General features: G+C 41.4%; 1 protein-coding gene across 1 annotated transcript; it reads left to right on the forward strand.

Annotated features, from left to right (window-relative positions):
• Nucleotides 1-15284: 15284 nt before the first annotated feature.
• GXYLT2 (glucoside xylosyltransferase 2) lies at nucleotides 15285-107833 on the forward strand. The gene is made up of 7 exons (XM_059390163.1): nucleotides 15285-15588; nucleotides 37446-37638; nucleotides 45411-45542; nucleotides 90191-90442; nucleotides 91578-91701; nucleotides 99299-99471; nucleotides 103310-107833. The coding sequence occupies exons 1-7, from the start codon at nucleotides 15314-15316 to the stop codon at nucleotides 103490-103492; spliced, it is 1332 nt and encodes a 443-aa protein (XP_059246146.1). The 5' UTR covers nucleotides 15285-15313; the 3' UTR covers nucleotides 103493-107833.
• Nucleotides 107834-124511: the final 16678 nt, after the last annotated feature.

The raw sequence follows: 124511 nt of genomic DNA on the forward strand, positions 1-124511 counted from the left end.
TCCAACAGCCTTCCTTCATTTAGTCCCATCTGTTCCTTTCTGCCCACGCTGGCAGTGTTTCTACTGCCATTGTCAAAAACTTTGTTGATCTCTTGTGTGGCTTGAGGATTCACTCTATTAAACCAAAGGCTCTCCCATGGGTCTTAACTGGACAATATCATTTCCATTCTTGGCCTATGTTGAGATAACTAAGGAGATCCATACGTCATATATCTAATCTCTTCAAAGAGCCCTCTCTGGAATTGAATACTCCAAATTTATGATCCTTTCCAGATCCTGGCAACAAGTTGTCCAGACACATCCGTGATTTTCTCTCCAGACCATAGTTTCCTTACAGCGAATCCTCTAAATTTTTACATCTTTTACCTTGTGGATAGACTGAGAATTTTTCAAATCATCAAGTCCTGGTTCCCTTCCACCTTTTTAAAAAATAGTTCTTCCTTAAATTTATTTCTTACCTCTCAGATTTTACTAAATACTGTAAGAATAAGCCAGTTTGTAACTCCGACACTCTCTGCTAAGTATCTGAGTTCATCCTGTACAAATTCTGCTTTGCACATAACTATAGGATACAGTTCACCTAAGCTTCTAACACTATATACCAAGGATCTTTTTTCCTCTGGTTTTCCATAACATGTATCTCTTCTCCCTCACCAGCAGCTTCTTTAGCATTTTTATTTCTATCAGCATTATGTTTATGATGATTTAAGTCTTCTCTAAGATAATATGTACCTTCTCTACCATGCTCCTCACTTCCTTGTGAACCGTTACCAACAGCATCTTTAACATCTATATTTCTACCAACAGTCTCTTTGAAGAAATCTAGAATCATGTGTCTCAAAATTCTTCCAGCCTCAGTCCATTACCAAATTTCCTAACCAATTGAATGCTTTTAGTATTTCTTACCTTTATACCCTCTAAGTTGGATGACAATTTCTCAAGCTACAGAAGTCTAGTCTTTCTTCAGCACATTGACAATATTATTCCATTGCATTTCATCTATGTTGTGGCTGATGAGAAATCTCATTTTTTTTAAAGATTTTATTTATTTATTTGACACACAGAGATCACAAGTAGGCAGAGAAGCAGACGGGGTGGGGGGGAGCAGGCTCCCTGCCGAGCAGAGAGCCCGATGCGGGGCTTGATCCCAGGACCCCGAGATCATGACCTGAGCCAAAGGCAGAGGCTCAACCCACTGAGACACCCAGGCACCCCGAGAAATCTCATTTTTATTTCCTTGCATGTACACAGATTTTTCTTTGTGAATTGAAGTTTTCCTCTTTTTCCTTTATGTTCTGTATATTTGTTGGCATATATCTAGGCCTGCATTTCTTTTCATTTATCCTACTTGCAACTCATTCTTTTTAGGTGTAAGGATTTGTACTTTTTTACAGCTCTTTGAAATTCTCAGCCGTTATCATTTTTAATATTGCATCCTCTATCCCCATTTTTTCCTTCTTGGAAGTCTAATTGGAAGTATATTAAACCATGGGGCACCTGGGTGACTCTGTCAGTTGAGCATCTGACTCTTGGTTTCTGCTCAGGTCATGATCTTAGGGTTGTGAGATTGAGCCCCACTTCCTGGCTCTGCACTGAACATGGAGCCTGCTTAAGATTCTCTTTCCCTCGTTCCCCACCCCTCCCCCTCCAAAGATGTATATTAAATACCAAAGGAAACAATCAACAAAACTAAAAGGCAGCCAAAGGAATGGGAGAAGATATTGCAAATGATGTATCAGATAAAGGACTAGTATCCAAAATCTGCACATAACTTATCAAACTCAACACCCCCCAAAATTAAAAATCCAGTTAAAAAATGGACAAAGGACATGAACAGACATTTCTTTACAGAAAACATACAAATGCCTAACACATGAAAAAATGCTCATCATTCATCATCAGGGAAATACAAATCAAAACCATGATAAGATACCAGCTCACACGGGTCAGAATGGCTAAAATTAACAACTCAGGAAACAACAGATGTTGGCAAGGGTGCAGAGAAAGAGGAACCCTCTTACAGTGTCGGTGGGAATGAAAACTGATGCAGGCAATCTGGAAAACAGTGTGGAGGTTCCTCAAAAATTGAAACTAGAGCTACCCTACCATCTAGCAGTTGCACTACTGGGAATTTATCCAATATACAAAAATAGTGATTCGAAGGGGCATGTGCACCCCAATGTTTAAAGCAGCAATGTCCACAGTCAACAAACTATGGGAAGAGCCCAGACATCCATCGATGGATGAATAGATAAAGAAGATGTGGTGTATATGTGCAATGGAATATTATTCAGAGGTCAAAAAGAATGAAATCCAGGGGCGCCTGGATGGCTCAGTGGGTTAAAGCCTCTGCCTTCGGCTCAGGTCATGATCCCAGGGTCCTGAGATTGAGCCCCACATCAGGCTCTCTGCTCAGCAGGGAGCCTGCTTCCTCCTCTCTCTGACTGCCTCTCTGCCAACTTGTAATCTCTGTCTGTCAAATAAATAAATAAAATCTTTAAAAAAAAAAAAAGAATGAAATCTTGCCACTTGCAATGATGTGGCTAGAAGTTCAGTGTATTATGCTGAGCAAAATAAGTCAGTCAGAGAAAGACAAATACCATATGATTTTACTTATATGTGGAATTTTTTATTTTTATTTTATTTTTTAAAAGGTTTTATTTAGGGGCACCGGGGTGGCACAGTCATTAAGTATCTGCCTTTGGCTCGAGTCATGATCCCAGGGTCTTGGGATGGAGACCCACATCCAGCTCCCTGCTCAGTGGGAGGTGTGTTTCTCCCTCTCCCTCTCCTCCTGCTTGTGTTCCCTCATGCGCTGTCTCGCTCTCTGTCAAATAAGTAAGTCAAATCTTTTTTTTTTAAAGATATTATTTATTTATTTGACAGAGAGAAAGAGCATGAGCAAGCAGTGGCGGAGGAGCAGAGGAAGAGGAAAACAAAGGGAGAGGGAGAAGCAGAATCCCAGCTAGCAGAGAGCCCAAAGAGGGGGTCAGTCTCAGGATCCTGAGATCATGACCTGAGCCAAAGGCAGATGCTTAATCAACTGAGCTGCCCAGGCACCCCTAGAAGTTTTTTTTTTTTTGTTTGTTTGTTTGTTTGTTTTTTAAGACTGATTGATTGATTTTAGAGAAAAAGCATGCACAGGTCAGAGAAGACACAGAGGGAGAGAAAAACCCAAGCGGATTCCACACGAAGTGCAGAGCCAGACAGAGGGTTTAATCCCAGGGCGTGGCCCCTAGATCATTACCAAGAGTCAGATGTTCAACCAACTGTGCCACCCAGGTGCCTCCCCTAAGTAAAATTTAAGAAACAAAACAGATGAACATAGGGGAAGGGAAGGAAAAATAAAATAAGATTAAAAAAAAGAGAGGGAGACAAGCCATAAGAGACTCTCAACTACAGGGAATGAACAGGGTTGCTGGAGGGGAGAAGGTGGAGATGGGGCAATTGGGGGATGGGCATTAAGGAGGGCACTTATAATGAACACTGGGAGCTATATGCAAGTGACGAATCACTATATTCTACCCCTGAAACTAATACTACACTATATGTTAACAAACTTGAAGTTAAATAAAATTTTGAAAGGAAAGTAAAATATAATTGAAATCCTATAACCAAAAAAAGTATATTAAATCCTCTCGTTTTATCCCTTTTTCTTTTAACCTCTTAATTTATTACGTTTCTTTATCTCTTTGTGCTACATTTTCAGTAACTTCCTTAGCTCTAGCTTCCTTTTGTATTTTTTCTTGAGTTTTCTCTTCTGCTAGATTTTATATGCTATTTAACTTTTAAGTTGAGTTTCTAATTTGAATAATTACATATTTTGTATTATTAGAAGTTATGCTTTTTTTATTTTCAAATCTGCCCTATCCCTTTTGGTAGTTCCTTGTACCCTTTTTTTTTTTCCTACCATGGTTTATTCTTGTGTGTGTTTTATAGTTTGGAATGATGAAATCAAATTCCTAGGAATTTTTTTTTTAAGATTTTATTTATTTATTTGACAGACAGATCACAAGTAGGCAGAGAGGCAGGCAGAGAGAGAAGGGGAAGCAGGATCCTTGCTGAGCAGAAAGCCCGATGCTGATGCCAGGGGCTCAATTCCAGGACCCTGGGATCATGACCTGAGCTGAAGGCAGAGGGCAGAGGCTTTAACCCACTGAGCCACCCAGGCGCCCAGTTCCTTGGAATTTTATCTGTGTGAATTTCTTGAAACCTAGTGTGTTAGTTTCTTAGGGCTGCCACAGCAAATTACCACAAACTGGGCAGATTATACAACAGAAATTTATTCTCTCAGGGTTCAGGATGTCAGGAGTCTGAAATCAAAATGTCCGCAGGGCCATGCTTTCGCTGAAGCTCAGGGGAGAAACTTTCCTAGCCTCTTCCAGTTTCTTGTGGTTCATGGCATCTCTTAGCTGTGGCAGTGTGACTTCAGTCTCTGCCTCCATATTCACATGGCTTCTTCTTTTACCTGTGTGTGTTTCCCGGTGTTGTTTCTTCTCCCAAGGATAAGGATACCAGTCATTGGATTGAGGGCCCACTCTGCATTCAAGGTGATTCATCTTGGGATCCTTAATCATATCCACAAAGATCCTATTTCGAAGGAAGTCACATTCTGAGGTTACAAGAGGACATAAGTTTTAAGGACTCACTCTTCAACCACCACACCTAAGATTTAATTAATTATGTTCTGTCAATCAAAATTTGCTTTTGCTTTCAGAACCCCAAAGTTCTACCAATTTGGGATCATTTTAACCTAAAATTTCTCCTTGTATTTTTTTCTTTTTTCTTTTCTTTTTAAATTTCGATTGATTGATTGATTGATTGCCCCACAGAGGCCTATGTGAAAATGGGCCATTAGGAATTCTCAATCAGATCCTTTCCATCCTCTGGGGACCACTGTCCACACAGGCAACATCTCTCCTATCTTTTGTGAGGTAGGTTGTTTTCTAGGTTTCTGTTCAGAGTGCCACTCGGGATCTGGTTCATTTTTATGGTATTCTATTTTTTTATTTTACTTTTTAATTGTAGTATAATTGACACAATATTATATTAGTTTCAAGTGTGTAAGAGTGATTTGACAATTCTTTACATCATATAATGCTCACTACAATAAGTGTAGTTACCATCTGTCACCATACAAAGTTATTACAATATTATCAACTATATTTCGTATGCTGTTCTTTCATCTCCATCACTTATTTGTTTTATAACTGGAATTTTTTATCTCCCAATCACTTTCACCTATTTCACCCATCTTCCTCACCCTCTCCCCTCTGGCAACCACTAGGTTATTCTCTGTTTTTAATGAGTCTATATTTGTTTTTTGTTTGTGTGTTTCTTATTTGTCTGTTTGCTCGTTTGTTTTGTATTTTAGGTTCTGTATGTAAGTGAAACCATATGATATTTCTCTTTTTCAGTCTGACTTATTTTGTTTAATAGAATACCTTCTAGATCCAATGAGAGGACCAGGTTTTATTTCAGTGTTGCTGTTCTGACCTCACACCTTGCTTTGGCTCTAAGCTTTATTTCCTAGCCAAAGAAAAGTTTGACTATAATGCTGAGTAACCACTCTAGTCTCTTACTTTCTTATAGTTTTGTAGCCTCAGAGATTGTCTTCACTTTCCCACCAGCTCAGCTGTGCATATCAAAAATTTATGTATCACTGAAGGATACCAAATAAGATGTGAACAAATAAGAGATTGTAATTATGTTAGATTGGAAAAGCAACATGAGGAAGATGTTAATTCTTCTTCAGTTAACTCACAAATTTATTTCAATGCCAGTAATTTTTTTTAATTTTGAAATGAGACAGACAGTTCTGAGTTCATATGGAAAATAAATAAGAATAGCCTGAAAAGCTCTAAAACAATAGGGCCCTATAGTAGATATTTAAACACATTATACTGCTAGTAGTTAAAAGTGTATTCTCCCATGGAAGACAGACAAACTGAATAGAAAGCCCAGAAATATTCCAGAATACACAAGGAAATTTAGTACGTGACAAAGGTACTGTCTCCAATTGATATGGGAAAGATGGCCTGTGTAGTATTGGTGTTGAGACAACTGATCCGAAAAAAATAAAGTTGTGCTTGTACCTTAATCAGAATAAACTCCAAGTAAAACTAAGTTTTAAATTTTAAAATGAAACTATTTTTATTTGTAAGGGTTCTTTATGCATATTCTGGATAATCCTACAAATCAATAAAAGACAACTTGATAAAAAATGATTGAAGGACTTGAGCAGATGCCTCATAAAACAAGATGTCTAATTGGCTAATGAATACATGGAAAAATGCTGGCTTTCATTAGTCCTAAGGGAAAGGAAAATTATACCCACAATGAAACACCACTACAAGTCCACTAGAATGGTTCAAACGAAAAAGACCAATAGCACTGACAGCTGGAGATGATGTGTTAGCAACCAGGATTCCCATTCTCTGCTGGTGGATGTGTAGGTTGACACCAGCACATGGTAAAACTGTTGGATGGCACCCACTAAAGCTGAACTTTTATCTACTTCGTGACGTAGTAAATGTCCCTCTTAGGTATATACTCAACACACACAAATTTGTGTGCTCACCAAAGACAAATGTAAGAATGTCCACAGTAGGTATAAAGTTAAAAGATTTCCTTCCACTTTTGTCCATCTGTTCTGGGCTTCTTAAAATATAAGATAAATTTATCTTTATTATTCAATCCTTGCTACTCAGAGTATTGTACTACCACCAGCAGCAAAAGCAACATCTAAGAACTTATTAGAAAAACAGAATCTCTTGGGGTGCCTGGGTAGCTCCGTGGGTTAAACCTCTGCCTTCAGCTCCAGTCATGATCTCAGGGTCCTGGGATCGAGCCCCACATCAGGGTCTCTGCTAAGCAGGGAATTTGAAAAGCCATAGTTTAAGCCATGGTTAGTCAGATATGCTCTTCTGTGTAGCTAAAATCCTTCCAACAGATACAGACATAACCCCAAACTTCCTCCCCTTGCTGAATTTTTTATTGGCTGCCATGTTATATATGTCAGTTTGCACACTTCTCTTTGCTCCAGCAAACATCTATACATATATATTTGAAGTACTCTCTCATTGTTTTAATTTGCATTACCCTGATTACATTTGTTGTGAAGTATCTTCTTACAATTAACTTCTCATATGTTTACTTGCCATCTTTGGTGAGGTGTCTGATAAGGTCTTTGGCACATTTTTTAATAGGATTGGTTTTTTTTTTTTTTTATTATTGTTGAGTGTTAAATGTTCTTTGTATATTTGGGGTAAGAGTCCACGATATAGTTTGCCTATTCCAAGTATTTTCTTCCAGTCTATAGCTTGTCTTCTAATTCTCTTGAGATTGTCTTTCACAGAGCTTAAGTTTTTCATTATAACAATGAAGTCCAGCTTATCAATTATTTCTTTCACAGATTGTGCCTTTGGTTTTATATCCAAAAAGTCATTGCCATATGCAAGGTCATCTAGGTTTTCTCCTACATTATCTTCTAGGAGTTTCATTATATTGGGGTCTATGAACCATTTTGAGTTAGCTTTTGTGAAGGTTGTAGGGTTTAGGTATTGTTTTGGGGGAGTTTTTTTGGTTTTTTGTTTGTTTGTTTTTGTTTTTGCCTGTGGATGTCCCATTATTTCAGCACTGTTTGTTGAAGAGATTATTTTTGCTCCATTGTATTGCCTTTTCTCCCTTGACAAATATCAGCTGACTAAACTTATCAAGGTCTATTTCTGGAATCTCTGTGCTGTTCCACTGATCTGTTGTCTATTCTTTTACCAACCCCACAATGTCTTGATTATCATAGCTTTAGAGTAAGTCTCGAAGCCAGGTAGCATCACTCTTTGTTCCAATTCTGTTCTTTTCCTTCAAAGTTATACCGGCTATTCTGAACCTTTTGCCACTCTATATAAACTATAGAATCAGCTTGCCAATATCCGCAAAATAACTCGCTGATATTCTGATTGGGATTGCATTTAATTTATAAATAAAATTGGGAAGAACTGACACCTTGACGATACTGAGTGTTCCTAGACGTGAACATGGAATCTCTCCATATTTTTAGTTCTCTTTTCATCTAATTCTGTAGTTTTCCTTATACAGATCTTGCACATATTTTGTCAGATTTATTCTTATATATTCTCAACTATTTCAGTTTGTGGGGTTCTATTATGAACAGTATTGTGTTTCTAGATTTCAAATTCCAGTTGTTCAATGCTGGCATATAGGAAAATGATTGACTTTTGTAGATTAACCTTGTCTCTTGCAACCTTGCTCTAATTGCTTTTTAGTTCCAGAAGGTTTTTTTTCTATTTTTTTGCATTTTCTACATAGACAATTTTGTTATCTGTAAACAAATCAGTTTCATTTCTTCCTTCCAAATCTGTATACCTGTATTTCCTTTCCTTGTTTTATTAAAATAGCTAGGACTTCCAGTATGATGTTGCAAGTAATGTTAAGAGGCAACATCTTTGCCTTGTTACTGATCTTAGTAGGAAAACTTCTCTTCATTAAGTATGATGTTACCTATAATGACTGTTGATGTTCTTTATCAAGCCGAAGAAGTTCCCTTTATTTCTAGTTTTCTGAGAGTTTTTCTCATGAATGGGTGTTGGATTTTGTCATGTGCTTTTTCTACATCTCTCAATAAGCTCATGTGAGTTTTCTTTTACATCCTGTTGATGTGCTGGATTACACTGGTTAATTTTTGAATGTTGAACCAGCCATGCACACCTAGAATAACTCTCACTTTTCATAGTGTATGAATTTTCCTATACATAGTTGGATTTGATTTACTAATATTTTGAGGATTTTTATATATATGTGTCTATGTTCATGAGAGATACTAGATTGTTGTTCTCTTGTATGTCTTTGTCTGAGTCTGGTATTAGGGTAATGCTAACCTCATAGCATAAGGAAACATTCCTCCTGTTTCTGTTTTCTGAAAGAATTTTTAGACAACTGGTGTAATTTATTCCTTCAGTGTTTGTTAGTGTTCACCCATGAACCTATCTGGGCCTAATGTTTTCTATTTTATAAGTTAATTGATAGGTTTTAAACCTACCTCTTTTCTAATATATGCACTAAATGGCATAAATTTGTCTCTAAGCACTGATTTCCCTGAATCCCACAAATTTTGATAAGTTGAATTTCTACTTTCATTTAGTTCAAATGTTTTCGACATTTTCTCATGGTTTCTTCTTTCACCCAAGTGCTTTGTAAAAGTGTATTGTTTAATTTCTAAGTATTTTAGAATTTTTCACCTATATTTTATTATTGATTTTAGCTGTGCTCTGAGAACAGGCATTGAATAATTTAGATTCTTTTAATTTTGTGGAGGTGTGTTTTATAGCTCAGACTGTGATCTATCTTGGTGAATGATCCATGTGAGTTTGAGAAGAACATGTATTCTGTTTTTGTTGGATGAAGTAGTCTGTGGATGTCATTTATATTTGGTAGAACAAAAGTGCTATGTTTTTAATGATATCTTTGTTTGATGAAGCTCTCCATTTCTGATAGAATGCCAATAAAGTCTCTAATTATAACAATTAATTCACTTATTTCTTGTGTCAGTGCTGTAAGTTTTTGCCTCATGTATTTTGATATTCTTTTGTTAGATGCATACACTGTAAGGATTGTTATGTCTTCTTGGAAAATTGACCTCTTTATCAATATGTAATTCCTTACTTTACCTCTGATAATTTTCTTCTTCTGAAGTCTGCTCCTTTGGAAATTAAAGTAGCTACCACAGCTCTCTTTTGATTAACGTTAGTATGGTATAACTTTCTTTACCCCCTTTGCTTTCCCATTCTTCTACTTTTAATCTGTATATGTCTTTATACTTAAAGTGGGTTTCTTACATATGACATATAGTTGGGTCTTATTTTTAGATTCACACTGAATATCTCTTATTTGGTGTATTTAAACAATTGATAGAGTAGTTATTGATGTAGTTGGATTAAAATTTATTCCATTACTGATTTTGATTTGTTGCCTTTTTCTTTTTTTTCTTAAAGATTTTATTTATTTATTTGACAGACAGAGATCACAAGGAGGCAGAGAGGCAGGCAGAGAGAGAGGAAGGGAAGCAGGCTCCCCACCGAGCAGAGAGCCTGATGCAAGGCTCGATCCCAGGACCCTGGGATCATCAAGCCGAAGGCAGAGGCTTTAGCCCACTGAGCCATCCAGGCATCCCTGTTGCCTTTTTCTTTATTCCAGTTTTTTCTCTTCTACTCTTTTGCTTTTTGTGATTCTAGTTAAGCATATTACATAATTCACTTGTCTCTCTTTTCTTAGCATATGAATTATACTCCTTTTAAAAAATATTTTTAGTGCTTGCCCTACGATTTGCCCTATACATTTACCCCTAATCCAGGTCCACTCTTAAATAACCCTATACTGCTTCATAGGTAGTGCAAGTACTTTATAATAATCAACTATTCCTAATGTCCTCTTCCCATTCCTTATATTATGGCTGTCATTTATTTCATTTATACATACCTCTGAGCATCTGATACATTATTCCTATTACTTTATTTATTTATTTTTAAAGATTTTATTTATTTATTTATTTGTTTATCTATTTGACAGGGAGAGACAGAGTGAGAGAGGGAACACAAGCAGGGGGAGTGGGAGAGGGAGAAGCAGGCTTCCCACTGAGGAGGGAACCCAGTGTAGGCCTCCATCCCAGGACCCTAGGATCATGACCTGAGCAGAAGGCAGAGATTTAATAACTGAGCACCCCAGGTGCCCCTATTGCTATTATTTTAAACAAAAAACTGTTTTTTTTAGGTCAGTTAAGAATAAGAGAAGTGAAGTTTTTATTTTACCTTATACTTTCTCTGATGCTCTTCCTTTCTTATGTAGATCTGATTTTTTTCTTACTTGTATCATTTTCTTTCTCCCTAAAGAAATTCTTTTAACATTTCTTGTAGGGCAGATCTACTGGCAACAAATTCTCCCAACTTTTGTTTTTCTGAGAAGGTCTATTTCTTTTTTTTTCTTTTTTTAAAATGATTTTATTTATTGGGGCACCTGGGTGGCTTAGTCGTTAAGTGTCTGCCGTCTGCTCAGTCATGATCCCGGAGTCCTGGGATAGAGCCCTGTGTCAGGAAAACTGGTCAGCAGGAAGCCTGCTTCTCCCTCTCCCACTCCCTCTGCTTGTGTTCCCTCTCTCGCTGTCTCTCTCTGTCAAATAAATAAATAAAATCTTTTTTTTTTTTTTAAGATTGTGTTTATTTGACAGAGAAAGAGATATAGTGAGAGAGGAAACACAACAGAGGAAGTGGGAGAGGGAGAAGGAGGCTTCCCACTGAGTAGGGAGCCCTACGTGCGGTTCGATCCCAGGACCCTAGGATCATGACCTGAGCCAAAGGCAGACACTTAATGACTGAGCCACCCAGGTGCCCCTCCCCTTCAATTATGAAAGAAAATTTATGGGGTTACAAAATTCTAGATTGGTAAATTTGTTCTCTAAAATCTTGAAGTATCTCCAGAGCCTAGAACCAGCAAAAGGAAACACAAATGCAAAGACACAGAAGCAAGTAAGAGCCAGCAATGGTAGAGGCCCTGATGGAAAGCCAGTAGGGCTGGAACAAGCCCCAGGATGAATGCAGATACTATGTATGGTAAGGAGTTCAGACTTACTTAAAGAACCATGAAAAAGGAGCACTTGGGTGGCTCAGTCAGTTAAGCCTCCAACTTTTTTTTTTTTTTAATATTTATTTGACAGACAGAGAGGCAGGCTGAAAGAGAGAGAGGAAGAAGCAGGCTCCCTGCCGAGCAGAGAGCCCGATGTGGGACTTGATCCCAGGACCCTGGGATCATGACCCGAGCTGAAGGCAGAGGCTTAACCCACTGAGCCACACAGGCGCCCCAAGCCTCCAACTTTTGACCTCAGCTCAGGTCTTGAACTCGGGCCCCACATTGGGCTCCATGCTGGGTGTGGGGTCTCCTAAACAACCACCACCACCACCACCACAACAACAACAACCACACTAACAAAAACCATGATGACTCACTGAAGAATTTTAAGCAGGGGAGAAATAAGATTCAATTTATGTTTTGTTTTGTTTTGTTTTGTTTTAAGTTATCCTGCTTTAAAAATTGGAAGAAGGCCTGGGAAGAAATAAGGAGATTAACTAGAAGGTAATTACTATTGCATGTAAGCTATAGAACAGTCACATCATATAATGGGGGTGGGTGGTGGGTAGTGAGGTTGGCACAAGTTATAGGGAATACAATAGGAATGAGGCTCTTAAGAATTTAGCAAGGTTTGGCCTTGTCAAGCAATCATGACTGGCAATTCAGAAGGAGTGAACTGGACAGATGCCAATCACTTTTGGGAAGCAGCTTTGACAGAATTTGCTAATTCTTCAGATATAGGAGATGAAAAAGATAGCCTTCTAAAATGGCTGCCAATAATCCTGTCCTCCTGGTATTCCAGCCCTTATATAATCCTCTCCTCTTGAATGTGAATAAGATATAATGACTTGCTTCTAAGAAGAAGAACAAGATAAACGGACAGAACATCACTTCTGAAATTAGGTTGTAAAAGACTGACTTCCGAATTGCTGTGTCCTCTCTGACTCTTCTTATAGTCTTATGCTGATAGAGAGGGCCACCTGGCAAGGAACTGGGGTATCCTCTGACCAACAGGCAGCAAGATGACCTGAAAGAAACTGCATTCTTCCAGCAGCCATGTAAGTGAGATTGCAAGAGGATCCTTCCCCAGTTGAGTCTTCAGATGAGATCACTGCACTGAAACAACAATTCATGGGAGCCCTAAGAAAGCCTGGGAAGCAGAGGACCCAGCTAAGCTGTTCTGGATTCATGACCCACATAAATGATGAGATTGTATGTGCATTACCTTATGCCACCGAATTTTGGAATTGTTTGTTGTACACAACAGATAAAAATGGAAAACAGATTAACTAATGTAGGAGGTGAGGGAAATAGGGACGTCAAGGATGATTCCCACCTAATTTCTGGCTTGAGCAAGTGAGTGTCTAGAGCCAGAACTCCAAGACGAGAAAATTATTTCCGGGGTGAAGGGAGCATATAAATAAGCATTTGGGGTATTAAACATCCAAGTGAAGAATTGGGTGATGCATAGATATAATATCTGGAACCCGTTTTCCATGATGTCAGAAGTTGTACTTTTTGGGGCGCCTGGGTGGCTCAGTGGGTTAAGCCGCTGCCTTCGGCTCAGGTCATGATCTCAGGGTCCTGGGATCGAGTCCCACATCAGCAGGCTCTGCTCTGCTCAGCAGGGGGCCTGCTTCCCTTCCTCTCTCTCTGCTTGCCTCTCTGCCTACTTGTGATCTCTCTCTGTCAAATAAATAAATAAAATCTTTAAACAAAAAAAGGGAAGTTGTACTTTTCCACCAATCAGAGCAGTGAAATCCAAAACTTGGGTTTGGACTCAGGGGAAGGAGGTAAGTCAGTGGAGTTTAAGAAAATGAAGTCCTCTGTTTGGTCAAGCCTAACTGTCCCAAGTTCCATTTGGGTGTTTGAGGCTAAAACCCTCAGGTACTACTTCAGTGTTACTATGTCTTATTTTACCTTTGTTGCATGTATCCTCCTTGAGGAAGAGGAGAGGTGGCCAGAGAGAGTTTGGAAATTTCTATTTCACTGGGCCACAAAGCAACACGATTGTGGCCTTTGCTAAACCTGAAAGCCTAAGCCCCAAGCCTTAGCATAGCTCAGTGCTTCTCAATGGGACCCCGTGTTGGCACTTGGCCCAGGACAATTCTTGTCATGCTAGAATGTCCTGAGGATTGTAAGAGGGTTAGTGCATGTCAATAGAACCCACCAGTCATTGTGACAACCCAAAACATCCTTCTCACAATTCCAGATGCCTCCTACTGGGATGATACCTTGTCGCTGTTGAGAACCAATGGACTATTGGTGCTCGCTCGACTGCAACATCTCAGCCCACACTTCGACCTTGCACCCTGTTATTTCTATGTGCCTGCTTGGCAAGAGATTCCACGATATTAAACATTCTCATTTCTAGAATTTTAAATACAATAGGTTCCCAAATAATTAAAATGTAATGTTAATATAAGAATGATTTGGAATATAACTGAATTTTAGATGATTTATATGTCAGCATGAAATCTGGTAGAAACTCAGAGTCATTGTTATATCTGGTCTTCTTTGTGCTGTGGCCAAGCCAAAAAGCAAGTTAATAAAATGCTGGCTGTCGGTTCATAGTGAATGATAACAGCATGTGTCCTAATGCTTCAGATTTGTGACTAGAGATGCCCTGAAAGAATACTTTGAAAATTCAGAACCTTGATCTGGTGATTGTAGCTGCTAGGGTCTCAGAAGACTCTATTCCTACACTGGGTGGTAAAGTTGTTACTCTGTGTCAAATCCACATCAGAAAGAAAAAAGAAACAACATTTGCATTTATGTATTTGTGATATGCTGCGTTTTATTGTACTGATGATCACAGAGCTTTTATTGGACACCTATTGTGAGCCAGGCACTGTGCTAGTTTCTTTGAATGCATTTTTTAATTTAATGCCCACAAAAATGCCTCTGTGGAGAGCAGTATCATCATTCCCATTTTGCATGTAAAGACATGAAGGCTCAAATTATGCAACTTGCTCAGGATCACTAAGCCAGTAGGGGACAGAGTCACATTTGAAACCCAGACTTTGAAATTTATTCTGTAACTTCTTTAGCCTACATGGATCTGGCGTGATTTTGTCCAACATATATCCACCAAGTGTCAGGGCCTGCATTGGGAAAACAGAACAGAGATGCTCTTGCCTGCTTGGATGTCTAGATGGATGCACGGGTGTGTGGAAAGATGGATAAAAATAAATCATGGGGACAAAGCATAGAAAAATGAGAAGAGAGGGGTGGAATGGGAGAGTAAGTGACTGAATGAAGAAGTAACCGAGAAAATGGAATGGTATGGGAGGGAATGAATGGATGGATGAACAGGTGGGTGGAAGGATGAATGCATGAATGAGGAAGAGGATTTGAAGCTGAGCTCCCTAAAGCCTACGCGCCAGTCTCCGGGCGGCTGGCGGGTGGGCGGACGGGCGGCTACTCCACACAGTACGGTAGGCGCGGGCTGCTCCTCCTCGGGCCGGGCTCGCGCCTCCTCCCCTCCCGCCCCCTCCTCCTTCTTCTCCTCCTCCATCGCCCGCCCGCCCGCCGACTGCCGGGACCCCAGTCCCCGGCGGGCGGGCGGAGAAGGCGGCCGTTCGCACTACTGCGCTCGCCCCGCCGCAGCCCGGCGAGCCGCGATGCGCAGAGGGGCCGCGCCGCCCCGGGGCCGCCGCCGCCGCCGCGCCGCACCATGAAGCTCCGCAGCAAGGCGGCGGCGCTGCTCCTGCTCGCGCTGGCAGCGCTGCTGCTCGCGCTGCTGTCCCTGCGCGCCGGCCGCGCCGAGCCCCCCGCGCCCCCCGCGCGCCCCGCGTCCGCCCCGCAGCGCCACCCCGCGCCGGCCCCCGAGCGCCTCCCGGGCCCGGGCGCCCTCCTGGGGGCCCGCCCGCGCGCTCGGCGGCGCCGGCCCTCGCGTCCGCGCCCCCGAGCCGGCCGCCGGGGCGCCGCGAGCCTGGAGAAGTTGGGGAGGTGAGTCGTGGCAGCCCCAGAATCCCTGCTGGGGACCCGTGTCTCGCTCCCTCCGCCCGTGTCAAGTCCAGGGGAGGCTTTGGGCTGGAGGGACAGACTCCAGGCTCTCCCGCGGGCCGCCCGGTAGTATTTTTTGCCCCGCCAGAGCTGAAGAACCACCGTTGTGGAGTCCTGTTGACAGCGCAGTGCTGATAATCACGTACATTTTTGAAAGAGAAGTGCCAAGGAGGGTGGTTTATATATTACTTTTTTTTTTTTTTAACAGAGCAAGACGTGTGTTTGCGTTCTTGCAAACATGAGCCCTTTGTTTAATTTTTCCAAAGCCATCACTATTCAAGAATGCTTTATCTAATTCTCATGTTTCACAGGAGAATTTTTACCAAAAACTTAGATGTGATTGAGTTGGAAAAGTTAGATGTTTACCAAACACTAGCCGCCTCTCCTGGAACCTTGAATCGCACTGTGCTTAGAACAGAAGGGGCAGTCGACCTAGGTTTATTTAAAAAAAGAAGTTTTCTTCCTGGAAGAAGCGATGCGTGGCACGGGAGAGTGACGGTTTCCCTATTTCACGTTGTTTCAGACTCAAGTTCGGTGAGGCGTCTTACAGGGCAGAAACATCTTAACCTTTGACATGGTGTTTGATATTCTCTTTCTCAGCACCGAGCTTAACCCGCCACAGCTTTTCATCGGAGCGTTTTATCTTTGTCCTTAGGGTTGCTGGACCGCCCCCAGGTTAGGGATTTGCGTTCAATTCCTTTGTTGTGGAGAGCTTTTTAACAATCCCCTTTTCTTGCCGCGGGTCTGTTTCCTCTGCCCTTTGGAAACTGGTGATGTTTGTAACTGCCCTTGCTGTCTCTGCTGTGCTGGGCTCCTTCATTACTTGCAATGAGTTGAAGAATTCCTTTTGGCCCTAATGACTAAATCTGTTTTGGCACTTTTACTGTAACTAAGAGAAAAGACACAAAACCTCAAGAAGTAGCTGTGTCAGCTTTTGGTTCTCTTCTGCCTCATCATAAATGTACAGATGGGTACTGACAAGTTTGAGAGGGAGAAAGAACCCAATGACCGTCTATAGAGTCACTTTTAAGTATTTAGAAACATTTACAAGCTCCTACGAATGTATACATACTTTAAGCTCAGGATATTTCTGTTAGGAGCTGGGGTTTCTTACAATGTGTTGCCCTAAGGTGGAACTGCAAGTTTCCTAGGGTTTGTAAGTAGACGGGACAACGCCTAAGACAGTGACAACTGACATCATTTAACTTAGCTAACCTTTTGCCAGGCATCCTCCTAACAGCAGTCCACAAAAGTAGTCCTTGTTAACACTTACTGTACACACATTAACCATGTCATCTGCATCATGGCCCTACGATGGGGGTTCCTGAAGTGTAGTCTTTGAAAGAGCTAAGGGCAACAGTGTCACCTGAGGCCTGCAGATTCTGGAGCCCCACCCCGGCCCCAGGAAATTAGAAGCCGTGGGGGGTGAGGTCAGTAATCTGTGTCCTAGCAAGCCCTCCCATTGTTTCCAACACACACCAGCATTTGAGAGCCTGTTCTATGAAGTAAGCACTAATTATTATTGTTCCATTTCACAGTTGAGTTAAGTAATGCCTGAGGTTTAGCCATTTGTCCAAGGTTCATAGGTCACTTGTGGTGGATAAGGGTAAAGATTCAGGTGGTCTGGGCCCGGTTGACTCTTACCTGCTATGCTGATGTCATAACACTAACTAGTCTTGCCTGCTTTTCGTGGTTTTCCTGCGATTTCTCTAAAGAAACATCATAGATTTTTACAATGGTCTCATTCTTCAAGGTGTTGGGAACATAGGGCAGCATCTTCTTGTCTCTATCTGAACAAATTGGCTCTGACTAGGAAGAGATCATGAGCAGAATCCAAATGGATGTTTTAGGGAAGGACTATTCCATGAGCAACAGTACCTCCTGAAGCCATTTTTCTTTTGAACATATCTCTTATATTATCAATGAAGTCATGGCCAACACCATAGGAATATAGAACAAAATTTTTAAAACTCGGGAGAAAGCGAATAACAAAAAAGCCACAGGAAGTCTGAAGCTTAGATGGAGAAAGATCAAAGTCTAGTGTCCTCTGGAGAAGTTGACCTATCCGGAGACTTAATAATGTTGTTTTTCTGGGTTTTGTTTGTTTGTTTGTTTTTATACTACCTGGACAGAAATGGTGGCAGAAGATACAGAGACAATGAGGGAACGGGAGGGAAGATCTCTGCATGGACTCCTTTATTGCTCTTCTAACCCTGCTTGGGTTAAATTTTTGTGGTTTAGGAGGTATTTCATTTTAGGGAGGGAAAAGAAAGCCTCGTGTTTTCAGAAACCGGGTGCTTTAATCTCGTTACGTGGCTAGACTCCAGAAAAGATGAAGGTTACGTGATCTCATTTCTCGGCCTGGGGAGTAGTCAGCAGCAAGCGTGGAGTTGGATGGGATACAGTCCACCACCTGCTGACCATCCGTGGCCCGGGCTGCCTTACCTCCCCCGGGGTACTGCTGTTAAGTCAAGTCTTGCCACGTCAGCGCAGGAAACATAGCCCTCTCCTTCCACATCTTGTTTTCATTTTAGAGAAGTTTCCAGGGACTTGCCTAGTTAGCAGACAGACCCTACAATTTTATAACTAGTCATTTGTATGCAATCTGTCCTGCGGTGGCCTCTCCTCTCTATAAATATAAAGCCCAGAGGTAAGGTCTGAGCTTTTAGGTCAAGGGTGGGATCTGGAAATGGACACCACAATCTAAGTAGCCGGTCCAAGTGCACAAGAGAAATGAAATCTTCCTTTATTTTGGTTTATTGGTGATTTACACCTGGCTGACTTCCAGAGAGAATATGAGACGACTTTTAGTAAAAAACATATATAATAAGGCCATTGAAATCATCCTAAAAAATAAGTCATAAAGGAGAGGAGGAAATAAGCACTGTTTGTCAAAAACTGAGCCACTATTGTTATGAGAGTTAAGTATTAAATTTAGCTCCAAGCTTCCTGGCAGCCATGTCAAAAAGGGAATCATGATAGGCTGCCTTATTTTCACTGAATGTTTAGAGGAAAAGCTGATCAGGAAGAGATGATTTGGTTTTCATGGAAATGAATTCTAAAAAGGATTTTACTGGAGAGTAAATTTAAATAGGCTGTATCTCCAAGTTGCTTCTGAAAACCCCTCTTTGAGCCTCTGTATGGAAAGACAGTTGAATATAACTGCTAATCAGTGCAGTGTAGAAAATAATTTGGCATCTGGAGGCCAGAAAATTGGGTTCCAATCCCAAGCCATTTCACCTTAATTTCCTCATCTGTAAACTGAGCAAATCAATCCAAAAGTTTTCCAAGATCTCTTCCAGCTCTGACATTTGATGATCCTGTGTGTGATGAGATCATCCAGTTTAGCTGTAAAATCCCAACAATGAGTATTGCTTAGCCCTTTGTGCTGTCTCTTGCAAAATCAGTTTCTCATTTATTGGCTCTATCCTAGAACTCCTACTGATTACTCAATCTCAACCCTCTCCTGAACTTTATTCTTTTTATTTTTGCATTGGCCTGGGTATTGCTGTTTTCTCTTAAAATATGGTTTCTAAGGGAGACTTAGGATACCTCTGAGCTCTTTGGAGGTCCTCTGCTATTTTATTCCTCAGTCATTCAACAGATGTTTATTGCACATATATTCTGGACCAGGCACTCACTGTACAGTGGTGAAAGGAGTTGTTTCCCTCCCAGAATTTGGGAGAGGTGGGGTTGAGGAGACAATAGAGAAACACGTTTACACTTGGCAGCCTCCCCAGCTGTTCCAGTGAGAGGAAGCGTGTTTACTCGCTCATCAAGAGACATCATTTCCTGCAGTTCCCTTTGGTACCTGAGATAAGTCTGCTCAGACAGTTCAAGCCTGAATAAAGGTCTTCCTTAAGAGGGATGGTGTTATATAGCAAAATGCCAACCCTGCAGTGATCCTATAATTAGCCGGTAGCCCCAGAGCATATTAAAGCTCTCCAGAACTTAGGTACCACCTCTGATATTATGTACTCTGATTCTTGATTCTTTTCACATTCATTTTTGTTCATTGGTCCATGATTTCATCTTTTACTGATCAGCAAGTCATATTGGTTCTATGTCAACATATATCCCTAGGTACCTGGGAGGCACAGTCAGTTAAGCGTCTGACTCTTGGTTGCAGCTCAGGTCATAATCTCAGGGTCTTCCGATCAAGCCTCACATGAGGCTCCCTGCTCAGCAAGGAATCTGCTTGAGAATCTCTCTCCCTCTTTCTCTAAAATAAATAAGTAAATCTTAAAAAAAAAATAGGTGTGTGTGTATGTATGTGCATGCGTATGTGTGTATCCCCATTTCCATGCTTACCACTTGTCTTCTAAACACCACCTTTTAAACGTGGACTCCCTGCAGTAGCCCTAGATCTGGTTTGCATGCCTCCCCTCTAGCGCCCCCTACAGTCCATTCCCCATACAGCTGCTGGAGTGATGTAAACTACTTAGAACACACCAGCTCTTTGCTGGTGAAAGCCTCCAATGACCAACATCCTGTCACAGTAAGAAAACTCAGTTTCTTAGTCCGGCCTTCAAGCCTTGTCTGATCGCAACCCCATTTAGGTCTCCGACCTTGTCTCCTACCACTGTGCTTCAGCTACACTAGCCTTTTAGTGTGCTGAATTCATTCCCTCCTCAGCACTTTTTACTTATTCCCTGTGCTAGAATGTTCTTTGCTCATAGCCCGGTGTGGCTAGTTCCCTTCCTTCTTTCAGGACTATGCTTTTAGGTTTTCTTCTCAGAAGGGTCCTCCCAGCTGATCTAGAAAAAAGGACCCTCCTCATCACACTCTACTCCCTTACCCTGGTTAGTGCTTTTTAAAAAATTATTATTATATGAACATTGTATTTTATTTGCTTCTCTCCTCCTGTGTATATTTCAAGTCTTATTCACCACTGTGCACCCAGAACAGAGATGATCTCATAGTAGGTACTCAATGCATATTTGTCAGATCACCTAATGAATGAACACAGCACCCACCTTGTGCCAGCCCTAGGTAAAAATTTTACTTATATGATTAAGTTAAATACTATTTAATAATGTTCAAAATAATCTCACAGTGAAGAACAATGAGAAGAATGGTGAGGATCTTTAATTGTAGCATCCTTAATAGAGAGGGCATCTTTTTCTTTATAATAAATGTTACTTTTTAGAATAATTTGGGATTTTAGAAAAAGTGAGAAAGTAGTACAGAGTTTCCCTATACCCAGCACCCAGTTTCCTCCATTATTAAAATCTTGTTAGCTTGATACATTTGTTACAGTTAATGAACTAATAGTATAGTTACTAATTTTTAGTTTATTTATATTTCCTTAGTTTTTACAGAATGTCCCTCTTCTATTCCAGGATCCTGGCCAGGATAGCACGTGATATTTATTTCCTTTTTTTTTTTTTTTAAGATTTTATTTATTTGAGAGAGAGAGCAGGAATGGGGTGAAGGGCAGAGGGAGAAGCAGGCTTTCCGCTGAGCAGGGAGCCCAACACAGGGCTTCACTCCGGGACCCTGTGATCATGACCTGAGACAAAGGCAGATGCTTAACTGACTGAGCCACGCAGGCGCCCCGCATGTGATATTTAAATGCACATTTCCTTAGTCTCTTCTTGGCTGTGGCAGTTTCTCAAACTTTCCTTGTTTCTGATTATCTTGGGAGTTTTGAAGAGCACTGCTCAGATATTTTATAGGATGCCCTACACCTGGAATGTGTCTCATGCTTCATTCATGATAGTACTGAGTTATGAGTTATTGGGAGGAAAGCCAGCGAGGTGAAGTGCCATTTTCATCAAATCATATGGAATCTATATGCTACTGACTTGACTGCTTTGGTCACCTGGAAGAGGTAATGTTTATTCGGGTTTTTTTTTTACTGGCAACTGCTCTCCCCTCCCCCCCTTCCATGCTATATACCTTATTATTTTTTTAAAGGTTTATTTACTTATTTTGGAGAGGAGCGAGCCGGGGGCAGGGTGGAGAAAGAGAGAGTCAAGGAGATTCTCTCTCTTTCTCTCCCTGACTGAGAGCAGAACCTGACGCAGGGCTCGGTCTCACAGCCCTGACATCACCCCTGAGTGGAAACCCAAGAGTTAGTCGCGTAACCAACTGTGCCACTCAGGTGCCTCCATACTATAAACTTTAGAAGGAGGTCACTGCCCAGCCCATACCTGAGGAGTGAGCAGTGATGCTCTCCCTTCTTTGCGGTGGAGTATCTATACAAATTATTCAAAATTGATTGTCCTGCATGGGACAATTTGATTCTTCTCCTCTATTTATTAATGTATTCAGTCATTATATCACTATGGACCTACAGAGAGATATTTATTTTATACTTTGAGTTATAATCCTATACAACTATCATGTTGCTGGAATTGTTTCTTTATTGGCCATGAGGAGCTCTTAGAGTTGGCTTTTATTTTTGACGTGCTCCGATCAATGTATTTTTGTTTTTTTGTTTGTTTGTTTTCATTTCTAGTTTTTCAAGCACTTCCTTACCTTCTTGCCTTACAGGATGCTCCAGGCTCACCTTGTATATTTTCTGATTCATTTTTTGAGTCAGCCATTTCTTTAAAGAGCCCTGATTCCTCTCACTGGAGAATGGTATTAGAAACCAAGATTTGGGTACGAGATGTGCTTTTTGCTACTGGGATATCATTTCTTTTAGACACTCACAGCTGACAGAACAAAATACATATGTGTTTATATTAACTTACATGTTTATATATATAATATTTCCGTATGTAACCGTGTCTATCTATGTTAAGCTAAGCATTACTATATAGACTATTCTAGATTCCTTCCCTTACTTGGGAGAATGTTTTTGTCTTCCCAAACCCCAGTTTTCTCCCATTCTTTGGCTTTCATTGGCTTAAATGCCTGTAGTATGGGGGAGGAATTGGGAAGGAGTGGAGGGGTAGGATAGGATTGGCTAATTGACTCAAACCAAGCAAGGCCCAAGCCCTAGTTAGAGATGAGACCATGACTGCTCACGCCACCTGGGGGAAGGTGATGTGGTAGATGTTGTGATTGACTCCTAACCTCTATTCCTCCCACCCCGCTGCAGTTTGTGGGTAGACCGAACTTCCAGAAGATGGTGTAAGCCAGGCATGGTCATCCCACCCCTTTCATGGTGTCAGCTGTGTGCATGCAGGACTAAAACATTCAATACACTCATCTTTCTGGCAACAGTAATTGGTCCACAGGTGTTACCTGACCCACATTGCTGAACCAACCAGAAGGGAAGGACATATTTTTTTATTTTGCGGCAAAAGACTCCATATGCTAGATATGAACAAGGAAATAAAAGTCCCAGTTACTACCAGGATTCTTAGAGGACCAGTTTTAAGATGAAGCCATCACTCTGAGCAGTAGAATAGAGAAAGTAGGAGAATTTGGATCCTTGGTTACTGAACCCAAGAATCAGAACATCCTGATGCCTGCCCTGTCTTGGGCTCTCCGGTTACATGAATCAGAGTTGGGATGTCTGATATTTTTCTCCAAAATCATCTTACCCAAACCCGATAGTTCTTTAAATCAGAATCTCACTGATGTGAATGGAGAGAAAGGGGAAAGATCATGAGAGGGAGGACCCTTAGGAAAGGCGCATCCACCACACCCTGGAACAGCCTTTATGTACCCTTAACCTTGTCCCAGGTGCCAGATGATTCAAGATAAGTTTTGGGGCCAAATTAGACCCTTTCTTAGGGATTTAAAAATTGGATCAGAAACAGTTTAAGGGCAAAGTGGCTAAGATTCAGGTATGAAATTCAGGATTGACTGCCATGTTTCTTGCATATGGAGGAAGCTGGTTTGCATTGAGAGTATATGAATCCAAGTGAGAAGCAACACAAAGCAACTGGCAGGGGTGGGAAGGGTGGGGCGTGAGGTGAAGGAGGCAAGTCCTGACGTTGTTCCCAAGGCCAGTGTCTGCCCTTTTCTGGCTGTGCTGCTTCATCCCTCTCCTAGAATCTATGAACTGAGTTTCTTTCACTTACCACCAAGGATTTCTGACTGATTTGGGTATGTGGTACCTGCTTTTAACATTGTCACTCAGTTCAGTAAATAGTAGCCATATTGACACAAATCCCCTGACCAACTCACAGGTGAGATTCTTTGAAAACAGATTTGTTTTCCTTGGAAATACTTTTCTCCTTGTTATCTCACTGTGAGAAAATAAAAGATAAAATTGTATGAGATAGCCTGCTTTCCCCTCTCTTTCTGCCTATTTGTGATATCTCTCTCTCTGTGTCAAGTAAATAAATAAAAAAATCTTTAAAAACAATTGTATGAGATATATGTATGTGTATGTGTGTGTGTGTGTGTGTGTGTGTATAAAATCACTAAAGTCTTTTTTTTTTAAGGGATTTCTTATTCTTTTTTTTTTTAAATTTTATTTATTATTTATTTGACAGACAGAGATCACAAGCAGGCAGAGAGGCAGGCAGAGAGAGAGAGGAGGAAGCAGGCTCCCCGCTGAGCAGGGAGCCCGATGTGGGGCTCAATCCCAGGACCCTGAGATCATGACCTGAGCCGAAGGCAGAGGCTTTAACCCACTGAGCCACCCAAGACCCCCACCATTTAAAGTCTTAAAAAAAAAAAAAAAAAAAAAGAAAGAACGAAAAGAAGAGACTTTTGTGGAAGATGGAATTCATTTTGTGTTCTTTTCCAAATCTTCCCCAGCACTTGATTTACTTCAGATTCTAAAATTCTGAAAATTGCCCCTGGAAGGAGGAATCTCTTGACTTGATGCTTTTATTGGGCCTCTGTGATTTGGGCCAGCAGGGAGTGACTTTGGTATATATGAAGGTGATGTTTTGATGTTTGCCATGATCCTTCCCCTCAACGTCTTTTAGCAACATGATGAACTGAAATAGTCTAGGAGAAATTCATCATTTGTACAATTAGAATCCAAGCTTTATGTAAGGGTTAGTGGAGAACACATAATCCAAAATGTGACCCCTTTTCACGGGGGAGGAAACTGAGGTCCTCCTTATCCTCAGAGGATAAGATAGTAATAATGTACATAAAGCATCTAGCACAGGGATACCTCACGGGGGTCACTCAACAAATGATTCACCGTTCTGAGTACTCTGATCTTGTCCACTGTTGTTTATTAGTTAGGAACTGATCGTAACTAGATCCAGCTAACGAGCTGAATCAGTCCTCCTCAGCAAATCATGGCTTTCTCTTAAGCTCAATGATACAATGAAATAACAGGTAAGATGCTGGCATGGAAGCATGCCAGAAACTCAGCAAACGTGAGCTGGGGCTCAGATGCAGATTAGGGCAGGCTTTTCTTGGATTATGACTTGAGGAAATCAAAACTCAGTTTCCATATATGATAAATAATACACCAGACCCAGTCTTCTGATCCTCAGTATAAGCTAAGTGAGTAGCTGAGGGAGGACTGTGTTGACTGCCTCTCAGGGACTTGGACTATGGTTCTGGAGAGTGTCAAGCCTGGAGCTGTGACTCTCTCGAGCTCTGATGTCTACTGGAGGGCAGAGAGCTATGGTTTCCCAGCTCTGGAAAGTAGAGAGTGGGCGAAGGGTTCACGGGAATAGGAAGTGTTCTCAGGGAACCCAAATGCAGAATTTTGTCCACACACACTGCTATTCAGGGCTCTGCATCTGTGGTCGGGCTTAAAGATGCCCTTCGTTTTCCTCCTCCCAGTTTTGTTAGAATTACAAGGACCTCAGTTGTCTGACCACCAGCCTTAAAGTAACAAGCTTTGATGTTCAGGTATCAGATTTTACCCTTGGGGAGAATGCATTGCTAGAAACTCCATTTTAAAAGAAACACAAGAGAAGTTGGAAACACATTGGCAATTGGCATTTAGAAGAAACTTTTAATTTAAAAAGTGTACTAAAACTTCAAATCTAGTTTGCAACAAGGGAGAACACTGATACCTAAAGTACCATGCTTTTTGCCGCTCTGCCTGCCTGTTTTTGTCATGGAATTAAATTTTTAGAGAAAAATGAAGGCTTCTTGTATATTTCAAGTTAGTATTTAATAATAATGGTGGTGGTATCAACTGATATTTATTTATTTATTTATTTTATAAAGATTTTTATTTATTTATTTTTTTTTTATTTATCAGAGAGAGAGAGGGGGAGAGAGCGAGCACAGGCAGACAGAATGGCAGGCAGAGGCAGAGGGAGAAGCAGGCTTCCTGCTGAGCAAGGAGCCCAATGTGGGACTCGATCCCAGGACGCTGGGATCATGACCTGAGCCGAAGGCAGCTGCTTAACCAACTGAGCCACCCAGGCGTCCCTCAACTGATATTTAATGATGATTTAAAATGTGCCGTGATATGGGGCATCTGGGTGGCTCAGTTGGTTAAGTGTCTGCCCTCAGCTCAGGTCATGATCCCAGAGTCCTGGGATCTAGCCCAGTGTCAGGCTCCCTGCTCAGTGGGAGAATCTGTTTCTCCTTCTCCCTCTGCCCCCCCGCAACTTGTTCTCTCTCTCTCTCTCTCTCTCTCTCTCTCAAAAAATATAAATAAATAAAATCCTTTAAAAGAAGTTAAGCCACAATACTGTATGAAGCATTTCTGCATGTTATCTCGCTTCTTCCCTAACAACCTAAGAGGCAGGTACTATTATTGGATAGGTCAGAACACTTTCAGTTGCAAGAGATAGAGTCTTAGCTCATCACCTTACACCACTTAGTCATAAGAGGTGATTTACTGGCTCATAAAACTAGAAATTGCAAAAGAGATAAGGATTCCATCACAGATGTTTCCCAGATTTCTAGCTGTCATGCCTCTGCCTTCCATTTCTGCTGCCTTCTGTGTGAGCCACACCCTTGCGTGGGTGTTCTCCACCTGAGAGTCCCAACAGGTCTGGGCTTGCCTTCTCCTCCTTCAGTCACTGCTAAGTGAAAAACTTCATGCAGCCAGAGTGCCAGGGCTACCTCTGTTGACCTGACATGGATCACATCCGTATCCGATCGCTGATGGCCACGCGTGGGGAGAGGATGATTCAGCCCTTCCAAACCTCATGGACTGACAACAGAACAGGAATGGTTTCCCCCAAAGAGAATTGAGGTGTTCTTACCAGAAACTCTTGGAAATGCTGGTAAGAAACACCAAAACCAAAAGCAAATGTCCACTGTAATCAGTACACCCATTTTACAGATGGGGAAATTGAGGATCAGAAGTGTTTAAAGCATTTGCCCAAGATGGGACAGTAAGAGGCAGACCTAGAATTTGAAGCCTGGGCCATGTGCTTCGAGAGCCAAATCACTTACCACCACACTGTATTGGGGAACAAATCTCGAAGTTTGAAATATTTGATTACTTTCTAGAATCCCTTTGAAGAAGATCCTTTGATTAAATCTCTTTTTTATGTGAGAAATTTTTCATATTTATAAGGGAAAAATAGGATATGAATATTACCCCTTTAAAAAAAGTTTTTATATATTTACATATTTATAGAAACACATCCACATATATTGAGTGTGACTCTGGAAGATTATACCATTATACCAAAATGTTAACAGTGGTTATGGAATTGGAATTATGGTACTTGCCTTTGACTTGTCTGTATTTTAAATTTTTTTCTATGAGGAATATATGCATTATCTGTATAATTTTAAGTTAAAGTATATAAATTATCATAAAAATTAAAAATCTCTGATTGCCTGAGGCCTTGGAGGATGGAAATTAGATGGAGAGACCATTTTTCCTCCCCTTCAGTTGGTCTTTCATGCTCATTTTTGGGCAGTGAGCTAGAAGTGTCCATTTGCAGAATATGTAATCCTCATTCTTTTCCCTCATATGTCACCAGCCGTTTATTTCAAACTAACACTGCTGGTTCATATTTTACAATCTCAGTAACATCTTAATTTGAGAAGAAGAGGGAGATGGAGAAATAGAATCTCCTGTGTGTCAGGAACAATCATGAGGGGAACACATGAAAAGAGAATTAGTCCAGGCAGCATCACAGAGTTAGAGGGAGAGGAGTATAGATCAATATACTTGTGCATGATGTCAGCTGGTGAATGCATGGATTATGAAGGTGCAGTTGGTAAAGGTACACACTGAGATTCATGCCTAGTGAAGGTAAAATCCCATCCAGACTCCAATCACTGAGCTGCGAGCCCTGAGTACAGATAAAAGGTTTATCTATCCAGAGCAGATTCCTTTTCTGAATCACTTGTGTGTGGCCCCAAATAGGATTAAAAACACGGGCCCTTAAGTCCAGCTCCCTGAGTTTAAGTCCATGCATTGCCATTTACTAATCATAAAGCAGGTGTATATGTCCAATAATGTCTTAAAGCAGACACACATACAGATAGACCCATAGACAAGATTGACAGCTTCAGGCTTGGAACACCTACTACGTATTAGACCTAGACTTTGTTTAGGAACACAGCCCTGTTTTAAATATCATGATCCAGACTAAAAATATGCTATTAATAATTGAATGCACTTATCATATAATTGTGTTATGCACTGCACCCCCCCCCCCCCCCAGTAGATTTTGGCACTGTGTTGACACCATTCATATAATACCATGGCTTTAAGGCAAACGTCAGCTTCTCGGCCTATCTTGGAAAATTAATGGTACTTGATTTAACTCCAAACCATGGGTCATTAAAAGTGATTTAACTGTTAGCACAGTCCTGAGCGTCATGTCTGGGTTTCTAAAGCGAAGGCTCTACTCCCAGCTCCTGCAGGGAAATTTTTTTTCAGGGGACGAATGTGTTCCCAGACCTGTGGTTCACAGGGAAGTTTTTAGCACCCCTTGCTGCCAGCCCGTAGCGTGGATCTAATTACCCATTACCAGACTCGCCTTCTAGAGGCTGAAGCAAGGTGTTTCCATTTCTAAACCGCCACCCTGGCCTCATCTGCTGGCCTTCGGCACGTTCCAGTAGCTATGGTTTCATCTGGTAGGATTCCACGCAGGAGGGAATCTCTTCTTCCCCCGGATGAGAGTATTCGATTTCTCGGAATTCATCTTCTACCAACCCCCCCCCATTTATGTTTCCTTCCCTATGAAAATGAGTTACCAACAACACTGTTTTAGACTCTATTTTAAAAAACTAGGGTTTTCTCTTCAGCCTCCACGGCCTGCCTGTATCCCAGCATCAGGTTTACCTGCATTAATTCAGCTTGTCAGTTAAGGAGAAGCCCTAGTAAGAGGTAGCAGGAGACGGCTGGAAAGAGGGTCTGAGGAGAACCAATTACTCACTTTAATAATTCAGTGTGTTTTGCAGTAATAGGCTACAGAGTAAATAGCACTACACATAAGTGCCGTATTTCATTATTTATACACTCCAGAAATTGAAGTTTAATTAAGTCGCACTCTTGAGACTTTTAAACGATTAAGGAGACGCCTCATCTCGGACAGAGTTGGGAGAGCTGCTTCCCTCTGTGAGCCTCCTCTGAATCTCATCTTGTATTTGCACAGGGAGGGGCTTGAGCAGGGACGAATGAGACATACATTTTCCAAACGGCAGTCAATGGCACACCAGAGCCATCATTCTTATGATATGGCCATACTACCAGTGTCTTGAAATGTTAAAAAAAAGTCTTGGTTAAACATATGCGCATTTACTTATTTAATCATAGCTTGGTTGCAATATAATCCAAACACCCTTTCAAGGTGTACAATACAGTGGCTTTTAGTTTATTCACCGAGTTGGACAACCATTACCACACCAAATTTCAGAATGTTTTCACCACCAGAAAGGAAGAAATCCTGTGCCCATCAAGCTGTCACTCTACATTTGCCCCTGGATTCTTCCTATATATGGAATCAGAAATAGGTGGTCTTCTATATTTTCACAAGGTTCACAGTTCACTGTTTAAGGTTCATACAGGTTGTGACATACATCAGCACTCCTTTCCTTTAATGGCCAGATGATTTTTCGTTTTATGAGTATGTCACCTTTTATTTATCTATTCACCAGTTGGGGGACATTTGGGTTGGAGTCTGGCTCTTTGAATAATTCTGCTCTGAGTGCTTGTGTGTAAGTTTATGTGCGGACATATGTTTTCATTTCTCTTGGGCAGATATGTAGGAGCGGAATTGCCAGGTCATATCGTAGTTCTGTGTTTAACCAGATTTTTGGAACTGTTTTCCAAAGTGTCTGCACCATTTTGCCACCCCACCAGCAATAGGTGAGGGTTCTAACTTCTCCACATTCTAAGTATATTTATTTTAAGGGAAACTTTCTATCACGACACAAATTCTCAGTGGCAACATAAATAGAAGGTAATTACTGATAAGACACTAAGAAAATGAAAGTGTTGGTCATTTCTGACTTGGCTGTTGAAGGTTCTGTATCTGAGATCTGCTGTCTTTTTGGTTGAAAGGGAAGATTAGGTAACATTAGAAAGGTATTTGAAACATGTTAACGCCAAACCAAGACTTTCTTACTGACATTATTGAAAAAAAACTGGAAATGGAATGGCTTTCTCACTCAGAGGCTCAAAGTGATTTGATGCGGTGTCTTAATGATAATTGCAGCTGAGACATCACCCTTTGGAAAACGCAGAATTTGGGAGGCACAGATGCTGTATGCAAGCCCATCTCATCGTGTTCCAGCAGCCAGCTTCATGGTTATGTCATGCAAGTAACTTGGAGGTGGCAGGGGTCATATTTGTTGTTTTTTGGGTTTTATTTTTTCTCACAGTATGTGTTTTCTAACAACTCTTGGGTAAATTTGAGAAACGGTCAAGGTTACTATATTTTTGGTAGGATAATAGCTATTTTACCCAGTAATGTCATTTCTGGGAATGTAGTTGAAGGCCATAATGAAAAGAAGGGAAAAAAATTCTGTTGGCTCACAATATTTAGTACCAGACCTTTTTTTTTTTTTTTTTAATATGACAGAATAGTTAGTTGGAAACAACCAACAAAAGGGCAATGCTAATAAGCTCTGCTGTTTTTATTGGATGGACTAGTAGATAGCCAGTTACAATGATACGGTTATGAAGACTTAAGAAGTAACAAGAAAAATAAAAGAATCAGATGAAAAATGTGAAATATAAAGTTGTAGTTACACTGTTAGTACAGCTATAAAAATAAGTATTCAGTGGAATTTAGACCAGGACATAACATGCAAAGAAAGTTTTAGAGGACACAACTTTTTTCCACTTACCAATATATGTATATCTCAATATATATGTTATATATACGTATTTGTTTTGAGAGGGAGAGAGAGCACACGTGTGCATGCAGGGGCTAGAGAGAGAGAGAGAAAGAGAATCTCAAGTAGGCTCTGTGCCCAGCTTGGAGCCCAAGACAGGGCTCAGTCTCATGACCATGAGATTATGACCTGAGCCAAAATCAAGTCAGACACAAATAACTGAGGCCCCCAGACACCCATGTTTAATTTTTTTAATTGGAAACTTACATTGTATATTTTATTCTGATCTTGTTCTAAAGATAGAGATTTTGCTTATTTACATTGCCTTAGATTGATGGTATATAATGTGTCCTTGATATAAATTACATTGAAAGAATTTATAAACACCAGCTGAGGTAAGTTTTTGGAAGGAAGTAAGCAAAGACCATGACAATAAAAGGGAGGGTTCTCCTTTGATGAGGTGGTCAAGGAAGGTCATTTTGCTGTTTAAAAGAGAAGGAGGTATCTATGCAAAGGGAAGGATATTCCAGGCAGAGGACACAGAAAAAATCCAGGATGTGAGCACAACACTGGGTGTCTCAGGTAGAAAGAAGGAAAGGTGGTGGGTGCAGAAATCCCTAAACTTAAGGGTCAGAGAGCGTCTTCTAAACAGTGGTTGAAGTCCTGGAGAATGCTGGGAGGAATTCTGTGAGTGAGGAGCTGAGCTGTTCGTTGAGTTAAGAGCACTGCCAGGAAGCTGAGAGATAAAACCAACAAAGACAGAAGACAGACAGTTTTCATCCACAGATGTCACTATGAAGACACGTCCCACGTCTAAGTGTGCAGGAAGAACAAGGAGGACACCAACACCAGCCCAGCTCCTGCCCCAAGACTCCCGGGGGTGGGGAGGAAGAGCAGCCTCCACATGGGGGTCTGCTGGGGAGGCAGCATCCTCACAAGGCTGCCATGTTTTCATGACAGCAAGACGTGAAGAGAATACCCTGAGAGAAGGCTGAACATGGACTGGGTTTTCCTGAGGGTGTGGGGGAAGAGTTTGGGAGAGAAAGGAGAGATGAGGGGTCAGCTCAGATCATTAGTTCTTGGCTGTAGCCAAGAACTAATAAGCAAACTCCAGGACCTCCCCAAGACCCTCTGATTCAGAATCTCTTGTGGCGTGGAGACTTGCATGTTAACAAGCACCTCCAATGACTAGGCTGTGTGAGCTGGGTAGGGGATCCCCCGCACTAGATGGTATCTGGCGTTTCTTCTAGCACAAAACTGCAAGAGTGATGGGACTGGGGCTCAGGGCTCTCGCAGCGAGCAACAGGGAAGAAAGGGATTCAGTGAGCATTTCAAAGGCTGACTCAAGGTGAGAATATTAGGCAGAGCAAGGCAAAGGTGATTGGTAATATTTTTAAGCCCTACATTAGGACTCTTTTGATTGCTAAGCTGTACGTTTGTTTCCATGTATCTTCACCGAAAGGAAATGCACTGGCTTAAAAGCTGAGCTGTCTGGGGTGCCTGGGGGGCTCATTCACTTAAGTGTCCAACTCTTGATCTCAGCACAGGTCATGATCTTAGGGTTGTGAGCTCAAGCTCCATGCTGCTTAGGATTTTCTTTCTCCATCTCCCTCTGCCCCCCTCCTACTTGTGCTCGCTCTCTTTCTCTCTTAAAAAACAACAACAACAACAACAACAACAAAAACATCCTTAGTTATGGTCACGTGCACCTGGATGCAGGTAGGGCCAGCAAAGATGTGACCCACCACCTTTCGGCCCTGCTTTCTCCTGTGTTGACTCCCATTCAGGCTCTACCAGTGTGGTGACCAAGATGGTTACCATCAGTTCCAGCCTTACCTGGAAGCTTCTCAAAATTCTGGACAGCAAGTGTCCGCCCCAGTCCCCTCTTATCAAGTATAAATAAGAATATAGTTAACCATCAGTCTGAACGATGCTACAATTCCCCACTGCCCATTCCCTGCCCAAACTGTGTAATTCAAGGGCTTAAGGAGTTTTAGTTTCATAGACTGGACTTCCCTTGATCTTCGAAGGTTCTCAAGTGACATTTGAGCAGTGCTGGGTGATAGGCACACCATTTCAGTGCCCTTAAACTTGATTATTCATTGTGATCACAACATAAATGCTTACTGCCTAAAGCCTGAGGTTTTGAATGTAATGTGAGAGGTAACAGAGGGGGAGCAGCAAAGGTCTCATTAAATCCTAACCACTGATACTTGAACTGCCATCAGGAGAGGCCTTTATTTTTCTTTTTTAATACCTGTCACCAGACACCAAGAAAGACTGCAGTCCCCAGCCCCTGCTTTTTGTACTGTGCAGTCCCAAATCACGGAAGCCTGCAGACAAGTAGCTTGTTAGGCTGCAGAGGAATGCAAGCTTTTTTTAATTAAAAAAAAAAAAAAAAAAGTTGTTGGGGAGCCTGAGTGGCTCAGCCAATTCAGTGTCTGACTCTTGGTTTTGGCTCAAGTCATGATCTCAGGGTCATGAGATTGAGTCCTGCATCAGCTCTGCTCAGCATAGAGTTTACTTGAGAGTCTCTCTCTCTCTCCCTCCCCCTCTGCCCCTCTCCTTGCTTGCTAATGCACACATGTGCACACAACACACTCTCTCTCTCATATAAAATCTTTTTTAAAAGGGTGTTGTTGGGGCACTTGGGTGCCTCCATCAGTTAAATGTCTGCCTTCAGCTCAGGTCATGATCCCAGGGTCCTGGGATCAAGTCCTGTGTCAGGCTTCTTGCTCAGCGGGAAGCCTGCTTCTCCCTCTCCCTCTGTCTGCTGTACCCCTGCTTGTGCTTTCTCTCTCTCTATCAAGTAAATAAATTTTTTTAAAGAATCTTAAAAGGAAAGAAAAGTAATTCAAATAGTTTGGGCATACAAAAAATACAGATAACAACATAAAGAATTTCTGTGTACCTGGCACTCATCTTAAGAAATAAAAATTTAAATCCCAGAAATAACCATTATCCTGTATTTGATTTTTATCATCCTCCTGTATGTTTATTTTTACTACATAAGTCTATGAACAACATACAGTGCTATTTTGCTTGTTTTTAAGGTTCATCTAAATGGTATCATTCTATGGGGCATCTGGGTGGCTCAGTCGGCTAAGCGTCTGCCTTCACCTCTGGTCATGATCATGATCCCAGGGCCCTGCGATCGATCCCTGCATCAGGCTCCCTGTTTAAAATTAGTATTATGCCTGGGTGGCTCAGTTGGTTAAGCGACTGCTTTCAGCTCAGGTCATGATCCTGGAGTCCCAGGATCAAGTCCTTCCTCAGGCTCCCTGCTCAATGCGGAGTCTGCTTCTCCCTCTGACTCTCCCCACTCTCGTGTTCTCATTCTCTCTCTCTCAAATAAATAAATAAATAAGTCTTATTTAATAAATAAATAAAATTAGTATTTTCCTGATTGCTAAGGTTAAAGTTTTTTGTTCATGTAGAAGCCCAATAGGTAAAGCTAAACGGGGCCAAGTTATTTGCGATGGGGCAGTGGTTCCTATTTAAGACAGCTGTGCTATTGAGTAGATTGTTTGAGTACCTTTGGATGAGACCAGTGTTCCTAAATATTGAGCATAATTTTAAGCAAACAAGTTTGCATGAAATCTCTTTTGTAGCATGTTTTGGCCAGATTTTTGCCCTTTTTAAAAATTGACTGTGATTTTTAGCATTATCTGTGACACATCCTTCCCATCATTTTACATAAGTTAATTGGGAGCTGGCTTTCATAGTGGGTCTGAAAACTCGCCCACAGAGCTGAGGAAGAGAAGACATCTGAGTTCGTTCAGCAGGGGTCCCTGAATTTACCAGGCGTGATCCTGATTTAGTACCTTTGCTCTGACTGTCTCCTCTGCCTGGAATGCTCCTCCCGCAGAAATGCTTATGACTCACTTCCTCACCTCCTTCAAGTTGTCATTGGATTTCTCCATCTCCGTGAGGACTTTCCCAACTCTGCACCGTATAAAAATATCTACCAGTCTGTCAGCCACTGCCACATCCCTCTCTGCTCAAGGGTATATTTCCTTCATAGCCCTTATTGCTGGATACATTTCTATGTAAGTTACTTAGTTACTGCTACTCCCTTCTTTGTCTTTCCCCTGCCACCCTTAGAATATAATTTCTGCAAGGGCAGGCATCTTGTTCTGTTTCCTTCACTGCTGTCCTCAGGTAACTAGAACAGTACCTGGCACATAATCCTCAGTATAGATTTGTTGATTAATACATGGTCTGAAGTTAGCAGGAAAAAAAGAGCAGAGGAGAGCATTTCTGAGAAAGAGAGGGAGAGACAGACAGAATGCGTGTGCCAATACCTGGAGACAACCCACCAGTCTGCTAACCAGAAACTAAGACAGATGGAGAGGATGAGTATGTGTGACTATGACTACAGTTATGAATGAATATCCCCCCGAAGCTGGGGGTGCTGGAGGCAGATGCAAGAGATGTATATAGGAGCCATGATCATCAGTTTGGACTCAATCTCAAGGATATCTAGGAGCCCTTACACTTATTTTAATCAAAAGAATAACACATTCTGATTTGAATTTTAGAAGAACATCACTCTGGCAGATGCTGGCGAGGATGCAGAGAAAGGGGAACCCTCCTATACTGTTGGTGGGAATGCAAGCTGGTGCAACCACTCTGGAAAACAGCATGGAGGTTCCTCAAAAAGTTGAAAATAGAGCTACCCTATGACCCAGAAATCACACTACTGGGTATTTACCCTAAAGATACAAATGAGGTGATCCAAAGGGGCATGTGCACCCAAATGTTTATAGCAGCAATGTCTACAATAGCCAAACTATGGAAAGAACCTAGATGTCCATCAACCAATGAATGGATAAAGAAGATGTGGTATATATATATTTATACACACACTGACACACACACATATACACAATGGAATACTATGCAGCCATCAAAAGAAATGAAATCTTGCCATTTGTGATGCCGTGGATGGAACGAGAGGGTATTATGCTGAGCGAAATAAGTCAATCAGAGAAAGACAATTATCATATGATCTCCCTGATATGAGGAAGTCGAGAGGCTACATGGGGGGGTTTGGGGGGTAGGAAAAGAATAAATGAAACAAGATGGGATTGGGAGGGAGACAAACCATAAGAGACTCTTAATCTCACAAAACAAACTGAGGGTTTCTGGGGGGAGAGGGGTAGGGAGAGGCTCGTGGGGTTATGGACGTTGGGGAGGGTATGTGCTATGGTGAGTGCTGTGAAGGGTGTAGACCTGGCGATTCACAGACCTGTACCCCTGGGACTAATAATACATTATATGTTAATTAAAAAAATAAAAAATTAAAAGAAAAAATGAAGAACATCACTCTGGTGCCAATAAGAAGAAATCAGAGGGTGAGAGTTAAAGAATTAAGACTGGAGGCAGGTGGCCCATCTAGGGAGCCATCACAGTGGTTGAGGCGAGAGAAGCTGGTGGCCTCATTGGGTAGCAGCAGGGGGATGGAGAGAGTCGGACAACTTCAGGAGATACTTAGGACACCTCTCAGTGTTATTCTGTGATCTGTAAAATCAGCGGAATCCACATACCTCTCAGTGTCTAAGCTTAGCTGAGCTTCCACTAAGTGCGCTCTGAAGTGATCAAATCGGAAAGCTGTCCGACGTGCTCCACCCACCTCTTCACCTACCTCCTGGTGAAAGCACTCTGGAGCAAGACTGCCATTATTCAACAGAGCAGCGGATAATGGAGCAGTGCACTGATTGGACTGGAAGGTTTTGGAAGGAAGGTAACATTCCATGTCCAAGTTTCCCTGGCCTCCAAGTCTTTTGTGCAAGTAAATTAGTTTCATTCGTCTCAGGGCACCTTTTCCAGGCCAACTCCTTCCAACTTGCCTGCAAATGTCTCTCAGTGGTGTGTTTGAGGCTTGGCTGCGTCTCCTTGTCTGGAACAAATCTTTTATTACGAGGAAATAGCTGGATGATGATTCTGGACTCTTGGACCCAATCCCCTCTCAGCTGTTGACTCAGTATTTGATACCTTGGTCATTTTTCAGCTTAACCTGCCTCCTCTCTTGCCTGTTTCTCATTAACATGACTTACATACTGGAAGCCGAATTTCTAACCTACCACCTCAGCAATTTTGAGTGAGACAGTTAGGATTAACACCTGTTTCTCGAGACTCTCCCAAGATATGACGGAGGCACATATGTTATTTTCTCTGCTCACCTCCCAGACTCGCATGATTTTCCTTTGGTGCAGTGGTCATGCATTCCACCGCAACCTAAAACCATCCAGATGATGGGAATATCATGTTGCTCGTTTCACATGGGAAAGCCACAACCCATCCTCGTCTTGTTCATGTTGCATTCAAATCTAATTTGCGTGGCCCAAGTGAGCGTGAGCAGCACAGCCCCTTTGTCAGCTGTTGGAAGTTTAGCAATACTATTTCCAAACACGGGCCATTCGGCAGCCAGCAGGCACTCGACAGCTGAGTGGGGCAGAAAAAGTCTCAGACACCTATGGCCATCCAAACAGTGACTCATCCTGCTATTGCCAGGATAAATATGGGAATAAATGGTATTTTTCTCCAAGCAGGAAGAATTGTCAAAATGCTTATCACTTTATAAAATATAACAGATTGTGCCTGTTCATGTTTTGAAATGTTCCAACTATTCACTAGCTGGGTGTTTTGTTTTGTTTTGTTTTTAATTTTATGAGTTTATTAATAGCTTTAACTGTTTTGCTTCTTCCTAGGAGGCCTGGAGAACTCAGGAGTTTTCAGGCTGTGCTGCCTCCGGAGCTCTGGATCCACTTGGCTGTGGTGGCCTGTGGCAATCGTCTGGAGGAGACCCTGGTCATGCTCAAATCCGCTGTACTCTTTAGCCACAGGAAGATCCAGTTTCACATATTCACGGAAGACTCTCTGAAGCCTGAGTTTGATAAGCAGGTAAATTTGTGGAAATAGCAGTGCCATAGTTACTGAGTGCAGACAGACTGCATTGTGGGAAATGCATATCCCCCTTTGCTAATGGGATTCACTGACCTTCGAGTTGTACTCCACTGTGTGGCCATAAACTCGACTCTGAGCCTTACTGTTCTCATGGATCCTTTAGGGATACTTACGCCTACCTTGCAGAGATATTGTAAGGGTTCTATGAGATGACACACTCAAAGCACTTGACCCAGGGCTTGAGCCCTCTGGTGTAATTAACATGGCTCTCATGTAGGGGACAGGTAGCCATCTACAAATCCCCTTTACGTAGGTTTTTTGAATGACAAGTAATAAACGTTCATTAAAATAAATTCAAATGATACATATGCTATAAATTAAAAGGTAGGTGTCCTTGTCCCACACAAGAAACTATCTGAGTTAGCTATTTTGAATTATTCTTCCATATTTTTTTATTTGCTGATGTGTGTTTGTGTGTGTAATTATCTGTATGGATGCATGTAAATGTGTGTAAATGTGTATTTGTTTGTATAAACATATACCTGTATAACACACAGGTATATATGCCCAGACTAAAATGTATTTCTTTTATTTTTAAAAAAGATTTTTAAAATTTATTTGAGACAGAGAAAGAGAGAGAGCATGCATGCGCAGGGTGAAGGAGTAGAGGGAGAGGGAGAAGCAGGCCCTTGATCCCAGGACCCCAGGATCATGACCCCAGCTGAAGGCAGACACTTAACTAGCTGAGCCACCCAGTGCCCCTGTATTTCTTTTATAAAATCAAGCTTATTCTCTATGTGTCCACCTAAACTTGGTTTTCCTACCTTAAAACCGTATTGTCAGGATTGTTCCAGGTCAGGTCTCAGATGTCTTCACCTCATCTTTTCTGGTGACTGTATAGTATTTTATTATGGGTTGGATGCCTGTTCAGTTGACTATTCCTCTACTGAGGAACAAGGACCGATTTTTTTTTTTTTTTTTTTTTTTTACCAGTTCCCGAGGAGAGCTTTGGAAATACCTCTTCTCCCCAGTCTCGGGACTGGGGAGTTTGCAGAGTTTTGAGTTTTGAGTTTGTAAACCAAACTTTGCTTTGTCTTGGATGTTTGCCCTTGTGGTAAGGCCTGAGTGCTGGCAGAGTGAGACGTGGTTCGTTTCATATCCACTGACTTGTGTCAGCAGGGCCCCCTCCTGTCCCCAGGCTGGCTACACTAATGAGAAAGGCCAAGAGAAGCCTGTTGGGCAGAGAAAGGCTACTAACAGAAAGCTAGAGAATGGGCTGCGTTTTCTGAAGAAAACTGTCCCCTTGACATCTTCACCAGGCGAAGCTTTGAAATCGATTGGAAAATGCCTTGAAAAAAGATCTGAGTCAAAGGAAAGGGAAGAGGTTGGCACACACATGGTTTGTTTCTCTGCAGCTGTGGTTGAAACGAGATGGCAATGATAATTACCATTTATCAAGGGCTTCTGATTTATAATTTACCCCTCCTTCACTCTCCCCGGAAGGTAGCAATCATGTCCCTCTTTTGTAGAGTTTTAGTGATTTGTTCATCAGGTGTCAGCTCAAAGTCACAGCGTCAGACCTCCACCTGCTTAACCAGTGTGCCATTCTACCTCTGCAGCTAGCAGATAGAAGACTCATCTGAGAAACTCAGCTCCCCTATATGCTTGCTGCTGGATCTCAGGCAAGCCTTGTGGCCTTTCAGAGCTTCGGCTTCCCTGCTGTAACTTGAAGCGAGCAACACTGATAGAAGAGCTAAGGTATCTGGAATCAGGATATGCTAGGTCAGGCTACCTTAACACCTCCCGAAAACCTCAGACCCTTCCCACGTGCCTGCTGCTTGTCTCACACAAGCTCTTAGATCTGGGACTGAAAATGACAAAAATTATTCATGCTTTTTTTTTTAAGTTTTTTTTTTTTTTAAGTGTTTTTGGTAATCTCTACACCCAGCATGGGGTGTGATCTCACAACCCTGAAGTCAAGCGTGGCATGCCCTCTCAGCTACGCCAGCCATGTGCCCCAAGACTGTTCATGCTTTGAGTTGCACCTGCTGGAACACTTGGCTTCTGAAGTTCTTGGGATGCCATGCAGGAAAGAGAGAGACAAGTGGCTCACGACTGTGCATTTCACTCCCTCAGCTTGACAGTGACACGAGTCTTTTCCATTCACATTGAACTGCCCAGAAGCAGTCACAAGGCTCACCCAATGGCAAGAGGCTGAGAAGTGCTCAGTGTGCAGGAAGGGAGGAAACCGGCTGTGGACGAACCTTAGCAATGTGTTGCCCAATAACCATCTAATAAAATTAATTGAGTACCCACTGGGTGCTAGAGGCTGGGACAGGAGGATGGAGCCGAACAAAACAGATCTGAACTTAAAGAAGGTGAGGGGAAGGAAGAGGTGTGTGTGTAACTATGTGTATGAGGCAGAATGTATTTTCCAAAGAAGCTCTCAGTGGCCCCACCTGTTATTCACACGCTGGCATGCTTCCCTCCTTCACTGTCTCAAGGGTTGGCCTGTGTGACCAGCAGCATGGGGAAAACGCAATGCTATGTCAGCTCTGTGATTAACATTTAAAAGGGCACCACAATTGCTATCTTGCCTGCACTCACTTTCTCTCCTGGATCACCTGCTGTGGGATAAGCCACTTTCATGTCAGAGCACCCTTTGGAGAGGCCTTCCTGGTAAGGAATCAGGGCTTCTTGTGACACTCATGGAAGTTAGCTTGGAGACAGAACCTCCCACCCCGCCCAGCCATCAGAGGACTGTGACCCCAGCCAGTAGTTGGACAACACCCTCGTGAAAGCCACTAAGCCAGAGCAACCCAGCTTACAGATTTTTGACCCTAAGAAAGTACATGAAAGATTACATTTCTGTGGTTTCGAGCCACTACGTTTTGGGGATAATTAAAGGTAATAGCCAATACATATGCCTCTATATACATCATCTGTATGTATATATAAAATAGAGTATGCTACATAGACTGTTCACGTGACATTTGAGGCTAGAGAATGGAAAGAACATAGCTTCTACCGGCTTTCATGGAATGCCTGCCCCAGGAACCTGGCCGGGATGTGGTGAGTGAGCCCACACTAGCCCATTTGGAGAGATCGTATGGAGAGACCCACTCAGAGAAGACCTGAGGTCCCTAGCCCCTAGCTGGCCTCAATTAGCAGACATGTGAACGGACTGGCATTCAGATGATTCCAGCCTTTAGGCTTCGAAGCTTCTAGCCGAGGCCCAGACATCATGCAGCAGTGTAAGCCGCCCCCCACCCCGCCCCCTTCTGTGCCTTGTCCGAATTCCTGATCCATGGCATCTGTGAGCTTAATAGATGGCCGTTTTATACTGCTAAGTTTGGGGGTAATTTGCTATAAGCCATGGTAATTGGCACATTATAAATTGGGAACTAAATTGTATGGGAGAATCATTGAATTTGAAAAATCATTTGAATCGCTCTGGAGACTTTATCCCTGTGATGGCTCCTTTCCTCAGGTCTTTGTTAGATCATTGGAGCTCAACCAACAAAGGAAATTGTAACAGGGTGTTAAAAGACAGGCAGGGCATCTGGCCTCGTCCCTTCCCATGCAGGGATTATAGATAAAAAGTTCAGATGTAAAACCTTGTCTCTTATGGAAGTCACAGAACTTTCCTTAGTCTTGGTTGTTTCATCAGTATGGAAGGACAAAATGATCCTTGCTCTGTTACTGCAGAACATACTTTGAGGCTGAATCACATGGTCTGTTTATTCTTTCATTCCACAGAGATTCTTTGGAACATCTCCTGTACCTTGTTAGCTTGAAAATAGTAGGGCAGGACCAGTTGGTTTTTGTGTAGTCACAGGAGGTGCTGGTATGGAGAGACAGGGTCTGCCGCCCTTCGCAAGGGTATTACTTCCAACCCTGAGGCATTGTGGGAATATCCAGTTTCTTTTGACAACTTCCTACAAAGCTCAAGGCCACGTATCTTTGTTTTGTAAAAACAAAACAAAGTGCTAGCTGACCTCATGATTCCTCTGGAAACTGCTTTGTGGGTGAATTGTACTCTTTTTAAGGAGAATTTTTTAATTTTTAAGCCATGTAAATACAATATGTCTGGAGCTATTTACCAAGTATAATGTAGATACTTAATATTTTGGAGTCTCATTTATTTTTGTCATCTCTCAATATAGGAGCTGCAAATGCCAGCTGGTTGATTTCCTAGCTGCTCCTGGCAGCTCAGGAATCAGACATGTGCTTGAGGTTTGACGCATCTGTCAGGAAAAAGTGGGACACCAAAGGGGGGTGACCACCAATCCATTCTGGTGATGGGTGGGGCCAGTGGGATGGCAACATCCTTTGTGTGTGTGTGTATGTGTCTGTGTGTGTGTGTCCTCTGCCATAGGAAGAGGTGTCAAGGAGAACTTGTGGCTGGAGCTGGTATACTATTCAAACACGAGCATTGAAACAAATGTAAATGGACTGAACATTCCAGTTAAAAGACACAGATTGGTAAAGGCAGATAAACCCTTCTGGGAGATCAAAGAGTCAGGGAAACCAGTAGACCTCCGGGACCTTCCCATTCTCCTTCGAGTACTGATTTTGGGCTGCTGTGGCAAGGCACATTTGGACTGAGTATCTGTCCCTGGTGTCCATTCTGAGAGGTCAGTGTAGTCGCTCTCAGTGTGTACAGCCAGTGTCGGTTCTGATGAGTCAGTGCAGGTGTGCCAGTATTTGTGCCTGGTGTGGGTTCTGATCGGTCAGTGGGCCTTCATGAATTAGTTATCAAATACTTTGTCACTCCTCCTCTTTCTCCTTCTGAGATTTCTCTCTCATATATCCATCTCAAAGTTGCAAATTTTTTTTTAAAGATTTTTATTTATTTATTTGACAGAGAGAGATCACAAGTAGGCAGAGAGGCAGGCAGAGAGAGAGGAAGGGAAGCAGGCTTCCTGCTGAGCAGAGAGCCCGATGCGGGACACGATCCCAGGACCCTGAGATCATGACCTGAGCCAAAGGCAGAAACCTAACCCACTGAGCCACCCAGGCGCCCTCAAATTTGCAAATTTAAAGCATGATTAATGGTATGTTTCTTCAAACATTTTTATGTGACTGTATAAGCAATGTATGTACGGTGTAAAAATAATTCATAAAATTATAAATTTAAAAAATCAACCCATCCTAATGGTCAGGGAGAGTAATGTTGGTATATTTACTTATATTCCTTTTCTTTTCACATGAATATCAGAAATAAGGTCATCTTCTATATTCCCTTTTATATCACTAAGCCTTGTATTACTCAATTTCTTCTAAAACTGGGGTTGTCCAGCTTTTTCTGTAAAAGACCAAATAATAGCTTTGTAGGCTACACAGCCTTATAGCTACCTAATTCTGACATTGAGTGTGAAAGCAGCCGTAGAAATATGTACACAATTAGGTGTGACAGTGTTCCAATAAAACTTTTATGTATGGACACTGAAATTCAAATTTCATGTGACTTATAAATGTCACAAAATATTACTCTTGTTCTTACCTTTTTCAGCTATTTAAAAGTATCTAATCATTCTTGGCTTGTGTGCTTTTCATAGCAGGCTGTATTTAGTTCTTGTCCTACCAACGGTTAGCAAACCCTTCCTGTATGATGTCACATTCTGTTATGTAGACATTCCTTGGAGCTTATTAACCAAATTGCTGTTTAGGTTGTTTCTAACTTTGCTCTGTTACAGACAACATTATATATGATAAACAACCTTGCCATAAATGTGAGGGGACTTTGGGAATTTTTTCTTACAAGTAGGACTTTTGTGTCCGTGGGGAAACATTAACTCAAAAACGTAAGAAGATACACAGATGGCAGATAAGTGTACAGAAGGAGACTCCACATCACACGTTATTGGGGAACTGCAGAGGAAAACAGTGAGATACCACTACACACCTGTTAGAATGGCTAAAATCCACAACACTGACAACACAACATGCTGCCGAGGGTGTGTGGCAAGAAAAAATCTCACTCATCGTTGGTGGGAATGCAAGATGCTACAGCTACTTTGGAGAGCAGCTTGACACATTTTTAAAAACCTAAGTGTAGACCAGCCATACAGTCCAGGTATCTCACTCTTTGGTATTTACCTAGAGGAGCTGAAAAGTTGTCCGCACAAAAACTACACATCAATGTTTATGCAGCTTTATTTGTAATCACCCCAAACTGAAAGCAACCACAATACCCTTACCAAGGGAATATTATTCGGTGATAAAAAATAAATGAGGTACCCATCCACCAAAAGACATGGAGGAGACTTCAGTGCATGTTGCTTGTATAAGAAGCCAATCTGAACAGGCTTTATACTCTCTGATTGCCACTATATGACATTCTGGAAAGGGCAAACTAAGAGACAGTAAAATAATTAGTGGTTGTAAGGATTCAGTGGGAGGGAAGGAGGAAGGGGTGAATAGGTGGAACAGAGGAGATTTCTGGGGTGCTGAAACTACTCTGTAATGGTAGATACCTGACATTATACATCTGTCAAAGTCCATAGAATATACAACTCCAAGAATGAAACCTAAGGTAAGCTATGGATTTTACTCACTAATATATTGATATTGGTTCATCAGTTGTAACAAACATACCACACTAATGCAAGACATAGGTAATGGGGAAATTGCGGGGGTGGGGGGAGGGTGGATGGGAACCCCGTACTTCCTGCTCAGTTTTCCTGTAAGCATAAAACTGCTCTAAAAAATAAAACTCATTAATTAATATTGTTATTGATATTAACATATGCAAAGTAAATATACTCACTGGAAAATTTTAAAAGAACACAGAAATATAAACTTAGAAAATGACACCACCACCACCACTTCCACAGGTGCCTACTTTTAACACTTTAGCATCAGGGATGCCTGGATGGCTTAGTTGGTTAAGTGTCTGCCTTCGGCTTAGGTCATGGTCCTGGCGTCCTGGGAACAAGCCCCACGTTGGGCTGCCTGCTCAGTGGGGAGTCTGCTTCTCCCCCTCCCTCTGCCTGCTGCTCCCCATGCTTGTGCTCTCTCTCTCTCAAGCACAAGCTTGAGCTTGTGCTCAAATAAATAAAGTCTTAAAAAAAAACCCCACAAAAATCAGTTTAGTGTCTATCTGTCAAGATTTTTCTCTCCATATAAAATATATGTGCATATATTTTCCCTTTAAGACAGAAACATTATACAATTTTTTGCATTTTATTTTTTATTTTTAATAAGCATCTTTATAACAGATTTTATAACAAAATTCTTAATAAACTTATTTATTTAAGCATATAAATTTTATAATAAAAGGTTTTTTATAATAAACATTTTTCCTTGTCAGCACATATAGATCTACTTTATTTTAACTATTACAATAGTCTATTGTATAGTTCCCTCATAATTAATTTTCCCAGTTCCTAACTATAGAGCGTTTAGTTTGTTCACAAAGGTTTTTTTTTCTTAATTACAAATGAGACTTTGTTGAAAATCTTGTGCCTTTATCTTTTGGGGTTGGTTGTTCCCAATTTCAAATTTCCCTCTTGGAAGTTTATTCAAATTTATACTCCCCTTGTGCTGTTTTTGTGCCAATCTCCCAACATCCTTGACAACTCTGGATGTTATTTTTTTTTAATTCTAGCCATAGTCTTTCATTCATTGAGCATTAATCATGGTGGTGAAGTTAGACATTCTCTGTAAGGTGCCTGAATAATTTCCACTTGAACATCCAGAAGCTTCAGGTGTTTTCCATATCTCTGGGGCCTAATCACCCTCCCCTTGTCTTCCTTATTTTTTAGTTACGACAGTGGCCTGACATGTATACAAAGAAGTTTGAGCACAGAATCTACCCCATCACGTTTTCGGTTGGAAACCCTCAGGAATGGAAGAAATTATTCAAACCCTGTGCTGCTCAGAGACTCTTCCTTCCGGTAGGAACACGAGCTTTTACTAAGATGCTGCTCGGGAGAGGATTGTTCTTAGAAACATGGTGAAATTAACTGGTGTGTGTCTAAAAACGTTTTACTTAGAGCTGAAAATGTGTTTCTCTTGGATTCTACAGTTGATTCTCTTAGTGTTCTGGTATAGGGGATTCTTGTGTTCAAGAAGTTGTCTGTCCCAAAGATTTGAGGGACTGAGAGCATCCGAAGCATGTCTTGGATTATGGGTCTTTGTGACTTTGGTTCCACCTTTATGAGCTGTCTGAACCTCAGTAAACCCCCCACCTTCACTAGTCCTCATGTTCCTCCAGAGGTTTGGCACATAGTTGACCCTCAATAAATGGTAGCTTTGATGATTATTCTCTGGTAACAATAACTATTAACAGATGTAGCCATGTTAGGGGATAATTCAAAAACACTCCAGAGTTCTGGTTCAGACTCTCAGTTTTGAATTTTTTAATTAAACATTTTTGTTACCTTTTAAAAAATCCTAAGTAGAAAAATCACTGAAGATAGATTCTAGGTTCTAGAATAGGTTCTAGGCCTGGGTTAGTGATACCAATATGGCAGCAAACAAGTCAGTCACAGCCTTGCTCCCTTGGAGTTTGAGCCTAGCATTGAATAGGTAATTGGAAGTATGATCTTGTTGAAGTCTCGTGGGCATATGTAATTTGGGGTTCCACGCTGGTGAGTGAGAGGTCATAGAAGGTTCTTTGGGGACATGGCATTTATGCTGAGGCATGAATGTGCCAGTCTTCCAACATCCTTGACAAGAAGGATCCTTCAGAAGAAGCAGGGATCACTGAGTGATAAGGGCCTGGTTAGTAATGAGAGAGAAGAGAGTACCAAGCAGATGGAATAATATGTTCAAAGGCCCTGAGTTGGAAAGGAACATCCTTAAGAAAATAAAAAAAAGGTAGAGTAATCAGAAAATAGGGTGATGTGGGATTAAAGAGGTCAGCAGGGGTTGGATTGTCTGGTCTTTGTGTTAAGGGCACTGAGAAGCCATTGACTGATTTCTGACATGCAAGTGGGATGGTCTGGCTTGTGTTTTAAAGAGGACACCCTATTCATTGCAGTGTGGACAGTGGAATCACTAGGCCAATTACTGATTATATGGGCTATGTTGAGGGCCTTAAAGATGGATTCAGAACCTGCCTGAGAAAGAGAATTACCAGTCCTCATGACTGGCTTGCTGTAAGAGTTGAAGTAGAGTGAGATGAGAAGGATTTCCCCCAGGTCTCTGACCTGAACAACTAGTAAGGCTGTTCTGTTTAAAATTGCCAATATTCAGCTATTTATGAGATATGGAAAACGGCAGTTTGTTAGGATTCATCCTACTCAATGGATGGTGATCTTTGGAGAGAAAAAGACTGTTTCATGGGATGAGATGAGTTTAACTTGGGCCCTATTTTTATTTTGAAGTGCCTGGGAGATGGCCATGTAGAGAAGTCTTACCATCTGTTGGTTTCAAACCCTAAATGGCAAATGGCCATTTTATCATTTCCTACTCAGAACCTGTGAGAAGACCTCCGCACAGGCTTACTCACTCATTAAGTGACCTGTCTGTCACACACCACAGACCATCATGTGAGATGGGAGTCATTTCATAAGTGTGGGTAAGGACAGACTACCTCAAACTGGAACTAAAAATCTGTAGGTGGAAGATATAAAACTTAATTACCATTTCAGAAGATGAGAAAAAATGTCAGGTTTCTTCTTGTCTCTGTTTTAGAGGGAAAAATGTATTCAAAAACCAAAGCAGAATTTTCTTTCCAGCCTATCCAAAAAATATAAGCAACCCAGTAGAACCACATTTGAATGTCCTCTGACCTTGGGTTGTGACTTTATCACCACTATTAAAAAAACAAACATACCACATGATGGTTTTCATTCATTCACAACTAAGTAAGTGTTCCATTTTGAATGACAAATGATTGCTGGCATTCCTTATCTGCTTTTGATAATGGAAACTAGCCCTCCCTAAAAATAACAAAGAGAGATTGAAGTTGACAGGACATTTACCTTCTCTGAGTCATATATCATAGCAGCAGATTATGAACATAGCATTTTTGGGCTTCAGTAGAATATATTGATCCTCAAGGTAATTTGAAATAAAGTCTAGGTGATGTTTTCCTTGAAATTCATCTCTGTAGAACCAACTCAAATATACTGCTGAGGCAGCAGAGTGAAGATGGAGATCCAAAATGCAAACATTCTAGCAAGTGATAGGTCAGTCGATTGCAGGCCACAATCTCACCCATATTCTCATCTACCCAAAGCCTGTAGGAAAAAAAGAAAAAAGAAAAACCCTTCTCACATAAGATTTTACTATAAGAATAAAACCAGAGTACAAGTCTGCAACTCAAGCGTATTAGATTCTCAAGTACAATTAGTGGAACTCAGATCCTACCAATTCATGATTTATGAAGTCCTAGAAACCAGTGGACATTTAATTTTCTATTTCTGTGAATAATGGTCCAAAGAGCAGTACCATTATTAGTGCAAAGTAAACTGCAGATGGCTTGTAAGCTCTCTAAGATGCATACTGCTCTCGGGTAACTCAGAAGCTTAAAGTATTTAAAACAATCTGCTGATTACAAATAGATCAAATCTGTTCATTAAAATTTATTTGGGGGGGAGCACGCCTGAGTGTCTCAGTGGGTAAGCCACTGCCATTGGCTCAGGTCATGATCTCAGGGCCCTGGGATGGAGCCCTGCATCAGCTTTCTGCTCAGCAGGGAGTCTGCTTCCCTCTCTCTTTCTCTCTCTCTGCCTGCCTCTCTGCCTGCTTGTGATCTCTGTCAAATAAAAAATAAAATCTTAAAAAAAATTTAATCTGGGGTACTTTCCCCCTTTTCTTTAGTAACAGCCATAAAGCTTTCACTATTGTAAAAATAATTGAGTGTCATGAATTCACCTCACCTCTCTCCCATTTAATTGGAAGTAATGAGATTTTTTTGATGGATCTATACATTTTGTTACACACTCACCACCTTGATTCCAAAAACCACTAATTGTGGTTTCCTGGAATCCTAGAAATATCCCAAACATGACAGAGATCATGGAATTGGAGAATCTTCAGAGACTTTACTGGCAAGCAGCACCCAGTATAGAAATATACATTAGTTTAAGGTGTTTTGTAAGTCTTACCCAGGAAGAAGGGCCTTTTTATTTTTTTAAAGATTTTATTTATTTATTTGACAGAGAGATCACAAGTAGGCAGAGAGGCAGGCAGACAGAGAGGAGGAAGCAGGCTCCCTGCTGAGCAGAGACCACCCCCCACACACCCATGTGGGGCTCAATCCTAGGACTCTGGGATCATGACCTGAGCAAAAAGCAGAGACTTTAACCCACTGAGCCACCCAGGTGCCCCGAGAAAGGCCTTTTTAAACCAAGTTTTGATAAATGCCAATATTATAATAATGTCTGATGTTTTTCCTGTTTCCAACACTTGCCATAAGCATCTATCTCAAAGGAAGGAGTTAGGAAAGAATATTGACCTGAGAGGTAGGATAAAATTGCTTACAGCCTACAGCCTTGACCCATAAATTCTCCCAGACTTCTCTGGATATTTCTGTATTTCTAACAAACTCGACCCATCCTTTACTATTTCAAAGGAATATCCTACCAAGTAAATAAAAATCTTAGATTACCTAGATTTTCTTCATCACATCAAGAATAACAATATATAGGGGTGAGTGGGTGGTGCAGTCAGTTAAGTGCTAACTCTTGGTTTCAGCTCAGGGGGTAATCTCAGGGTCGTGAGATTGAGCCCCACATTGGGCTCTGCACTCCGTGTGGGACTATCTCTCCCTCTCTCTCTGCCCTCCTTACTTTCCCCCAACCTCAAATAAATAAAATCTTTTTTTAAAAAGAGTAACAAGGGTGCCTGGGTGGCTCAGTCGGTTAAGCCACTGCCTTCGGCTCAGGTCATGATCCCAGGGTCCTGGGATTTTGTCCCACATCGGGCTCCTTGCTCGTCTGGGAGCCTGCTTCTCTCTCTGCCTCTGCCTGCTGTTCTGCCTGCTTGTGCGCTTGCACGCTCTTGCTCTCTGAGAAATAAATAAATAAATAAAATCTTTTAAAAAAATACTTTCTGCAGAGAAGAATGAATGTACAGATCTTTCTCTTAAAAAAAAAGAAAAAGAGTAACAATATATAATCTTCCCTTTTTCCACTTAATAGTTTGTTTAGAGGTTTGTAACTAGCTCCAATATTTGGAAAACGATATGCTTACCAGAGAGATTCTAATGAATCAGCTACAGGCTAATGGAAAAGAGAGATTACCTGACTTATAAGAACTTTCTATAATTAAGGTCAGGCCTCTGTACTATTCTTAATATTATAAGTCAGCATTAGCAGTCAACATTGAGTCTTCCTTGGAACCAACCCTTTGGATGTCAACAAATATTGACGGATGTATAGGAACATATTAAAAATCCTTATTAAGAAGAATATCTATTAGAATCACCATAAATGATGTCTCTATATTTCATTAAGCATCAAGAGGCCATAAATTATTGGGACAAGGTGAGCTATCAAAAAGGTCATATAAAAATGACCCTAGATACCAATTTTGTTGAACAAGCTTTCCAAAGTCCTTATCATTTACTCACACATTATTAAAGGTTTGACATTCAGGATATTAGTTACAACTCATAGTTACATGTAAGAAACTCAATTTCAACTAGCTAAGGAAAGAAGGAAACTGTTTGGCTTATCTGACTGTGAAGTCCAGATGATCCCAAGTGTAGGGCTGATCCAGGGGCTCCCATGATGTCACCCAGGCTCTCTGTGTCTCTCCCTCTGTTCCTTGCAAGGCTCACTCTAGGAAAATAATGATTGCTTGAAGCAGCCTGAGATCCAAATTCTAGAAGCTTAGTTTAGCAGCAAAAATACCAGGAAAGATGGCTACTTACAAAATGGTGGCAAAAGAGCTCTGTGGAAATGCTGCCCAGCAAAACAGGTATAACTTGTGAAAATCTTTTTTTTAAGGATTTTATTTACTTATTCATTCATTCATTTAAGAGAGAGAGAACATGAGTGGAAGGAAGAAGTGGGGGAGGGGGTGGGAGGGAGAAAGAATCTCAAGCAGACTCCACACTGGGTGTGTACCTGACACGTGGCTCAATCTCATGGTCCTGAGATCATGAGCTGAGCTGAAACCAAGAGTCAAACACTTAACCAACTGAGCCACCCAGGCAACCCTGGTGAAAATTATTTTTAAAACAATTATCTAGACTCTTTGGACATTGTGCTAACGGCCTAAGCAAATGAGGAAACAGATTATTCAAGAAAATGTAATGTAGCCAACTTTAAGCTTGTTCTACTCAACTGCGTGACAAGTCTAGAGGCAAGATGTTGGGGTAAGGAAAGTGACTTTTTCTGGAAATGCAGCAAACCAAGGAGATACAGACTATTATCCTAAACAACCTTCTCCCCTTAGCATGAAATTCAACTTTCTTTTATGTTAGCAAAGCAGGGGAAGCAAAAGGGAGTTGGAGTCAGAAAGTAACTGATGCCTGGTCATAAAACTTGTTGATCTTTGTGTACAGGTATCTGATCATGTCATTCCTATAAACATTAAGCATAGTCAATTCTATATGTGCTTCCTTATCTCCTTGGATGAGGTAGGTTTTCGGTAGAAAGCAGTTTTTGCAAATACTAGCTGTAATATGAAATACTAGCGGATCATGACCTAAGCAAAATCTCTTTGATGATTAACATGCCTATGTACATGTAGGGCTAAAGCAGAAGTTTCTAAGCTGTAGGTCGCAGCTACGTGGAGTCAGACATGCTGGGTTTTTTCCCCTGATACACTAAAACTTGGTAAGAAAGAGGGAGAATCTATTATGTGCTAATAAAATAATTTGAAAAATAAATAAATAAATAAATAAAAAGAGGGAAAATCTGTGACATTTGAACCACAACTTAGTAAGTAACTTAGTAACTTGTGGCCCTCCTTCTCCCCTTGAAACTCAGCATGATGGAAAGTCAGCTCCGGACAATTCAGTCAAGAATACAGGGATCCTTTTCTCCCCAACTCCCAGTTGAGGGATATTGTACTGCCTTAGGAGGGCTAGGTCATCAGCAGTTTTCATCTCTGCATCACAGAGTTTAAGTTCCAGGCAAATGTGGCCAATGTTCTCCAGGTTCCATAATTAAGAGGAAGATGGTAGCTTCAGGAGAGCAAGAAACTAAAACAGGGGCCCTGGGTGGCTCAGTGGCTTAAAGCCTCTGCCTTCGGCTCAGGTCATGATCTCAGGGTTCTGGGATCGAGCCCCGCATCGGGCTCTCTGCTCAGCCGGGAGCCTGCTTCCTCCTCTCTCTCTGCCTGCCTCTCTGCCTACTTGTGATCTCTCTCTCTCTCTCTGTCAAATAAATAAAATATTAAAAAAAAAAAAGAAAGAAAGAAAGAAACTAAAACAGAGGCTGGCTCATTTATAAAGGAGAACCGGGGAAAGAGACAGATCAAAAAGCACCTTCGTGGTGGCAGAACAATGTTCAAAGACTGGCCTTTAATTTCCTTAAAGTTTAATCCTGCAAATGAGCCTAAATTTAACTGTAGCAGGGGGAGAAGCAATTTGTGCCTCAAAAACAATAAAGCAATCAGCTGGCAATTCATGGAGCTGGGTTTAATACCAACAGCGACAGACAGTTTAACAGAAAAATTGGAGAAAGTGTCAGTGAAAGATAGGTGATAAAACCCTGTCATTTCAGGGTGACTGTATGCCTGCCCAAGGCTGCACCCACTGAGGAACAACATCGAAGGCTGCATGCAGTGGGTGAAATGGACCTCACTAAAATAGTCCAGACAAGATATTGAACAAATACTTGAGCAAACAACATCAATAAGCCCTGTAGGCTGCAGTTGCTAAAATATATGACCTAACATATCCTAGGCTATATTGTCATGCTATCATTTATTAACATGCTAAATATATTATCCAGATTTTTTCATCAAAAAAGTATGAGGTGTTCAAAGAAACAGGTGTTCCTCATTCATGGGGAAAAAATGCAAGCAATAGAAGATGCCTGTGATAGGACCCAGATGTCAGATTTAGTGAAAAATATTTCATCCTTTGCTGGAGTCTTATCCCTGGAGGACAGAGTACAACACTGGGGTCTGCTGGCATGGGCTCAGGACCTGTGGGCACTGGCCTGGTCCCTGAAGGTCTGACAAGGGGGGTAGTGACACCACCACTGCACAGGCCCCACCCCTCCCCAGCTGTCAGTAATTAAAAGCAATCTAACACACATAAACACACACACACAAATAGAAAAAGACTTCAAAGTAGCCACCATAAATACATTCAAGCAACAAGAGGAAACCGTGGTTGAAGAAGTAAATTAATTAAGGAGGCCTCATTATGTGCTGAGCACTAGGTGTTATATGCAGCTGATGAACTATTGAACACTACATCTGAAACTAATGATGTACTATATATTGACTAATTGAACTTAAATTTTAAAAAAGTAAAGTAAGGGACGCCTGGGTGGCTCAGTTGGTTAAGCAGCTGCCTTCGGCTCAGGTCATGATCCCAGCATCCTGGGATCGAGTCCCATATCAGGCTCCTTGCTCCGCAGGGAGCCTGCTTCTCCGTCTGACTCTGCCTTCCACTCTGTCTGCCTGTGCTCGCTCTCGCTCACTCTCTCTGACAAATAAATAAAATCTTTAAAAAAAAAAAAAGTAAAGTAAGATATGATGACAGTGTTCCATGAGATTAAGAATATCAACAAAGAGTTGAAAATTGTTTTTAAAAAGAGCTAATTGGAAATTCTGGAATTAGAAGGTACAATGATTGAAGTGAAAAATCATTAAAGGACCTCACAGCTGATTTGAAATTAAAGTAGAAAGAATTGGTAAGTTTGAAGATAATCAATAAAGTTCACTCAATCCAAGGAATAGGGAAAAATAATGAATAAAATTGAACAGAGACTGAGAGAAATATGCAACAACATCTGGCACACAGCATATGCATGATGGGAGTGCCAGAAGGAGAATAGAAAGAGAAAGGAATAGGAAAAAGCTATTTGAAGAAATGATGGTTGAAAACTTGCAAATTTGATGAAAAATAATGTATACATCAAAGTTCAAAGAATTCTAAGATAAACTCAAAGAGATCCACATGGAGATAAATCATAATAAAAAATCCTGAAAGACAGAGATAAAGTCTTAAAAGCAGAAATAGAAAAACAACTTGTTACATACAAAGGAACTTCTTTAAGATTAACAGCAAATTTCTCATCAGATACTTGTGGAGGGCAGAAGGCCATGGGATGACATACTTGAAGTGCCAAAAGGTGGGGCAGAACTGTCTACCCAAAATCTTACATCTAGCAAAATTATTTTTTTATTTTTTTAAGATTTTATTTATTTATTTGAAAAAAAAGATTTTATTTATTTATCTGTTTGACAGAGAGAAAAAGAACACAAGTAAGCAGAGTGATAGGCAGGAGAGAAGCAGGTTCCCCACTGAGCCTGACACAGGACTTGATCCCAGGACTCTGACATCGTGACCTGAGTCAAAGGCAGACGCTTAAGCGACTGAGCCACCCAGGTGCCTTGTAGCCAAACTATTTTAAAAATGAAGGTGGAGGGCGCCTGGGTGGCTCAGTGGGTTAAGCTGCTGCCTTCGGCTCAGGTCATGATCTCAGGGTCCTGGGATCGAGTCCCGCATCGGGCTCTCTGCTCAGCAGGGAGCCTGCTTCCCTCTCTCTCTCTCTCTGCCTGCCTTTCCATCTACTTGTGATTTCTCTCTGTCAAATAAATAAATAAATAATCTTAAAAAAAAAAAAATGAAGGTGGAATAAGCAGTGTACCCAGCAGTCCTGCAGATCTGTGTCTTCCTTCAATGTTTGGATAAAACAGACCCAGGGTTGCCTCTTTACCCTCCGACCACCCTCCAACCTTTTTTCTGGTCACAACCTCTAGAGCCATCTTTTCTGCCACCCTTTGCCCCGGGACCGGCCAATACCCTATTTGGAGCTTCTCTCCTTATTACCAATGAACTGTGAGCTCCCAGGTTTTTCAGAATTATTCTGCAGAGGTGGAGGTTGCTGTCAGCTGCCTGGTCAGCTTGCATCTGCTGGCCTCCTACACTGGTCTCTCTCTGGGCCTCTATTTCCACTGTGAAGACATGGCTCTGGAGGACATGGGCCCCTTCTTCCACAAGTTAGCTAAGGAGAGGTGAGGGCACTGAGCATCTCTTGAAAATGAAAAAACAGTGTGGCAGCTGTGCCCTCTTCCCAGGCATGCAGAAGCCATCTAAAGATGGCTTCTGGTTCTAGAGAAGAACCTGAACCAGGCCCTTTTGGATCTTCATGCCCTGGGTTCTGTCCAGGCAGACCCCCCACCTCTGTGACTTCCTGGAGAACCACTTCCTAGCTGAGGAGGTGAAACTTATCAAGAAGATGGATAATCACCTGCCTAACGTCAGTAGGCTGGTTGGCCCCCACACTGTGCTGGCAATGCATTCTATTTAAAAGGCTCTCCATCGGGCGCCTGGGTGGCTCAGTTGGTTGGACGACTGCCTTCAGCTCAGGTCATGATCCTGGAGTCCTGGGATCGAGTCCCACATCAGGCTCCCAGCTCCATGGGAAGTCTGCTTCTCCCTCTGACCTTCTCCTTGCTCATGTTCTCTCTCACTCTCTCTCTTTCAAATAAATAAATAAAATCTTTAAAAAAAAATAAATAAAAATAAATAAATAAAAGGCTCTCCATCAAGCATGACTAAGAGCCCTCTGAAATCCAGCAGCCTTGGAGGGGCCCCTCTGGCATTGCCTTGGTGCTGGGCTTGTGCCTGGGCCTCTTCCTCTTTTTAACCACCCAGGATCCCTCTCCGAAGCCATGGATGAAATGGAAGCAATAAAGCTTTTTTGCAGGAGGAAAATAAAAGGTGAAATCAAGTCATTCCTGGTAAAGAAAACTGAGTTAATTTGTTGCTAGCACAAATGGTTTACAAGCAATACTAAGGAATTCTTTAGGCTGAAAGGAAATGACTCCAGACAGTAATTCAAAATCATATTTTAAAAAAGAGCATAAGGGGCACCTGGGTGGCTCAGTGGGTTAAGCCTCTGCCTTCAGCTTAGGTCATGATCCCAGGGTCCTGGGATCAAGCCCCACATCAGGCTCTCTGCTCAGCAGGGAGCCTGCTTTCCCCTTTCTCTCTGCCTGCCTCTCTGACTGTCACTCTTTCTGTCTGATCACTCTCTCTCTGTCAAATAAGTAAATAAAATCTTTTTTAAAAATTTAAAAAAGAGCATAAGTAAAGGCAATTATATACAAAACATTATAATGAATATTTCTTTTTTAAATTTTATTTTATTTTTTAAGACCTTATTTACCTATTTATTATTTATTTATTTAGAGAGCACAGTCAGGGGGAGGGGCAGAGAGAGAGAGGAACAGAGTATCTCAAGCAGACTCAGCGCTGAGCACAGAGCCTAACATGGGGCTTGATCTCATGACCCTGAGGTCATAACCTGAGCCAAAATCAAGAGTCAGACACTCAACTGACTGAGCCACTCAGGCACCCCTTCAGGTTTTATTTTTTAGTAACCTCTACACCCAGTGTGGGGCTTGAACTCTCAACCCTGAGATCAAGAGTTGCATACCCTACCAACTAAGCCAGCCAGGCACCCCTATGATGAATATTTCTTATCCTTTATTCTCTCAGTTGATTTTAAAAACAATTGTATTAGACAATATTTATATAACTGTATTGTTGGGACTATAACATAAAAATGTAATATATTTAAGATATATATAATAGCACAAAGGAAGTTGGAGTAGAGGAAAGTTGTGTGAGATAAGACAATGATACCAGATAGTAACTCAAATCCACAGGAACAAATAAAGAAAATAAAAAATGATGGAAGAAGGTTAATATAACAAACTCCATAAATATATCCTTGCTCTCCTTCCTCTTTCATCTTCTTTAAAACACATAGTTACATGAAGCAGCAGTTATAACAATAAATTTTGGGATTTATAGCATGTATAGCTGTAATATGTTCAACAATGACATCAAAAAATGGAGACAAGAGAATAGAGATAAATAGGATGAACATTTGTATAACTCATTGGAATTAAGTTAATATAAATCTGAAGGGCTTTTTGATAAGACATCTATGGTAAGTCCAAGAGCAACCACTGAGGAAAAATATGGTAAAAACAAATCACTGAATTAAAATGCTATGTTAGAAAATATCCACTCAGTGCAAAAGAAAACAGTGAAGGAAGAACAGAAAAACAAAAAAGACATGAGACATATGGAAAACAGAAAGGAAAATGACAGACATAAATTCAACTACATCAGTAACATTGAATAAGAATGGATAAAACAGGGGCGCCTGGGTGGCTCAGTGGGTTAAAGCCTCTGCCTTCGGCTCAGGTCATGATCCCAGGGTCTTGGGATCGAGCCCCGCATCGGGCTGTCCACTCCGCGGAGAGCCTGCTTCCTCCTCTCTCTCTCTCTGCCTACTTCTGATCTCTGTCTGTCAAATAAATAAATAAAATCTTAAGAAAAAAAAAAAAGAATGGATAAAACAATCAAAAAGCAGAAATTGCCAGAAATAGTTGATAGAAAAATAAAATCCCAAATATGTGCTATCTATGGGAGACATTCCTTAGGTTCCTAATATACAAACAGGTTGGAAGCAAAAAGATGGAAAAAGATGTCAACCAAACAGCAACAACAAGAAAACTGGAGTGGTTATACTAATATCAGACAAAATAGAACGAAAAAAATTATTAGAGAAAAACAAGCACATTAAATGCTAAAAATGTTAATCCACAAAGGAGATAAAACAGTTATAAATATATATGCACCTAACAAACAGAGCCCCCAAGTACATGAAGCCCAAATTGACAGAATTAGAGGGAGAAATAGGCAATCCACCAATATTAATGGGAGAGTTTAATGCCCCACATTAAATAATGGGTTAAACAATAGATCATCAACAAGGAAGTAGACTTGAACAACAGTTTAAACCAACTGGACCAACAGACATCCATAGAACACTCCACCCCACACCAGTGGAACACACATTCTTTTGAGTGCATATGGAACATTCCTGGGATAGACCATATGTTAAGCCATAAAACAAGCCTCAGTGAATTTGAAAGGACTGAAGTCATGCAAAGTATGTTCTCTGACCACAGTGGAATGAAATTACAAGTCAATAACAGAAAGAAATTTGGGCAGCTCACAGAGAAGTGGAAATTAAACAACACACTCCTAGATAACCAGTAGGTCAAAGAAGAAATTGCAGAAGACATTAGAAAATATTTTGAAATATGAGGTGCCTGGATGGCTCAGTTGGTTGAGTGTCTGATTCTTGATTTCAGCTCAGGTCTTGATCTCAGGGTCATGAGTTCAAGCCCTATGTTGGGCTCCATGCAAAATATCTTTTTAAAGATTTTATTTATTTATTAGAGAGAGAGAGAGAGAAACAAGCAGCGAGGAACAGGAAAGGGAGAAGCAGGGTCCCTGCTAAGCAGGGAACCCAGTGCAGGACTCTATCCCAGGACCTGGGATCATGACCTGAGCAGAAGGCAGACTCTTAACGACTGAGCCACCAGGTGTCCCTGGAGTAGACCTACTTAAAAACAAACAAACAAAACCAGGAACATACTTTGAGATAAGTGAAAATGAAAATATGTATACCAAAACTTACGAGATCAGCTAAAGCAGTACTTACATTGAAATTTATAGTTGTAAACTGCTACCTTACAAATGAGGAAAGATTCTAAATCAGTAACTTAACTTTCTACCTGAGATACTTTAAAAAGAAGAACAAACAAAATCCAAGAAAGAACAAGAAAGGAAATAGTAAAGATTAGAGTAAAAAAATAAGGAAGTAGAGAATAGAAAAAGAATAGAGGATAATTACAGACTTGAAAGTTGATTATTTGAAAATATCAACAAAATTGACAGGGACACCTGGGTGACTCAGTTGGTTAAGCATCTGCCGTCAGCTCAGGTCATGATCTCAGAGTTCTGGGATAGAGCCTGGAGATGGGCTCCCTGCTCAGTGGGAAGCCTGCTTCTCCCTCTCCCTCTGCCCCCGCCTCTCCCCATTCTTACTCTCTCTCGCAAATAAATAAATAAAATCTTCTTTTTAAAAAAAAAGATTGACAAACCTCTAGCTAGACTGAGCACGAGAGAAAAGACTCAAATTACTAGAGTCAGAAATGAAAGAGGAAGACAAATACTAACATTAGTGATATAAAAAATAATTGTAAAGCAATACTGTAAATAACTGAATGATAATTAGAGGAAATGGACAACTTCGAATTAGTAATTTTCTTTAAACCCATGAAGAAAAGTTCAGGACTAGATGATTTCATTGGTGAGTTTTACCAAACATTTAAAGAATTAGTACCAGGGCACCTGGGTGGCTCAGTGGGTTAAAGACTCTGCCTTTGGCTCAGGTCATGATCCCAGGGTCCTGGGATCGAGCCCTGCATCGGGCTCTCCGCTCAGCGGAGAACCATGCTTCCTCCTCTCTTTCTCTGCCTGCCTCTCTGCCTGATTGTGATCTGTCTGTCAAATAAATAAATAAAATCTTAAAAAAAAAAAAGAATTAGTGCCAGTTTTTTCCAATCTCTTAAAAACAAACAAACAAGCAGAGGGGTGCCTGGGTGGCTTATTCATCAAGCGTCTGACCCTTAATTTCAGCCCAGGTCATGATCTCAGGGTCATGAGATGAGGTGCTCTGTCAGCCTCTGCATTAGGCGCGGAGTCTGCTTAAGATTCTCTCTTTCCCCCTCCCTTTGCCCATCCCCCCGACTCTCCCTCCCTCTCTTAAAAACTAATTAATTAATTAATTAATAAAACAGAAAAGAAGTGAATATTTATGAATTATTATATTAGGCCACATGTTAACCTGTTAACAAAACCATCTAGTGACATCACAAGAAAAGAAAACTACAGAGCAATTACTCATGAATGTAGATGGAAAAAATCCTCAACAGATATATATATATCCTCAACTATATATATCCTCTACTATATAGAATCCAGCAACTCAAAATAAGATTTTACACCATTACCAAGTGGAATTTTCCCCAGGAACACAAAGTTGGTTTAACCTGTTAAAATCAGTTAATGTAATGTAACATGTAAACAGATTAAAGATGTCATGAACATCTCAACAGATTCAGAATCAAATTTGACAAAATCAAATATACTTTTGTGATAAAAACTTTCAACCCTAGGAATAGAAGAGCACTCTCTCAACCTGATGAAGGGCATTTACAAAAACCTTACAATTAGCATCATATTTAACCGTAAAAGACTGAATACTTTACCTCTAAGATCAGAAAAATAGTTATGTGCTTGGGACACCTGGGTGGCTCAGTTGGTTAAGCAGCTGCCTTCAGCTCAGGTCATGATCCCAGTGTCCTGGGATCGAGTCCCATATCAGGCTCCTTGCTTGGCGGGGAGCCTGCTTCTCCCTCTGCCTCTGCCTGCCACTCTGTCTGCCTGTGCTCTCTCTCTCTCTCTCTCTCTCTCTCTCTCTGACAAATAAATAAAATCTTAAAAAAAATAGTTATATGCTCTCAAAATTTCTGTTCATCATTGCATTGGAAGTTCTAGTCAGGGCATTCAAGCAAGAAAACAGAATAGACTGAACTGTGAATTGAAAGAAAGAAGTAAAACTATCTCTATTTTCAAATGGCATCGTATCATACATAGAAAATCTTAGGGAATCCATTCTAAAAGTGAGGAAAACTAATAAAATTTAGAAAGGTTGCCAGATACAAGACCAAGACACAAAAGCAATTTTATTTCTAAATACTTGCAACAAGCAATCCAGAAATAAAATTTTTAAAACAATTTATTATTTATAATAATAAAAATAATAAAATAATAAATTGAATAAATTGAATACAAAAGTTGTACTCTGAAAATCATAAGAGTTGTTGAAAGAAATTAGATGCAGTCAATGGAAAGAAGGCTCATATTCATAGGTCAAAAGACTCAATATTGTTAAGATGGCTTTAGTCCTTACCATTGTCTGTATATTTAGTACAGCCTTTAGCAAAATCCCAGTTGGCTTCACTGCAGAAAGTGCCCAGCTTATCATAAAATCCATACGGAAATCCAAGGGACTATAACGTAAGTAAGCTTCTAGCCAGGCTAACTAAATAAAAGCAGAGAGGACACAAATTATTAATATTAGAAATGAAAGCTATTATAGGTTCCTTTTGATGGGCATTAGAAGTATAATTTTAAAAAGTACTAACATCTCCATGACCACAAATGGTAAGTTAAATGAAATGGATCAGTTCCTTGAAAGACACAAACTGTCAAAAGTCTCACAAAAAAAATAGATGATCTGAACAGGCTTAAGTCTATTAAAGAAGCTGAATCAGGAATGCCTGGGTAACTCATTCAGTTGAGTGTCTAACTCTTGGTTTCATCTCAGGTCATGATCTCATGTGTTTTGGGATTGGGCCCTCACTGGGGAGTCTGCTTGAAGATTCTCTCCCTCTGCCTCTCTCCCAGGTGCATGCATTCTCTCTCTCTCTGAAATAAATAAATCTTTAAAAAAGAAATTTTAAAAATTAAATTAATAATTAATGACCTTACAAACAAAAAACACCAGCCAGACAGGCTGGTGAATTCTGTCAGACATTTAAGGATGAAGTTATACCAATTCTCTATAATCTCTTCAAAAGGATAGAAGAGGGAATACTTTCTAACCCATTCTGTGAGGCCACCATTCCTCTAATGCAAAATCAGACAGACATATTATGAAAAGAAAGCTACAGACTAGTAGCTCTTACTAACATAGATGTAAAAATACTCAATAAGATATTAGCAAATCAAATTTTTAAAAAGCATACAAAGAATTATACACCATGACCAAGTGGGATTTATCCTAGGTATGCAAGGCTGGTTTGGCATTAAAAAGTCAATTAATGAAGTTCACCACACCATCAGGCTAAGAGGAAAATCATGTCATCTTATCAATAGATGCAGAAAAAAAAATGGACAATATCCAAAATTTATTCATGATAAAAAAAATTATCCATAAACTAGGAATTAAAGGAAACATTATCAACTTGATAAAAACCACACACACACAAAAAAACCCTACAGCTAATATCATACTAAATGGATCTTTAAAAGTAAGCTTTAGGACCTTAATAGGATAGGATTATTCAATATTGTCAAGATATCACTCTTTCCCAAATTGATTTATAGATTCAACACAGTCCCAATCAAAATCCCACCAAGTTATCATACGGATAACAACAAACTGATTTTGAAGTTCATATGGGCAGGCAAAAGATTCAGAATAACCCACATAATATTGAAGGAAAAGAACGAAGTTGGGTGGTTCATGCTTCCCAACTTCAAGACTTACTGTAAAGCTATAGTGATCAAAATGGAGTGGTATAGGCAAAAGAATAGACAAATAATCAGTGGAACAGAATAGGAAGCTTATAAATAGACCCCCATAAATATAGTCAACTGATCTTTGACAAAGGATCCATAAACAAAATTATAAATATAGATACAAACCTTACACAGTTCACAAGAATAATGGATCATATATTGAAATATAAAATGCAAAACTATAAAACTCCTGAAGAGGGGTGCCTGGGTGGCTCAGTGGGTTAAAGCCTCTGCCTTCGGCTCAGGTCATGATCTCAGGGTCCTGGGATCGAGCCCGGCATCAGGCTCTCTGCTCAGCAGGGAGCCTGCTTCTTCCTCTTTCCCTGCCTGCCTCTCTGCCTACTTGTGATCTCTGTCTGTCAAATAAATAACTAAAAATCTTTAAAAACAAAACAAAAAAACTCCTGGAAGATAACATAGGAGAAAACCTAGATAGCCTTGAGTATGGTGATGGCTTTTTAGATGTAACACCAAAGACCTGATCCATGAAAGAAATAATGGGTAAGCTGAACTTCATTAAATTTTAAAACTTCTGCTCTCTGAAAGACAATATCAAGAGAATGAGAAGGCAAGCTGTAAACTTGAAGAAAATATTTGCAAAGACTTTTCTGATAAAGGACTGTTATCCAAAATATGCAAAGAATTCTTAAAACTCAACCGTAAGAGATAAACAACCTGATTTAAAAATGGGCCAGAATTCCCTAATCAAGGAATTATACAGTTGGCAAATAAATACATGAAAAGAGGCTCCATATCATATATCATCAATACAAATTAAAACAATAATGAGATTCCACTACACTGACAACACCAAATGCTAATGAGGATGTGGACCAGCAGGAACTCTCATGCTTTGCTGGTGGGAATGCAAAACGGTGCAGCCATTTTGGGAGATAGTTTGGTGGTTTCTTAAAAAATGAAACACACGGGGCACCTGGGTGGCTCAGTGGGTTAAGCCGCTGCCTTCGGCTCAGGTCATGATCTCAGGGCCCTGGGATCGAGTCCCATGTCGGGCTCTCCGCTCAGCAGGGAGCCTGCTTCCCTCTCTCTCTCTCTCTGCCTGCCTCTCTGCCTACTTGTGATCTCTCTCTGTCAAATAAATAAATAAAAATCTTTAAAAAAAAAAAAAAAAAAAAAAAAAAAAAAATGAAACACACACACACAAAAAAAAAGAAACACACCCTTACCATGGGAACCAGAGGTTGCACTTTTTGGTATTTACCCAAAGTAGCTGAAAAATTGTGTCCTCACAGTAACCTCTGCTTGAATGTTTATAGCAGTTTTATTCACAGTTGTGAAAACTTAGAAGCAATCAAGATATCCCACAGCAGAGGAGTGGATAAAGAAACTGTGGCACATCTAGATAATGTGATGTTACTCAGTGCTGAAAAAGAATCAAGCTGTTAAGTTATGAAAAGTCATGGAGGAAACTTAAATGCATATTACTAAGCGAAAGAACCCAATATGAGAAAGCTAAACCTGTATGATTCCAATTATATGACATTCTGGAAAAGGCAAAGCTATGGAGCAATGAAAGTGTTTGCCTGGTTGAAGGATAGCCTGGGAAAAGGATGAATAGGGAGTCCACCAAGGATTTTAAGGGTAGTGATAGTACTCTATATGATGTTATGATGAATATATGTAACTGTACATTGGTCCAAACCCATAGAATGTACAACACAAAAAGTGAACCCTAATGTACAGTATGGACTTTGGGTGATTATGATGTGTTAATGTAGGTTCATCCTTGCTAAGAAATATAACATTCTGGTAAGTGAGGTTGATAATAAGGGAAATTCTGCATGTGTAGAGACGGGGTATAGGAGAAATCTCTGTACCTTCTCTTAATTTTGTTGTGTACCTAAAACTGCTTTTAAAAAATAATCTTTATAAGAAAGACAGAAAGAAACAGAGAAAGGGAGAAAGAGAGGACAGGAGGGAGGGAGGAAGGAGGAGAGAGGGGGAAAGAAAAGAAAGGAAGGGATGGAAGGGAGGAAGAAAAAAGAAAAGAAAAAAGAAAAGGAGAGGGGAGAGAGATTGATTCAAGGGACCCAGAATATTCAAAACAATCTTGGGGAGAGGTGGACAAGGTTGGAAGGCTCTAATTTTCTGATTTCAAAATTTACTACAAAGGCACAGTAACCAAGCCAATGCAGTACTGGCATAAGGATAGATATAGAGACCAATGGAAGGGAATTGAGTCCAGGAAAAACTGTCATGTTACAGAGTAATTCAATGGGGAAAGAGTAATCGTTTCAACCAAGAGTGTCAAAAAAAAGTGGTTATCCACATGCAAAAGAATGTAGTTGTATTCCCTACCTCAAACCATATTCAAAAATTAACTGAAATGATCAAAGACCTAAATATTAGAGCTAAATATATAAAAGTCTTAGAAGAAAACATAGGAGTAAATCTTCACGATCTTCTATTAGGCAGTGTTTTTCTGTTTTGTTTTTGTTTTTGTTTTTTTAGATATGATACTAAAAACACAAGCAATAAAAGAAAAACTGGGTAATTCGGACTACATTTAAATTGAAAACTTTTGTGCTTCAAATAAATACCATCAGGAAAGTATGCAGACATCCACAGAATGGGAGAAAATATTTGCATATCACATATCCGTAAAGGGACTTGATCTAGAATGTATAAATAAATAACTCTTACAACTCAATAATAAGAAGATAAATAGCCCAATTAAAAAATGGGCAAAGGATTTGAATGGTCGTGTCTCCAAAGAAGATATAAAAAGGAGAAATGTACATATGAAAAGATGCTCAACATCATTAGCCATCAGGGGAGTGAAATCAAAACCACGTTGAGATGCCACTTCACACCATGAGGATGGCTGAAATCAAAAAGACATTATAGCAAATGTCTGCAAGGACGTGGACAAACTGGAAACCTTGTGCACTGCTGGTGAGAATATAAACTGGTACAGCTGCTTTGGAAAACAGTCTGCCATTCCCCCCAAAAGATTAAACCTAGAGTTACTGGATAACTCAATGACTCCACTTCTAGGTAATGGAGAGAAATGAAAACACATGTACACAAATATTTATAAATAGACCCCCATAAAAGATGGATATAGCCCAAATATCCATCAACTGTTGACTGGATAAATAAAATATAGTCTGTTCATGAAATGGAATTGTACTTGGCAGTAAATAGAGAAGAAGTACTGATACCCATTACAGGATGGGTGTGTTTTGAAAACATGCTAAGTGAAAGGAGCCATTCAGAAACATCACATATGATATGATTCCATTCATATGAAATGTCCTAAATAGGCAAAGCTATTTATAGAGATAAAAAGTAGATTAGTGCTTGCCTAGCTAGGGCTAATCAGGTTGGGGAAAATAGGGACTGACTGCTAATGTGTCCAGAATTTCTTTTTGAAGTGCTGAAAATGTTCTAAAATTAGTTTGTGATGATGTTGCACAACTCTGTGATATACTAGAAACCATTGAATCATTCACTTTAAATGGATGAATTGATATGTAAATTAGATTTCAGTAAAGCTGCTATAAGAGAAAACAAAAGCGTTGTATTTAATAACTGTCATAAAAACCTTGGAGTATATTGTGATTGGCCTTACACAGCTCATGTGCTCATCCCTGAACAATTGTTACAGTCAGTAAGATAAGATACTCTGGGTAGCCCAAGTTAAATCACATTCTAATCCATGGGCAAGAGGGGTCTCCACCTTTTCAGAAACTCTGAGGTTTCTGAAAAAACCTCAGAGATTTGTTTTTTTCATAGAAAGGAGTGTTGTTCTTGTCAGAAGATGAAGGAAGATATGCTAGAGAGGACAGACAGTAGATAACTATCTGACTTAAGAATGCATAGTTCTAGGCACCTGTGTGTCTCAGTCATTTGAGCAGCTCTTGATTTTGGGTCCAGTTGTGATCTCAGGGCAATGGGATTGAGGCACAGGCCATGCTCGGTACTGGGTTCTGTACTCAGTGTGGAGTCCGTGTAGGCTTCTCTTCCTCCCTGCCCACCACCCACCCACCCCGCTGCAACGCTCTCTCTCTCAAATAAATAAATAAAATCTTTTAAAAAGTATAGCTAGTTTTGTAACACTTTTTTCTTCAGAAAGTTATTTTACTGTTAAGATGAGGAATACACACACACACACACGCGCGCGCACACACACATAGACACACGCACACACACACAGAAATAGCAGGGCCTTTAAGAAACTTAATAGCCATGGTACTAGGAAGCATTTAATGGAGATAGAAATTAATTTGAAATATACAGAGACAGTGTGATGTGGTTGTTAAGACCACAGACTGTGGGTGTGCCTGTTTGACTTAGGCAGTTTAATGTCTGACTCTTGGTTTCAGCTCAGGTTATGATCTCAGTGTCATGAAATCAAGCCTCTCATTGCACTGAGTGTGCAGCCTGCTTAAGATTCTTTCTCTTTTCCTTTGCCCCTTCCTTCCCCTGCTCATGCTTGCTTGCTCTCTCAAAGAAACAAACAAACAAAAAAACAAAACCCACAGACTCTAAAACAGCCCACATATGTTCAGATCTGAATTCATGCTTCTACCATTTACCACTTTGTAAACTTGGGAAATTTTATTTGCCTTAATTTATTCATCTGTAAAATGGGAATAAGAATATTACCAACTGAAACAATAGTGTTGTGAAAATTTAAATTAGCTAATATATTTAACACCCTTAAGGACTGTGCCTGGCACATAGTAAGTGTGAGTTGCTATTTTTATTTTACTTGCTATTATTATGAGGACTGATATGTGGCACGAAACTACTGAGATTATTAACTTTTTTCCCAAAAGGACCTTATCTTGACTAATAGCAAGAACATTTTTTTGGTCTAGTTAGCCAAGACATAACCAACACAGGACAATTATAACATGTACCAGCAGAAAACACTACTATTAAAATATCAGACACATTGTAGTTAATTGTCTTTTTGTCCCCAACATGATTACCATCCTAGTAGTTCTGGAATCACCAAGTTTGTTATGAAGCACAGTATAAAAATCAACATTAATATTTGTTGATTACCTATTGTAACATGATTCTTTGGTTGCAAGCAATCATAATTTACTCAGGGTGAGTTAATCAGAAGATTTGATTGAAAGGATTTTAGGGGCTCTCAGAATGGGAGAGAAGTTTAGTCACCTCGGCTTGGGTTTGATTAGAGATGGCAAGCAAAATATTTGCATTGAAATTCATTCTTTCCTAAAACTATACTTAAATTCATAATTCATTTTTTAAAGAGCATAAACACTCTAGTCAAAGACAAAAGAACAGGAGAGGATGCAATTAAGGCTCAAAATATATTTTGAATGGTCGCAACCAACTTAGCTACTTTGAGGCATCTGTATCTTTAACCAGCAGTGAGGAAAGCCCAGAAGTAATTGAGTTACATGACACAACCCACAAAAGGCCAGTGATTTGGTGGCACCAGATATGTCTGGAAGTGGCAGTAAAGATGAACCTAAAATCATGGGGTTTGGTTCAAGTGTCTCCCAGATTGCATGTTTTATACCATGTAACTGGGAATCTGCTTCACTCCTACCCTGGGCAAAAGACTGGAGGTTTTGTTTCCAGAAAAGGTAAAACAGAATATCTCTGGACTAGGAAAATAAAGGCACAACTGAGGGCATCGTGTTGAAACATGAGATTCAATCAAAAACTTAAATATGGGGCAGTGGGTTGGTTCAGTCGGTTGGATGTCCGACTCTTGATTTCTACTCAGATCATGATCTTGGGGTTGTGTGATCGGGTCCCATGTCAGGCTCCATGTTCAGTGTGGCATCTGCTTGACATTCTCTCTACCTCTTCCTAAGCGCCTCCCCCAACTCAAATGCATGATCTCTCTCTCTCTAAGATGAATAAATAAATCTTAAAAAAAACCCAACAACTTACATATGAATGTTAAGACTCCAGACACTTTACTCATACATAGTTCCCAGAACCTTGCAAGGAAAATTATACCTTTTAGGCAGGGATTTGAAAGAAATATCTGTGGGAATTTAAGGACACTAATATCAGGGGATTCCCTGTCAAGGCGACACAGCCAGTACTTGCTACACTGAAGCACACAGCTGACAAGTCCCCTCTACATGCTTTCAAGTGACTCTTAAATACTAATGGAATTCCAGAAATCACTAGACATTTGAAGAAGCCCTCTAACAGGAAAGACAGAGGTCAAAACAAGCAAAGAGAAAACATCCACTTAGAGCAAATAATCTATGCAAGATAAATACAACTTCTAAAGAAATTGTCATTAGTATCCTCAGAGAAATAAAAGAAGATATTACATGGAGAAGCATAGGATTCTAAAAAAAAAGAAAGAAAAAGAAAGAAAGAAAGAAACATTTAAAGACTAAAACCAAAATGTTTATGATTCAAATGTGGTAGCAAAAATGAGCAACTCGGGGTGCATGGGTGGCTCAGTGGGTTAAACCTCTGCCTTTGGCTCAGGTCATGATCTCAGGGTCCTGGGATCGAGCCCCACATTGGGCTCTCTGCTTAGCGAGGAGCCCCCTTCTCCCTCTCTCTCTGCCTGCCTCTCTGCCTACTTGTGATTTCTCTGTCAAATAAATAAATAAAATCTTTAAAAAAAAATAAGAAAGAAAGAAAGAAATGAGCAACTCAATTGAAAAACTGCAGAAAAAGTTGAGGAAATTATTTGGAGTAATAAACAATAAAAATCAATGAGACGGGGAATAGAGAAATGAATAGACAGAGAACAGATTCAACATCTGAACAACAGTAATTCTGGAAAGAGAGAACTGTACAAAAAGGGTTGGAATCAGCCTTGAAATTAATTCAAGAAAATTTCTAAGAACAAGAAGATATAGATTTCCAGATTGAGGGAACCCATCAAAAGACTATCACATTAAAAAAAAAAAAATAGACAGCATCACGTAAATTGGCTTCAACTTTCAGGGTTCCAGGCCAAGATGGCAACGTAGGAACCTCATGAACTCACCTCCTCTCATGGACACACTGAAGCTACCCCTACACATGGAACAATTCCCTCTGAAAGAAATTTAGAAACTAACTGAGTGATTCCTACATATTTGGCAAGCAAGAAAATACCCATACCACCTATATCGAAATGGGTCTTAGCACACTGTCAACTACTGGGAACCCCTAACAAAGAAGGTGGCGTGAATCATCACAAAGCCTTGAGGGACAGCTTAGTTTGAGGTTGACTGAAAAGCTTCATCTCCTATACAAGATCACTTTGTCAAGACTGGGAGAGGTGACTGTTTTACCTAATGCACAAAAACCAACACAGAGAGTCAATGAAAATGAGGGAATAGAGGAATATGTTCCAAATTTAAAAAAACAGGATAAAACTCCAGAAACAGACCCTAATGAAATGGAGATAAGTGATTTACCTAATTAAAAAGGTAACAACAATAAAGATGCTCACCAAAGTCAGAAAACCATGAATTGACAAAGTCAAAATTTTAACAAAAAGATAGAAAACAGAAGAAAGTACCAAACAGAAATCACAGAGCTGAAGAATGCAATAACTGCCTGAAAAATTCAAGGGATTCAAAAGCACTCTAGATCAAATGGAAGAAGAGACTTGAACTTTGAGAGCAATAGGGAGAAAAGCAAATTAGGTGCCAGTGGGTGAGGGGGGGGAGATTTCACATCCAAAGGATCAGAAATCAGAAGGGCTCCAGATTTCTCAACAGCATTATTGGAATTGGTAAAATATTGGATCAGTGCCTTATACATCAGAGCATTATCATTTCCAACCTAGAATTCCACACCCAGATAAACTACAAATCAATCATATGGATAGAATCAAGACATTTGCAGATGTGCACAATTTTAATATATTTACTTCCTCTGAGTCTTCTCTCAGGGAGCTGCTGATACACTGCTCCATCAGAATGAAGGAGTGCATCAAAAAAGAGGAAGATGTGGGACCCTGGAAGGCAGGGATCCCACAAAAGAGACATAAAAGAGGTTTCAAGGCAAAGAAGGTAACAGCTGCACTGCAATCTGATGGAAGCCATTTAGGGAGCTGTGGAATAAACTTTGCTACATATGTATAAAACCAAGCAAAATGTTAACCATAAAAAAGACAAGTCTTAATTCCAGGGAAAATAGAATTGTATGGAAAGGTCAAGGATTGTGGTTCACTCCATGGCTTGATTATAAATAGTGTTTAAATGGCCATGATAAGATAACATTGTATATTGACCCAATCGGTATTTTGATATGCTCTGTTGGGGGATGAGATATATGTATTGAGACACATGGTGGGGTTGGGAGTTTGTGTTAAAAGGAACCAAATTATTTTCTAGAGTATAAAGTCACCAGACAAGGCATGTGTGACATGGTAAGAAATACATATTTGGGCTCTGCCTCTGGTTATTGATACACAGCTCCTAAAACTCTTATGATTTTTCTGAGTGATAAGGATGCTAGGAATATATTTCATTCCAGTATTGGGTCTTTGACATTCTTTCTGATGCAGCTCCTAAAAGTCTGTAATTTTCTGAGTAATTGGGGTTTAGGAGCACCTTATACAGAGCTTCTAAATCCCTTGGAATTCCCTGGGTGAGAGGAGTGGTTTTTGTTCCAGTGAAGTAATTCTTGGTGGGCTCCTGGATGGGGGCTGGTCATCAGAAAGACCAAGGCATGATTAGAAGCTTGGGAATTTCCACCCTACTCCCCAACCTCTGGGAAGGGGAGGTGGAGATTAGAGATTGAGTTAATAAACTATCATATCCATGTGATGAAGCCACCATAAAAATCTGCAAAGTATGGGGCTTGAGGAGATTCCAGATTGGCAAACACATATGTGTGCTGGGATGGTGGCATAGCCCATGCTCTGTGAGAATGGAAGCTCCTGTTCTTAGGACCCCTCTGGACCTCACCCTTATACCTCTTCAGCTGTATCCTTTATAATAAATCCATAAAAGTGAGTGTTTTTTAAGCTATTCTAGCAAATCATCCAGCCTGGGGAGCAGATTATAGGAACTCTCATGTACTTGTAGCCAAATTAGGCAGAAGTGTGGGTGAGAACCGAGTACTATGATTGGCATCTGAAGTGAGGGGCAGTTTTGGCAGATTGGGTCCTTCCCCTATGAGGTCTGCACCAACCAGTAGTTAGTGTCATAATTGAATCACAGGACACCAGGCCGTTGCACAGATTGGAGAATTGACACATTTGGTGTCAGAAGTGCTATAGATTAAGAGAAAAAGCTGTTACTAAAGCATATTATTTAGCAACATGAAGGTACAAATCAAAAAAAAAAGCAATTTAAAGAATTAGAATTGGTGGTTAGTTAGAAAGTAGGAAATGCGGTGGGAGACATGGAAATATGTCCTCCTGTCTGTCTCTCCGTTTACCTACCTACATTTAATTATTTACCAAGCCTTTGTTAACTTCAATCCTCGTATTCCTCAAATTGTGGAAAATTACTTACTGGCAACTCTTCAAATTAATTCAGTGGATTATGATCAGATTTTGAAAAAAATTAAAGTAGAAGAGTATAATGAGCATGCGTTGCCCATAGTAAGGGCAAATGCCATTTTTGAAATTTTTGTTTCTCTTTTATATATTTACGTATGCTTGTGCTAGAGTCGTGATGTAAATGCATTTCTTTCTTTGAGGTGCCAGTTGAAAGTAGTTTGAGAAAGGGGCTTAAGATACATCTTCAGACCATAGCCCTAAAACAAGAATGTATGATAGGTGGCCCAAAGATCATGCAGTGTCTCCTGCACTTGACACATGCTTTGAGGCTCTTGAGGGTTAGGATTTCATTAACTCTTCACAACTCTGAGGAATGTACTGATTTGTATCCTTTCTGCAAATGAGGTGGTTGAAGTTAGCCCAAGTTTCTTCTATAGTATAATTACTCCGCTCTACTTCTTGCTTGAGTTTTCTCCTGTCCATTACCAAAACATGACCAAAGTGTTCCAAAATGCCTCCGCCCCTGAACCTTCCGTTCGTCCACTGTTAATGGGGACAACAAAAGTACACATGTCTTTGCTTTGTTGTTTAATATGGCTGTTGTATTTAAAATTGCTCCACCATCTCTCTTTGCTTTTCCCCTATCCTGTCTTCGAACTGACAATACTACCTGATGTACTTCTTTGTTCCATTTTTTGACTTCTCTCACTAGTCTGTACCTCCAATCAGGAAAAAGATCTTTGGTCTCCAGCACCTAGAGTAATGCATAGTACAGGTTCACAAAAGGCACTCTGTGGCAATTCACAGACCTGTACCCCTAGGCCTAATAATAAGGGAGTTGGGGGAAATTGGAAGGGGAGGTGAACCATGAGAGACTATGGACTCTGAAAAACAATCTGAGGGGTTTGAAGTGGCGGGGGGGGTGGGAAGTTGGGGTGCCAATTGGTGGGTATTATAGAGGGCACGGATTGCATGGAGTACTGGGTGTGGTGCAAAAATAATGAATACTGTTATGCTGCAAATAAATGAAAAATAAATCTAAAAATTTTTTTTAATTAATTAAAAAAATAAAAAAATATTTTTAAGGCACTCTGTAAAACTATTTATATGGGTGGACAAAGGGAAGGAAGGAATGAACAAATGAAGGAAGGCAGGAAGGAAAGAAGCATGTACTTACAAACCAGGCTTGAGCAAGTGCCTTCATAGGCAATATACAAGATTGAAGCTACCACACTTCTAAGAGTGTCCAGCCTTGCACCCAGTAAATACTCAGTAAATGTCGGTTAGATTTGATCCTCAAAAATAAGGAAAGGGAAAACATTCTTAGAAAACTTCCAATTCTTGTGAAGAGCCACAGTTCCTGGTAACCCAATGATCCTGTTTCCAGCAACTCCCTAGCAGAGGATGCATCCTCTGGGGAGGCACTGTCTGACTAAAAAACGAGCCTGTTCTAAATGACAGTTGCCATGGCCAACAGGATGTCTACAGTCAACAGGGAAAGATAGTGTGTACTTGCTGGCTGGGATTGCAACATCTGATAACAGGAGGAAGAAAGCCAAAAGGGATGGAAGCAGATGGAAGATCTGAGAGAGCCATTATCTCAGAATGCACCAGAGAAAGCAGATACCTTCAGTAACTTCAGTAACGCAAGGCCCGTGGAAAACATCCTGCATGCTGATACAACAGTTGGCCACACAGCTGAGATGATGAAATCAAAGACCGAATACAAGTTTGATGAGCCAGAATTCTAGGAGAGTCATTCTAAACAAAGCCATCATTGATTTGCCCGGTTCAGAGGCAGGCTGACTTTTGTCTGCATGGAGATCAAAGATTAAACTGATCAGAGGAATCTGGCCTGTTAATGGGGACCACGTGTGATTGTAGTCATGACGTTGGTTACGTTCTGCTCTTTTTTAAAAAAAAACTTCATAAAAATGAGCCTGTCAGTTACATGTAATTCCACAAGAGGGCACAATAGTAGCAAAAATAAAAATTGATAGACCATCTCCTATGCCACTCTGTTTTAAGCTGGTAATTTAAGGACCAATTTTAAATCTCAAAACTGTTAAAATGATAGATCACTACTTAATAAAAAAAAACGGATATTTATTTTTGTTCAAATTCCCAATATATTTTTTAAAAAACAGGGAAAAAACACTACATAGGAACAACACTTTCTAAGTGTTCATGATTCTCCCCCCAACTTAAACTATTTTAACATTATCAAATATGATATTTGAGAATTCAACATTGAACAGGAAGTCCTTTGTTCTCTGTGCGTCCAAAATGAGAGGAAAGTACCTCAAAGCAGACAATTAGCAAGTATGTGTAGCAGGATTCCACTGCTGTTAAAAAGAATCCGAAAGCACCTATGTTTATGCATATGTATATGAGCACACAAACATTGATACACACAGCCATTCATTCAATGGTGTTTACGGAGCCCCATCTATGTGGCTGTCCCTCGAAATATGATTGGGGGCAAGACAAATTTCCTGTGCTTACAGAGCTTATATCTCAATCCAACAGAGAAGGACCAAAAAAAAAAAAAAAGTTAATTATACATTAACTTCGGGTAGTAATAAGAATTAGGGGAAAAAATTTTATGAGTTTAAAGAGTGATGGGGAGAGGGACTTCTGAGGAGATAACAACTGAGTTGAGATCTGAATGCCTAGCCATATTACAATCGCATATACGAAGAGATAAATGTGTAGAAAGCACCAGGGTGATGTTCACCGAAGTGTTATCATTAGTTCATTCTAATGAAAGGAGAGAGGGTGTGGGGGCGTGGGGTAGTGGTGTGCAGAGGACAGGCAAGAAAAGAGCAACTTGAATTTCTGACTCCCCAGATTGCTGCCTTATCTGTGTTTTTAGAACACACAAGCCTGCATTCATGTATTGTGTAATTTGGAGAATTTTTGAAAACGGCGAACCAGTCAGAAAGAGAAGAAAACAAGAACATCAAAGCTTTTCATAGGGTACCGAAGCTCTCCACTCACATTTGCAAGGACACAGAGACACACCGTGAAAGTACGGGCCTCTTTCTGACCAGGTGTTCTGGGTCTGGCTGTATGTACATTAATACAAAAATAAACACGGCAGTGATCATAGAGAGCAGGATGATTGAATCGCCCTGTTTACTCGTCTCCCTGCCATCTGTGTCCCTCCCCTCCTGCGTGGTACTCCTGGGGTTTCGGGTTTTGAATGCTACTCTCAGCATGTGAATTCTGAGCTCAGAACTTTCCTGGAGTCCCCGTTCCCATGTAGGACCAAGTCCAAACCCTCAGCCTTTTGTTCAGGGCCCTCCACATTCCAGCTGAGTTCTCCTGTTCGTTCTTCAGCGTCGTTCCAGATCAGGGCTTGCCACTGCAGACGGGCTGCTCCGCCACTGTCCTGAGAGCATATTATCCTCCTCCAAACTAACGCCTGGGGACAAGACCCTGGCCACTTCACTCCCCACCCCTAGCCTCACTTATTAAAACCATATCCAATTCTTTAAATCTCAGCCCAACACCCCAATAATCAAAGCTCAAAATTCTCTTTACCTTTAATAAATTATTTCTCCGAGTCACACTCATGCACACAGGCTCTTGAGATCAGGGATCCACGTGGACTCATGTTTTTAAGCGGATAAAGAGATCGACGGACAGACGGATAGAGAGATAATTATAGATGTATGTGTATGCAGTGGTTAGTATACATACATGCATTTCCTAGCTCTATCCACTGAAAGAAGCTAGAAGCAGAGTGTGTTGTGAGGCTGGCAATTAACAATGTGCTAAAATAAAAAAATGGGAGGAAGGGAGGGAGGAAGGGGAGGGGAAGGGAATGAAAGGAAAGGAAAGGATATGGGAGGAGAGGAAAGAAGAGGAGGGGAAGGAGAAAGGAAGGAAGCAATGAAGGGGAAAGAAAAGGAAAAGAAAAAAGAAAGGAAGGAGGGGGGTCAAATCAAAAGGGCATGGGAACCAATCTGACAGCCCCGTATGACCAGAGTTGGAACAGTTTGGGCAGCAAAATAAATAATGACAGTATTGAATTATAACCCCCCAAATAAAATAATTTTCCATAAGCCCAAACATATAAATTCATAATAGAAAGATTGAATGAGTGGGAAGAAATGGCAGCTCTTTCCTATGGAAGATTGCCAATGAATACTTGCAGAAAATATGAGGAAAATTGAAAATGACACTTAGAACACCATCATACTAAGGACTGCAGGTAAGATCTACCAGTGAATGCTAAAAGTACGGGGTAAATGTTTAACCAGAAACAGGACATTTGGCAACTACGACAGGGAAAATAGTATGTTTATTGTGGGGAATGTTGGCGGACAGCCCCAGAGCCAAGTGACCCAGGTTCACATCACTACGTATCAGCACCATGTATGCCCAGATATGATACACTGAGAAGGGCACCTCACCTCTGCTGTATTCTTCCTGACCATGCATAACCTCGGTCTAATCATGAGAAAACACCAGACACCAAATTGAGTGATTTTTACTGAGTAACTGACCTGTACTCTTGGAAGGTGCCAAGATTATGAAAAGACAAGGAAAGACTGAAGAACTATCACCTAGTGGAGGAGACAAGAAAGATGTAATAACTCATTGCAATGTGGCATCCTCAATTGGATTTTGGACCAGAAAAGGAAATTACTGAAAAAGCTGCTAAAATCAGAATCAAATGTATAGTTTAGTTAATAGTGTTGTACAAGGTTAATTTCTTAGTTCTGACAAAGGCTCAGTGGTTATGTCAGATGATAACACAGGGGGAAGCTCAGTTAGAATACTGAGAGCTCTCCGGACTCTTTCTGTAAAAGTCTTCTGAACGTCTAAAATGGTCTCAAAATAAAACATTTAAAAACACATGCATATGTACCTACAATATGCAGGTTCTAGGGGCCTATGCCAGACCTAATAATTCAGAATTTGGGGTAAGGTCTGGGAATCCTCCCTCTGTTCCTAGATGACTGTCAGGTACATACACAGAAGTTTAAGAAACAACTACTCTCGGACCGACCACATCCATCATTCACGTTGTGAACATGTCCAGTGAGCATTAGATGAACATCAGCGTGAGCCCTGGTGTCACAGAGCCCTGGGTTCACCCTGGTGCTGCCATTTTTCTCGTGGTGAACTGAGATACGCCATTTCAGCTCATCTGTTAAATGGGGGTAATATTTCCACCCTAGTGAGGTTGTTGAGGCACTAGCAACAATGTATATGAAATGCCCAGAATGAGGCTTAACATACAAAAGGCACTGAGTAAAGGAAGGGATTATTATTCCTGTACATTTGTAAATTATTGACAAAAATATCTGCTGATAGAATATTTCGTATAGTTCTGTGACCTTGGGCAAGTAACTTAACCTCTCCGTGTCTCAGTTTCCTCACCTGTAAAATGGGGATATAGTACTGGCTCATTGGGTTGTTGAAAGGATTAAATGATTTAACATAAGTGTTATATGAGTGGTTTAACTATTATAATTATTTAGTCAGAATAGCATCTTATCTACCTAATTATTTTACAGGATTATTGTTTACATGGGTCTTGAGCCATAACCTCTTCTGATCAGTTTTACATTTTTCAGATTCCCACCTCTGTTTACTAGAGGACATCTCAGATTACCCAGACATCCGTAGAAAAGTGGATTCGTATTCAGCTTTCTCTCTTTTCTTAGTAATTATTGTGCCTATAATAACCTGTTTCAATATAGTTCCAGTGTGCATTTTTTCAAAAAAAAAAAAAAATGAAGGAATGGTGTGGGGAAAGGGTACTTATTTTTACCAGATTGCAGATTTATTTTGATATGTAGAATTTCCTTTCCTTTCTGTTTTTGGTTTGGAGACTTTGGAATTTTGGTCCCAGAGCAGAAAGTCCAGATAACCATAGATGCTCTAGTCCATCCACTTGAATTTTCTGTAGAATGAGAAGGGGCAGGGGTCATTGAATGTTTTCCGAGAGACTGCCCACCGAGAGAGGGATCTCTGTTAGAGAAGGAGGCAGGTAGCAGAGGGGAGACTCTCCCTGCTCCTTTCTTGGCCAACTTTGAGAGACATCTTGCCTGGACAAGAGTGTGCTGTAGGACTGATATTTGAAAACAAGAAAAGAAATGAAAAAGGATAGGGACCTGATAGAACTGAGGAAATGAAAGAATGAAAGATGATTTTGGAAAAACTGAAAATTTAGGGAAGGGTTTAGGGAAGTAAAAATTCACAAAGGCAGAAATAGCTTAAACAATAGCACGAAGCACATTGTGTAAAGCAGGCTTTAATTGAAAAGATAGAATAACGGTGCCTGTGCTTCATTTTTCCCCATTTTTATTATAAACTATATACAGTATAAAATGGTTTGAACCATGTTTCAGTGTACAGTGCTGTGGCACCGAGTACATTCACACTCTTGTGCAACCATCACCACCGTCCATCTCCAGAGCCCTTCATCTCGCCACGCTGAAACAGTGTCTGTATTTCTTGTGCCTTTCCATGGGAGCACCATTTCCTTACCCATAGTCCTATTTGGTACAGATGGACACTGTGCCTCGCTGATTCTGTGTAGTTGAATTGTGGCTATCTTCGTTCTAAGCAGGTCTCTATATTTTCCCATATATGTGATGTATTCACCTGGCCAAAAAAAAAAAAAATGTTTCTTCTTCTCTTCTTCTTGAAACCCTGTCTTTTCCTCCTCTCTGTTTCCACCTCCTGCTTTGACCCTCTTTAAATATTTTTGCCTTCTGATAAACATTGGTGTCATTTTCCAAAGGGTCCCTCTCTCTGGTTCAGTTCTACTTGGATCTGAATGGCTTCTTTGTCTTTGCTTCTGTTCTGCCTTTCCTCCTCTGGTTCCTTTTCTTTTCCTTCAGTTGTCAGGGCTTTTTAGAATTGTTTGAGAGGTAAGGAAATGGAATTATATACTTAACACCTAGTTGTCTTATCAACAGAGGAGGGAGGTGTATTAGACACACAAACAAAAGGACATTCATTGGTGTGGGAGGTGTTATGTTAGTTTTGTCTTCAGGAACGGGAATCTTCTGTAATTCATTTCTCATTTCTCAGGACCTGTCCTAATCTACCATTAGCCTTGAATTTAATGTTTTATAGTGATTCTGAGACAGCTCAGCAGTTGAATTCCTTAGTTTATGTGAGCATTTACTGGATGCCTAATCTCTATGCCAGGCATTGTGATAGACACATGGACTTTAAAAGTTACCTAGACGCACAGCATCTCTGCCCTATTTCCAGGGGCAGAGTTCAGGGAGGGGCTCAGGCTGGGCATCAGGCTCTGTGTTGGTGTCCTGGGGAGCACCGAAAGTGGGGGTGGCTTCAGGGGAGCATGCAGGTTTCTCCCCCTCTGAGGGTTTTGCGCAGCTGCAAAGGGCACAGTTTCCTCCTGAATGGTAGGCAGAGTCCTGGGGTGTGGCTCAGGAGTCCCCAGTCTGGAGGGCTTCCGGGCCAGTCCTCTTTGGATGGAAGCCTGAAAACCCAACCTAGAGTTAGTCAAGGGTTGTCACTCATGGGTCCTTAATCTGAGGGGCTTGGGAGCCAGGCCTCTTGGGATGGAAGCCTGAAAACCCAACCTGTTAGAGTTAGGGCCTAGGGACATGGCAGGCCCAATCTGCCAGTGCTGAGGCAGGATCCCCCAGTGTCTGAGTTGAGGACAGGGGTCACATGATGCTACAGGCTCCAGGTTGGTGACAAGGGGGGCCGCCGAATTTGGGTGTGGCCTCAGGGAGGCATTTAGGTTTCTCCCCATCTGAGGATTCCTGTGCAGCTCCAAGTGGCACAGTTTCCATCTGGGTGGCAGGCAGACTCCTGGGGTGTGGCTCCAGGGTCCCCAATCTGGAGGGCTTGGAAGACAGGCCCCTGGGGACAGAAGCCTGAAAACCCAGCCTAGGGTAAGGGTTAGGGCCTAGGGGCATGGCAGGCGGGATCTGCCTGCACTGAGACTGGCTCCCCAGAGGGCTGAGTAGAGGGAGGGTTTGGCCATGTGTGCACCTAGCTTTTAGAGTGCTATCTTGCAGGGTTTGGGCCGAGACCCACTTGGGATCTTGGGCCAGGCCCAGGAGGCTCTCCTGAAGGCCCGCACAGCCGGAAGGGAGTTTGCCGGGGGGGTTGCGGCCAATTTTCATGAGCTTTCTGCCTAAGTCGATATCGATTTGGGCACAAATCTTGTGAGAATTGGCTGGCGTTGTGCTGCGACTCGGACCATATTCACGCCAGCTGTTTAGGGCGATTTCTGACTGGGTGCATTTGCGACCACCTGGGAACTCAGGCTGGGGCACCCAGCTCCCATAGGGCCTCAGCTGAGGGCAGCTTTCCAGGAGCAGAGTTGAGGGAAGGGCTTAGGCTGAGCTTCAGGCTCCGTGTTGGTGGCCTGGTGGGGCACTAAAGGTGGGGGTGACCTCAGGGAGCCATGCAGGTTTCTCCCGCTCTGAGGGTCTTGAGCGGCTCCAAAGGGCACGGTTTCCTCCTGGGTGGCAGGTGAAGTCCTGGTGTGTGGCTCAGGGGTCCCCAATCTGGAGGGCTTGGGGGATAGGCTCCTGGGGATGGAAGCATGAAAACCCAACCTAGGGTTCAGGTTCAGGCCTAGGGGCAGGGCAGGCTGAACTGCTGGCCTTGAGACCGGCACCCCAGGCAGCTGAGTAGAGGGAGGGTTTGACCACCTGTGCACCTGGCTTTTAGAGTGCTTTCTCGCAAAGTTTGGACCACGACCACTTGGAACCCCAGGCCAGGCCCAGGCAGCTCCCCTGAAGGCCTGCACAGCTAGAAGGGGGTCACTGGGCATTTCCCGCCAATTCTCACGAGCTTTCTGCCCAGATTGATATGGATTTGGGCAGAAAGCTCGTAAGAATTGCCCGGCGTTGTGCAGTGATTCGGGCCACACTCATACCCTTTGTTCAGAGCGCTTTCTGGCTAGGTGTGTGTTGCGACCACCAGGGAACTTGGGCCAGGGACACATGGCTCCTGTGAGGGCCCCAGCTGAGGGGAGCTTTCTGGGGACAGAGTTGAGGGAGGGGCTCAGGCTGAGCGTCAGACTCCGTGTTGGTGGCCTGGTGGGGCACTGAAGGTGGGGGGTGGCCTCATGGGGGAATGCAGGTTTCTCCTGCTCTGAGGGCTTTGAGCAGGTCCAAAGGACACGGTTTACTCCTGGGTGGCAGGTGGACTCCTGGGGTGTGGCTCTGGGGTCCCAATCTGGAGGACTTAGGGGACAGTCCCCTGGGGACAGAAACCTGAAAACACAACCTAGAGTTAGTGTTAGGGCTTAGGGACATGGCAGGCCCTATCTGCCGGTACTGGTGCAGGATACCTGGTGGTCTGAGTTAGGACAGGGGTCACGTGGTGCGTCAGCCTCCAGGTTGGTTGCTTCTAGTCTAATCAAGGAAGCAAGCAATATGAGAAAATCATGCTGCAAAAGTCACTGGTGTAAGAAGAGTGGTGCAAAGAAAGTGGTAGGGTTTTGCAATGATGGGACTGGGAAGGCGGAGGTGATGGGTCTCTCCAGGAAACCTTACTGAGCTTAGATCTGAGCTTAGATCTAGAGGATAAGTCAGAGCTGGATGTTCCAGAAACAGTGAGTAGAAAGCTCTGCTTCTATGGGGAAAAGATTTTGGAAGCACTTCACTAACAGGACAAGGAAGGTGCTTTCTATAAATTACAGAAGCTTCATGGAGCTTAATGGACAGACTCACAAAGAGGGGACAAACATCAAATTACTGCCAAGTCATTCACATCAGCAGGTACGACTTGGGAACATCCATTTACACACTAATCACAGCTTTGATTCTTTAGGCAATTATCTAAAACAGTAGCTTACAGGGTCACCTGGGTGGCTCAGTCAGTTAAGCATCTGACTCTTGATTTTGGCTCAGGTCATGATCCCTGATCCTGAGATCAGGCCCAGAGTCGGGCTCTGCTCTCCACAAGGAGTCTACTTGAGGATCTCGATCTCTCTCTCCTTCCCCCTTTGCCCCTCCCCCTCTACAGCAAATAAACAAACAAACAAATAAATAAATATATCTTTTTAAAAAATAAAAATGAAACAATAGCTTGCAACCTTGAAACTGACTAAAGCATCAGACGCTGTGCATGTATTTCAGAGTCAATAAAGATATTCTTTTTTTTAAAAGATCTTATTTATTTGAGAGAGAGAGAGCACAAGCAAGAAGAAGGGTCAGAATGAGAAGCAGACTCCCTGCTGAGAGGGGAACCTGACATGAGTTCAGGATCCCAGGACCCTGGGATCATGACCTGAGCCAAAGGCAGATGCTTAACCGACTGAGCCACCCAGGCGCCCCAATAAAGATGTTCTTTTTAAGCACATTTGGAGACCTTATCTCCTTCACCTCAGATATCATGAACTTAGGGAGTGAAATGAGGGAACATTTCAAAAAGCGATTCCTTGGTAAATACATAATTTCAATTTTTATTCCTTCTGAAAGAGGAGATTTATATGTTAGTGTCTGTCTCAGCAGAGACTTAAGAGCATTTCCCAACATAGAAGACCCTGGCCATATGTACAAACAGATTCAAGAGCTTATTGGCTCCATAGTATGTTGTTATTTTGCTCCCCAACCTCTGCTGACTTTGACAGTAACAGAGTGATAAGAAAAAATTTAAGTCCCTGAAGCCAGAAAAAACTTAGATTAGGCTAGGAGGTGAAAAAAATGCCACTGATAGAAGATGAGGTTAGAGAGGTGGGCAGAGCATGTCCATCCTGCAGGGCCTTTTATGGGCCATGGTATGTATGTGACTATTTCAAGTGTAGTGATAAGTCTTGAAGGGGTTTAAGAATGAAAGTGGCATCTTCTAATGTAGGTTTTTTTTAAAAAGTCTCCTGAATATTTCATAACCATATAAGGATCAAGCTGTCAAGAAGTTGTAACCAACCTAAATAAGTATGCATCTAATAACGAGCTTCCAGATCAATAAGGCAAAAAACATACTTAGACAAATAGACAAATCCACAATCTGACTTGGAGACTTCAACACTCCCCTTTTGATAATTGACTGTAATCAAAGTGTGAATATGAATGATGGGCACCAAATCACATCTAGGGTTTTCTTTGTTTTAGTTTTTATTTAAATTACAGTCTGTTAAGGGTGCAATTTAGTTTCAGGTATACAATATAGTGACTCAACACTTCCATACATCATCCAGTGTTCATCACACCAAGTGTACTGCTTAATCCTGATCACCTATTTCACCCATCCCCCCCCCAACCTCTCCTCTGATAACCATCAGTTTGTTCTCTATAGTTAAGAGTCTGTTTCTTGGCTTCCCTCTCTCTCTCTTTTTTTCCCTATGATCATTTGTTTTGTTTCTTAAGTCCCACATATGAGTAAAATCACATGGTATTTGTATTTCTCTAACTTATTTTGCTTAGCATTATACTCTCTAGCTCCATTCATGTTGCAAGATTTCATTCACTTTTATGGCTGCATAATATTCCATTGTGTATATATACCATTTTCTCTTTATCCATTCATCAGTCAATGGACACTTGAGCTGTTTCCATAATTTGGCTATTGTAAATAACACTGCTATAAACATCAGTTTTCCTGTATCCCTTTATATTAGTTTTTTTTAAATTTTTCAGTAAATACCTAGTAGTGCATTTTCTGGATGTAGGGTGAAACTAGACCACTTTTTTCGACCATACACAAAAATTAATTCAAAATGAGTTAAAGACCTGAATGTGAGACCTGAAACCATAAAAATCCTAGAGAAGAATACAGGCAGTAACCTGTTTGGTATTGGCCATAGCACCTCCTTACTAAGTATGTCTCCTGACGCAAGGGAACCAAAAGCAAAAATAAACCATTGGATCTTAATCATATCTGTTGATATAAGTGAATTTGCAGTAACTTCACAATTCCACCCCCCTCCTTCTTTAGTGTCTGGAGAAAAAACTCCACAGAGCTAATAAACAAATGGAAAATCAGTATGGACATGGAAGTTCTTATCAACTGAGTGACCTAATTGACAGCTAGAGAATTGGTAGACAACTCCACCCAATAACAACAGAATTAACATTCTTTTCATATGTTTGGGGAACATTCCCCAAGATGGACCATATGCTGGACCATAAATTTGAGAGGATTGAAATCATGTAGAGTGTGCTTGCGGACTACAGGGGGATTCGATTAGAAATGAAAAACAAAAAGAAATCTGGAAAATCCCAAATATTTGGAAATCAAACCACACACTTGTAAATACCCCATGGGTCAAAGATTAAACATCCCTCTGGCTGGTCTGGGAGGAATGTGTTGAAGGGAAGTCAGTAGGGACATAGTGAGACTAGCAAACAGACCTGTCCAGACTTCCAGGGGAGCTGTAATCATGCCTTGAACTCAGAAAAGGTGATGGAAAGGGAGAGAAAAGGGCAGATTCACATGTATTTGGAAGAGAAACTGATGGGACTCTTTATGGTTGGATGTGGGCAGTGTGAGTAAGAGAGGATGTGTCTGACCTTGGGGTTTCTGGTTTACATCCTTTGACATCTCCCCTTTGCTCTCAGGATCCAGTCCAAATGTATGGGCATAGCTCGTTTGGGCCCTCCCCACTCTGCCAGCCTAATTGCTCTCTGGCTCTCCCACTGTCTGCTCTAGCCACGCCCCCTTCCTCCTGCCCTGACCCTGGGCACCTAGCCATCTCATCCTGTGCCACATTCTCTGTCAGGTATGGATCTTTCTACATGGTGTTCCACTGATCTGCAGGACTCTTTGCCTTGATGTTCACATATGGCTCAGCTGAGATGTTGCTTCTTCTGGGAAGTCTTCCCTGCTTTCACTTTAGGCTGGTTTAGGCACCCTGCTGTGTGCTTCTGTCCTACCCCATCATCCTGCACACCTCACTTTGCTTTGCCTCTTATCTGCCTCCCCCATTAGACTTCCTGGAGACCAGACAATGTGCCTCATTCTGTCATTACTACTACTACAACTGCCTCTACTGTTATAGCCAAGTGCTTGTTCCCCCAGGTGTGAATCAAGGATCCTAGCCCTGGTGAGACAGGATGATAATGAGACTATGGCATGTCCACTGAGTGTCTGCTGGTTGTTTGCCAGGGCCTTCGATCGCCCGGTCTCATTTCATCGTCCCGGCAGCGCCCCGAAGTGGGTGGCCAATGCCACTTACAGGATGAGCACAAGTCACTTGCCCATGACCACACAGTTCATGCGGGAATTGGAATTTGAACACAGATACAGTGGTCGCCCCGCTTATCCGCATTTCACTTTGCACCATGTCAGTTCCCCCCATCAAGCACAGCCCAGAAGCAGAGGATCCTCTCCTTCCCACATCCGGTCAGAAGGTCACTGGTAGCCTGACACCATGTCACAGTGCCCACGTCACTCACCTCACTCCGTGCAGTCTCCTAAGCATTTTATCACCTGACATCATCACAAGGAGAAGGGTGAGGATGGTGCAATAAGGTATTTTTGAGAGAGGCAACAGTCACATAACTTTCATTACAGTACGTTGTAGTAACTCTTCCATTTTATTGTTGTTGTTAGCCTCTTACTGATTTGTAAATTAGACTTCATCCCAGGCGTATAAGTATAAGAGAAAACACAGTATGTGTAGGGGGTTTGTCCCTTTGCATGGTCTCAGGCATCCACTAGGCGTCTGGGAACATAACCCTCATGGATTGCGGGGAGTTACTGAAATTAGATTTCAAACCCTGAGCTTTTAACCACTAAGTTATACTGTCAAATAACTGAGTTGGGGCAAAACAAACTTGAAGGTAAGCCTGTGAGTCCCGGATCATCTTGCTGCCTGTGGCCAACCTCTGGTCCTCACCAAGCACAAAGAGCCAGCAGGTTTCCCTGGGGACAGCCACCCAGGTTAGGGCAGTGAATGGAGCAGGGACAACAACGCCCATTACAGCCAGCAGGATGAGGTACAAATAGCAATTGTGTGCCCTTTCTGCCCCCCCCTTTCCTAAGAAAACAAAGGCCTCATTTCTGGTGCTGCCTGATTTCCATAAGGGAATTAGAATGGCTAATTTTATATCCTTTCAGTAAATATTCCTCTTTCCATTATCACATGGCCAAATGATCCTCTTCAAATTAATACCAGCAATAATTGCTGCAGAATTAGCCTCCAGAGACATAATGTTATAGAAAGAGTGGGTTTTCCCCCCTCCCACCCTGGTCTTTTGTTTTTTCAAATAAAGAGTAAAAAAGCCTTATGTACTAGCTTTCAGTAAAGGTAATAAGTAGATTATGATGATATCAGAAGGTTCAAAAACTTCTCTGCTTGACTTTGACTGTATTAAAGGCTTTTTGTGGTTAAATTATTTTGAAGCGCTGTGGGCATTGATGGCAATGGTAACTAATTACACTTGATACTTTACAAGGGAAAACACAGAGACTTCTTACAATAACACCATGTGACAGTACAGAAACACAGTACTGACTGTGTAGCAGCCACTATACCAAGTACCTTGTGTGTGTTATTTCCCTGGATCATTAGGACAACCTGGGGAGAAGGTGGTGACGATGATGATGCTTTCCACCTTTCACAAATGGGGAATGGAGACCTGGAAAGACGGAGTGACTAGTCCAAAGTCACAGGGCCGGGGTCATCCTGCCTGGAATTGAACTCGATTTTTTTCTTGTTTAAGATATTATTTATTTATTTGACAGAGACATGGCGAGAGAGAGAGCACAAGCAGGGGGAGTGGGAGAGGGAGAAGAAAGCTTCCCGCCAAGCATGGGCCCAATTCAGGGTTCGATCCCAAGACCCTCGGATCGTGCCCTGAGCCAAAGGCAGCCACTTAACGACTGAGCCACCATGCCAGTATGTACCCACGAGGGCCAGACAAGTAATTTGGGAATGACACAGATCAGGTGCCGTCTTAAGTAGCGGTAACTCTGTTGTACCTTTCGTTCAGGTTAAAATCCCTCGGGTTGCTCTTGACTTTTGTCTTTGTCTTATGTGGTGCCTACAGCCCATCAGGAAATGCTGTTGGCCCTATCTTTAAACTCTGTTTAGTATTTAACCATTTCTCACTCTCTGGGTCACTACCCCCTGAGCCAAGCCACCAACACAGCTCACCTGAGTTACTAAGATGCTGTTCTCCCTGGGCTCCCTGCTTCCTCTGTGCACCTTAATCGTCTGTCCTCAGTATGGCATTCACAGTGACCATTTCTCTAAGTCAGATCCTGTGTCAGCCCTGTCAAAGCTCCCCAGTGGCTCTCCTCTCACTCAGAGGAAAAACCAGAGTTCTTCCAAGGGCAAGCAAAGCCCTAAGTGGCCCACATACCCTCTATCCTCGTCCCCAACTCTTCTTCCTTTGTTGGCCCTGGTCCAGCCACAGGGGTCCCGTGCTGTTCTGGAAAAGTACCAGCCTGTTCTATTCTCCTTTGCTCACCTCCTTCAGAGTGACACTTCTCTCCATAGCCCTATTTAAAATTGCAGACTCCTCTCTACCTGGGATCCCTGGTCGTCCTTCCTGCTTTATTCTTCACCTGCTTATGGACTCCATAATCAATATATTTATCTTATTTATAATCTGACTCCCACAGGAGAACGGAGGTTTTTTTTCCTTTCTCGGTCACTGATCGTCACACGTGGCACCTAGTGGACCCTCCATAAATGTTCATTGTATGAATGTACTGAGGACGAAGGGAGTGCCTGTCCACAAGGACCAGCAGATTTGTCCCTTAGAGGACACAGGCTGTTCTTGCCAGAGCTGTCGGAGTTTTTTTAGTTTTTGTTTGTTTGTTTTGTTTCAAGACAGACATGTAGGGATTTCTGAGAAATCTTCAGTTTTCACAAAATATTGGTAACTAATTCAATTTTTTAAAAAAGATTATATATTAAAAATTTTTTTAAATTCCGTTATTGATTGAATTTGACCCACAGGCCCTGATTTGCCTCTGTAGGGTATGTTGAACTGGCTTTACCATCTTCACTGAAGACATGCAAGTTTTCCAAAAATAGTAGCCATAAAATTTACTCCTGAGTTTTTCTTCCTTGTCCATTGGTCCTAGTCCAGAAATCCATTGGTCCTAGTCCAGAAATCCTAGTCCAGAATCCTTTGATTCTAAAATCAAAGCAGCAGAGGAGGGATTAGATATAGCTCTGGAGAAGGATGGTGTGGGGAGAGCTTCCCATGCATGGGTTCTCAGATCTGGGGCCTATGGGGGTGCTGTCTGGTGGGGGCCAGCGCTGGTATTTAAGTGCCCTTAAATGGTTGTCACTGGTCTTCCAGACATGCATCATCTCTTGCCACAGTGCTGGGTCCCAAACAGTCGACCAGGGCAAGGCTTGTAGGAAAACACAAACTGAAATGAACTGACAGGCTAAGTCCCTCTGAGTGTGCTCCATGTAGGCCAAAGCCTGAAAGCATGACCAAACAGGACGCTGGCGAAGGTAAGGGGTAAGAGGCAGCCTCTTGCATTGCTGGCCAAAGGCTAAGTCAGTCCATTTGGAGAGAAGTGGTTTGGCCACACGTATCAAACTTATACATGCGTGTACTCTTTGACAAAAGAATTGTGGTTTGTTTGTTTTTTTTTTTAAGATTTTATTTATTTAGGGTGCCTGGGTGGCTCAGTGGGTTAAGCCGCTGCCTTCGGCTCAGGTCATGATCTCAGGGTCCTGGGATCGAGTCCCGCATCGGGCTCTCTGCTCAGCGGGGGGCGTGCTTCCTTTCCTCTCTCTCTGCCTGCCTCTCTACCTACTTGTGATCTCTGTCTGTCAAATAAATAAATAAAATTTAAAAAAAAAAGATTTTATTTATTTATTTGACAGACAGAGATCACAAGTAGGCAGAGAGGCAGACAGAGAGAGGGGAAAGGAAGCAGGCTCTCTGCTGGGCAGAGAGCCCTATGTGGGGCTCGATCTCAGGACCCTGGGATCATGACCTGAGCTGAAGGCAGAGGCTTTAACCCACTGAGCCACCCAGGCGCCCCGAAAATGTGTGTTTTATGAACATCTTCTTAGAATAAGAATCCCAGGAATTTTTTTTTGAAGTTTGTGTGTCCAATTTGAAGAATTTATCCTAATTCTAAAATTTTGTTAAAATAGATGTCAAGATAATTTCTCTTATAAAATTGTAGGTGATCAATATTCTTAATTTCATCAGTTGGTAAAATCTGTTCCTCTAGTAGATGAGGAACGAAAGCTAGATCCTGGAGCTGATCATAAAAGCTCTGAAATCATTCAAGTCTGAAATTTCCATGATACCTGTATCATACAGTATGCATTTTCATCAATTTTAAATATTGGGGAACCCAATGGAATATTGTCTTAGCCTGCCATAATAAAATTCCAGAGATTGTGTGCCTTAAAACACAGCAGTTTATCTCCTCACCTTTCTGGAGGCTGAAAGTCTGAGATCGGGGTGCCAGCATGGTTGGGTTCTGGTGAAGGACATCTTCTTGCCTTGAGATAACTGCTTCTCATTGTTTTCTCACATGGTGGAGAAAGACGGCAAGTTCTCTGGCATCTCTTTTTTTAAGATTTTTTAAAATTTTTATTTTTGTTTATTTGACAGAGGGAGATCACAAGTAGGCAGAGAAGCAGGCAGAGAGAGAGGAGGAAGCAGGCTCCCTGCTGAGCAGAGATCCCGATGCGGGGCTCGATCCCACTGCGCCACCCAAGCACCCCTCTGGCATCTCTTTTTATAAGGGTACCCATCTCTTCATGAAGACTTAATTGAACCTTAATTACCTCCCACAGACCCCACCTATGAATATCCATCACACTGGGAGTTAGGACTTCAAATTATGAATTTTGAAAGGACACAGGCATTCAGCCCATTACAAGTGTTGTTATGTAATTAGGATGATTAATTAAGCAACCACTAAATTTGGGGAACAATGGTAAAACAAGGCAAATAACACTATCACTAACAGACTTTGAAGTCTCAAACCCCAGGGCAAAACTCTGCTAAGCTAAGCAGTTAGGACAGGAGAACTCAATCGCTTTAAGTGGCTGGCTTCACTGAACTGCAACAGAGGTTGGAAATCACAGCCCATGAACGAAGAATGGCTTTTGCATTTCAAACAGTCGAAAAAAATCAAAAGATTTTGTAGCATCTGAAAATTAAATGAAATGCAGATTTTAATCTCCATAAATAAAGTTTTATTGAAACACAGCCACACCCATTCGTTCACACATTGTTCTAAGTTTTGTACTATAATGACAGATCTGTATTGTGGCAACAGAGCCTGAAAGATTTACTCTCTGACCCTTTAGAGAAGAAGTTTGCCAGTTCTGATCTGCAAACAAAGCTGACTGATGATTCGTTTTACCAATTCCCAAGACTAAATTTTAGCTGAAAATGTCATTGCACAAGGATGCAGTCATACCCATCAACACTAGAAGAAATGAATCCAGAGACAGACTATTTACCTCAAAGCCTGGCGTGAGCTGGTCTAGAGATTGTCCACTTCAATTTGTCTAATGCCAGACCCTCCTGTTCCAAGAGAAAACTAAGAGAGAAAGACAGATGGCTTCACTGGAGAATAAAAGAAGAGGGAGTCTCAGTCCATGAGCTGATGTGGTCACTCCTTTGAAATTTCAACCCTTACCAAATATACCGTAGGGTCTTGGAATTGAACCATCCTGAATTAAGAATTATTTTCCTTTGAGTCTCTGCCCATCACTTAATATTATCCCTGAAGTCAAGGGAGATGGGAGGAATGGAAGCTAAGAGCGTGGTACCCTTTCTAGAATTCGACATTGACCACTGAAGTCAGTGGTGCTGTTGCCACATCAGGCCACTTCATTTGTTTCTGATTTGTTTTCATTTTGTTTTCTCTCTCCTTCCCGCAAACACACAAAGGTGATTCTAAAGGATGTGGATTCACTCCTCTACGTGGACACGGATGTTCTCTTCCTGAGACCCGTTGATGACATCTGGAAGCTTCTGAGGCAATTTAATGCCACACAGCTTGCAGCCATGGCCCCCGAGCACGAAATCCCCAAGATTGGCTGGTACAGTCGCTTTGCTCGGCACCCTTTCTATGGCTCTGCAGGAGTTAATTCAGGAGTCATGCTGATGAATTTAACTCGCATAAGAAGTACCCAGTTTAAGGTAAGGAAATACTTTATATTTCATGTTTAAAAATTGCGATTTTTAGAAATTTCAACAGTGATGTTCCCAGGTTGTCAGTGTATTGATTTTGGAAGTAGGTTGCTTGTCAGTGAGAATGGAAGGAGCCGGGGAAGAGGAAAATATTTGGAATGTTATGAAATATTTGTTCAGGAAAAGTCCAGGTGGTTATGGAATTTAAAGCTTCACCAGAGTTGCTCTTCAGGAATGCTATGTTGCATTTCTGAATTCTATAATGTTGGAACTCTGTGTATACCCAAAGCTTCAAAAACCATGGGAAATTTTGCGGAATTTTCCTCAGGATATATTTATATAAGTATACAGAGATATTTGTACAAGGCTGCTCATGGCCTCATCTTTTATCCTAGTAAAGAACTGGAAAGAGCCTAAATGAACATCAGTAGAGAACCGTCAAAAATTTTTTTTGAAAAAACTTGTCCTCCTATTAAGAATCAGATCAATCTATGAGTAAGAAAAATAAGATCTCTAAACAATATTGAGGGGGAAAAGTGAAAATGCAACAAAGCATGGTACCATGAAGTGTGATCTCTTTCATGGCTTAGAAATTTCCAGAAAAATACCTAAGAGAATACCTAATTGTTAACTGTGGATATTTCTGGGGAAAGTGAGGGTGGAGATGGAAGGAAGATGGAGGAAGAATATTTTTACTTTTTAATCTTATCTTTGTGTGCTGTTTGAATTATTTAGTCTATGAATGTGTTGCTTTTATTTTAAAAGCAAATTATATTAAGACAAGGAAAAGGTGTTTTTCCTTAGATACTTTAAATCTGCTATCTGTACTTTGTTCCGTCACTTCTGAGGCAAGAATTAAGCATGAGAAGAAGAGGTTCAATTTGGGCACAGTTTTCTTAGTAGAAATGATAGCCCCTGCTACTGGTTCCTGGTCCCTCTTGTATCCATGTGTTATCCATCCTGAAAAACTCTATGGTTTCCAGCTCTAGTTTTGCTTTGTCCTATGACTTGAGACTAGCAGAACCCCTACTGTATTTGCTTCATTCCTGGAGGGTTTGGGGGAACCAGTTCCTCTCCATCATTTCTCAGGGGATAGGATGTATTTGTTTTGCCTCAGCCCCTCTGATGGTTTTCTCTTTTGCAGAACAGCATGATTCCAACAGGCTTGGCTTGGGAGGACATGTTGTACCCTCTGTACCAGAAGTACAAGAATGCCATCACGTGGGGAGACCAGGATTTATTAAATATTATTTTTTATTTCAATCCAGGTAGGCTCTCTTGTGAGAATGCTGTTTGTGTAGGAGTCCGCCCACCGCACCGCCCAAAGCACATTCCAGCCCGGTCTGCAACTGACTGAGCTCGAATTGTGCCTGGGTTCCCCTGTGAAGTGTGCCCTTTCATTCACACATACCACCACCCGCCCTCCACAGGCTCCCCCCCTGCGCCCCCCCCCCCAGGGGTGGCCCTCATGCTGCTGACACAAAAGGCCAAATGTTGCAACCTCCAACACTGGACTCCATTTTTGGAGAATATCTCTTCAAGTTTGGCCACACCATTCTTCTGAGAAGTGTGGTCAGAATTAATGGCAGGGTGCAGAACTGAATGCCAGCTTTGTAAGCTAGACAGGAGGCCTTCCATGGCCAAACAATTGCTAGACTGAAGGGAATTGATTCCTGGAATCCCTATGGTTAAGTGACTTGTTCAGGGTTTGTTCAGGGTTCAATGAGCCTAGAATAAGGACTTAGATTCCCCAATTCCTTGTTCTTTTTAGGTGAGGCAAAAGGAAAAAAAAAAAAAAATCCTTATATTGTATCAGAGATTTGGTGGAGTTGGGGGAGGAAGGGAGATGAAAATTTCTGATCTGTATTTTTTGTTGTTGACGCCTAAAACTAATAAAATTTCCTCTTTTCTTTCTTCTTTGCTAAAACCTTATTTAACGTTGCTAAAATCAAAACCATGTCTTCTCGAGGAAGATCTTTGGCAGGGGGTGGGGGGAGCACTCATTACCCAGACCTATTGAGTTCATTTCTTTGTCTTTACAAAATCCTAAACTAGAAACTCCTATCTGTAAAGGCTTCCACCTATGATAACCTGTCACTCGGGAAGCACCTACTATGTACTTGAATTTTTTTTTAAATTAAACTCTGAAATAACCTAATCCCATAGGTCTTTGGATCTAGGAGGAGCAAATCCTGGGAAAGAAAAAAAAAAAAAAAAAAAAAGCAGATTGAAAGAGTTCCTGGGGAAATTCCCACTACGAATTCATTAGATTCAAAGTCTTGGCTCTTTGCTGGTGGCATGTTTTAATCCATTTCCCTCTGACAGTAACAGGAACTTTAAGGTTCCTGGTAATGAACTGTTAAGGTGCCTCCTCCTTTTTCTTCCTATGCAGATTTCATCTTTTTTCTAGGTGTAGATGGATTGGTTAGGACTCTTGGTTGCATGTAAAAGACTCCTGGAGTTAGTCCAAGTACAAAGCATACTTTTTTTTTTGTTTTTAAGATTTATTTATTTGATAGGCAGACATCACAAATAGCCAGAGAGGCAGGCAGAGAGAGGGGGGGGGAAGCAGGCTCCCCGCCGAGCAGAGAGCCCAATGTAGGGCCCAATCCCAGGACCCCGAGACCATGACCCGAGCCGAAGGCAGAGGCTCAACCCACTGAGTCACCCGGGTGTCCCCAAAGCATACTTTTTTATTAGCAAACTGGTGTCTGCTAGAAACTGAGGCAGGAAGGCCAGCAGGTTGGGCCCAGGACCTGAGGCAGGAGAGGGAGAATGAGGGGGAGGCCAGCGTGGGCTTGCTTTCTCTAACTGACATTGCTTATTCCCCTCTTTGTGGACCTCTTTCTCTGCTCCTCAAAGTACCACACGTTTCATACTCCAGGTTACGCCATGTGCAAAGATGAACTCCAGCCACGTTCCAGATTCCCCTGGGGAAGAAACCAGATGGTTCCAGTGTGGGTCAGCTCGGTCAGGAGCGGGCCGCTAAGAAATAATGGCTGACGTTTATTATTTACTCAGTGCCAGGTGCTGATCTAAGCATTATCTTCTTTAATCCTAACAACCACCCTGAGAATATAATCCCCATTTTACCAACAAACATGCCAAGGGAAAGAGTTTGGTAATTTGCAGCACTGCTAACAAGTGACGGAGCAGGGATACAAACCCAGATGGCTCTGACATCCGCCCTCTGGGTTTGGGGGAGAGGGAAAGTTCTAAGAGAGGGGCAGTCCTAGAAAGCTGACGGGGACATCCCAAAATGTATCTCTGCACTGAATTATTTGTCCTTTACATAATGCATTTTCCTCTCTCTTATGTGACTGAAACTATCTTTTAGAAGCCCATCTGGACATATTCCCAAGCAGGAATTCTAAAGATGCGCACAGTTTCCTCCCCACAAATCCTCTTAGCCTGTCGCAGATTATTTGAGGACGTGATCAGTGAGTAAATAATACTTGAAGGCAGTTGTAAGCAGCTTTGCAATTAGACAGGAGCCCTTGTCTTTAATTGGAGCTGAAAACCAGCTGAGTTTGTTGGCTTCTGTACGCCCCATCTTAAATCCGTTGAGTACTCGAATCTCATCGAATACTTTGAAGTTGTTCTAAACCCTGGTTCTGAAGAGTGCCAATAACCAAGTTTTCTGGCTTTCGATCGGCGAGTTCTTAGGTGACTCCTTGATGGTTCTTTGTGTGACCTGCATTCGGTCGTCCTTTCTCATACTTCATTAAATATGAGTCCTTTGAACTGAAACCCATTGATACCCTTCACATGATAAGCTCTTTCTTTGTTTATATTGTGATCATTTTCTATTAGCCAAAAAACTATTTAGAAAAAAGATTGGTCATTTTTATCCCTAGAAAGGATGGAGGGAGAGAGAGGCAGGAGAGGAGATTGGCCTGGAGAAGGGAGATGAACACGCTTATTGTTATGGTCTTTGGGTTGCCATGGATAAAAAAGCAACGCACAAGGGGCGCCTGGGTGGCTCAGTAGGTGAAGCATCTGCCTTTGGCTCAGGTCATGACCCCAGCATCCTGGGATCCAGCCCCACATTGAGCCTCTTCTCCCTCTGCCTGCTGCTCCCCTCCTGCTTATTCCCCCTCTCCATCTCTCTCTCTGACAAATAAATAAAATCTTAAAAAAAGGGGGGGGGGTGCACAAAAAACCTGAGCACATGTCTGGAGTGGTATTATTATTATTATAGCCTTCTGTAGCCAATAATCGACTTTTAAAAATAAAAGTCATTCGTTTAAAAATATTTTAAAACTTTTGCCATAATTAGATAGTAAATTTCTGTGGGTATGTAATTGTAGAGCTGGGTACTAGACAGGAGGAGAGAGCTAAAGCTCAGGAGGGACACGCAGGTCCCTCAGCCCACGGGACATTTCCTGGCAGGTGAGCCAAGATAGCTCCTTGAAGGGGTGGAAGACAGAGCTCACAGGTGTAAATTCTGCGTGTAAATTCAGGTTGAGAGCAGAGTTCTCTAGAAAGGGTAAATTTGACTGAAGCCAGAAGAGCACGCTACACAGAAAGATATGCTTTGATTAATATGTTTAGGTTTCAGGGAACAAAACTCAGGCCAGCTAAGGAAGGGACCAGGGGGTGGCCCTGGGAACACACAGTTCACGTCATCCTAGGCCTCTTGGGAACTAGCTTTGAGAAACTGCTAAGGACCAAAGCTGACCTCTTCCTCCCTCAGAGGCCCCATGGCCTCTGCCATCCTTGCCCCTCTCCGTGCCTACCTGATTCTGTTCTGTTTCTCAGCATTCTGTTTCACATGGCCCAACCCTGAGCCTACACACCGCTTTACAAACCCACAGCCATTGATGAAGCATGTTTGGTAACAGCCCCCTTTGCTTCCTAATTCATATTTTTGGAGAGAGAGAGAGAGAGAAGGAGAGAGATGTGCCTAGCCCAACCTAGAAAATGATTCCAGGCCCAGCTAAAAATGATTTCTCTTTGGATGGGAGACTACCCATGATCTGGTCATCCGGAGCCAGAAGAGCAAGGCCACTCTTTCTCTCTCTCTCTCCCCCTCCCCTTCTCTCCATCCCCACCCCCGCCCCCCACATGCTTTTGCATGCAGTCCTAGAGCTCCGTCTGCTCCTGACTCCCACTCACCCGGTCAGACCATATCCTATGAACCTGAGTCTGGGGATCCAGGAGCAGAAAGGAGCCCAGGCGTGATGTTGGCGGTGTTGGCAGCAGTGCTGAAAAGCTGACGTTAATTAGTGCCCACCTGTCAGAGTCCAGGAGCTGCCCCACTTCCTGATTGGGTTCAGCATTACCTCTGATTTTTTTGAGCTATTCCCTCTTTTTCGAAAGAGAAAATTCTTTTCCTTCTTCTTCTTTTTTTTTTTTTCTTCAAGCTGGAATCGAAGTTAGTTACTTGCAATCCAACATAGATACATATTTCTTGAATATTTTAGGTCAAAGCAGTCTGTTTATATGACAGCTTTGCTGCTGTTATCTTACCCCTTTCAAGAGACAGAATTTATCCCAGCAAAATTAAATAGCTTATCTTTCGTAAAGCACATGCTGATTTCCAAACTCTTCACCAGGATCAGGCCATTTTCTCCTCCTTGAATCCTCCTCCAGTCCTCCATTTTTGACTGTCAAAATCCCATCCTTAGTCTATAAGTCTGAGTTTAGATGAAACTTTACTGAAACATCCTTTCTATGAACCCTGATTACAAAAAAAAAAACATGTCTCCTTTACAAGAGTATAAATTCCCTAAGGGCAGGAGCAGAGCCTTATCATCCAGCAACACCAATGTCTTGCATTGTGTGAATGAATTCTTCTTTCAATTACATGCTCAATGTATTTTGTGTTTCTTCCTCTGAAAAATCCTGAAGGGGATTGTAAAGATGTGAATTGAATTCTGTCTGGAATCTAGTTTCATTTTTGAGATTCAACAGCTGGGTTTAAGCTGGTCTTTAGGAAATCGATAAACCTCTAAACTTATGAGCAAATGTTCTTAGATAGGCCCAGTTGTACCTTTCCAATGATAAGGTCTAAGGCTTTCATTAGACTCTGAGAGAGATCTGTGATCCATAAAAGGTTAAGAATGTCTGGCCACCTGCTTGTCTGGAAACAACTGGAGTAAAACATTTATTACCAAGGTACTGTGTGTCAAGAACTATGCTGAGCTCATTCCCTTTATTTTGTTTTATTATTCCAGTGACCTAATGCAATAGTTCTTATAACAATTACAATGCTCACAGTCATGATTACAGCTTACGGTTATTACATGCTTCCTATGTGTCATGTGCTGTTCCAAATACTTGTATTTATAAGTTCACTTAGTACTGCCCAGAATCCTACTGGACGAGATATTTACAATCCTCCCCCATTCACAGATGATGAAACTCAGACTCAGAAATATTACGTAATAATTTGGCTGAGTTCATACAAGTAGTGGCAGTTTTATCATTCAAAGCCACTGGGTTGACTCCAAGGGTACCTGGGTGGCTCAGTTAAAGCCAGTGGGTTGACTCCAGAGCTGGCTCCCTCAGCCGTTTCACTATTAGCATAATAAAGCTGGAGTTCAACCCCAGATAATTTGGCATATTTTTACTGATTCTAAATTGAGGTCCTGGTAACTCATCAAGTTATGGATCTAGGAGGTGGTGGGAGCCAACTTTGAACATACATCTGTTTGATTTCAAAGCCTTTCTATTTCATCATCGGCCTTGGAGGGCCCTCACTGGGCGTGGTCCTCTAAGGAGGCTTCAAAGAAAGGGAAGATTTCCTTTGTCCGGGGGTGCTGCACTATCTGTGAAGAGGCGCAAACCTCCATCACCAATCTTAGATGCCATAAAGGCAGGAACCAGATTTTCTTTGTCCACTGCATACTTAGCCCGAACTCAATAAATATTTGTTGATTCAATCAGCATATTTACAAAAACAGAGATGGATTCTAGGGCAATTCACTCAGCAGGGAACATTAGCAGGTGCTTAAACAGGGATTCAATTGCAAATACCCAGGCAGGTATCATAACTGAGCGATGTGATTCAGAAGGTTACGAAAGGCCACCCCTGGTATGAGGTCAGACGCAGCTTAAAAGCACACAAGCACTTTTAGATATCTTCCCTCACAAAATCCTCATGCCCACCCCCTGCACCGGAGTGCAGAAAAATCACCCGAATCCAAGAGGAGTTTAATTGTAGATAATGTGACTTCAGAATGAGCACTGCTCTCTCCCAGCTACGGGAGATTATATTTGTGCAAGTGTGGAAGCGAAAGCAGGTTAAGAGCAGCATCGCGGGGGCACCTGGGTGGCTCAGTGGGTTAAAGCCTCTGCTTTTGGCTCAGGTCATGGTCCCAGGGTCCTGGGATCTAGCCCCGCATCGGGCTCTCTGTTCAGTAGGGGGCCTGCTTCCCTTCCTCTCTGCCTGCCTCTCTGCCTACTTGTAATCTGTCAAATAAATAAATAAAATCTTTAAAAAAAAAAAAAAAAGAGCAGCATCGCGGTGGGAAGGGTTTTTCCTGAGAAAAGGAAGAGGACAATCTCTCAGGATGTCATGAATGATTAAGAATTGGAGGAACCATGGCCCGTTAAGACTGAGTGGTAGAATTACTACCCGCAGGCCACCAGAATGTGTGATGATCTCTCCCTTGTTTGCTTTCCATCTCAAAGCTCTCTGGAAGCTGTCTCTAAGTAGTGATGCTTTCCATGAGGAGGGATAGCCATCAACGCAACCCACAAACACATCTCTGTGTTCCTTTTCTGACAGTGGTCATTGATTTGCTCTAATGCTTCTGCGTTCTCACAGGGGGCCTTTCTGGGGAACAGTGACACACACTCAGAGAGCTCTGATCCCTGCTGCCCTTGCCCCAGGCCTTAAAGGCCTCTAGCTGAGGAGCCAGGAAGCTCAGGGATCATGAATTTGTTGCTAATTTTGTAATCCTAGCCGTCCAACAGGATCAGAGCCAAGTTTCTCAACCTTGGCACTACGACTCTTGCGGAGGCTGCCCTGTTCATTGTGGAATGTGTAGGCTATCTCCCGTCTCCACCCACGAGAGACCAGTAGAGGCCTCCTCCATGGATGACAACAGTGTCTCCCTCCAGACATTGTGGAATGCCCCCCCCCCCAGGGAGGCTCCCAACGAAGAACCGCCAGATTAGAGATACAAGTACAAGAACACAAGTGTGCGCATGCTCACCCACAATGCGTGTAGTCTCCTTGACACAGACACTTCTTTCCCTCTTTGCTCTTTGCGGGGGTGGGGGGGCTCCCTTTTACTGTTGTAGTTTTCTTTTGTTTTTTTTTTTTTCCTTCATTTTTATTTTATTGGTTGGTTTTTAATCTAAAGATGAACCTTTGCTTCAATCTTGATTGCAATTTTTCAAGTCTCTCTGTTTCATAAAACCTTCCCCAGGAGTTGATTATAAGTGCTAACACTGCTGACCACCACTGTGTTTGGCCTTCGGCAGAGCATTTTTACCTGTGTTTTTAAAATCTAATCATCACGATTAGAGGGAGTTCCTGTCCTATCCATATTACAGATGAGGAAAGTGAAGCATGGGGAGGATGAATGGCTGGGCCTAGGTTGTGGCATTTTTGAGTGAGAGAGTGGGGATCTGGACCCAGGCTGTCTGCTGACCTTGTTGGCCTCCTTGTCCCTGATGCTTTGCCCTCCTTTTTAGGGGGTAAAACCTGCAGCATCATGAGTATGTGCCCCTTCAGTTCCTGATCTCAGAATATGGACAAAATACGGTGAAGGTTGAGGCGTGAGTCCCAGTCACACTCACAAGCACTGAAATCACATGCGGCGTGCAGTTTTGGGAACACGGTTTAAGCCCAAGGCACACAGAGGAGAGCGGGCACTGACTGCAGACACGTCTTTCTCTTGTCCCCACCAGAGTGTCTGTATGTGTTCCCCTGCCAGTGGAACTACCGCCCTGATCACTGCATGTACGGAAGTAACTGCAAAGAAGCTGAGCGGGAAGGCGTGTCTGTCCTGCACGGGAACCGAGGCGTCTACCATGACGATAAGCAACCCACTTTCAAAGCGCTCTATGAAGCAATACGGGATGTAAGTGTGCTCCTCCCCTCACCCCATGGAGCAGACGCATGCGTACTCCACATGGAGCAGGACAGGTGCATTTGTCCGTAGCACAAGAATTCCCCCAAAGCACTGAGTTCCACCCCTGTCCCCAGTCTCAGGCACCACTTCACTGTGTCCACTTGCCCTCTCATATTATGGCCACTCTTCATCTTTACAAGTAAGTAATTCATTTTGAGGGGAGGGGGGGCTTTAAGTAAGTTCATTTAAGGAGGATGTGAAAGACCCAGAAAGAAATCTGGTGTTGTTTGCCATAGCAAAGAGGAATGTGTTAGGGTAAAGGTCAAAAAATAAGAACAAAATGATACTATTCAACTCAAGCTGAGTGGGTTGCCTGGTTGCCAGCCTTCTGTTGAGCAATCCAGTGTGGAGGTGGTCAATTAGGACGAGGGATCAAACTAAAAGTAAAAATCAAGTCTTTATTATACATACTGCAGCAATGCCAGCAAGAGGCAAAAAGAGGCACCCGCTCCCCTGTGTTGCATCCATACCCACCAAAGAGTACTGGTCAACAGGCAGAGATCGTCTCAAGGCTCCTGCATCCCTGTGGACCTGTAGGCCAGGGAAGGGGGAAGGAGGGAGGAGTAGAAAGGTACTCCTCCTTTCCCAGGAAGCCTCCAAATGGAGGTGTCTGGGATAGATACGCATTTGAACGTGGCTGGCCGGGGGCAGGGGCCTGAGTTCTTGACCCTGTACCTGTACCCTGACAAATCTGGTGTCAGGAGGGCAGCTCCCCATCCCTCCAAAGGACTGCCAGCAGCCTTGTCATTACCCATAGTTGAGTCTGAAAGACCACACATAGGATTTTGGCCTGGAGCTAGACTTCTCACAGCCTTGGGTCCCCAGTTACTGCCTTGGAGAAATTGATTAGCAAAGTGTTGAGACATGAAAGATGCCTGGGAACTATCGTCTTGCAGTAAATGGGAAGGTTGAAAGAAACTTACTTTGGGGCTTATTGCCTAAAATGCCAGATATTGCCAGCTCTTGCCTCTCATCCCACACTTGGGGAAACGCTACTTTCCACATTGCTTTTTACCTTGAGATCACTAGGGGGAACCAGCAACAGAGATTCAAGGATGTCCCTTTTGAAACGGTAATTCCAAGACCTAGAGTAGGGGTCAGCAAACTTGGCCAGATCTCCCTTGCTGCCTGTGTTTGTAAGACATGTGGGCTGGGAACAGGTTTGTAAATCATTGGGGGAAAAAAGATATTTCATGACATGAAAAATTTATAAGCAATTCAAATTTCGGCGTTCATAAATAAAGTCATGTCAGGACGCAGTGACACCCATTCATTTATGTGTTGGTCTGTGGCTGCTTTCAAGCCACAATGGCAGAGATGAGTATTTAATACAAACTGTGTGGCCCACAGTGTCTAACATATTTATAGTCTAGCCCTTTATAGAACAGATTTGCTGACCCCAGACATAAAGTATGTAGACTTTGTTAGAAGTATTTTTCTTAAAAATCCACAAACCCTCGGAGTTTCACAAATGGGCTTTGGCGGAAGCGAATCCTGAGACACAGGAACACATTTTTTTCTGTGTGAAAAATGTGCAGCTTCCTAAGGAGAGTCTCTGGAATTCCCAGAATTTTCTCTGCAGGGAATGAGTTTAGCCTGCATGTAAGCTAACACCGTTTTCTTCTCCTACATTTCCTGCTGTTGGTTTTCAAAGACCAGGTGATTTAATTACACAGAAAATTTGTTCTGTAGTTAGCGATAGCATCACTTCAGATATTCAAACCCTGACTCCGGGGCAGAAGCATTGAGGAGTACAAACAGAAGTAGATGAGTTTGCCGCAATCCGTCAGAGGCGCGTTGGGTTTCTTCTGAGATCTGTCAGCCCTAGTCTGGAATTGAGCAACTGTGGTTCTTGAGTTACCCTGAGTCTTGTTTGCTTTCTGGAGGAGCAGTGAGAAAGCCAAATAATTGGGTCATAAATGATCCTGCCAAATACACCCAGTGGTGATCCTCACGTGGGCCTACAAGGACCATTTTCTTTCAGGCGTTTCAAGCAGGAATATGACCAACCCCATCCTGAAATGGGAAAAGCATAGGCTCCCTCTTAGAAGATATGTTTCCACACTCTCCACTGGGCCAGGCTGACCTATTCTCTTCCTGTCACTAGGGACACCATGACCAAAAAAGAGTTTATCAGTGGTCTAAATTGTGCTGGGAAAGAAAACCGTTGTCCCAAATATGGTCCTTTTTGTGTTACATAATGCATAATCTCCTTCCAGGAAGAAATTCACATTTCTGATAAACATGCTTAAGCAATTATTTCCAATGAACTTTAAAGGGATTAAAACTTGTTCTAGGAAACTAGACACCCACCCACTCTGCTGCCATGCAAGCGTGTACTGACCTTTCACCTTTCTTTCATTCCTTTTTTTTTTTTTTTTTTCCTCGTCTTTCTGTATAAAATTTCCTTACCAACAATGAATCTTTGACTTGACCTATTGGAAGCCTTTTCCATTTCAACCAGATTGTAATAAAAATTTGAACATGCTCATGAGTAAGTGGACAGAAAGATTTATTTTGGGAAATTCTTCTCATAAACACCTTCCATGGGAAAATAAGAGAATTAAAAATCAAATCAAATCAAAAGCCCAACATTAAGTGGGAAAAAACCCAACAACCAATATTTGATAACTGAATTATTAACATGAAGTTCAGTGATGATAGATTTTATTTAATGGCTAAACTCTGGACTTCATGAGATTACTATGGACATACCTTAAAGTTTCTTTATTAAGATTGCAACAAGTGGGGTGCCTGGGTGGCTCAGTGGGTTAAGCCTCTGCCTTCCCCTCAGGTCATGATCCCAGGATCCTGGGATAGAGCCCTGCATCAGGCTCTCTGCTCAGCAGGGAGCCTGCTTCCTTCTCTCTCTCTGCCTCCCTTTCTGCCTATTTGTGATCTCTCATTCTGTCAAATAAATAAAATCTTAAAAAAAAAAATTTTGCAAAAAACAGGTGCTTGATAGCTCAGTCTGTTAAGAGTCCGGCTCTTGGTTTCAGCTCAGGTCATGATCTCAGGGTCATGAAGCCTAGCCCCATGTCTGGCTCTGCACTAACGAAAGAGTTGGCTTAAGATTCTCTTGTTCCCTCTTCTTTTGTCCCCCTCCCTGCCACGGGCATGCATGCATGTGCACGCTCGCGCTCGCTCTCTCTCTCTCAAATAAATAAATCTTAAAATAAGTTGCAACAAATACAAAAAAATATGGAGAATTCAATGTTTTAATGCAGTAGATTTCAAGTCTCTAGTTACACCTTGCTTTTCTTCAGCAAGAGCCTACTATATAGAAAATATGTTGTTCTTGGGGCGCCTGGGTGGCTCAGTGGGTTAAGCCGCTGCCTTCGGCTCAGGTCATGATCTCAGGGTCCTGGGATCGAGTCCCACATCGGGCTCTCTGCTCGGCAGGGGGCCTGCTTCCCTTCCTCTCTCTGTGATCTCTTCCCTTCCTCTCTCCTACTGTGATCTCTCTCTGTCAAATAAATAAATAAAATCTAAAAAAAAAAAAATATGTTGTTCTTGAAGACACATTTTGATCTTAGATTTTAAGAGCTTTAAGGACCCAAATAAATCATTTTTTTTTTTTTTAAGAGGGAAAGAAACTGAGGCCCAGGGAAGGTGAGTAATTGCCTGGGATTGCACAGGATTGAATCAGGTGTTGAATCCCCATCCAATGTCTAACCCATGCCGGCATGCTTAATTCCCTGTTTCATTCTTTAGTAAATGTTGTTTGCATTGTAAATGGCATTTCAGTCACTAAACATTTTCTATCATTTAAAAAATCCTTTTTCAGTTTCCCTTTCAAGACAATCTCTTTCAATCCATGTATTACCCGCTCCAGCTGAAGTTTTTGGAGACTGTGCACACTTTATGTGGACGAATCCCACAAGTGTTTTTGAAGCAAATCGAGAAAACAATGAAAAGGGCTTATGAGAAACACGTCATCATCCATGTGGGCCCCAACCAGATGCACTGAATATTTTTCATGTTGTCGCAAATGGATTAGGCCTCTCGGGAACAAGGCAGCGTTCATCTTTAAGCTGCCTGGATCTCTTTCGTGTGAATATTTAATGGTGCTCTGTGACGGTTGAGTTTAAAAGGCCTCATTACATGTTGCTCATTTTGTTGCCCCTAAAAGGAAATATGCTTTAATTTTTTTTAAATTGCTATTTATCTCTTTGGGGTTTTTTTTAGTTGTATTATTACTCAATTCATATTGTTCAAGCAGGTGGAGCTAGCCATGAAAAGGAATTTTGTGAGCCTTCCAATGCCTGTTAAACGTCTGAAACCACGTCAGTGCCATCTCCTGTTGTATATTAATCTAGTATTCTTGAGACTCTTCCTATGCAATAGACACCCCCATATTCTTGTTATAACAGGAATCTATGCTTGTTGTACAACAGAGAATGTTAAACATTTGTAGGGGTGGGTGCCTGGGTGGCTCAGTGAGTTAAGCCTCTGCCTTCGGCTCGGGTCATGATCTCAAGTTCCTGGGATCGAGTCCCACGTTGGCTCTCTGCTCAGCAGGGAGCCTGCTTGCCCCTCTCTTTCTGCCTGCCTCTCTGCCTACTTGTGATCTCTCTCTGTGTGTCAAATAAATAAATAAAATCTTTAAAAAAATTTGTAGGGAATACAGGTCCATGGACCAAAATCAAAATTAGATTAGTCATAATCCTACCAACTGGTGGAAAGATTGTTATTTCAATGGGGGGTTGCTTCCAGCCTTTTTTCCCTACTTCTATATTTACTCACTGGTTGTCTTTTCCATTGTAATACATATGTGAAACAGTAGTTGAGTGAAAGCTGGCACCTGCTCTGAGATTTTTCTGTAGAGATGAAAATTTAGAGAAAATGATTATGTTTACAGTGCTTTATTTAAAATACGTCTGGCAGAAGTATTCAGATTTCTGCTGATTGGCAGTGTTAAAGGATGGAGCATATCTGGGTTTTTTTTTTTTTTTTTAAGAAAAGTTGTTTAGATTAGCGGAAGATTAAATCATAAGAAATATTTATGCAACCATACCTTCTGAAAGGAAATTCAATAATTATGCTAAACCCAAGGGGTCACCTTAACAGAGATGTGATTTTGTGTTTACCTACAGACAAAAACATTTTATCTCTTAGTAAGGGTGACCTTCCCTCTTCTTTAAACTCTTGGGCAACAGGTGGAAATTAAAGGCCAACTTCAAACTCATGTGTACAGAATAGATATTTCAGCTGATTCCACTGACCAAAAAATTCACCTTCATACTAGCCTTAGAAAGGGCCCTTTAAATAATTTTCCTTCTCTAGGGTTACCCAGCTGTTAGCCAAGGAACGAAGCAGGTCTTATCACCTAGCTACAGTAGAGGAAATTCTATATTCCCCCAAGGGAGCTGACTTAATCCCTAGCTGCACCTGTAGCTGGTATCAGGGTAAGAGCATTTTGCATAAGGCTTTATTTATCTCAGAAAACTTGTGCAGAAATGATCTTGATGTTCACAAGAGCCTAATGGTCTTAGGTCTTCTTCTTACAAAGAAACAAGGACACCCAATATAATTGCTGTTCTGTAAGACATACAGTTAACATAACATACAGGGTAACACAAATCCTGTATTGCAGACAAATTTTTGGAAATAAAAATATTAAATACTTTTCATCATATATAGACAGTGATAAAGACAAGTACAAATAGATAAAGATAGACAAAGATAAAAAGATAAAGAAAAGTATAAAATGAAAAATAATATTTTGTTAGTACAAATGTGGTATTCTATGTACTAGAACCCAGTTCAGTGTCATAGGTACTATATCCATAGAAAAAGTCTTATGCTGAAAAAAATGTGAAAATCTTAGCACTCCAAAGAAATATATAAATATAATGAATATTGGTATACAGCACCATTATGGTAATAACAAATTGTGAAATGTTAGAGGAATGGCCCGTACTTTCATCTCGATCAGTTTGATGGCCTGTGATTTGTTATTTTTGCTAAGGAAATTACCAGTATGATGTAGAACTCTTCACTGTTATATTTTCTGCTTCCTCATTTCACCATTAAAGGTGATGTCATTTATTATTTTATATCTAAAGGCCTTGGGGCGATTTTTGGATTGTCTTTTGGATGGGAGAGAAAGCATTCTACATACCCACAAATGGGGTTTTAATGAAAGAGCCAGAATTCCCTGACTTCTGTTCCAGTCTTCTTACTTGTTTGGCATGGCCAGTAAACCCAACGAATGTCATTCAGATTTGTTGATGACTTACCGACCTAAAGAAGTTCCTTTCCTCCTTCAGTGAGTTCCACAAAAAATCTGCTGTAAAGGCTTTGAATTCTGCAACACCTTTTCTTTTATCAGAGTCTGGTTTACCCAATAGTCTTGACTATTGGTTCTGGTCTAAATACCCAGAATTGGATTTCTAACAAACGTCCATGAGAGAATTCTAGAACATTCTAGAATGATGCAGTATGAGAACGTGAAACTAGAATTTGGTATGCTTTCCTGCCTTGGAATTTCTTTATGCTATCCTGAAATTTGAGGTGAGTATGGTGGAGAATTTGGAGAACATTTGCTGTTCCAATCTCTGCTGCCTGAAAGTGCGAATTATTTTCTATTTGGTATATTACCATGAGGCAGTATTTTCTCTGCCTTTGATAATTTCCAGACAACTATGACATTAGCACCTTAGAAATCTGGGAACTGTAAATTTTAATTCAGTGGACTCCTAAATCATGCAGTCTATGGTCTGAAGTTTGCCAAAGGTTGTGTTGCTCCATATGGCACATTGTATCTGTATTGGGAAGAGTATGAGACTGGTTCTCTATCTCCTCTTCTTGTTTCCTTCAGAATTCTGGTCAATGCATATGACTACAGAGTTCCACTGAAGAATGAAAGAACACTTGCCAATAGAAAAATGTATTTTTGAATGCATTGAGAGTGAGACTTTCTATAGTAGGGTCACTATTCTTATAATATTTTTCTTGATGAGCTTTTCTCCAATACAAATCTCAAAAATTGTGACTTACATTAAAAATTTCAACGTTTAAAAAAAATTAACTGGCTAGAAAATCTGTTTAAGTTTTCCTTCAACTTCCTGAATGATAATTTAGCATTTAGGGGAGAACACTCCAGCTTCACTGTTTATTTGAAGTCTCTGTTACATAGTGCTTCCATTGGGACTTGTTGTGACTATGACTGGATTTATCATCAAAATGGATGTTTATATGGACTCATCAAGGTTTGAGAGTATTTATCTTATTACCCCTATGGTGTTCATAAAACAGGCCAGCCATACAAGACTTTACTGATGTCACAAAATAGTGATCCAGTAATAGAATAATCCCTCCACCCACCCACAAGAGAGGACAACATTCACAGAAATTTAGATTTATGTATAACTGTTGCCCAATATTTATACCAAAAAAAGATAGATTGCACATGTTGGATGAACCACCGTAAACATGATTTCATGACTAAAAAATGTTGGATGTCATGGGAATACAAATTATTTTATCCTCACTGAGTGGTATGGCAGGCAAGCTTTCTTAGGTTTTTCTGTTTCTTGGGTCCTATTCTTTTATCTTCCTTTTTTTCATTTTTGCCTTTCCCTTCCTGTCTTTGATGTAAGCTACTGAGTAGTACCAAGAGGCTTGGCATTAATGACAGATGACAGAACTCGGGGATCCCTCCACAGGTTGAAGGAAGTTCTAATCCTTAGATGGAATCTTTATGATAAGAACTTCACAAAATTTTTTTTTAAATCACACAACCCGTACATAGATAACACACACACACACACCCTACATGCCTTTTAAGGAAAGAGCCCTGGTAATCTGTCGTGCTCTGTGAATTGAAGAATTCTAGACAGTGACATCTTAGGTCAACTCATTTCACAGCTGCAGGGCTGGTGTTTGAAGCTGATGAGATTTCACTGCCAAACAGAGAAAGTTATCCTAGTTTCTGTTCTTCACAGGTTAAAGCTGGAAATACTCTCTTGAGTCCTCAAGATTAAGCATGTATGTGTGCGTATAACCCTCTGAACGAACATGTAAGAGTCAGTGCGGTTTCTGCATCATTAGGTTTACACGTTTGTGTTGTCACTGAAAAGTGCACCATTGTTTATTGCTCCCAAGGAGACCCTGTGTGGATTTTTATATGTTGGAAAACTTATTTTTTAGGAATTTTTCTTTAGGAAGAAATGAGCATTAAAAAAACAATACTTCCAAGAAAATGAATTGTTACATCATTTAAAAGAAACAGAAATGTTATGATTTAATTACTTGTCTTTTTGAATGCCATCTCCTGTTTTACCCTTTTTTTTAATTAAAAGCTTTAAAAAAAGACATGTCTTTTGGTGTTATTTTGGAAGTGTGTTTCTTTTCTCATGAGATTTCAAGTTTGCAATTTTATAATATAAAATAGTAATATTTAAGTCCTTCCTCTTAAGAACTGATAAAGAAATATTTGGTTTAATAAGTAGCTTAGCCTATTTTTAAAAGTCTTTAGAACTTTGCTTTGTTTTTAAAAATGCCGTACTATAGCAGTACCTGGCTGGCTCAGTCAGTAGAGCACAAGACTACTGATCTCAGTGTTGTGAGTTCAAGCTGCATAAAATTCAAAACAAAAATTTTTAACGCCATACTATAAATCATACGTTGTTTGGTTTCAAGGATATTTATGTTTGAGGTACAATGGGAATTTGGAGGATGTGAAAATCAGTTCTCCCTATTCCTACATGTTATTTGGCAGAATTAAAATGGAATTGTTAAGCTAATAACACATATCAAAAATAACTGAAGAGTGCCAAGAGTTTTGTGTCTGTACAAAGGCTTTTCGCCCAATCCCTGGTCTCTTTTTAAAATCAGCACAAGATACTCCATGCATCCACTAAGTTCCCTCCTTATATATTTTTTTAAAGATTTTATTTATTTGGCAAAGAAAGGCCACGAAAGAGGGAACACAGACATGGGGAGTGGGAGAGGGAGAAGCAGGCTTCCCATCCAGCAGGGAGCCTGATGCAGGACTCGATTCCAGGCCCCTGGGATCATGACCCGAGCCGAACACAGACGCTCAATGACTGAGCCACCCAGGTGCTCCTCCTTATATTTTAAAACATTTTAAAATGTTAAGATACTTGGGTATGGTTTTCTGGAATAACTGGGAGCCCACATCCAATTACTAAGACATATAAGCTTCAGGACCCTCATGTAGACAATATTGAATTTAAGTCCTAGCCCCTCCACCCCCAATCCTTAGTGACCCGCTTTCCACTTCAGACTTCCCACCTACAATGGCAGGGCTGGGGAAGACCCTCCTCCTGGATTGTGGTAAGGAATAAACAGAAACATGGAATTTCAAATTTTTAAAAATTCCTTGTTGTGGTCCTCTAACTCCACTAAGTAAATGTCTAACTGGTTTTTCAAGAGTATCAGAATGATGGAATGGCAACCAATTTGTCCTTCTCTTCCTTTGTTTTGTAAGTTGGTAAATGTCACCAGCTCCACCTGCGGCCTCACCCCAGAAACCTGGCCATTCCTCCTGTCTGCCTCCCTCCATCCTTGCGCACCACCTTCCTCCCTGAATCATCGCTCCCCCCACTAAAATAGCCCACTCCTGGTACCGGTTTCCGCAGCAGCAAAAACCCTTCAAATTGCGAGTGACCATATACAAATTAAATTAGTACCGGAAAGGCAGAGGGTGTAATTGCTTCTACCTCCAGAATATTAACTGAGTCAGCTTCCTGTCTTTTTCTTTACTGTTGCCTCCATTCAAACCATTACTGTCTGGGGTCTTGTGATCTCTGGCCTGGATTATTGTTCTAATGCTGGTCTTCTCTCCCTATTTACTCTGGCCCCCACCAAACCATAACCCACCCCACCTCTATGAAGCCATTCAGTGGTTCCCCTTTGCTTCTATGGTAATACCCACACTTCTTTCCAAACAGCTCAGGAAGTCCCTGTGTGATCTACCTCCTTCCTAGCTGCCTGGCCTTGTTGGAGTTTTGCTCTCCCACTCTCCTAATTAATCACTTTCGCTGATTCGTTTTCTCTTTTAATAAGCCAAGCTCTTACCCATAGAGGGGCTCTGCACGTGCTTGGAATCCTCCGACCTGCCAATTCACCTGGCAAATTGCTAGTATCCTTTAGATCTTGATTGAAATACCATTTTCTCATGGAAGCCTTCTTGGATGCCCCCATAAGGGCAGGTCTTCCTCTTACCCTCCCTCATATCAACCTGTACTTTCTCTTTTCAGTATGTATTATAATAGTAATACTTAGAGGGGTCAAACATTTCCTTTACTGACTGTCTTCCCCACTAGACCCAGTGTTCCTTGAGAACAGTGTAGTCCTTAGTGATCTTGCTCCTTGTTCTGTGACCATTGCCTAACTCAATGACTAAACCATTTCTAGTGCTCAAAATGTATTTATTGAGAATGAAGTGATTCTGCTGTATCATAAGCTGGGACTAGTTCTTATCCACAAAGCTTCATGACACACTGTATTGACTTTGAGTGTTGTTCTCAAAAACTGTGTGTTTTATAAATATTCATTGTTCTGGATTATAATACCCTATCCTCTAAAGTCTCATTCATTGAAAGTGTATTGATTCATTGAGTTTCTTAGAGATTTACTTATTTGTCCAAAAAGTGACATAGTTGGGTTATATAATGTTTAACTTCCTTTCCTCCTAAATGCTCTGTGTTTCCATAATCTGTTTTTGATGGCTCTGTTGTGGACATTTGTGGGATTTTGGCTGCCTGGAAACCACACTATGCCTGTTACCAATTTCCACAGTAGTTATAACTCTTTCAATTTCAAGGGACAGCAAATACAACTCAAATTAATACAGAGAAAGAGACATAGAGAGAGGGAGACAGAGAAAGAATGTATTGGCTCATGTAAGTGAAAAGTCCAAAAATAGCTCTGAATTCAAGGCTTAAACGATGCCAAGGGAAATGTATCATTTTAACAATGCTTTTTTTCATTAATATTTTATTGAAAACCACACATCCTTCTAGGACTCCAGCCATAAAATTTTCATGTCATTCCAACAGAATCATTCCATCTTTGGAAAAATACATTTTCTCCATGTCCAGCTGAAAAATGGTATTGTCAACCTGGGTCAAGACATCAAGAAAATTGTTCTCCTGGTGTATGTTTTAAAACAACTGTAATGTATCTTCCCCCCCTCACTGAAAACCACTCTTAACCAAATGAAGCTCTCATACAAGAAGCGATTCACCAACTAATAGCAATGGATCATGGGGAGGGAGGATCATTCTCATAAACTGTTGAACAAGAGTGTTTTATCACCATCCCTCTGCTCTACAGTCCACATAGACTCTCAGAGGTGACAGTCAAAATCATGATTATAGATGTATCTTACTTAGGCTTCTTAGTCTACAACTATAAAGAGACTCCTGGGAATACCTGTGCTTGTCTCTTTACTGAGCATTTAGATCTTATCAAAATAATAGCACTTCTTTTTTAGAATTGCTACCTTGGATCTTGCGACAAAGCAAGTCTAAATGTCATACTAGGAAGCTGAGTTCTCCGGCATCTAAATTATCATTATTAGAAATGATTGCAAGCATGCAGAGTTAAAGGAAAAATCAAAGGGCTGATACCAGCTTTGCTATATTAAATGTTTAAGACTCGATAGTTGTTTGTAAAATTTTGCTAGTGTTTGCATGCACATGGTGGTGCAGGAGAGAGTTAACATAAAACTAAGAGGCTGTGTTCAAGTGAGTGGAAATTTAAACTTCTCAAGGTTGCCATCTGTCTGTTCAGATCCCACAGTATCTGGCATGTAATGGATGACTAGTACAGGATGCACTCCCTATTCCCTTAGCACACATTATTTCCACACATACCAGCAAGAAATCTAATTTCCAGCCCCTGTGACTCCATGGCTAAAGGCTCCTTTTCCACTGTAGTCTGCTCTGCTCACCTATGGGAAGGCTGGAAGTGTTGGAAAATGAACACATGATAGTACCCTTCAACCACTGATTGATGGAAATTGGTGGGTACATACCCCGGTTCTCTCTCCTCTCAGGTTGGGTAACTCTTGGCTGTTTGTCCCAGAATTCTCCACCGAGGGGGAGAGAGAGAGAGAGAGAGAGAGAGAGAGGCAGCTCAAACCACTCACAGAATAGTGACTTTCTTGATGATACATTTCTTCATTGGCTTCCCTTTCCTGCCTCACTTTCCACTCTTGTACGAGCATTTCCTTGGATTTGGCCCCAAATAAACCACTTGTACTCAAATCTTTGTTTTATTGTCTGCAACTGATAAATTCTTTCATGTCAGTAAAAAATAAAATTTAATATCTATGATCTTATTTTAGTTATGAAAATAATTCTTAGGTGGGGGATGGGTATTTGGGTGATGGGCATTAAGGAGGGCACGTGATGTGATGAGCACTGGTGATGATAAATCTGAGACTAATGACGTACTATATGTTAGCTAATGGAATTCAAATTTTAAAAAAAGGAAGGAAAATAATTCTTCCTTCCCTCTCTCCCACCCATTTTTTCCCTGTCCCTCCTCCTTCTTTTCCTTCTTCTTCCCCTTTGTCCTCTTTGTCTTTGCTTCATTTGGGAAAATTTGAATTAGCCCCCAGGTCCTGGGGCATCTGGGTGGCTCAGTCCTTAAGCATCCGCCTTCTGCTAAGGTCATGATCCCAGGGTTCTGGGATCCAGCCCCACATCCGTCTCTCTGCTTTTCCCTCTCCCACTCCCCCGGCTTGTGTTCCCTCTCTCACTGTCTCTGTGTCAATAAATAAATAAAATCTTTAAGAAAAAAAAAAACGAAGGGCCTGCACAAAATATTTAGAAGTTAGCATTCTTATACATCCTCCTATTGACTTTTCTCCCACCACTAGATTAATATTAGTCATTATTATTTTATATTATATAATATATATGTATATTTTATATAATCAAGCTGTGTGACATTTACACTCTGGTCTATAGGCTATTATCTCAATTATAAATGAATTATATAATGTATTTATATAACAAATAAATATAATATATAATAAATAAAAATAAATATCATATAAATATAAGTAAATCACAGTTGGGTGATTTAATTTATTGATCTCCAAAGAGTCCCCAATACTTTGAATTCTATTACCGCTTATTTCCTTTTTCTAAGGTATGCATTTTAAATACACTATATTTTGGATTTAGATTTTTGTTTTGTTTGTTGCGTTTGTGACTTACATTTAGATAGTCACTACTATTTTTATACAACTTTGTTATGCTAATAACAGAAAAACCATAAACTTCTTGTATTTAAAAGGTGCAATTTGATTGGTTGTAACTTGTGTATGCTCACTTGAAACCAAAGTAACAAACATTTTTATAACCTTTAATAGTAGTCTCTTCATTCCTCCCTTTTGATCTGTCTTATTCTCCATCCCCATCCCTGGCTAACTATCGATCTCCTTCCTGTTACATTATATGAGTTTACAAGTTCTCGGATTTTATATAAATCAAGTCATACCATAGGTATTCTTCTTGCTTGACTTCTTTCACTCAGCATAATTCAGACTAACCCACATTGTGCATGTCTCAATAGTTCATTCCTTTTTATTATTGAGTAATAGTTCCTTCTATGGACTAACCCTAATATGTTTGTTCATTCTCCTGCTGATGGATTTGCTTGTCTTCAGTTTTGGACTTTACAAATAAAGCTGTTATGGACATTCATAAGCAAGTTTTGGGGCATTTTTAAAAATTTATCTTGGGCAAAAATTAGGAATGATATAGGTGAGTAGTACAGCCTGTGTATGTTTAACTTTTTAAGGAATCGCTAAACTGTTTCCCAAATTGATTGTACCATTTATATTCCCACGAGCAGTTCTAGTTGCTCCACATCCTTGCCTAGATTGTGTGGACAATCCTTTTAATTTTAGCCAATCTAGTGATTATGAAGTGGCATCTTACTGTGATTTTAAATTGCATTTTCCTAGTAATTAATGAGTCATCCCATGTATTCAGTTGGCATTCATATGTCTCCGTGAGTAAAATGTTCAAACCTCTTGCCCATTTTTTTTTTTTTTAAAGAATGGGTTGTTAATGCCTTACTACTGAATTTGGGAAGTCTTTACATAGTCTAGGTATAAGTCCTTTGATATATGTGTTGCAAATATAGTTTCTTAGTCTATGGTTTGCTTTTTTGTTGTCTTAATGGTACTCCATTAATGCATTTGCCAAGAACAAAAATTTTTATATTGGTAAAGTCCAATTTGTCAACTTTTTCTTTTTCTGTTTTATGCTTTGTGTTTTAAGAAGTGACTGCCTATCCCAAGTTGCAAAGATTTTCTCATGTGTCTTCATCCAAACATTTTATAGTTTTGGGTTTTATAATGTAGGGACTGAATGTTTGTGTCCCTCCAAAATTTATATGTTGCAATCCTAACCGTCATGGTATTAGAAGGTGTGTACTTTGAAAGTAATTAAGCTTGAGGGTAGATTAATGTCCTTATTTTAAAAAGGGGCACCTGGGTAGCTCAGTCAGTTAAGTGTTTGCCTTTGATTCAGGTCATGATGCTGGGGTCCTGGAATCCAGCTGTGCTTTGGGCTCCCCACTCAGCAGAAAGCCTGCTTCTCCCTTTCCCTCTGCTGCTCCCCCTGCTTGTGCTCTCTTGTGCTCTCTCTTTGCCAAATAAATAAATAAAATCTTTAAAAAAAAAAAAAAGAAAGAAACATGAGATACATGATTTCTCTCTCAGCCAGGTGAGGATATATGATCCATTTTTAGCTAATTTTTAATGTATATGGCAAGATATTGTGTTGACGTTAATTAATTCCCATATGGTATTCTTTTGATTCAACAGTTGATCCTGCTGACTTGTATTTATCTAGATATTAATGATTGGATCAATATTGGAGAAGGACAATCAAAGGCAATAGGTCTTTGTATTCATTCATTCAATTAATATTTATTGAGATCTATTAAGTGCTAAAGTCACTAGTTGCTTTTGGAGACACATGATAAATGTGGAGACACATGATAAATAAAACACAACCCTAAATTTAAATTTTATTTTAAGTTGGCTCCATACCTAGTGGTGAGCCCAACACAGGGCTTGAACTCATGACCCTTTGATCGAGAACTGAGCTCAAGACCTGAGCTAAGACCAAGGGTCGGATGTCCAACCGATAAACCCACCCAGTGCCCCCAAACAGATTACAATTTAATTGAGGAGATAAATATAAAATTACAATGTGATAGGAGAAAAGTTTACTGGAGCTGTGTGTTTATATCATAGTAGATTTAGAAAGTCACAACTAGGGGAGCCTCTGTGGCTCAGTTGGTTAGGCAGCTGTCTTTGGCTCTGGTCATGATCCCGGGGTCCTGGGGTTGAGTTAGGCATCATCAGGCTCCCTGGTCAGCAGGGAATCTGTTTCTCCTTCCCCCACTCTCCCTGCTTGCATTCTCTCTCTCTCTTAAATAAATAATTAAAATCTTAAAAAAAAAAGTCACAGCTAGCTAGCATTTTTTTTAAAAAAATGAAATAGAATATCAGAGTGCATAGGGACGCCTGGGTGGCTTAGTCCGTTAAACGGCTGCCTTTGGCTCAGGTCATGATCCCGGGGTCTTGTGATCGAGTCCCGCATCGGGCTCCTTTCTCAGCGGGGAGCCTGCTTCTCTCTCTCTGCCTCTGCCTGTCACTCTGCCTACTTGTGTGCGCTCTTGCTCTCTCTCTCTCTAACAAATAAATAAATCTTAAAAAAAAAAAAGAATATCAGAGTGCATATTAAGATAAATACTGTTTTACAAAATCTTATTTTAATTTCTTTTTTTTAAAGATTTTATTTATTTATTTGACAGAGAGCGATCACAAGTAAGCAGAGAGGCAAGCAAAGAGAGAGAGGAGGAAGCAGGCTCCCTGCTGAGCAGAGAGCCCGATGTGAGACTCAATCCCAGGACCCTGAGATCATGACCTGAGTCGAAGGCAGAGGCCTAACACACTGAGCCACCAAGGCATCCCTTATTTTAATTTCTTATATCAGTATATGTTTATTGTGTTGCAATATAAAATGAATTTTTGGGGGTGCCTGGGTAGCTCAGTGAGTTAAGCATCTGCCTTCAATCCTGGGATCAACACCCAAGTGAGGCTCCCTCCTCAGCAGGGATCCTGCTTCTCCTTTTCCCTCTGCTCCTCTTCCCCTCTATCATGATCTCTCTCTCTCAAATAAATAAGTAAAATCTTTAAAAATAAAATAAAATGAACTTTTTACTTCAGATCTTTGTCAAAAATGTTTTCAAACCTCTATGTTAGAGATATATACAAAGTGTTAGGCAAGCCAATGAAAGAAGCAGTTAACACCTAGCGCAGAGTTGGGGGGATACTGAGCATGGAAGGAATAACATTCGAGCAGAGTCTTTTTTTTTTTTTTTAAGATTTTATTTATTTGAGAGGGAGAGAGAGAGCAGGAGAGAGAGGGAGAAAGAATCTGAAGCAGACTCCCTACTGAGCTCAGAGTCTGACACAAGGGCTCGATCCCATGACCACAAGATCATGATCTCAGCCAAAACCAAGAGTTGGATGCTTAATCAACCAAGCCACCTAGGCATCCCCGAGCAGAGTCTTAAGGGAATGATTAGGGGAAGAGCACTGCAAAGAGAACGGCACGTAGCAAGGCCTAGTGCACAGTCACAGCAAATTCCAGGAATGGTTAAAAGGAAAGAGCCAGGAGGTGTCCCAGGGTAGAGAGTGGGTGGAATGAGATAAGAGCTAAAAGATTGGCTTCAGAGGTACTACAAAGGACCCTTACAACATATGGTTAAGATTAGCATTAGTCCCTGGGCCTGTGTTTCTCAAAGTGTGGTCCCAGAGATCACTTTTATTAGAATCCACTGGAACAGCAGTTCTGACAGTGTCGTTTCTAAACAAGAAGCATCGGTATTACCTGCGAAGTTGTTAGAAATATCAATCTTGGGCTCCATTCCAGATCTTCATCAGAAATTTTGGGAGGGAGGCCCAGACATCTGTGTTTTAATAAGCCCTCCAGGTAGCTCTGCAGACAGCAATTTGAGAACCACTTAGGAGTTTGCTAAAATGGGGATTCCTGGCTCCCACCCCAGGCCTGCTAAATCAGAATCTCTGGGGTAAAGACCCAGAACACCTATTTTTATCAAGCTCTCCTAGTAATTCTATCTCACTCTAAGTTTTGAGAACGACAGCTCTCAGTGGCATATCTTCACTCATAGATTTTAGGATGCTAGAGGAAATGACAGGAACTAGGACACCTCTGACTGGACAAGAAAACATGGTGATTTTGACACAGATAAACTGAATCATGCCATTGCCTTGCTTGAAGCATTCCACTGTCTATCACCCTGAAGATGAGAACCAAACCGAGTAGGATGTCTCAGGAGGACCTACAGTGCCTGGAGTCCCCATCACTGCCCCTGCTTCGTTCTCCACTCACCCATGATGCCCCAGCCCTCTTTCAGGTACCTAGAACACACCGTGTCCTTTGCTTTCTCAAAGTGTTTGTGTCTCATTTCCTCAGTTCTTCCCCAACATGGCTCAGGTCGCAATCCAAATGTCACCTCTCCAGAGACACCTTCTCTGATCGCCCATCCACATTGGCTTGCCCACATAGTCCTCACACCATTTTTATCCTGTTGATTTCCTTCATTGTGCTTCTCTCAATCTACAATACCTGTGCTCTTATGTAATTGTCTGCTTCCTTTACATCTGTCTTTCCTACTAGACTATAAGATTCCTGAGGACAAGGATTCCATCTGCCTTGTTCAAGGCTATCTCCACAGATGGGTTTCTGGTGTAAGGTATATGCTCAGGAAATATTCAGGTCTGAGAATTTCCCTGGGTCAGTTTTAGGTTCTAAACCTGTGATTTTCCTGGTAGAGACTGAACCATGCCCCACCCAACCTACTCCAGCCAGTGGTAACGCTATAAAATCCACATGTGATCAGGCAATTGCAAATGTGACATACCTTGTGACAAGCCAGAAAATAGCCAAATCCAAGAAAAGCAAGGGTACGGTCCTAAGTGGGGTGTGTAGCCACAGGTTGGTGGTACATCCTGGAGGCCAGTAAGGGTGGAACAGCTTGAAGAAAAGCTTGAGGGGTGCCTGGGTGGCTTAGTCCTTAAGTATCTGCATTTGGCTCAGGTCATGATCTCAGGGTCCTGAGACTGTGCCCCGCATCAGGCTCCCTGCTCTGAGGGAAGCCTGCTTCTCCCTCTCCCACTCCCCTTGCTTGTGTTCCCTCTCTTGCTGTGTCTCTCTCTGTCAAATAAATAAATTTAAAAGAAGAAGAAGAAGAAGCACTTGAAAGCAGTGGTAGGAGATGGGGTTGGAGGGCTGTGGAGTGGCAGAATGACCCACAGTAGGGACTGTGGCTTTTACACTGAGTCAAATGAGGAGTAACAGCGGGGTTACTTTGAGCAGAGATGTGATAGGATCTGCTCTTCTTGTTAAAAGGATCCTGGCTGCTGTGTTGAAATCAAGGATAGAAGGCAGGAGAGCTGTTGGAGGCTGTTGTAATAATACAGGTGAGACACATAAACACCTAATAAACATCTTTCCAGATGTTTATTACATCTTACAGCAAACTCACTACACTTCCTACAGCTGTGGTGGGTTACTGGGTAGGGGAGAGACTTACTGGTCCTGTATTCTTTGAAATGCTTTATGAAACTTTACGTATCAACTATTTGAGGAATTAAAAGTCACTGTTATTTTCATTATAAATACTACAAGTTTTTACTCCTCCTTCCTGAATAATTCACTCTCATGCCAGTTAAGTGGGGCCAAAGAAAGCAGGAATCCGCAAGGGAGTGGGGGAAGATAGCCTGGTTGGTGCAGGGTGTCAGAGCCCAATGGAGGTAGGAAGTCCCAGTGTTAAAGGGATTGGCAATGGTAACAAGCTGGTTGCCTAAGGAAGATAGATCCAATAAATAAATATATTGAGGATAATGGCAGCAGGTTTTTTTTACTGTTGGAGCCTTGTACATATGGAAAAGGAAAAAAACTAGAATGAATCCCCCAGTGTTGGATTGGAACTGGAAGCTGTGAACTCTTGGTTCCAAATATATGTTTATATAGACAGATATAGAAATAAATGTATTTGTAGCTGTGTGTGTGTATGAATACATGTGTATATTCTCTATATTTATCTGCCAATAGGTTCTGGGAGCAATAACATATTAATGGCAATGATCACCCTAGCCATCTTATCCAGACTCCTACATAGATAGCATTCTCCACTAAAAGAAATCAGGGTTTGAAGAAATGATTAATTCCAGGGCTGAAGAAGGGAAGATGCAAATTGAGCCTGGTATAACATTTTGTACCAGAAAAAGAAAACATGCCCCAAGAATGATGGGGCCATGTCAAAAGGATGCAGAAGCCAGCTGAATGAAGGTCCTAATGGCCAAGTCTAGAACAATTTAGGCATGAAAATAAATAGTGATAGTAATGAACTATGACCTACTGAATAGGAATCCATGAGTCCAAACTAATATAAATTTAAAAATGAATTAATGTGAGGTGATGCTTTCCTTACGTTATATTGCCAAGTTATATATGTAGAAGAATTAGAAAACCACCATTTGGCAACCATCATAGTAATACTTAATGCAACCAAGAAACATCAATGGACATGAAAACTGAAGAGTGAAAGTTTGATGAGATATGGGATATATACAAAGTTTCAAAGTCCCTCACCACAAAGCACTTTAAGTTACTATAGTGGGCTGAATGGTAACCCCCAAAATAATATGTCTATGTCCTAATCCCCAGAACCTGTGGTTGTCCTTTATTGGGAAAAGGGTCTTTGCTGATGTAACTTAAGAATCTGGAATTGAGGAGATCATCCTGGATTATCTAGGTAGGCCCTAAATCCAGTGACTAGTGTCTTTTTTAAGAGTAAGGTCAAGATTTGAGGACAGATGAAGAGGCAAGTGAGCACAGAGGCAGAGTTTGGACTGACAGCAGGCAGTCACGTGACAGGGAGTGCCACCAGTCAGCAGAGGCAGGAAGAGGTAAAGAATGGATTCTCCCCTGGAGCCTCCAGAGAGGGGGTGAAATCCCACTGATACCTTGATCTCAGATTCCTGGCCCCCAGCCATGTGAGGAAATACGTTTCTGCTATTGTAAGCTCCCCAGTTTGTGGTAACTTCTTACAGCAGCCACGGTAAACTAACACAGTTACCAAGGGGAAAAGAGCAACCTCACAGGGGAGAAATCTTGCAGGTTCTAGCTTAATCACGGTAATGAGACAAATTGTGGGCCACCCGGTAGGATGGATCGAGAAGAACACACCATCCCTTCTGTGACATTCCTGCCAGAGATGTGTCGCCTGAACCTAATCATGAGGAAATAATCACACAAACCCCAAATGAGGGACAGTCCACAATTGTAATCATCAACAGGGTCAAGGTCAATGGAAGTCAAGGAAAAACTGAGGAGCTCCCTCAGGCTGAAGGAGACTAAAGAGACCTACCAACTGATTGTAACATGTGCTCCAGGACTGGATCCTTCTCCTAGAAAGGACACAGTGAGTTAACTGGTACAACTTGCATCGGGTCTGGGGATTGAATGGAGATAATCTATGAACGCTAACTCCTTGATCTTGATTGTGGTTAGGCAAGCAGAATACCGTTGTAGGACCTGCATACTAAAAGGAATGTAATTTCAAAGCGTGGAGGAGTGTATTTGACAACTTATCCTCATGTGGTTTTTAAAAAAATGTTCTTTGTGTAATATTTGCAACTTATTGGTGAGTTTGAAAATTTTTTTTTAAAAAGGCAACAAAATAAGAAATACTATTTTTGTAATTCTTAACCAAAGTAACAACAATGGCTCATGCTGACTGAATCAGATCACTTGTTTAATTCTCACAGCAAGGCTATGAGTGAGATACTACCACATCTCCAATTTGCAGATCAGAAAGTTGGGGCATTTTGATATTAATAATTTACCTGAGTTCACTCAGCTAGGAAGTGATAAGCCAGAAATTCAATCCAGATCTGTTTGATGTTAGACCCTTTTCTTTTAAGGAGTACAGCATTCAATTTTAACATATTCAATTATTAATTATTATATGTGCATATGCATTAGTCAGGGTTCTGTGGAGAAACAGAACCAATAGGGTGTGTGTATGTGCGTGTTAGTGTGTTCATTTATTATAAGGAGTTGGTATACAGTAGTTGGTGATTATGGAGACTGGAAAGCCCCAAGATCTGCAGGGTCAGTCTGTAAGCTGGAGACCTGGGAGAGCCAATAGTTTAATTCCAGTCTGAGCCTGATGGCCCAGGAGAGCCAATGGTGTAGTTCTAGTCCAAAGGCCAAGAGACCTGGGATCCAGGAAGAGTCAGTGGTTCAGTTTGAATCCAAAGGCAGGAAAAAGCCAACGATCCAGTTAGAAAGCCATTGGGTTGGGTGGGTGTGGGTGGGAGGGAGGTGTTAGCTTTTTTGTTCTATTCAGGCTTTCATTAGGGAGGGCAGTCTCCTTTACTTAGTCTACTGGTTTAAATGTTACTCTCATCCCAAAACACCCAGAATAATGTTTTACTGAATATCTGGGGATTCTGTGGCTCAGACAAGTTGGCATGCAAAATTAATCGTCACAATATATATACTCAAAATATATGAGAGAAGGGGAAAAAAAAAAAGAAAAGAAAAAAGAAAGAGGGGGAGACTAGGCTAAAAAGTGGACTTTGACAACAAAAACAGATTAGTACCTACCTAGCCCTGCCTGAGGGAGACAGGGACGTGCCAGTTTCTTGCCCACACTTAGAAGACTGTACTCCCAAATAGGATGATGGGATTGTGTTTCTAAACAACACCCACAGTCAGGATGAACCTTCAGATTACTCATTGGCTTGGGCTCCACAGGGTACCATTCTGCTTCCTATGTGAGTTTGGTTAGGGACAATTGGGTCCCTTGTTTTAGTCATATCTGGGGCATCTGATCACCACACCTCCTACTTCTCTGAGAATTCTCCATTGCTTGGCCCTGCTGCCCCACATTCATGGCCAAAGCATTCAGATTTACATTGGGAGACCCTGGGTTCCAGACCACAGCTGAGTGGGCAGTTGGCCCAAGTCGGCTTGTGACTGAAAGATACTGGTCATTTATCTTAGCGAGTCTTTGGCAATGAGGACATCTTTTTGTGAGCAGTAAACACTGATTCAGAGAGAGAGGGAGAGAGAAAGATATGCAGAGCTGAGGAAGAGAATGGCTAATGGGTTTGGTGAGAGTCCTGGATCCCATAGAATACCCTTTTCTCCTAATAAATTCCCCTTTTCTTTCACACAATTTGAAGCAAACTCACATATGTCCCCACTGTCCACCTTAGTTAAGTCATCAGCCTAGGCTGCCCTCACTCCTCTCCTCTGGGTACTCTTCTGCCCAACGTGGCTGCTGTCAGCAATCACACCCATTATGATGCCAGAGAAAACAACCAAGGGTCTTTCGGAACAGACCCTTTCTTCCCCTTATTTCCGATAAAAAACTGTTAGCTCTTGAAAGTGTCTGGAAAACAGTTAACCCTGATGATGTGTAAAGCTACCCTCTTGCCTATTTAGGAAATTGCATTCATCTTCATTTGTCCACCTTCCTATCCTAGCTTCATCTTGGTATCCACCGTGACATCCAAATAAGGACTAAAAGGCATGAATAAAAGGCCATGAAAATCAAAGAGCCTCTATGTCTTTTTATTGTGGTATTTTAACCTTGCCTCTTCCCTTTTCTCCAGTCCTTGCAGAGGCAGTGTGGTTTTTCTAGATTTTTCTAGGTTTTCTAGATTTTCCCCATTCTTGTCCCATCCCACAGACTCATCTCAGAGGGATGGACAAACTCCAGTAATTCTCTCCAGGCTTATGAGAACATCCTTGCACATATTCTCTGATTTAGGTACAGGTGTTTTCTCCTATTTCTCTGTCTCCTCTTTCACTTCCTACTGTGTATCTCTCTTAAGCTCAGCTTTTTCTCTCCTTCATACACAGAGCAATGGGCCAGTCTTCTTACAGGTTCATGTTTGTTTAAGGTCCATCATTTCCCCAGTACCTAGGAGGCCCTCAAGGACTGTTTGTTTGGTTAATACCACTCCCTCTGCCTGGAAGCTTCTTCCCTATTGGTTCTAATCTTTTACAACATTTAATTAAGTGAGATCCTTCTAAAAGGCAACTTCTATCCCTCCCTGCCTAGAGGAATTTTCGCAGGCCTTTGACCACCTGATTTGCATATTTGCCTTCCACTTTGCTTCAGTCTGTGCCCACACCTTATCTCTCTGGGTAGTTTGCAAACTTCTTGAGGACAAGAAAGATGTCAAAGGCTCTGCAGTGACTCTAGATTTGAATCATCGGTCAGTCACCTGTCTGTATAGTTAGTTGTGTGAACTTGGGCAAGTTGGTTCACCTCTTATACCTGTTTTCTCTCCTATAAGTGGGGATAATATCACTAATCTCACAGGATATTTGCAAGGCTAAAATCAGACATTTTTGTAAAGTGCCTAAAAGAATACTAGACACATAGAAAATACTGAATAAATGTTAGCTATTACTATTAATATTCTCATTCTTTACATTAGTTATCTATTGCTGTGTAACAGTTACATTGGAATTTAGAAGCTGAATTTTTCATCTTCATAGTTTTTGTGGATCAGGAATTGAGAGGCAGCTTAGATCTGTGGCTCTGGCTTGAGATCCCTCATAAGGCTGTGGTCCAGATGCCAGGTAGGGGTGCTGTCATTCGAAGGATTTCCTGGGGCTGATGGACCCACATCCAAGGCCTCAGCTCTACTTTTGGGCCTCTTCATAGGGCTATTCTTGTGTTGTAATAACAGGGAAGCTGGTTTCCACTCCAGTGAGGCAGAAGCCACAGCACTTTCTATGGTCAAGCTTCAGAAGTCAAATGCCATCCCTTTTGACTTTTATTGGTCACCCCAACCAACTCTGATTCATTGTGGAAGGAGACTGCGGGAGGACATGAAACCCAGGAGGCAAGAATTACTGGGGGAATGGTGGAAGCTGGGTGTCTCATTTGCATTCTGTTTTCCTCCAATGGAATTAGTGTCAGTAGGAGGCTCCAGCAAGCACAGAGACTGTGCACATTGGCAAGAAGAGAATTTCAAAGAAGAAGGAAGAAATGAACCAAAGGCAGTAATACTTCAGCCTCACTTGTCCTGCCTCTTCTGCCCTTTCACTCTCAATTTAAGGCAGACTGAATTTCCTATAACTCTTCAGAAACCATCTAGTTCTTTCTTGTTTCGAAGCCTGTGCACCAATGGATTTTCTTTTTTCAAGCTTCTCCTCTCCACTTCACTTAGCTACCTACCTCTCATAACTGAGGTCTCAGCTTAAACACTAGTTCCTCCCAGGATACTTTCCCTGATTCCCTTAGCCTGTCACCATTTTGTATACTTTGCCTCCTCTCATAGACTTTCTCCAGCATTTTGAAGTCAGGCCATCTCCAAGTGAGGGAGTAGCTGATGGAAAGGGACAAGGCAAGATGGAAGAAATTAGCATGGTATGTTCTCTAACCAAGGGAACTTTTTTGGATAATGGGATTTTCATTTTTTTTTTTTTATATTTTATTTATTTATTTGACAGACAGAGATCACAAGTAGGCAGAGAGGCAGGCAGAGAGAGAGGGGGGAAGGAGGCTCCCCGCTGAGCAGGGAGCCTGATGCCGGGCTCTATCCCAGGACCCTGAGATCATGACCTGAGCCGAAGGCAGAGGCTTTAACCCACTGAGCCACCCAGGCGCTCTGATAATGAGATTTTCTTTCATTTTTTAAGAGATTTCTTTATTTCAGAGAGAGAAAAAAAGAGAGAGAGTGAGAGAGAGCACACCCTAGCATGCACAGGGGAAGAGGCAGAAGAAGAGGGAGAGGGAGAGGGAGAGAATCTCAAGCAAACTCCTACTATCCAGGGCTGGATCTCATCATCTTGAGATCATGCCCTGAGCCAAAATCAAGAGTCAGTGGCTTAACTGACTGAGCCACCCAGGCACACTGATAA

The sequence above is a fragment of the Mustela nigripes genome, chromosome 2 (genome assembly GCF_022355385.1).
Source record: "Mustela nigripes isolate SB6536 chromosome 2, MUSNIG.SB6536, whole genome shotgun sequence".
In the NCBI taxonomy this organism is placed as follows: domain Eukaryota; kingdom Metazoa; phylum Chordata; class Mammalia; order Carnivora; family Mustelidae; genus Mustela; species Mustela nigripes.

What these genes read in the sequence shown, in the direction of transcription:
- GXYLT2 (XM_059390163.1), top strand. Translation starts at nt 15,314, where the DNA reads ATGAAGCTCCGCAGCAAGGCGGCGGCGCTGCTCCTGCTCGCGCTGGCA. An exon ending in AGCCTGGAGAAGTTGGGGAG is followed by an intron (nt 15,589 to 37,445) that starts GTGAGTCGTGGC and finishes GCTTCTTCCTAG; the next exon opens with GAGGCCTGGAGAACTCAGGA. An exon ending in TCTATGAAGCAATACGGGAT is followed by an intron (nt 99,472 to 103,309) that starts GTAAGTGTGCTC and finishes ATCCTTTTTCAG; the next exon opens with TTTCCCTTTCAAGACAATCT.